At 35.1% G+C, this 144,179-nt stretch overlaps 1 protein-coding gene across 1 annotated transcript; it reads left to right on the forward strand.

Annotated features, from left to right (window-relative positions):
* Window positions 1–15,297: 15,297 nt before the first annotated feature.
* On the forward strand, window positions 15,298–89,629 carry LOC149554814 (FMN-linked oxidoreductases superfamily protein). Its single transcript, XM_089828828.1, has 10 exons — window positions 15,298–15,761; window positions 46,367–46,483; window positions 46,643–46,882; window positions 75,236–75,506; window positions 75,643–75,911; window positions 86,948–87,220; window positions 87,659–87,940; window positions 88,108–88,228; window positions 88,690–88,859; window positions 88,979–89,629. Exons 1-10 carry the CDS (start codon window positions 15,477–15,479, stop codon window positions 89,075–89,077), a joined length of 2,127 nt encoding a protein of 708 aa, XP_089684954.1. The 5' UTR covers window positions 15,298–15,476; the 3' UTR covers window positions 89,078–89,629.
* Window positions 89,630–144,179: the final 54,550 nt, after the last annotated feature.

The raw sequence follows: 144,179 nt of genomic DNA on the forward strand, positions 1-144,179 counted from the left end.
TTAATATGCAACTCCCATTTTGGCCTACCTAGGGAGGATGTTGACCAAAAACATCTCATGTTTCAAAGAAAACTAAATTAAAGTTGATGCCTACAAAGAAAACAACTAGCAATCTGAGGTCATCCATTATAAATATAAGATATGTCTCTACTAAAGATTTTTTGTTCTCTTAGATACTTGGCAAAGTGGCCCAACAAGTGACTGGCCTAGATACTTGGTGAAGCACATTTTGGATCATTTTTTATGTTTAATGGAGTCAAGCAATATTTTACTCTAACAATATGTTAAGGTGCAAAATGCCTTACAAATTTTGTATCTTAGATGGTATCCCTCAAGGGTTATCAACATAATTGTCTGCAATTGGTAGTGAGAAATAAATGTTACAAATAATTACATTTCATTGAATCATAGCCATATTTTTCTAAATATATTCTAGCATCAACGAAAATACCATTTTTGAAAGTATTAAAGACTCATCAGTCAATATATAATGGTCACCCCTTGTAACTTAACTTCTCCATGAAAAAATTCTAAGAAAAACAACCAAATCTCAACGAGGGAACATTCTATATGTTGTATGGCAATATATGAAGAACATAAGTTTAAGCTAGGAAATTGGTTCAAGAATGTTAGTTCCAAATATTCGATTGACTTAAGGGTGGGCTTCCAATCTCGTTTTAGTGGAATTATGAAATGAAAGTAGAGCATTTAAAATATTTGATATCAATGACTCATTCTTATTTTTGCAGGCGGACAAACAACGAATTTAGCTTCCCAAATCTACAAGGGAAGAATATTCATACACTTTTTGTGGTGATCAATGGCTATGTGGTCCTTCTCAAGTGATTTTTCCTAGGTGTTTTTTCATCCACTATCATACACACACACATGATACTTTTGAGTAAGCAATTCTAGGAGAATTGAAACTTTAATCCATGAGCATAAATGATAGGTGTAGCTAAAAAAACATAATTTCCAACACATTTTTACATATTTTTTAGAGATGTCTATAGGTATTTTAAGTTAGAAATAATGGAAGATGACAAAATTTCAACTGCTATAGGCAAGGGAATGCCCTTGACAAGACAACAAATCAAAACAACTAAAAGGCTAGAAGACTGCTAATTAAAACACCTAAGAACTCCCCTATTAGAAAACCACTAAGGAGTTCTAACCACCAACAATTTTTTGAATTTCCTCAAGATATACAACCTTCTCTTATAAATAAATGTTGATCATAGGAGGTATATGTACAGGTTACAAGTACACAAAATTTGTTGAAGCATTATTAGGAGATGACCCTACCACAAATGTACTAGTGATATATCAAAATCTTATGAAGTCATCACTAGTACATTTAGGGAAAGGTTGATCTCCCAATAATACTTCAACAAATATGTGTGTTCATCACTAGTGCATATACCTTCTCGGAGAAACTCTTATATGCACATGTGAAGACTAAAGACTGTATATGTTGAGGATATTTAGAAAATTAATGGTGGTCGAAACTCCTTAATGGTTCTTGTTAGCCATTTTAGCCCCCATTCAAAAATTCTAATGTTGTCAGCCTTGTGAAGCACCCAGGATGATGGCCATGTCTTGTATTCATTGAATTATTCATATTTTCCATGCAAGCATATAAGGGATATGTGAAAACCTTGTTCCTTCATATCCCTAAGTCATATTTTTTTTGCATCGTATGACCATCCTATAAGCTCTTATAGTTGCAACGATGTGATTCCCCTTCATCGCCTTGTTGCTCCAGTTTGTAACTTAACCGTCAGATTGGTTACGAAAGTGTGATACAATCAAAATCACTGTTAGCACAACTTCACAGCTGATTATGCTAGCATTCAAATCTAGGTTGAAAAGGAGCAACTTATTGTCAATTGCACAATTGTAAATCAATTATGCATTATGGATCTTAAGTTGTGATTCAAGGAAGCAATCAAGTTTAATGGTCTCCACATCTTTGCTCACAATTAGGGTTAACCTGGAGTTATGGTGGAAATGGTGTGATTCCCTTTGTTTGCTCATTTGTAGGGTTAATTGTTGAGTTAAAGATTCAAGTTATGATGGTGTAATGGTAGTTACTTAAATGATTATTAGCACTCTCATCTTGATGATGGATCATTGAGTATGATCTGAAAAGTTGATGCAAAAAAACTCTCACATAATCTTACCTAGAAGCATAAATCTGATTATCGTCATTTCACAATAGTTAGTGGAAAGAGATAACAAGCAGTCATGACAATGCAATCATACAATTAAGATTCAAGTTATGATGGTGCAATGGTAGTTACTTAAACGATTATTAGCACTCTCATCTTGATGATGGATCATTGAGTATGATCCGAAAAGTTGATGCAAAAAAACTCTCACATAATCTTACCCAGAAGCATAAATCTGATTATCGTCATTTCACAATAGTTAGTGGAAAGAGATAACAAGAAGTCATGACAATGCAATCATACAATTAAGTTTTATCTTCACAACTTTGTAGGGCAAGATAGTCAATGGAGAAATGAAGTCACAAAGTTGCAATGGCATGAGATAGATGGCTTCAAGCAGTTATCACAATGTCGTGGGTGAAATGGCATTGAAGGCATAAATAGTTGCGAAGTTGCAAGGGACATCAGATAGTTAAAGTAAGTGATCATTGTACTGTCAAAAGTTTTTAAGCTACAGTGAAATACTAGGTTGCAAAGGTGCAGATGGTGATCATAGCAATTAAGATTCAGGGCATTCGTAGCATCACATGGAGTTAATACTAACCCCTAGTTTAAGCTACAAAGTGGTGAAAGCTTTGTTCACATCTTCGTAGGTTTAATACTATAGTTAAAATTCATGGTTGTGAGGCTGCAAACAAAGAAATGTTGAAATAGTTAAGGGCTAGGCGCAACATCACAAGGATTCATCTGCAGTTATGAATTTTGGTTGTGAAGCTACAAAGAGAAATAACAGTCATCAAAATAATGTTCACAACATCACGCAGTTTTAGATAGGCTTGTGTGTAGTGGTTGCAAGGAAGTAAAAATGGATGGCCTTGCATCATTGTAGGGACAAAGGATGTTAGATCCATAGTAGTTGCAAGGGTGCAAAGTAAGTTAGTTTGGTAGTGTTCGCGAGGTTGCAATAGTTAGTGAGCTAAATTGATAAAGAGTTGCGAAGCAGTGATAAGGTATAATATGATATGTCATCGTTTCACATGGCCAAATAGTTAATGAGGGAAGTGGGTTACGAAGTTGCGAACAAGAATAGGTGTAGGTCAACATAACATAGAGAAAGCTATGTGAGGTGGCAGATTACTTAAAGGATATAGGGCCACTTGGCAAAGTCAATTGTTGAATTCAATTGACTTGATGACACGATTGACTTGGCATGGTCGTGAAAACAAAACCAAGTAGCTCTATGATGGCAAAGAGGTCCTTTTGATCATCTGCAACCACCTTTTGGTGTTCTCCATGCTTGGTAAATGTAATTTTCATCCTTCCACTACCATGGTTATCCATCTACTAGCCAGGGCAATTATGGCTATCGTTTCTATCTTAATTGGGCTCGATTTGCATGAAAGATCTGATTTTCTGCATAGAGACGTGCATCTAATTAGATCTCCCTTTTGATTCTCAGTTATTGCTCTTCCAAAACTTGAACTCAGTGGTTGAGTTTAGAGTTTCAATTAAACATCAGAGTTATGCTTGAACTCTGTAAAAGGAAATTGTAAATATTTGTTAGAGGTTCTTCCTTGTTCTGTCATGTTTACTTGCAAAAGCTTTATGCTCTACTACTGTACTCCTTGCCTTATATTAATGTAAAGTTGGTTTCTTACCTCTTCTTGCCATTCATGAGTCTGTACACATATCTTGCCTCTCTTTGAATGTTTATTTTCTGCTTCCTTAGATTTATATGTTGTGTTCAAATTGTTAATGATTGTTGTATTCTGAAGATGTCTTTCCTTTCAACATATGACCAGTTCCAAACCTGTACAAGGTTTCTTAGAAGGTAGAATAGAGTCGAGATTTGAGTATTTGGATTTTTCATCGATGTATTGTGCATATAAGGGTAGAGTTGTAACCATTTCAATTAGGTGCATCACCCCTTCTATATTAGATTAGGTAGTTTGATTTCATGCATCTCCTTCTCCCCTTTTCTCCTCAAGAAGTAGTTGGGTGCATCCTGATTATAAGTAACCCAACCTTCTCTAGAGACTCAATGTCACAGGTTCAAGTCCCATAGCTTGCAGATTGTTTCCATGTTACACAAGGTCGCTTGAAGGACACATCTTAAGTAAGGGTGTAGACTTTTGTGTCAACAGTTTTTGGAACACCCAATGGGACATATTCTCATTTATAAGTTCATTTATTAGTCAGTTTGAAGATCCATTCACTGAGAAATTGAGTGTTTTTTCTTAGCATCATTAGCCTTTGGAGGCATTCACTTGACACCATGGTGACTCTATGCATCTATTGGTTTCAACAGACCAAGTGTTGGTATGTTTATGATTTTTTATGTTTCTTCAAGATTTCTATGAAGGTGCTTATTTGAAAGCTTTACCATGGATCCCTTTCATAGAAATGCCTCCCACTTTCACCCATATTATGAAGAGGTTATTCCTTAGCCCTCCCATCCCCTATATTAGCCACAACCTAGTTGTGATTAACCTACCCAATCTTCCTTAGAACCCTATTATGACCCTAGATCAAAGGTAGGAGAGTTTTTGGACTGCATAAATTCTTTGGGCCTTAGATTTGATGACATAGACAACATTTTTGAATTTTTCCATAATCCTTATTAGGGTATAGACTATGGGGTTTTTTATTATGTCATGCTCATTATGTCTTCTTGGCTTAATGATTTGCATGGTCAGAAGGAGATGTGGGAAAATGACCCTCATGTTTGCAGCATGGTGTCCAAGGCCCTTGATATTTTTAATGAGGCTCACCAAGCCCTCCTTAGTTTGTAGTAGGAGGAAGAGTTAAGACAGGAAACTTGAGGAGGATTTTTCAAGAAGATTGGCTACTATAGAATAAGGGACAAGGCTCAATCTTGCTCAAGTGCAAGCAACTAAAGTGCAAGAGCCTCCAAGGAGAAAATTTGCTCACTTTAGGTAGAGCAACCCTCCTATTTTGCAAAATGGCACACAAGAGCTAGAGGCCCACTCACAAGTAACATTGCCAAATCCATCTGAAGAAGAGCCACCCAAACACAAGTTTGCTATCTTTAGGAGGAATGAGTCTCCTCAGATTCCTATTCCTTGCTACAATGGTCAAGAGCTTGCAACTCCTCAACTTGATGTTGAGTTGCTGCCAAGGGTGGAGGAGAAAGAGACAAATAGCAATGAGGTTGTTCTTGTTCTTAAAGAACAAAGTTTAGCTTTTAAGCCTAGGATGAAACCTAAGGACCTATTGCAAAAGGAAGAAAAGCCAGACCATGTGTTGCATTAGGAGGTCTCCCATGATATGATAGAGGAATAAACATTAGTATAGGAGGCACAAATTGTTGCTCATGAGGCAACACATACTCCAGAGGGAGAAATGAGGTTGCAGTAATTAGAGGTAGAGCTTTTGAGGAAACTTGAGGTAGAATTTGCAAGGAGGCTAGAGGCCTAACAATAAGAGCATGAAGTAATTCTTGCAAGGGAGTTGGCTGCACAAAAGGAACTATGTGAGAAGGAACTACAAGAAAGGTTGATGAGCATGATGAGTGCTATGTCAGAGGCAAAAGAGACACAACCATCCCTCCTTCCCACATCACAAGAGCGTGTACAAGTGTAGGAAGTGCAACCCCTTGTTTGCAAGGACTCACATGGGCTAGTGGAGAACATACTACCAGCCATACCATTAGAGCTAGCCCCTGTTAGCCAAGAGGATTCAAAGGTTGCAAAGCACAATAATGTGGCCAAGAATGATTGCCTAGACCTAGTACCATCAAGAGGATGCCCCATCTGGCATCTAGCTCTATAATAGTGTATGTTATCCTGGGTGATGTTCATTTGAGAGCACGAGGAAGTTTTTCACAAAGAAGAGCAAGCATGTTTTGCTCAAGTTGACAATGTCCCAATGTTGGAAAGCTTCATTCTTTTCAACATTGGGAGGAGGATGTTCCCTACAGCAGTGTATTTGTCATACTTACTACTATTTTCAGTTGTCCACATGCATGAAAGAAGAAATCAGCTGGTAGGGAAGGGCAACTACCTCAGCAAACTAGTTAATGGGTTTATTCGACCTTCCATCTTTATAATTTTTTTAAAATAGTAGATTAGGTGTTTTCAGTTTCAAGAAGTGCACGGGCACATGTTATTTCTTTGTAAAATGGAAATTTTCAATTTTGTTGGTTGTAGAGGCAAATTTTGCAAGATTACAATTTTTGTTGCAGAATAGGGCTCATTTTTGTGACTCTATGACCCAATGGATTGCTTAAGGTCATTGGTTCATTCCTAGTAGGCAAGCACCCCCTCCGAGTCACCATAAATTTTAGCCATTTCAGCTCCCCTTCTAAAATTCCAATGTTGCCAGCCTCATGAAGGACCTAGGGTGATGGCCATGTGTTGTATTCATTGAATTGTTCATATTTTCCATGCATGTATACGAGGGATATGTAAAAACCTTGTTCCTTCCTTTTTTATATCCCCAAGTTTTTTTTTGTTGTATTGTATGACCATCCTATAAGGTCTTCAAGTTCCAACGATGTGATTCCCCTTCATCGCCCTATCGTGCTAGCTTATGACTTAATCATCATATTGGTTGTGAAAGTGTGACATGGTCAAAATCACTGTTAGTGCAACTTAACAACTAATGATGCTAGCATTCAAATCTAGGCTATGAAGGAGTGACTCACTGTCAATCGCATGGTCGCAGATCAATTATGCATTATGGATCTTAAGTTGCAAAGTTGCGATTCAAGGAAGTAGTCAAGTTTAATGGTCTCTGCATCTTCGGTCGCACTCAGGATTAAACTAGAGTTATGGTGGCGATGGTAGGATTCCCTTTGTTCACCATTCACAGGGTTAATTGTTGAGTTAATGATTCAAATTGCGATGATGCGATGACAATCAATTAAATAGTTATCATCGTTTCATAAAAGTTAATGGAAAGAGACAACAAGTTGTTGCACCAGTGTGATCGACAGTTAAGGGTTGTCTTTGCAGCTTCGTAGGGCAGGATAGTCAATGGAGAAATGAAGTCACAAAGTTGCGATGGCATGAGATAGTTGGCTTCAAGCAGTTATCTCAATGTCGTGGGCGAAATAACATCGAAGGCATAAACAATTACAAAGTTGTGAGGGATATTTGATAGTTAAAGGAAGTGGTCATTGCACCATCGCAAGTGTCTAAGCTACAACAAAATCTTAGGCTACGAAGGTGCAGATGGTGATCATGGAGTTAAGATTCAGGGCAGTCGTAGTATCGCATGGAGTTAATGGTAACCCTTAGTTTAAGCTATGGAGTGGAAAAATCTTTTTCAAATCTTTGCAAGGTTAATACTATGGTTAAAATTCATGGTTGCGAGGTTGTGAACAAGGAAATGTTGAAATAGTTAAGGGCTAGGTGCAACATCATAAGGATTCATCTACGATTATGAATTTTGATTGCAAAGAGAAATAATAGTCATCAAAATAGCATTTGCAACATCACGTAGTTTCAGACAGACTTGTGTGTAGCGGTCGTAATGTCATGATGAAGTAAAAATGGATGGCCTCGCATCATCGCAGGAACAAAGGATGTTAGATCCATGGTAGTTGTGAGGGTGCAAAGTGGTTAGTTTGGTAATTTTTGCAAGGTTGCAATGGTTAGTGAGATAAATTGATAGAGAGCTATAAAGAAATGATAAGGCATAATATCAGATGTCGCCATTTTGCATGGCTAAATAGTTAATGAGGGAAAGTGGGTTGCGAAGCTGCGAATAGGAATAGATGAAAATCAACATAACATAGAGAAAGCTATGTGAGGTGATAGATTGCTTAAAGGATATAGGGCCACATGGTGAAGTCGACTATTGAATTCAATTGACTTGATGACATGACCAACTTGGCATGGTCGTGGACACGAAACCAAGTAGCTCTTTGATGGTGAATAGGTCCTTTTGATCATCTACAACCACCTTTTGGTGTTCTCCATGCCTGGTAAATGCAATTTTTATCCTTTCACTGCGATGGTTATCCATCTACCAGCTAGAGCAGTTATGGTCGTCATTTCTATCTCATTTGGGCTCGATTTGCATACAAGATCTAATTTTCTATAAGGAGACATGCATCTGATTGGATCTCCCTTCTAATTCTCAGTTATTACTCTTTTGCAACTTGAACTTAGTGGTTGAGTTTAGAGTTTCAGTTATGCCTGAACTCTATAAAACGTAGTTGTAAATATTTGTTAGAGGTTCTTCCCTATTCTATCATGTTTACTTGCAACAGCCTTATGCTCTGCAATTGTATTCCTTGCTTTATATTAATGAAAGAACTGGTTTCTTACCTCTTCTTGCCATTCATAGTCTGTGCATATATCTTGCCTCTCTTTGAATGTTTCTTTTCTGCTTCCTTAGATTTATATGTTGTGTTCAAACTATTAATGATTGTTGTACTACAAAGATGTCTTTCCTTTCAACATATGATCAGTTCCAAACTTGCATGTGTTTTCTTAGAAGGTAGAAGAGAGTCAAGATTTGTGTATTTGGATTTTTCATCGATGTATTGTGCATATAAGGGTAGATTTGTAACCATTTCAATTAGGTGCATCACCCCCTCTAGATTAGATTAGGTAGTTTGATTTCATGCATCTCCTTCCTCCTTTTCCCCTCAAGAAGTAGTTAGGTGCATCTTCATTGTAAGGAACCTGGCCTTCTCTAGAGACTCAATCTCATAGTTCAAGTCCCACAACTTGGAGATTGTTTCCATGTTACACAAGGTTGGTTGAGGGTCACACCTTAAGCAAGGGTACACACTTTTGTTTCAACAATTCTCCAATAGTGGAGTTCTTATATATTTTGATTAGTAGTCTTCTAGTCTTTTATTTGTTTTGATTTGCTAAATTGTTGACGACATTTCTTTGGCTATTACAGACAAAATTATAACATCTGTTATGGACTATAACCTAAAAGACCCAAAGACCTCTAACAAAAATGTAAACATGTCTTGGAGATTGTATTTTTTCATCTCCGTGTGATGTCCATGCATATAGATTGAGGTTTTATTGTCCCTAACTTGCTTCTACAAAAGTACCATGCCTTTGGTTGTCAAAATTATGATGGAAAACATAACACATTTTGATGGGGATGATGTACTCATGACACCACCCAATGGAATCCTCCGTGCACTTTTCCCCAATGCACACAAAATTCTCATTTCCTTACACACTTCTATCCCAACCTTTCACACCTCATATTTCTCCATTCAAACCTTTGGGCTGCACAAATCTATAAGAAAATAAATATTGCATGAATTTAGAAAAGGTAGTCTTCATTGATACATTATACAAATATTGGGTACGAAAATCCATTTTAATAGAGTTGTTCACAAATTTCTTATGCATAATGACAAATATTGCGTGTAGTCAATTAAAAATATATAAACTATTACTGTAAGATTTAGGGTTATTGCATAATCTAGAAGTTAACAATAAATATATTTGGATTTATATTTAATGATAACATATAATTTCATGTCCAAATATTATAATTTTAAAATTGCATTCCAATCGCTATGACAAATCCATTGATATCAACTTAATGTTTACTAATTGGACATGCAAACAAAACAAATATCACAAACCCAAATGATACTTTTCCAAAATATTGCTAAACATTATAATTACAAAAAAAATATCATTGTAATTATATAACAATGCTTCCTTCGAAGTTGTACACCGTAAAATAACAACATCAATTCTATTCAAAGATAAAAAACACCCCAACACAAACTTTGGCCAATGAATCAATATTTATATATTGATCATGTTAGAGTAATTATTTGTTTGCACTTATTAATTAAATCACTTTGATTTAATTAATTAAGTTGCCTATTACTCTAGTTTGCTTAAGCTATCTTATAGGTGCATATAATTAATATTTTATTAATTATATTGTGCAACCTAGCTTTTTTAGGCTTTAGGTTACCCTTTTTAGGGTTTTGATCTCCTTTTATAAGGATTGATCTCCTTTGTATTCAATTATCTTTTCCATTTCTGAAAATACATTAGCATATTTTTCAGAGCAAAACCCTTTGCCTCCTCTTGTCTTTTTCTTCTGTGACAGGTTTTTGCATGCAGGGATTCGAAGGCTTTGTGGATTTGATTGGCTTATTTGCTCAAATCCTACATGGTATCAAAGCCAGATCTGCTGTAGCTTGTTCAGTGTTTCAAGAAAAAGGGAGAACAAGGGTTTGGCGAATCAGATCTGGTGTTTTTTTGGGCTTTTTCTGAGAAAACAGGGGGGTCACTGATTTTCAGAGCAATTTGAGGCCAAATAGACCTCACGGATGGATTTAGAAGATTTCAAAACCCCTATTTTGATATAAAATTTGTCCGATTTGGACAACGTTGATCTGGGAGGCAATTTTTTTTTGCTTGCTGAGCCGTACGACCTTTTGCACGCACTCCGAGGCAGAAAAATCAAAAAAATTGCAAAAAAAATATATTTTGTGTGGTTTTTAACCACGGCGGTTAGTAACCCGCAGCGGAGCCGCTAGCGGTCATCGCTGACGGCCACCGCTAGCGGCCCGCAGCGGCTCCGCCGGCGATGTCCGTCGCGGCCCCGCCGTGCTCAGCCCTCCCTCCGCCCAACCACCGCCCGGCCTCCGCTTCGCCAGCGGTGCGGGGGTGGTGGGATTTTTTTTATTTTTTTATTATTATTTTTTTTAAAATAATTTTTTTCATGCATTTTCAGAGGCCCTGGAGGTTTTTCTTTTGTAACTCGAGCATACGGACGTATTTTTGCGATCCGAAAAATGCATCGGAAAGCTGGTTCTGAGACGGAGATGATGGTACAGGATTTTAAAAGTTTTTCTATAGTTTGGTTGCCTATTTTGGTAGTCAAAGTTGGATGTTCTGTTTTACACTCCGGGAGGCGTATCTTGAGCATCCGATCTCTGATTTTGGACTTCTTTATATCGCTGGAAAGCTCTTTCTGTGCTCTTTCTAGTGATGCTAGTTGTTGTTCCAGATTCTGTTCCAGGTACATCCTATTCAGTTTTTTGCATTTTAGCATTCTAGTGGATATCCTGATTGTTTCAGGTCTGGGGATCGATTTTGTTGCTTCAGTTGCTTCGTTTTGGACTCTACCTTCAGTTGTTTCAGCCTTATATTTTTTCTGATCATTGTTGATATTCATTGTAAGCATTTTTATGCAACACACTAAGATAAAGTGCCACTCTTGCATTTCAGGATCCTTTTCATCATTGTGATTCGTTGTACTCGCACTATTATATAAAGTGCCATGGGGGGGATAGTTGTTTGCCGCTTATAGGCCCTCTTTCTCTTTTTTCTCATGCAGTGTCGATGACACGTGCCTTTATTGGTGTTTGTACCTCACTCTCGATGTGTCTGGTTCCTGTGTTGTAGGAGATTTTTTGGCCCACCTTTTCAGCTGCCTGTCACCTCACCTGCCTTAAGGGGAGGTTATATTGTTGTTCTATGCTTCTTTGGTTGATGGTTCGTTGGTGTGAGCTATGTATTTAGTACCTGATCCTACATACTAGGCGATTGCAATGGCTGGCTACCTATGCATTTCGGTGAGATGGATCATCTACCATATAGACACATTTAGTTTGTGCCTTCTATTCCCATGGAGGTTCTACAGATCAGCATTTTGACAGAGTTTTGCGGTTCTTCATGCTTCAATGATTCTCTTCTAATCTCTTTGTTCCTTCTTCTGGAACATTCTTTGCTATCTCTTTTTGGAGTAGGGTTTTTCCTATGTGATTTTCTCTATTTCTCCTCTTTATAGAGATTTTGTTGTAATTGGGTACCTGATCAGGCCTTGTTGCCAGGACCCAATTCTACTTTCATAGCTGTGCTAGGTTAGCTTACCTCCTGAGCTTCGCTTAAGGGGGGGTGTTAGAGTAATTATTTGTTTGCACTTATTAATTAAATCACTTTGATTTAATTAAAGTTGCCTATTACTCTAGTTTGCTTAAGCTATCTTGTAGTTGCATATAATTAATATTTTATTAATTATATTGTGCAACCTAGCTTTTTTAGGCTTTAGGTTACCTTTTTTAGGGTTTTGATCTCCTTTTATAAGGATTGATCTCCTTTGTATTCAATTATCTTTTCCATTTCTGAAAATACATTAGCATATTTTTCAGAGCAAAACCCTTTGCCTCCTCTTGTCTATTTCTCTGTGACAGGTTTTTGCATGTAGGGATTCGAAGGCTTTATGGATTTGATTGGCTTATTTGCTCAAATCCTACAGATCACACATGACAAATATATTATATTTTAAAATGAATACTAATTAGTTCAATCACTAAAAGATTTTCAAAGGGATTGAAACTTTTAGTAAGTTAATACTAATCAAAATCGTCATAGCCAAAGTTGCTTATCGACTATTCCCTTGCACCTCTTATGGCGCAAGTGCTAAAACATAAATCATGATATTTAAACCTAGAAGTGAAAATAAAACCTGTCAACCATGTATGGAAGTGAGCAATAGAATATTACCACTTAGTAACGTTAACTAAACCTAAGCCTATTCACATTCTAATTTAAACATTCAATCTTGAAACATGCAAATGTTCAATTAGTTGTTAACTTAGCTGCAAACTCAAACTAATATAGGTGTAGTTAATTCAATTTTAACCTTAAAAATCTATATATTTGTTGGTGTGTTTTTGCCTTAAATTTTAGGCATGGCACCTATGAAATCTCTTCCCTTCTCCCTGACTCTCTTCCTTACACACTATTCAAAATTTGAGTTAATTGATTAACATTCTATCTAGTTATTAAATAAATAAATATTTTTTATTGGTAATATTGTTTTGTATTAATATCAAAAAAAGGAGTACATTATATCGGTATGGCATCAAGCCTTTCATTTATAGCTACCCTTCCCCCTACATGTACCATTAGGTAAATATAACACAAAAAGGAGTATTAACACTCCAATAGAACAAACATCCACCCATACATTAACCAAACTTTAACCCCACAAGTAGTACCACCACCTCCATCGTCAACTACACCTTGAACCAATTGGCCGCTTCATCCCGAGTAAATGTTGGGGTAGCACGATCATCCTCCACCTAGAGTCCCTGGCCCTGCTTGCGACACTTTCCCTTGCCTTTTCCATTCTCTAACAACAAAGAAGCATCAACCTACATCCCCTCTGTAGTTGACACCCCTTCTTTTAGCTGAGATTTCTTCAAAATTTGGTGACAGAGTTTTTTTGTCTAGGGGCTAGAGTGCTTTTTCTCGCCGTTGCCTTCATAAAACCACTCCCGTCCTCCTTTGGCTCCCAAATTTTCTTGGCCATGTAATCCAAGATCAATTTCCATTCCTCGATAACTGTTGGGATATCCACTCCCTGCGAGTTTGAAGACGACCAAACCACCAATGGTTGGATAGAGGAATCCGCTCTGTCAATCAACCGCCAGGGTTCTATGCCCATTTCAATTCCCACCTATAGAACCGCTTGTTCAATGATTTCGTCTAGACCCAAAAGCCATTGCCTATCAATGTTTACAACAACCACCCTTCAAACTTCATCTTTTGATCCCTCCATCGATAGAGCAAGTGCCAGAAATAGAAAGTCCACGTCTAGATTGGACTGCCTCTTCCAAAAATCATCCAAATACTCTGGGCCAATAGCAGCTGAACACCCTTCATATAGCTTGGATCCTCAATAACGAAAATGTGTTTCAGTCGCCACAGAGAAATCCAACCTTCATAAGTTTGAATTTGCAAATTTGAACCAAGAGCAAAATTCGCCTCCATTTTTGTTTCTATAAAAAACAATGACCTTTCCTTGACTTCTGCTTGGATTTAACACCCTCGAAACTCTTTGAAAACTCTGGAAAATGTACCAAACCCAATTCTTTGTCACACGTGAGAGATGCTTTGGTATCATGATCAATTTTGCTTACCCTGGAGTGGTTAATGTCCTCATGAGTTTCAGACATCCAAAATGCAGTACCATGAGTGGGATATTTACTCTAGTGGTCATCTACTTTTCTTTCTCAATTTACTCTCCAAGGTGGCAGATGTCCTCCCAAATTACATATTGGGAACCCAATGTTGAATTGGCATCTAATTTGACTAACTGATCCACCACTTTATTCACTTCTCTGTAACAGTGAGAAACTTTAAAGTCCTCAAAGTCTAGTAGCAACTTCTTGATTTGCCGTATGCTTTGATCCAAATGCCATGCTTCCATCTTTTCTTTCTTGATGTCATTGATGATGATTTCTAAATCACCTTCCAAATGTATTCATTGTCCTCCAATTTTTACTCCTAATTCCAAAACTTCCTTGGTAGCTAAACATTTTGCAATATTATTTGTTCCATTTGGCAATCTTTTGATTGCAAATGCAATGATATTGTCTTTATGATCTCTTGCCACATATCCACACCCTGATACACCTGGGTTGCCCCTTGCAGCCCCATCAAAATTAATTTTGATCCATCCTTCCTCTAGAGGTATCCATAACACCTTCTCCCTTTTCAAGATTGGATTAACCCCAACATAGCCATGAACGAGCCAAATCCAATTATTAAATTATTATTACGTGTTGGTTGATTATTATTATCTATTAAACTCAAGTGGATTCGAACCCAAGACCTCTCACATAAGAAGCTCACAATTTATTGTTGTGTTGTAGGCTCTTGCCTATTACTAACTAAATTGTTAATATATTCCATTAAAATATAATAAGTCAATCACAAAAACATCAAAATCTAGTCACATTGACATCTCTCAACATACTTTACCTAAAATTTTAAATATAGTAATTATTACTCTGATTTTTGGTTCAGCCAGAATTTGATGGTCAATTTGCGAACCCAAAAATTTATGTTTTCTAAAATAAATAAAAGTGGAATAGGAATACGTATTCCAATTCTATCTATTTGGGTGGAATTGCAAAACTTCATTTTTGAACCAAAATTAGAACACGTATTCTTATTTTACTTGGTATTCCAATTCCGATTTGATGCATCCAAACGAAGAATTGAATTTTTTAAGAATTTACATATGCCTATAACGCTTGTATCCCTCTTGCCAAACGGCCCTTATCACTCCGTTCTAATCAACGGTTCCATATGCATAAATTTGGGAGACAGATAAATATCATAATATTCGACCGGAATAATCCACAGCAGAAACCCAAACCCCAGCTACGCTCAGTGAAACTAAGACGTTTGTGTAAAACCTTGCTGAATATGGTGCAGCCACTAAACTCTGCAATCATAACACAAAATCTAATACCATTGTCGTAGAATGTAGATTAATTTTAAAAAAATCAATAGCTTCCTCGTATCACAACTACTTTACATGGAAACCCAAGTAGCAGACGTCCTTCTCTCAGAAGTTGTGTCTGAACATGTGGGTACTGATAAAGAAGATGCAACCAAAGTGGGCTCTGCTTGTTTGGCCAAATCTGGCGACGGTGGCGAAACTTTGGATTACCCAAGTGCAGAAGAGTTGGTTTCCAAAGCCCGGGCTCCCGTTAAGAAGGAATATGTGAGGGCTGCTCCCGTTGTAAGGCCTATTAATGAATGTAAGAAAGTCTCTACGGAGAAAAAATCGAAAAGGCAGCTCAAAAAAGAGAGGCAACAGGTAGGATTCATTTTTATATTTTTTATATTACTCAGTTAAAAGTTTTGCTATTTTGACCAACAAAATAGTTTTTGCAAATGAAATGTAATTCGTTTCGCATGGTTTGAATGGGCAACAGTCTTGCTGCACATTTTACAAATATTTTTTTGGTACGAATTTTATATTTTCAACCCCTTAAAAAAACTAACAGCTTTTTTTAAGTGAGCATTGCATCAAATGAATTAATCTGGGCCCATCAGAGCCAATAGTGTAAGGATCACAAAACTCATAGCTCCTATTAGAGCATAATCTTGCCATACTGTGAAACCACAGTTCTTGGAAACCTATCAACTAACAAGGGGAAGTGCTGCCATGGCAGAACAATTAACTAATGAACTTAGAAATATCATGGAACAAACCCATCAAACCTTAGCAAGCCAAATAGAAAAGTCAAACCAAGCACTTCTCCGGACATTTTAAAACATGGGGAACTTCATAAATAACGTCAAGAACAATACTTCTAATGGGAGAGACTTAAGCTTGAACCACTCAGAAAATAATGGGGCTTCAATATCTAGAGTACCCAATCTCCTTTTTAACCTAGAGAGGATATCCCAATGGAGGAAGGAGTGGGTCAAATAACCAATAATGCTATTGAGAATGCTAGAGCTTATGTAAGCCTTGGACCAAATATTAGGGAATTAGTATTATTTAGGGAATTTTGTGAAGCTAACAAATAAGGGAAAGAATTCCTCCAACTAAAGCCTTAAGAATAAAGTAAATGAACGCTCCCAAATTTTGATGGATTGGGAAAAATTACGGCTCATTATTGGCTGCAGAAATTGAATACTTATTTCACCCTTAGCCCTATGACCAAAGGGGATGCACTTCAATTCATGATCCTTCATTTAGAGGGATTGGTGCATGAGTGGTGGCACCACGAATCCACACTCAAGGACATCAAAATGTCACCTTTTATGAAGATTTCTCACAACGGCTTATTAAAAGATTTGACAGAAGACACCCCTAAGAGAATTTTAAGAAATGGACTCAAATAAAACAACAAGGAGTAGTGGAAGATTACATAGCATAATTTCAGAAACTTCAGTTTAGGTTATAGGAGTAGATGATGACCGCCTCGTTTACCTATTCGTAGAGGGATTGAACAACTCACTAGAGGGACTAGTAAGCGTCCTCAAACCATTATCTGAAGAGGATGCTTTTGAAATAGCCATAAGATTGGAACCCTCATCTTCAAGTAACAAACCATTAGTTAATCACAACAAACAATCCCACTCGAAAGAGAAGTCTTCCAAAAGGTTTCTTACCCTAATAGAACGTGATGAGCTAAGGAAAAACAACTTATGGTCTCAATGCAAAGGACCATGGGAATAGGGCCATAACTGCAACAAAAGGGAAAGCCTTGTAAAGGAAAACCCATGCCGTAGTTGCAATGAGGAATGGGTACCCGCACATAAATGCAAAAAGTGTTAATATTTGAACCATAATGTCTCTAAAGAAATCAACTGAAACCCAAAACACAAAGAACAGTAGAGACTCAAAAGACTTATCTTGGGAAAACCCTCCACTTGAGGGTGAGACACCCGACCCACCAAATTTTGACACCTTGATTGAGTTCTCAAACAAATGTTAAAGTATATAGCTTCGTTAGACAATCTCTGTGATTGATGATATGAGAATACAGATGATATGAGAATACATATACATATATACATATACATATACATATACATATACATATACATATACATACATACATATATATATATATCAGTATGATCTACGTACTTCACATGCGTGCGTGCACACACATAATGCAATTGAATAATATTCTGCATATGATAATCACTGCATGTGTGAAATAATCCGGACCCGAGATGTAGCAACATATATTAAATCAAAACATGCTGTAACGTGGAAAAATGATGACTGTTGTTCTAATCCAGCCTAACCCAGCATTTAACTCCTTCACGATATAGCATTGGCAACATGTAGCAATGGGAAAAACTCATGAAAATAATTCAGACATCACCAAATACTTGAAACACATTCAATCATATAACCACTATGAAATCTGAATATTAGTCTTAGAGTTTTATACAAACAAAATGCGAGTAAAATAGGTAAAGGAACCTGGTACTGCTGAGAGAAGCTGACTGTTCATGCGTCCTAGTGTGGAGGGAATCCGTATCAATGGATTCACGTCTGCTTGCAGCAGTTGACAGCTACATTTTGGCTGGGCCTGCCCTGTCCGAACATGACCTTAGCAACCAGTGCGTGGGACTGTCAATGCCACCGCGATTGCTGCTAGGGATGGCTGTAGGGCTTCCGACGTCAATTACTTCCACAAACTCTGTTATACTTCTGCACTTCTGCACAGGAGTTAGCCATAATACCACTATTGACCCCTGCTGATGGTGATTCTACTTCCCCCATGGATTATAGTCTGTAGTCTGTTCTGTTGTTATTATCGTTTACGATTCAATCTGCACACTTCCAACTTCACAAATGAAGGAGACTGACCCTACGACATTTCCAACTAGGGTAGAGAAATAACAAGTGCTTTTTACTGTTAACCAACTTACTTCTGAAAGCAGGCTCGTCTGAACCAAAGTATTATTCTGCAAACTCGTACCTGAACCAGGACAATATTAGAAGAGATTATTGGGCTATGTCCAGTCTTCTAATTCTTCTTAAGGGGTTTTGTCCTTAAGAAAACTAGTCACATTTAAGCAACCAAATTTATCTTTCAATATATGGATATATTTCATGGTCTCAATCCCAAGGAAGCTCATCCTTTTATAACCTTGATATGAGGGAAAGTACAAAGAACTAGGCAATGTGGGATAAAAACCATTTTCGTCTTTTAGTCACTTAAGTTACTTTTGTTATAAAAATGATTTTGAAGTCATAAAGTAACTTTATAAACTAAAGTGACTTAACTATGGAAAAGCTCCTCAACTTAAATATTTCCCAAATGAAACCAAATAAATTCCTATGACTGGCTGGCATCCTCTAGATTGATGCCCTTAGCCTATCCAAATGGAAAGATAGACCAACAAGGCGCTAGAAAGGCCTAGCGCAGAGAAGGGGACATTACAATGTGAGCCATTTTAATATATATACTTCCATCTGAGATCATATCTCAATAATGATCGAACAATATTCTGATCCTTATTTGTTTAGATCAATATCGATCTATATAATATCATTTTCGGGCTGTGAATGGAACGACTTTGTTATAGTTGTTAGTGCTAGTCTAGACTTTGTGATGTCTAACTAATACTGATAAAGTATGATATTGAAACACTGAACATGTATGACGATGAATGGGCATGTCTCCATTTGGAGACATGACCATTCTTCGTTACACCCTTCCTTTATATATATATATATATATATATATATATATATATATATATATATATATATATATATATATATATATATATATATATATATATATTCTCAATCTGATCAATATTGCTAAGCATCAAAATTGATAAATGCAAGGCATATCTGAAGTATATAAGCATCTCAAATTAAAGAATATTTCCATTATATCACTGAGAATTAAATATATAGAATCGGCAAAACAAATCTGCTATTAGTCAACATTGTTCATACATAGTCTGAAATTTGATACAAACTTAAAACTTTACATGGTATCAGAGCCTTGTTAAGGAACGATCAGATTGAGGATTCAGATTTATACCTTGAATTACAATCACATATTATTCTTCTAAAGATGTCAAACATGATAAGATTTGAAGATCGTCTTGCAAATGTTGACAACTTTTCATCCTGGAAACTTCGAATAATAATGTTACTAAAAGAGAAGAAGCTAGAATCTTTTGCGAAAGAAGAAAAGGAAGAACCAAAGGATGATCTAGAGAAAACTCAATGGATTGAGAACAATGAGAAAGCCATGAAAATTATAGTGGTTGCAGTTCGGGATCATAAAGTACCTATTGTGGCAAAGCATGAAACAACATATCACATGTTCAAAGCCCTTCAAAATGCATTTGTAGTTAATAATACTGGTAGAAGAGTTGCCCTTAAGAGACAAATGAATCATATAAGCATGAATAAAGGAGAATCAGTTGGATATGAAATTGACAATCAAGAGTTATCTCTAATAGCATTACGAGGACTACCAAATTCATGGGAACCATTTGTTCAGGGTATAAGTGGAAGATCTAAACTTCCAAAGTTAGATCGATTAAGATCCAATTGTCTTCAAGAAGAGTCGAGACAAATAACTAAAGGAAAACAAAAACCCATAGATGAAGACATTCATCTTCTCAATACCAGCTCTCATAAGAAGGGTAAGGAGAAGAACCTTAAAAGAAAAGGAAAATTTCATGGAAAGGGATCTTCAAAACAAAAGAAAGACTTGTCTAAAATTCAATGTTTTAGATGCGATCAATATGGACATTTTGCACTAAATTGTCCTGATCGATCAAAACGTCAAGCATCATTTGCGAAAATTGATAAGTCAAACGATGATCAAGATCCTGAAAAGTATGCCTTCTACTCAGCTTTGTCTGGTCAATTGTCAAACAAATCTAATACTTGGATAATTGACAGTGGATCTTCAAGACACATCATAGGATATCAAGACAATTTAGAAAGCATGCAAATAGAAACAGATGAAGAAGTTACAATTGGAGATGATTTTGCACATTCCATAAAGGGATGGGACCTGCACTATCAAACTGAAATTTGAAAACACTATTCAACTCTCTGGAGTATTATATGTACGACGTATTAAAAAGCAACCTTATATCTATATCAGCCCTTGAAGACGATGGATACACAGTTACATTCATGGAAGGTAAAGTACTAGCATGGGCAAAGAATTGAACTATAAAGAAGGCTCAAATAATAGGTATGAGACAAGGACTATAATATGAACTTTGCACTAAATCAAACCAAGCTCTCATTCATGAGACCTCAGACTCTAATGAAATTTGGCATTAGAGGTTAGGTCATATCAACTTTCATGCCCTAAACTCCATGGGGAAGTTAGTAACTGGACTACCTTAATTAAGTCAATTTCATAATGAAACTTGTAAAGGTTGTGCCTTGGGGAAAAACAATTTTTTTTTCATTTCCTATTAGTTTGAGTAATTCTAAAGATGTGTTAGAATCGATACACTATGACCTATGTGGACCCATGTTGACACCATCCATGGGAGGATTCTTGTACTATGTGATAGTTGTTGATGAATTCTCAAGGAAGACATGGATATACTTTCTTAAATGCAAGGAATCAAAAGAAATTCTTAGAAAGTTTAGAGAATTCAAGGCTATCATTGAAAACTCCATTCGAAAGAAAATCAAAATTCTAAGAATAGATAATGGGATAGAATACACTTCTGAAATATTCAAAGAATTCTGTTCAAATTCTGGGATTAAGAGGGAGTTCATAGTTCCTTACAACCCTCAACAAAATGGGGTTGCCGAAAGGAAAAATAGAACTATCGTAGAAGCTGCTAGGTATTATATATGATCAACATTTGAGTATGTCATTTTGGGCTGAAGCCTCTAATACAACAATCTACATTCAAAACAGATGTTCTCACTCACACTTGGACGACAGATCTCTTGAAGAAGCCTTTTTTGGTATAAAACCAAACATTAGTTATTTGAGGATATTTGGATGTCTTGTTTATATCCATGTAAGTAAAGAGAAAAGGACAAAATTATGACCTACTGGAAGGAAAGAAATTCTTATTGGTTATAGTGAATCTACAAAGGGTTACAAAGTATACATGGACAAAATCAAATAGAACTCAATAGATATGTTATATTTGAAGAAAACATTAGGTTCAAATCAAATAGAGATGTATGATACACCTAAACCCATAGAAGAAGTTCCTACTCCTAAGATTCAAAGGGAGTACCCTGAAGAGACTTCAAATGAAAATGAGATCCTTTTAGAGATTCAAGAAGAGAATCTTAACAATAGTCCTAAGAGGCCACTTTGGGCAAGAAAGATAATAAAGGAAGGGGATCAATTTGCAAGACCTAAAGGGACATGTAGAGAGAGCAAAAGACCTTGCAAATTAACATGCAATGCTTTAACGTGTGAGATTCCTAACTCTGAACCTTCTAATATTTTCAAAGCTATCAAGCATCAAGTTTGGAAAGATGCTATGATAGAGGAATATCAGTGAATACTAAAAAATGATGTTTGGGATATAGTTCCTAGAACTAAAGGGAAATTTGTTGTTTCATCCAAATGGCTCTTCAAAGTTAAGTATGTTGCAGAAGGCAGCAAAAGACACGTTATGTAGCTAGAGGATTCTCCCAAAAGGAAGGAATAGACTTTGAAGAAACTTTTGCATTGGTTGCTAGATATATCTCAGTTAGAGCAGTAATAGCCGTTGCAGCTACCAAAGGTTGGAAAATCCATCAAATAGATGTAAAAACTGCCATTGTAAATGGAACTATTGAGGAAGAAGTATGTTTGGAGCAACCTGAAGGCTTTGTGATTCATAATGCAACTACTCATATTCGTAAATTGAAGAAAGCTCTATATGGACTCAAATAGGCTCCCCAAGCCTGGTATGAAAGGATTGACAAATACCTACTAAGTCTTGGATTCTCCAAGAATGATGCTGATCCAAATCTTTATTTTAAAGTGACTAATGCTAATATGTTGATTTTAATCCTTTATGTTGATGAACTTCTGATTACAGGGGAAGAGCACCTCATTAATCAGTGTAGATAGAATTGGCTTTTGAATTTGACACGAAGAACTTAGGGATTCTTCATTATTTCCTTGGATTGGAAGTCCAACAGAAGTCAGGGAATATCTTTCTACATCAGGATAAGTACACTCTTGATATTCAGAAAAGATTTGGAATGTGGAACTATCGATCTATGTCAACACCTATGGAAACCAAATTACACAAACTAAAAGAAGCAATTGCCAAATCTAGACTAGTAGATCCTACCCTATATAGATAGATAATTGGATCTCTGATGTACCTTGTGAACAGTTGACCGGATATCTACTATGCTGTGAATGCATTGAGCTAGTTCATGTGTGAACCTTGAGAAGTACATCTTGCTGTTTTGAAGCATTTATTGAGGTACCTTCAGGGTACCATTGGGTATGGACTTAAATATGAGAATACCAATTTGGAACTGCATGAATATACCAATTCTGATTGGGCCGAAAGTGTGACAGATCGGAAAAGTACATCAGAATGTTGTTTCAGTTTAGGATCAGTTATGATCTCATGGATTTGTAGGAAGCAATCTTCAGTTGCTGAGAGTTCAACTGAGGTAAAATACATTGCAGCAACAATGGGAGCAAGAGAAGAAGTGTGGCTTTGAAAACTGCTTGTGAGTCTATGTAATGTCCCCTTTTTAGCATTCGTAGCATGATGTTGTCGTTAGCCTATTTTCCACGGTCCCGTAGGCTAACCAGGACATTAAAGGGGCTTAGAGGCTATTTGGCCTAGATAGTTTCAGTTGTAGGTCTTTTTGAGGGGTTTTGAGGCAACTTTGGGCATACTTACTATTTATAGTAAGTCATCTTGGATATGGTCGGACATCCAGTGGCAGTGGTATGTCAATGGTAATTGTTTAAAATCGGCAAGAAGACTTGTTTATCATTGATAAGATTTGTTATGCATTGATAAAGCTATTTTATAAAGTTAAATTTAAATATTTAACTTTATTAATGCATAGACTATAGTTTGTGGGAAATATTTAAATTAAAAGAGTCCCCTTTATTTTATAACACATTGGAGACATAAGTTACATAAAGGGAGTGATGTTTTATCCCACATTGAGAAAACGAAGGATTGAGCTCTTGTGAGAACACTATAAAAGAAAGGGAAGAGCTTCTTTTTAGTAGGCTTGGAAATATCAAAGAAATTGGAAATTTTTTTGGAGATTATGTCTCAATAGTTTGAAGGATGAAATCCCTTCACGTTGGAAATCTTGACGCCATTAAAAGATATGGTCTTGAGATTCAACAGGGTAGCAGTCTGAAAAAGCAGTCCAAAAAAGTGGAACCGAAAAAGCAGGTTGAAAAAGCAGTCCGAAAAAGCGGAACCGAAAAAAGCAGGCCGAAAAAGCAGTTCGAAAAAGAAAATTGGAAAAGCAAAGCAGAAGGGGCAGCATTGAAGAAAATTATTACAGCCATCTACCACCAGGTTCCTTTATTAGTATTGTTTTTTTAGGGTGTTATAAGTTTCAGCTGTAAGTGTGCATTATACCAGCATTATCATTTTGTAATCCATGTAAATGCCAAAAGTCTTGGCCATATTTCATGAGCATTGTATTAGAAATTTCATTGCAAATTAAGAAGATAATAGTTGCTGGTGTCATTTAAGCAATTCAATATCATTATTTATCAGTTAGTTAGTTTGTGTAAAAATGCCAGTTGGCTGTAGGTGTTCATTTCTCATGCTTAGATCATATATATGCACTGAATATTGTCAAAATTAGTAGCACACTCATGTTAGGCCATTGTGTAGTCCATTTGGAGTCTTCTAGCACAAGATTCTCACTGATGCAAATTGAAAAAGAGTCATGTAAAGCCAACTGAAATACTATATCAGTCATGCGTCCCTTGCATGTGAATTGTTTGATGAAATTCCTTGAGCTTTCATCAGCATTTTTTTGAAAGCAGATTTGAGGAGGGTTATCACAGTTTATTTGGTGAGCCTCTGAAGCCTACCATCATTCATTGCGATAACCAAAGTTGCATCAAGTTATCCGTGAATCCGGTATTTCATGGTAGATCAGAGCATATAGAGATCCCTTACCACTACGTAAGAGATATGGTGGAAAGAAGAACTATCCAATTGGAGTACTAGTGATCAAACAACTGACATTCTCACCAAGCCTCTTCCAAAAGTGAAAGTTGATCACTTTAGAAAGAAACTTGGTATGGTTGAAATGTAAGCTTTTGAGATTAAGTCTCAAAATTGTATTAATATTTATAAAGATGTTTGAAGTCTAAACTCTTTTATCATATGTGCGACTATGATTTATGGGTCTATCCCATATACATTATTAAAAGGTGATCTTTTAATGATGAATTGTTGACTCTAACATTATAAGGTGACGACTTTATAATGATTAGATTACTATCATAATGAATATTCATGGACATTTTGTGATAGTTAAAAAGACATATTGATAGATATCATGAGACGTGATATCAGTAGATCATCTTTATGTTCTCTTATCATGGTGGATATTATGAGGACTTAATATCTATGGATTTACCATGATCCCTTATGGTAGAGATCATGAGGCGTGATTTCAGAGCACATACCATAAATTAGAAGAATATAATGTGACTTGATGTTCTTAAGCATTTCCTTTGATATCACAAGCTAGGTGATATCATTTTTAAATAAGAACTTGTTGATGTATACATATCTATATGTATACTTTGTCTTCCCCAACTAAGAGGGAGTGTTAAAGTATGTAGCTTTGGTTAGACAATCTATGTGATTGATGATACAAGAATACATACATATGTATATATCAGTATGATCTCTACACACACACACACACATATAGAATGCAATTGAATAATACTCTGCATATCTATGTTCATATATAGACTTTCATTTAAGATCGTATCTTCGTAATAATCGAGCAGTATTCTGATCCTTGTTTAGATCAAATATCATTTTCAGGCTGTGAATGGAATGACTTTGTTATAGTCGTTAGTGTTAGTTTAGACTTTGTGATGTCTATCTAATACCGATCAAGTATGATATTGAAACATCGAACAGGTGTAATGATGAATGGTCATGTCTCCATTCAGCATCGCACCCTTCATTAACATATATATATATATATATATATATATATATATATATATATATATATATATATATATATATATATATATACACACACACACTCAATCTGATCAATATTGCTAATGTAGCACCCCACCAGGGAACGCAAAAGAAATTAACCTAATATGTCACTAAGTTTGCCAAACATTTTTTTTGAAAGATTAAAACAACAAGAGATAACATAGTGGAAGCAATAACTCACATACATACAAACAATCGATAAACATATTAGATCTCTTAAGGGTTCCATGTTGTTGAATCACATATATAAGTTTCGTTAAGGCTAAATCTGATACATAACAAAATCCTCATCATAGAATAACCATAAGTACGGATCAATGAAATAATATACAATTACATAAGATGCCACATGGCATAACCCAAAATGCATAATCATCCTCTATACAAGTCACAGGGTATGAAATGCTAAAAGAATATACATCTTGAATAAATACATCTCATAAGATCTCCACTAATCAAGTATAGTACAACAAAATATGACCATCGAACATAAACACAAGATCAGAAGAATAGAACATTTGCACAAGTACATCCAATAACAACATCCAACTGTCGGATCTCAATGGTATAAGAAACACTACCACCCAACCTCTTAGAACCTAAATGGCCCACTCCCGTCGTGCTGAGGAGATAATCTCAAGACCCATATAGATATCAATCCCAAAAGTCATAACCATTATCTAGGTCAAGGAAATCCTGATAGCAATCTATCTCAAAGGTACAAATACACAAGTAACATCTAAACCCAGAGTCAACATAGACACGTAGGATATCTACTATGTAAGTGGGCAAGTGTCATCACATGAGCCAACTCTAAGGTTACCCTGGCAGCCTCTCTGGACTCCGGCCCCCTAGTGACTCTATGTGGCATCAATATCCTTTCTTACAGACAAGGTACACTAACAAGGCAAGGTCGCAACCAAGCATCCTCTCTATTTCCATCCTAGCCTGCACTAGTACTCGAGACATGGGCGAGGAAATCCACTCACTCTTGTTAATTCATTTAAAACCCATTTAATGAAATGTTATCATTTATTTATACAACCTTCAATGGGTTACCTAGGCAACCTCTTGAGGGCTTCGGCCTCCATTGCAAGCCACTTCCCAACATGCATAAAGATAACCTACCCTAAGCTCATAGCAGAATGTCTCATCAAGTCATAATGACCACATCAATCTTATACAAGCAATTGGATATCACAATATAAACACTGATCAAAACCTCAGATCAAATCACCTAACCATGACATCACATACAACATCATAAAACAATAACTCCCAGCCCTCTGGTAAACATCCAAAACTGGTCAACATAATAAGTCAAACCCAACCCCAACATAAAATAAACCATACATCACATCAAGTATTTAACCAAGTGTAGTTTCAGAGTTCATTTGTTTTGAAATCGTAAAAGTTCGATTTACAAATGGGTTCAAGTTTTCGTTTTCAAAGTGTTATATTTGATACAGTTTTCAAGCATAATAAAATTTCTTTAGTATAAAAATCATTTTCATATAAAACTAAACCATTTTTACAATAACATCCTAATTGAATTTTTTTTCTTAAATACAATTGAAATTCATCTTTAATTTAATTTAAAAAAAATAAAAATAAAACAAAACAAAATAATATATTATAAAACAAAAATCTTCTAATTATTATTATTAAAATTTAATAATAATTAATAATAATAATAAAATTATTAATAAAGTAATATACATTAATTTATTAACAATAATAATAATTAAATTAAATAATATAATAAAAATTGATAATAATAATAACAACAATATTAATTATATTAATATAATTAAATAAGTTAATAAAAAAAAACATGCGATAACAAAAATCGCAAACCCATATTGGGGTGGTTGCTTAGCGGCCTGGCTGCTTTGGTAGCATTCCCTGCTATTGTAACCGGGGGGAGGTCACGGCCCCTCCAATTTTTTTAATATAAAATAATAAAATGCCCCTAATTTTATAGATATATAAAATTATTGATAAGGGCTTGGTATGCGACTGTTTCCAGTAGGCCCTTGTTTTTAAAAAAAGAAGATAACAATGGTTTTCTCAGATGAATCACCAATTTAATACAGATCTGATTCTCCAAAACAAACCCTAGTTTTGTTGATAACCCAAACATAATTTTGCAACACGAGGGTTTCCAATTAGATTTTTGTTCATAGACGTTTCAATAATGAGGAGTAGTAATTACTCAAGCAAGGGTTTCAAACAAAGCCATTTCTAAATCAAGATTCTCAAACAAGCACGAAGAAGATAAAGGAAAGATTTAAAAAAAACAACTATTATAATCTCAAGCAACATTCCTACCTCGATCTAATACTAGCCAGATGAATGTTTGGAGATTGCAAGAATTCCCGTATTCTCGAAATTTGCTCCTCCAAACTTGTGTGGAGAAATGTGCTCTAATTTCTTAATAAAGAGCTTTCTCCTTTAGGGTTTCAGTTTTACGAACACGCAAAGCCTTTTTATTTATTTATTAATTTATTTTAATTTCATGTGCAAACTTTTTGTGTTTTAATTAAAATAAACTTTATTTAATTTATTCTCTCTTGCTTTTATTAAATAACAAGACGTATTTTAAGAGTATATTTATTAATTTAACTAATAATAATATTTAGAGTTCATTATTAAAATGAAACTCTTAAATAAATTATTATTAAATTAAATAAATATAATTATGTTAAATTTGGAACTTTCATTAAATATTTTAAATTTAATTCTTCTATTTAAATAATTTCTCAATTAATTTTTTTTTTGATCAGTAAACGGCCAAAGGCTTTGATTATATATATTGAATTTTAATAAATTTCCAAAATTACTCCGTTCAAACGGGCACTGTTAGGAAAGAATATAGAAGAAAACCTTCAGTCTAGCCTGGGACCATAGTCCTATATAAAATACAATAATAAAAGGGGCATACCCCAGTTTTTAATTCTTTATTTACACCTCTATTTCTTATATTAAGCATTGGCAGGTGCAGTGTCAACCTTTGTAATAGGTGATATCATTGAATATGATCTGAACCCGTCTCCTAAATTTCTCAATTAATTAAGTATAATTAAAAATTGATTTTTCTTTATACATTTTTTGTTGAATTAAATCATTTAATATTCTCTTTATTGATTTAATTATAACTGAAAATCACAACAGACCCACAAATTTGGATAAGAAAACCTATCTGAAAGACAAAGTACAGATTCAAACTCAAAGGTCAAAATCTTGAATTCACATCACTTGATGAATTCAGAAGGGTAAATAACTTAGATACTTGTCATATTTTCTAGGACAATTGGCTTAGGTTTAGGATTTGGACTCGAGAACTATCTCCCCTCTTTACCATTTATATTCTGCGATAGGGCACGCTCATCTTGGCAATTCGAGGAAGTTGATGCCTGGTATCTGCAATTTGCATAAAAGTCGAACACACACACACACACACACACACACACACATATATATATTAAACAAGGAATGGCAGGGAGTGGTGCACCGTGTAGATCCTGACTAGTAGGTGACTATGACTCCCTCAACCACATCAGAAACATCAAACATAAAATAAAACATTCATGTACACCATACACATGCAAGTATGGGGTAAGTGTAACAAATGGATTTTCATATTGAAAACAAAGACGATTTAAACTAAAAACTCACAACATTCATAAATATACAATTGAATCCTTTTCACATGACATTAATTGCCATTAACAATTAACTGAAAATAATTGTATTCATGATCATCTGAAATAACTAGATTACGATCAATTAAGCATAACTGTATTCATGATCAACTGAAATAACTAGATCAACGATTAGCTAATCATAACTGTATTTATGATCATTTGAAATAGCTAGATTAACGATTAACTAATTATAATTGTATTCATGATCAACTAAAATAACTATCCTTTTTACACACGAGTAAAGTAAATGCTTAACAAGGAAAGAAAGAAGTACATACAAGATTCATCTGGAGGATTTTTAACTGGTTGTGCAAGCTTCAGCTTTGGTGAAAGGAGAAGTATTGACATAGGCTTAACCTCCCAACCTCAGACCATACTTATCCCCACACATTCTATTAAATTAGAATGGCCCTCCCTACTTCAGGATTGGGCTTGAGATGTTTTTGCTTTTGCATCATATGATCAACAACTCCTAAACCAATAATCTTTGGAATGGTTTAAGTGTTGATCTTCCCCTATCGTAGTCATTGATATGGAACTTTGAGGTGGCTCCAATAGTTATGAAGATATTGTTAAATGGTATTTCTTAATTGACTTATTTGATCATAGTGAGTATGATTGTATTTGAACTCACAACCTTAAATGGTTGAAGCATACATTTAATAAGTGATAAATTAAGAGTTAATAATTGAAACATTAGTATTATTGATCATTATATTGAGATTTGATTACTAATAAAAATAAAAATGTTATGTTTTATTTATTTTAAATTTATTGTTATTCATTATTAAATATTATTCCTTATAAGAGACAATTATCATGAAGTCAATATGAAGATCTTATCCATAATTCTATTATAAGCATACATTTATATACTTATATATTTGAATATATATTCATCACTTAATCATGTTTTCAGGCTTCATCATTACCTGATATATAACAGTCTGATCTATTTTTTGCTAGAATTGCCGACTGTACTCAATCTACAGTCTACAATCTTTGTTTTCTATTCTCTTTAATATGGTTCCCTTCTATTGATTAAAATGACTCATTACTTTGTATTTACCTTGCAGGATGGCAAGATCATAGCTCTAATAACACTTGTAATGTTCCTTGTTGAGACTTTACTCAATTTATCCTAAATTTCTCAATTAGGGTTTGGGTTGTAATGTCCCCTGATAGGATTAGTTATTCATCTTGCTAGATTTAAGCTATCTTAATACTCATATCCAACCTTGTTACTAAACCAGCTCAAGATAGAAGGATTAGGTGTTAACTAGGTTGTCTAGATACCAACTTTGCGATCGATTTCCTCAAAGTTTATAGATCCAAGCCCTTAAGCCTTTCTTGGAACGATGCCTGCAAGGCACTTGAGGTCATTGATCCCCAACTATCCTGGGACAAAGATCCGTTGCTTGGATTTATACAAGACCTTCCTTTTTAACACTTCAGTCTTCCCTTCTTAACCAAATAGTAAATAGGATTGAATATGATTAATGATAAATATTACTTATGTGCTTAAGTATCTATATCAATAATTTAATAGTATTAATATATGTCTATGCATTTATTATCTTATTATATATCCTTTGTACATAGTATTAATATAGTGTTAGTCTAACACTTTCCTTAGCTTTAGTCTTAATTTTTTTTACATTATTCTTTGTTTCAGAAATAAATAAAAAATTTACGATCATCTAAATCCACGATATCTTTTCATTATTCTTTTTTTTTTTTTGCTTGAATGCACACTTATTCATCTATATATCTTTTCCCAATGAATGTGTTTCCTAATAGGCACACCTCATCATGTTTTATCGCACCCTTCCATAATAGGAGGAAATATTGATTTTTAACTTTGAATACTAATCAATCACCCTTTAATCACTGTGTAATTTCTGTGGTCTTCAGTCGATAACCATCTACATGGGCTATGCATACGATGGAAGATGCAGAGTGGGCCATTATTCTGTCTTGATAATCTATATCATTATTCTTTCATATTTTGAGCAGCTGCATTTTAGGGGAAGTGTTTACTATGTTGTATTTGGGCTATCTTTCCATTGTACTCTGTCATTCAACACTTATGATGATCCGATATTACATAGAAAATAATCGATCCGTTGTATGCTATCATTCAACACTTATGTTGATCCAGTATTACATAAAAATAATTGTTGACAATTATAGTCTATTGTCAAATGGATTCTATAAAACATTGATATCGCGTGTGCTGATCGAAAGCCTAATTGCTAATTATCTTCTTCTGTCAATTGAATCATTGTATTATTTATATAGACTAGCTTTATATAAATTTCATCTCTATGATTAATTTGTATGTTTGTTGATTAACGTTAACCTCATAATTTCTATTCAATTAGACAATTCTTTCCTAAACTGATAATCTTTGGAGTGGTTTATGTATTAATCTTCCCATATCATAGTCAGAGACATGGAACTTTTAGGTGGCTCCAATAGTTATGAAGATATTATTAAATGATATTTCTTAATTGACTTATTTGATCATAGTAAGTATGATTGTATTTGACCTCACAACCTTAAGTGGTTGAAGCACACATTTAAGAAGTGATATATTCGGAGTTAATAATTGAAACACTAATATTTATTGATTATTCTATTAAGAATTGATTACTAACTAAATTAAAGTATTGTACACGTTTTTTTTTTTTTTTTTTTTTTTTAAAACATTTTAAATTATATTTCTTATAAGAGACAATCATCATTAAGGCTTTCAAGAAGGGACATGGCAAATTACCACCCCCTATAGACATCCTCAAAGATATAAAGATGAAATTGAAAAAACTATCAGAAAACTCTAGAGATGGGACACATCCAGCCTAGCTCAAGCCCTTTTGCATCGTCAATTTTAGTTGTAATTGTGAAAAAATATTGTGGAAGGGTCTCAATGACTCCTCCCACCTTGTGCAAACTTCTAAGGAACACTAATGGTTTTCATATCAATATCTCCTCTTCAATCCCATCAAATGGATGTAAACTAAAGATTTAATATCAATTGAAGTTAAGTGTTTTCAATTATAGGCTTCGTTAATGTTTTGCCTAGAAATAAAGATAAAAAACAATAAACAAAATGAAGAACAATAAGACACATAGAGACACAACAACTTATCTTGGGAAAATCCTCCAACTTGACGGGGAAACCCTAGCCACACCAAAAAATATCTCTTTTAATAAATAACAGAGGTTCAAGTATAGTGCTTTCAGGTTCAAGTATAGTGCTTTCAACTGAATACAATACTTATGACACAAAGCAATCATATATATGTGTGTGTGTGTATTGAATTGAGAGACTTTTCATATTATAATTGAAAGTCTCTTCATTTTCCAACGAGTCTCTTCATATTTCCAAATGCGAGTTTCTTCATATTTCCAAATGCATGTCTCTTTGCACGTCACTTGTTTTTTCATTTAATAAAATGTCAAATATATAGGGTGAGACACCTCACACACCTTGGATGCCATGTCGTGCTCACTTGTTTGTAAGAAAGATACAAATGAATATGATAGAAACACCATCGAAAATCTTTTCTCTAGCTTTTGACGCAATACAAAGGCATTGTCAATTTCAGTAATAATATGGCAATATCAAAGGTAAAGATCACTTTTCATATTATAATTGAAAGTCTCTTCATTTTCCAACGAGTCTCTTCATATTTCCAAATGCGAGTTTCTTCATATTTCCAAATGCATGTCTCTTTGCACGTCACTTGTTTTTTCATTTAATAAAATGTCAGATATTTAGGGTGAGACACCTCACACACCTTGGATGCCATGTCGTGCTCACTTGTTTGTAAGAAAGATACAAATGAATATGACAGAAACACCATCGAAAATCTTTTCTCTAGCTTTTGACGCAATACAAAGGCATTGTCAATTTCAATAATAATATGGCAATATCAAAGGTAAAGATCTCTATCACAACTATGTTCTTCAATACTCCCTTCTTAGCAAGAGAGAGATCTCTAGTATAACAAATTCATTAAATATCATCACATATTTTCTCAAGAAAACATTGTTATCTCAGCATAACACCATTCACCATAGCTTCTTCTAGGGGGTGAACCATAAAAGCATAAGATTAAAGTCATGGAGTCACACATATGACTTCCACCATGCCTACTCTTAGAGGGTGGACCTACCATACCCACTCACAGAGGGTGGAATTAATGCTAAACATATGACTTCCACCATGCCTACTCCTAGAGAGTGGACCTACCATACCCACTCGCAGAGGGTGGAATTAATGCTTTCACCTCAAACTTCTCCCAGCAAAGAATGCATTTCCACCATGCGTACTTGTTGAGGGTGGATCCACCATACCTACTTGCAGAGGGTGGAATGAGGGCTTTCATTTGAGACTTTCTCAGAGAAGAATGTAGCTCCATCATGCCTACTTGCAGAGGGTGGATCCACCATATCTACTTGTAGAGTGTGGAACAAGGGATTTCATCTCAAACTTCCCTCACATAGAAGAATTCATTAAGAACACGTGTAAGAATAATTGAGACTTTCTCTCAAAAGAGACTCCCTCTCAGGAGGGGCAACATTCTCATTGCTTTGATTATCACAATAAGAGTGTTGATTTCGACCAAATAGGGAGCTTTAGCAGTCACACTGCCACACAAGCTTGTAGAGAATTAGGCATTCTCCCACTGTCATGCAGATTCCTTTGAAGCTGAATAGTCTTCCTCTTCAAGGAAACTAATTATAATAACAACTTTTATATGATCTTCCTTTTTAATGAAGATATGTATCATCAATCGAGTCCCATGATTACAAGCAGTTTTCCAATGTTCATTTCTATGGTCTACATGACTTAGCATATAATCTCTCATCATTTTATTGCTTCTTGATTTGTCTTGCAACCAAGAGAGATTAATAATAATTCATAAAATCAACCTATCATGAAGAGTAGTATAGAGATTAATGCTAAAACCATACACTATTCCAAATGATATAACAAAAAATCATGATCAATATTCAAAGATATGATCATAGAATATATATCTCTTTGTAGTCTAATCTTAGCACACTCAAATATGGATCAATACACAATGATCGCTTTTAACAAAATTGAACAATAAATGCAAATCAACATCCATATGATGATCATAGCACTTGCTAAACTGCATGCGACCATAACAACCAAATCACTAAGTCCAATCTTGACATAGACATTGTAGCCATTTGGGTACACTCTAGATAACACACCTCCTTAGCTGTATTGGTCCATGGAAGCTTACTCGAAGGGCATCCTTACTTGGACCAAGACACCACTTTGAGCTCAAATTAAGTGGTCAACATGAAGACATGAAACACCTGATAGAAGGAAGAGACAAGCTGATGTGTGCGAGAGAATATGACGGACCAAACACCTGGATGTAACAAACACTTGGATGTAATGAACACTAGAGGGTAGCCAAATACATCACAGCTGAAGCTGAAAGCACATGAGAACATGGCAAGATGAAGGCACATGACAAACAACACATATTGTGATATTGCTATCAAGATTTAACTGTGATTTTGAGTCAAACTCATTGACCCATGTTTCATGAGTAGTGATTCAACATGAATCCATCTCTCATGAGAATAAATGGAACACTTAGCACTCATTGGATCTAGGTGATGCTCACAGGGGTGAAGCACCGAGACTTCCCGGGACGTCACCCATCCCAGTGCTACTCCAGCCTAAGTGTGCTTAACTACGGAGTTTCCTCCATGCTTAAACCCAAAGCTTGCAACCCCATTTGCAAAACCTTCACCAAGTGTTGTGCCTTATGAACCATTCATTAGAAAGCCCCTTGAGCTCATCAATTGATAAGTAGGAGATAATTTCCACAACAAGTCAAATTGTGATATTGCTATCAGGATTTAATTGTGTGATTTTGAGTCAAACTCATTGACCCGTGTTTTATGAGTAGTGATTCAACATGAATCCATCTCTCATGATAATAAATGGAACACTTAGCACTCGTTGGATCTAGGTGATGCTCACAAGGGCGAAGCACTGGGACTTCAAAGGAGGTCACCCTCATGAAACATGGGTCAATGAGTTTGACTCAAAATCACACAGTTAAATCCTGATAGCAATATCACAATTTGACTTGCTGTGGGAATTATCTCCTACTTATCAAACAACACATATAGCAAATGGAATCTAAGAGGAGCCATCAACTAAGAATGCACAAAGATTTTATGAAAACTATAGTCTTTTTCATAAACAGCCCCAAGGAATCCATGAACACGAATAGGACTAGCAACAGAAGATATTAGAGCTTTTGAACTCAGTCCATTCATCGAACATAATTTATGCTCACTGCTAAATGTTCATAATCTCCGCCCGCTGCTAAAAAATACTGATGCAAATATATGCTGCATACTATATCTCTATCAAGATCTGACAAGAACGAATAAATGCTCTTACAAACAGAATATATCTAGAGACACCACTGCATACAAAACCATATACATGTTCTCCTTATTTTCCAATAACTCAATATTCTTGACCGAAGCAAGCAGAGAGACGCCGAAAACCAAAAGATGTATTTTTGGTATCCACGCGGCTAGCAATCAAAACAAAGAGGCACAGACAGAATCAGTGACACCAATTTATGAAGGAGATGAACCAAAGAAATAATCATAAATGATAGTCATATGATCACCAACAATTTATATAGTGTGATATTGCTATCAGGATTCAACTGTGTAGTTTTTGAGTCAAATTCATTGACCCATGTTTCATGAGTTGTGGTTCACATGAACCCATCTCTGATGAGTATATAGAGTGCCACGTAGGAAATGAAAATGAGAAGAAGAAAAAAATCAAAATAAGAAGCTTGATGACAAATATGAATTGTGGGAAGAAGATAGTAACATATGCATGAAACTTCAATAAGAGAGAACCCTTCCATGAGGGAAAATGCGAACATATATGAGCAGAACAATATGGATAGATTGCACAGCAGCATATGAGCTACACCAAAAAGAGGATCAACAAATAGCATCGTTAGATAAATAACAAGAACCAAAAGAGAACCATTACTGAAAATGAACCAGGCAACATCGCATCATAAGAGGTAATGGTCTATCTTGCAACTACAATATTCAACACATACAGATTACCTACAAAATACTCATTGCAATCTGTAATAGATCACAAACTAAAGAACAAGAGAAACTCCTTTATCACTGTTATCTAACCAGGCTTTGATACCATGCTAATGTTTTGGCCATAAATAAAGATAAACAACAATAAACAAAATGAAGAACAATAGCAGACATAGAGAGACAACTATTTATCTTGGGAAAACCCTCCAACTTGAGAGGAAAAACCCGGCCACACCAAAAAGTATCTTTTAAATTAAATAATAGAGGCTCAAGTACAATGCTTTCAATTGAAGACAATACTTGTATATATATGTATGTATCTAAGTATATATATTGAATTGAGAGAGACTTCATTTTCCAAATGCAAGTCTCTTCATATTTCCGAACACATGTTTCTTTGTGTAAAGTTTCTGCAAATTCTGCTACCAATCAGATTGAGATAATATCTTCTTCTATGCTTGCTGAAGAGGATCTTCTATAACCAGGCTTGAACGAAGTGATACCAATAATATAAATATTATTCGTGAAATGTTTTATCTCTGCAAGTATTCGTCTAGGGCAGTATTGTTAAAGGAGTAGATTATTTGTTATTTTGTGTGTCCTTTATCTACCACCACACCCTATATAAATACGGCAACCAAAGGGCATGTACCTTGAAGGGACATGATCCTATCTAGGTCGACCCATAATTGTATTCTCATAATCGGCGCCAAAGGAAGAATAGGTTTGTAATCAAACTTAACTAAGATTAGTTAAGTTAATACTCAAATACAGTTATTCCAAAGGAGACGTCGATCATGCCTAGACAATGAACAATTATATATAGGCCTTCATAAGGCATTCCATGCATGATAAGCTCTGTGCGATCTGTACAATTAGATTAGTATGGTAATTGAAGTTACAGATTTAACACCCCATCTTAACTTGATAATCATACTGAGAGATAACATATCTAGCATCATCAATTACGATGAATAAGCATAGATTGATACTGTATATCCATCTGAATCTTCTAAGTATATGGTATCATCGAACACATGATACTATGTCATATTACTATACCTGTGATATGACTTATCGTTGATACTAGTGATAATAGTATTTCAAAGCATACAACATACAGGATAAAATCCAAAGGGTGATTAAATTCTTCATTTATCCAAGTTGTGACTCATAGGTACTGGCAGTCCTATATCACAAAATGATTTTGAGTTTAAGATCTACCGGAATACAGGATAAAATCCGGAGAATAATTAAATTCTTCATTTATCCAAATTGTGACTTGTAGACATAGAAATGTCTACATCACAATATAATTTTTAACTCATCTAGATCGGACAGTAGTTCTCTACTGTTCAACACATTATCTAAGAGATCGTCATCTCTCAGAATGTCTTTTATACAAGTGTTCATTATCTCAGAGATCGTCACCTCTTAGATAATGAATACAAATGGTGAAGTCGATAGCAGTCAATAGCCTGACAATTAAAATTTATTTTATCAATAATATAAAGAATACAAATGTTTTATAATTCAACCATACCAAGTCTTTTCTTAAAGCGATCTATCTTCACTCGAGAGAGAGGTTTGGTAAGAATATTTGCTGTCTGATCTGCAGTGCAAATGTACTCTAATTTTATGGTATTCCTGTCTACCATGTCTCTTACATAATGGTAAGGAATTTCAATATGCTTGGACCTGTCATGGAAAACTGGATTCACAGAAAGCTTGATGGAGCTCTAATTATCACAATGAATAATAGTAGGATTCATGGGTTGACCAAATAATCCCACAAGTAACTTTCTAAGCCAAATTGCTTCTCGAGAGGCCATTGATGTTGCAATGTATTAAGCTTCTGTGGAACTTAGTGCTATTGATGACTGCTTTCTGCATACCCATGATATCATTGCTGATCCTAAACTGAAATAACATCCTAAAGTGCTTTTTCTATCATTAACACTTCCACCCCAATCTGAGTCTGTGAATCCATGCAAGTCCAAGTCAACTTTCTCATATTTGAGCCCAAGGTTAAGAGTGCCTTGTAAGTATCTCTGAATGTGTTTAATTGCAACTAGGTGAATCTCCTTTGGGTCACACATAAACTGACTTAAGGCATTAACAACATAGCAAATATCAGGTCTTATATTTACCAAGTACATAAGAGACCCAATCATCTGTCTATAAAGAGTAAAATCTATGGAGGGTGATGGGTGATTCTACTGCTGCTTCCTTAAGTTGATGTAGATTAGTCTCCATTGGAGAAGACATAGGTCTACAGTTCCACATTCCAAATCTCTTCAAGATGTCTAATGTATACTTTTCTTAATTAAGTATGATGCTGTCAGAATTCTACCATACTTCCAGTGCTAGGAAGTAATGAAGGAGTCCTAAATCTTTCATTTCAAATTCTCTGATTAGATCTTTCTTGCATTGATCTATAAGATGATCATCACCTGTAACTAGTAAATCATCAACATATAGTATCAAAATTATCATATCATCTTTATCCTTTTTATAATAGAGATTTGGATCAGCCTCATTCTTTGAGAATCCTAAATTGGTGAGCTACTTATCAATTCTATCATACCAGGCCCTTGGAGCCTGTTTAAGCCCATACAGAGCTTTCTTGAGCTTGCAAACAAAAACTTTAGGATTATGAATTTCAAATCCTTCGGGTTGTTCCAAAAATACCTCTTCTGTAATCTTTCCATTCAGAAATGTTGTTTTTACATCCATCTGATGTACTTTTCGTCCCTTAGATGTTGCAATAGCTAGTACTACTCTTACAGAGGAGTATCTGGCAACAGGAGCAAAGGTTTCTTCATAATCAATTCCCTCTTTCTAAGAGAATCCCCTGGCTACAAATCTGGCTTTATATTTTTTGATGTTACTGTTAGCAGCATGCTTGATTTTGAATATCCACTTAGAAGAAACAACGGATTTTCCTTCAAGTCTTGGAACAATTTCCCAAACATCATTCTTAATAATGGATTGGTATTCTTCCATCGTAGCATCTTTTCAAGTTGTATGTTTAATAGCATTTGAAACATTGGTTGGTTTTGATTTAGATAAATCACTCATGTTTGGTGCATAACTAGAAAATCTTTTGGGTCTTTTGCTTTTTTTGAAGGTTCTAGCTGGCATAGTGAAGTCTTGTGCTTCCTCTAGTGTCATAATGGCCCAAAGTGGTCTTTTCTTTGGATTTTTAGTTTCCTCACAATTAAGATTTTGAATTTCATCTTCAATTTTTTCAATGTTCTCCCTTTGAAACTCAGATTCAATATTTTCTTTAGAACTAGGTAAGGGAGAGGGATCTTCAGAACTTAGGGCTCTTTTGAATGCTAAATCTTCTTCAAATATTACATCCCTCCTAAATTCAATATTTTTCTGACTAGGTATGAAAATCCTATATGCTTTAGATGTTTCACTATACCCAACAAAAATACCTTTCTTCTCGGAGGGTTCTAACTTATTGCTCTTTTATTTTGTAATATGTATATATACTAGGCACCCAAATATCCTAAGATGGCTTATATAAGCTTTAACCTTAGTAAAGACTTCTTTAGGACTTTTATCTCTAAGGTAGGAGTGAGGATTTTTGTTTTGAATATATGCAACAGTACAAGAGGCTTTTGCCCAAAGATAATATTCTAAATTTTGATCAAATATCATAGCTCTTGTTGCTTCTATAATTGTTCTATTCTTCCTTTTTGCTACTTTGTTTTGTTGCGGGTTATAAGGAACAATATATTCCCACTTAATTCTTACTTCTTTACAAAACTCTTTAAACAAATCTGAAGTATATTCCCCTCCATTATCAGTTCTAAGAGTTTTAATTTTGTGCTTTGATAAGTTTTCAGTTAAGGTTTTTAATTCTTTAAATCTCTTAAGAATTTCTTCTGATTCTTTACATTTTAAGAAGTAAATCCAAGTTTTCCTAGAGAAGTTATCAATAAAAAGTATATAGTATTAAAATCCTCCAAGAGAAGGAACATACATAGGTCCACATAAATTTGAGTGGACTAATTTCAAAACTTTTTTAGTTTTCCTAGTGCTATCATGAAATGGACTTTTAGCGTTCTTACCTAGAGCGCATCCTTTGCATATGCTTGAATGATCTTTATTCAACTTAGGTAAACTAGTAACCATCTTCTCCATAGTCGATAACATTTTGAAATTTAGATGTCCTAACCTTCTGTGCCATATTTTATTTATATCAGTAGCTTCATGAATTAAGGCTTGAATAGGTTGCCTAAGTTCAGTATTTAATTTATACAAGTATCCCTTTCTTTGACCAATCATCTTTGATTTCTTAAATGAAGAGTTCTTAGACGAGGTCATTACTTTACTATTCATGAATGCAACATTATGTCCATCATCTTCAAGTGCTGTAATAGAGATTAGATTCCTTTTTATTCTTGATACGTAGAGTACTCCTTTGAGATGTAGGGGACTACCCGATTTCAGTTTCAAGGTGCAATTCCCAATTCCTTTGACTGAATGAGCTGAATTGTCACCGATGGTAACTTTGCCATCAACTTCTTTTGATATAGAGTCTAGTGCTTTTTTGTATCCTGTAATGTGTCGAGATGATCCACTATCAATCACCAATGCTTTGCTTGATACTTCATTTGATAGTGCAGAATACATTACACGATTCTCAGGATCAGAGTTATCTTCTTTCCTAGTAATATTTGTACAGTTTACTTGCTGCTTTGTATTCTTAGGGTAATTAGATTTGTAGTGTTCAGATATTTCACATTTGAAGCATTTTATTTTGGATAGATCTTTCTTAGGTTTGTCATTCTTTTGATTACCCTTCTTCTTCTTGAAGTGCTTCTTCTTACCTTTATAGGAATTTGTGTTGAGAACATGAAGTTCTTCATTTTCAATTCTCAATCTTCCTCCTTTCTTAAGTTTCCTAGATTCTTCTTGCAGGAAATCTCTTTTAAGTCTATTAAAGTTTGGAAGATTGTCTCTAGCACTTACTCCTTGTAAGAATGTTTCCCATGAATCTGGTAACCCATCTATAGCCATGAGTATTAGTTCCTTGTCTTCAGTTATGGTCCCTATACTTGCAAGTTCGTCTTTTAGACTAGCCACCCTTAGGAAGTAAGAGTTCATAGATTCTCCCTTCTTTATCTATATATGATTTAGTTGCCTTTTTAATGCAAGGGTTCTAGTCGCATTGTTAACCTCATATGCATTTAATAATGCATTCATCATATGAAATGCTGTTTGATGTTTTATTAGCATAGGTACTATTTCATTTTTCACTCCATCTAATATGATTTGCATGGCTTTCCTGTTTCCTTTACTCCAAATAGTTTTATTAGGTTCAACATCAGGTTGCTTCGATGCTGAATCAACAAACTGTTTCACATCATTGTTTTGAAGAATCATCATAATTCTGAATTTCCAAGCAACGAAGTGTTCTTTCCCATCAAACCTATGCTCGGGTCTGATTGTGCTTGCCATTGAAATAGAAGGATATTGCTAGATATATGTCTGATTGTCAATTTGCAAAGCCTAGGTTCAACTACCAGAGCTCTGATACCATGTTAAGTTTTTGCAAATTTTGCTACCAATCAGATTGAGATAATACCTTCTTCTATGCGTGCTGAAGATGATCTTCCATAACCAGACTTGAATGAAGTGATACCAATAATAAAAATATTATTCTAGAAATGTTTTATCTCTGCAAGTATTCGTCTAGGGCAGTATTGTGAAAGGAACAAACTATTTGTTATTTTGTATGTCCTTTATCTACAACCACACCCTATATAAATACGACAACCAAAGGGCATGTCCCTTGAAGGGACATGACCCTATCTAGGTCGGCCCATAATTGTATTCTCATAACTACAGCCAAAGGAAGAATAGGTTTGTAATCAAACTTAACTAAGATTAGTTAAGTTAAATACTCAAATACAATTATTCCAAAGGAGACACCGATCATGCCTAGACAAGGAACAATTATATATAGGCCTTCATAAGGCATTCCATGCATGATAAGATCTGTGCGATCTGTACAATCAGATCAGTATGGTAATCAAAGTTACAGATTTAACACTTCGCGTTTTGCATATCTCTTCATATGGTAAAATGTCAGGTATTTAGGGTGAGTTACCTATCCCACCTCGGATGCCATGTCGTGCTCACTTGGTTATAAGAAAGATAGAAATGAATATGACAGCAATACCATCATAAATCTCTTCTCTAGTTGTTGATGCCATACAAAGGCATTATCTTAATTTCAATAGATCATATGGCAATATCAGAGGTAAAAATCTTTATCAGAGCTATAATTTTCAGCAGGCTTACCACACAAGGCACTCCTACCATTAACAAGAGGCTAGTGGCCCAAAGTTGTTGGAGTCAAACAAGTAGACATCACAACAACATCCACTCAACTAAAGTACTTCAACATGAAAATAAATCTACTCTAAGTGAAAGATTGAGCAAACCATGCAACACATGCAACACTTCAAAGCAACATTAAATGATTCACCATGAGAACCAGCAATGAACCATCAATTATTTCAATAGCATTATAGCAAAAATTTGACCAAGTCTCTCTTGGAGCTAGCCTACTCTAATTTCCTAATCTATTTTCAACCTTCGGGCTCCACCACTACTAACTTTACAAATGAGAAGGCCTTAACCTTTTATAAATGTTCAATTACAACGAAGGGCCAAGATCGGTTGAAGATCAAGGACCAAGTTTTAACCCTACAACCCTAACTAGGGTTGCGAAATTTACAACCAACACAAGGACATCACATTGCGAGCCAATGAAAAAATTACGAAGCCTTTTACAATCAATGAGAAAATAGGACACTTGGCATGCTGTGATTACTTGTGTTTGAAATTGGAATTTTTGATTGAAGAGGACAATCAATTGCCACCTCATCATCCTTATCTTGTAGATCTATTTAAGAACACGTGCTTGGAGCTTTGGCTTGTAGAAGGTGTTTGTTAAAGCTGCAAAAATTTCTTGCTTCTAACTTTGATTAGCTTTTCTAAAGCTACCAACCCTTGGATGATGATTGAGATGTTTCATGTCTTCAAATTATTTCCCTCTTCTTGAATTTTCTCATGTCTTGAGTTGAACTCACCTTCCAATAGCTGGTCTTGAAACTCACATCTTGAATTTGTAAACATGATTTGAATTTGGTTGCACTTATGAACTTGCATCTTGAAGCTTCATGTGGTTCAATCTCTCATATTTTGAACTTGAATTTGCCTCCAAAGGCTTGATTTGAGCCTGCCTTCTCACCTTGAATTCTTGAAGCTTGAGCTTGAAGTTGCTAAGCTTGGTCTCATCGTCACCTCCCTGCCCCATTTTCCTTGCAAAACAAGAGGGAAATGTATAAGTTCATGAAAAGATGAAAGAAATTTGAATGCTCTCACAAAATAAAATTGCATCAAATCAAAATAAAAGGCCCTTGATCATGTACCCCCCTTAATTTGGAATAAAAACTAATGTTTGAATCTTTCCTCTTGCAAATTTTTGAAGTGATATCATGTGAAAATCTGGAAGGATACATGGGTTTAAGTATTTACAACACAATATACCTGGATTTTAGTCTTTCTTACCACGTTTTATTCTCAGATTTTGAAAGAAATCTGCCTCAATAGTCCAAGAATTATTGCTTTTCAAGAGATTTTTATTCTTCTCTTATGTTGATCTGCTCCTCCTCGTGTTAGTCCACCCCCTTTATGTAGTAATTTGCTTCCCTCTACAGAACCTCACCTTGCAAGCTAAGAAGAAATTCGTTGTCAATTCACTGACATTGAAAAGGTAATTTTCTGTCTAAAATCGCTGCTAAATGAGGGGTAGTTTGTTGCATGTAGCAGACGTAAAACTGCTATGCTTTTGGTGTGAAAAAGGAAATACCTTAAGCTTTTTTAATAGGCAATTTGGAGCTGAAAAGGCACGTTACCCAAGAAGGCCAACTTTTGCCTCTTAGCCAATAGAAATTCTATTAAATTTAATTCGTTTGACTCATATTGGCTGACTTGTACAAGGGAATTACATTTAGTTTTTTGATGGCTGGGTGGAAATCTCATAAAGATGGGCAAAAATGCCTAGGAGAGGGTGGATGTCCTGGAATTTGGGCATGTTCACAAAACACATTGTATTCTAACTCAAAAAAAACTTCGTCGGTTAACCCATTTGATTGCTTTGTTTCAATATATTGGCATTGAATTGGATTGTTTCCACAGAACTTCCATCAGATTGCAGGGCAGAAATTGGTGAAGTTTGGGAAAAAATTGTGTCAAAGTGGGTTAGATTCCGACCCTACTTGAGCATTTTTTTCAGAACTCAATCATTTTTATTGAAACTCCCTCCCTTTCAGTCACTTTTGTTTCTCAAATTTGTCAAGTGTCTGACATTGATTTACTTGGCATCAAAGATCTTGCTGGTTGGATAGGGGTGGAAACCTTCAATGTTTGGGCAAAAAATGGCCAAAGGTGGTCAGATTCCGACCCATCTTGTGCGTTTCTCTACTAAACTCGATCACTTTTTTTTAATTATCTAGTTTGTTCAATGACTTTTCTTTCATATTTCACAAAGTCTTTCATTATTTTTGATTGAGGCCAAGGAATTTTTCAAAAGGGTAGGGTGGAAATTTGCTGATGTTGGGCATATCTGCCCAAAGAGGGTCACAATCCAACCCATCTTGGCCAATTCTCAGTCACTTGTACCAAAAATTCCTGCCTTTCAAGTTGTTTTTTCCATATTTTGCCAAGTTTCCACCAATTTGCTCAATACCCAGAGGATTTTGATTAAAATAAGCGGGGAGGGGGGGGGACTGCCTGTTTGGGTGTTAATGCCCAAAGAGGATCAGAATCCAACCCATCTTGGGCAATTCTCAGCCACTTCATCAAAATTGTCTAAGTGTGGAACCATTAAATCTGGCCTTATTCTATGTTACCCCATCCAAATCTGCAAGTTTTCATCATGTTACTCTTTAAAGGCTTGATTGAAGGGGGCAGAATTTTGCCTATGTTGGGAAATAATGCCCAAAGACAGTTGGATTCCGACCCATCTTGGGCATTTCAGTCATTTCATCCAAGACATTCAATTGTCAAAAACCATCAGATCTGGTCACTTCATTTTATCTTATCAAAAATTTGTTAGCTCTTCAACACCCAAGGAAAAATGCAAGTCATCACTTAGGGGCTGAAATTTGAGGGTTTGGGACTGAATTCACAGAAGTCGCCATTAGAGACTTGACCCTTAAAACCTTTTAAAACCTTCCTTAGCAAAAATTGTGATAACTCCCCTTAACTCATGGCATCAATCTTCGATCAAGGGAAAGACCTGAAAAATGCTGCTAGCTAGAGTTTTTAAGACCACCTAAACCTATTGGGGAAAAAAAAAGAGGGGTCCCCATTTGCAATGGGCGATGGTGTGAAAACCTCACAACAGGAGGCACATAAAAGAATGTTTATAAACATCTTAGCCCGCAATTCAATTATAGCCTTACTGCTATTCTTTAGCCTTTGAATAACTTTGAATCTATTTGGACCTGGTGATGTGCCCTGAGCTCTCCGCTTCATTATTGAAGGCTACACCAAATATTAAATTGCATAAATTAGTCTAATTTGCCTTTTCTGGTCAATGAAGTTTCATCTCCATCTTCTAGGCCAGGACTTTAGTAAGGAGTCTAATCAAACTGAGCTTTTGGATCCCCTTTTGTTTCAGACTAAGATCTCTAGGCAGAGAGGCAGGTGTTCACTAACCAAAAAAAGTTCAAATACATTAAGCTTGAAAGTTTTAAATTAATATTGTTCTCATGTTTTTAATAGACATTGTCTGGTGATTTCACAAAACTTAAAAAGGATTCTGTAAATCTCTTTTTGTTTGCAGGAAAGAAAATCATCACAAAATATTTGTGTTGCTGTTGCAAAGGCAGGTGATATCAAAGCATGCAATTATGGAGATAGCTGCCGTTTGAGTCATGATCTAGAAGGCTTTCTTGCACAGGTATATTGAAAGGAGTCAGGTTGCTTGTACATAAGTACTTTTGCTAGGATGTATGGAGCACCTGACCATAAAAAGAATCACTTTTGGCTATGAGCTGAAGATTTGCTTCCATTGTTTATACCATTTCTTCAAATTTGATGTATATGTATTTATTTGCAGAAACCTCCAGATCTCCCTGGAAGGTGTCCTTCTATAAATAAAACAGAACCATGTCAATACGGAGTTGCTTGTCGGTTTTCTGGAACTCATGCAGAGCGGGATTCCTCACAATTAGAGAATGCCTTAAAAGATGCTAGCTTTGAGATGAATAGTCTTGTCAAAGATTTGCAAAAGAAGATTTGGAAAAATACCGTAACATTTCCCAAGGCACAAGAGCAACTTAAAAACCTGGGGATTCTGGTATGATGATATTTTCAACTATTATGTTCATACTTTGAAGTGATCTTTCCATTGTTCATTTCTTCGATTATTTTAATGGCTTTCTAAATATGTAGCACATGAATCTGATATAATGTCTGCAATGCCTGTGTAGTCGGAATAAAGTAACTATTATGTTAGTACTTGTTAAAGCTAGTTGGGTTGGGTAGTTAGGTGGTAAGGAAAAGCGTCACATGAATCTGATATAATGTCTGCAATGCCCGTCTAGTTGGAATAAAGTAACTATTATGTTAGTACTTGTTAAAGCTAGTTGGGTTGGGTAGTTAGGTGGTAAGGAAAAGCGTCAGTGACATTTTTCCTTACCACCTAACTACCCAACCCAACTAGCTTTACAAGTACTAACATAATAGTTACTTTATTCTGACTACAGCCTGATGTGGAATTTTTATTTGAGGGCCACATCTTTTACATCTCACGGATAGATGGGAATGCACGATAAACCAAGAGAACCAGTTAAAATGGCATTAGAAGTAGTAGTTACACAATTAGACATTTTTTTTTGTTTCAGTGATTTTTTTTGTTGAAGTGTCTCTAGAGTACTGATGCACGGTTCCCCTGTACAAGAACAAAATAAATTATTTTACTTGCTGTATTCATGAAGTATCTTCATAATGTCTTCTTGTTGGAACTTTAATGTGTTTAATATGGAGTTATTATTAAACATAGTTACATGAAGTTCCGTGATGGGGGCATTTGGGGATGTAGGGACAAGTTTTGAGGATGGGGGGACCAAGGGCCTAAATTTGGGATTGATGGTGGGGGAGTGGTGCTGATATACATATAGTACTTGAAAATGTAGTTATTATAAGAGTTCCACATGAAATTTTGACAAATTAAAACTCAAAAGCAACTGAACTTTGAAGTGAACACCTATTGAACAATGAAATTTTCAAATGTGAGATTTATATTATATTCAAGAGAGTACAGGGATGGTTACAAATGTTAGAATAATAAAATACTAAAATGGAGTCAAGTGAGGCCTTTATTCATCCTTAAACTCTTTACACTAGAGCTGTTGGACTGCAGGAGGTCAAGCTCCTCCAAACTAATACCAACCTGTCCTGTTTTTGTAACTATAGGATCCTCATCAATTTGTTTTGTCTCCTCATGGTTAACATTCCACTGTGCTGCTGGAATCTATTACAATGAAAGGGTGTAGCGGTCAATGTGATGCAACACACTATGTACAGCCATAACCTTCTTTGTGATTCCAGAGCTAAGCTTTTTCCACTGCAGAGAGTGGATGAAGTTAATAAGTGGATCAATTCCTTAGTATTAGAAGAACAAAAAATCCTAGATAGAAAACAAATGACTAGAGAGGTAGTTGAAGGATTTGATCCTTGCATGGTTCACCACAAAATTGGGTCATCATATATTATAGTATGTCTATCCATCTTGGCCTGCTGAAAATAACCCCTAGGAGCAGGAAATTTGTCCACTTAGTATGAATGATGCTGGCCTCTAGAAGATCATACATCTTTTAGATGGCCCTCATGAACCCTGCCTTCACCTCAGCATACTTGAAGGGGGTAACTACTCGGTCTTTGTACATACCACTTGGGGTTCAATGCATAGGCAGCCATGGGCTAGTAAGCGTCGAGCTTCTCCCATCTCTGAGGATTGATTGGCTCAATGTGCCCATTTGTAGAATGCTATTGTGGGGTCCTCTCACATGACGACCTTCATTCAGTGTAAGCATAGAATCAATGCACTTATACACCTCTCCAAGAATTCCCATATCTAATGCCTTGAAAACTTGGATGGAGACCATTTTCTTATCACCCCAAAACCCATCACTTTTCGGTTTATCCTTACCTTGTTTCCAAGCTTTGTCTTGGACGTGGGCCATGGATTCCGTTGTGCTGCCACTATCATTAGTTGCAATGCCTCTTTCAACTTAAATCATTCTCTCTAACAGAATGAAACAGCATGCACATCGAGTTTTAATAGGTTTCGAGAATTCCTTCTTAGAGAAGGTCTCGATGAGTGCATGTGAAGTATGGCAGTGATAGATAAACATCTTCACATCTCAACCATCATTGGCCACTCCATTGATCTAGTAAATCTTCCCCATTTCCTTGAGTGCGTTATTCATGGCATGCACCTAAGGAGTCTATCAAATATGTCCATGAGCCACGTCAACAAATTTCCTTGCAGCTTTGTACCCATAGTCCACATCTGTCTCTACTTGGACTACATTTTGTGGTCCAACCTCCCTCATAGTATCCTTGAGGATCTAAAAGCGAAAATTAGCATCCTTGTGATGCCCCTAACAATCAATTGCCTTGAAAAAATGTGAGCACTTTGAACATGTAACCATGATATTGGTGAATGGCTGATGCCTATCTTCTATCCACTCATTCATGACTCTACTAATCCACTTGTCAACCAACATTTCTTTATTTTCTCCAATAGTACATATATGTTGCAATAGTTCTTTGAAATATCCCGAACCGGATATTTACTAAACTTTCCGTTCAACAATATATTTAGAAATAAAACATTGCAGATCTTTTCTGGCACAATCGAAACTAGTAGAAATTCCAATAGATATTTAATCAACTTTTTCTTAAATTTAATATTCAAACTCAACATAGACAGATATAATATGATGCAACAATAAAACCAACAGATTCTCCACAAGAAAATAACCGTCTTTCCAAGATACTATTTAGGATTTGAACGTATGAAAGTATGTCACAACTCAGTAATATAAAACCAGAAAACTCTTGTACAACTCTGTAGATACGTTATTGCATTTTACAACAACAGTACAATAACCAACACTAGAAAAAACAATCTTAAATACAGATTTAACAGTCAGATTGAAATACTAGAATAAGAACATGTAAGTGCATATGAAACACCTGAACTGATGTCTCCTCATATAATGGGTTTGTGTCCACTGTCTATCGGCATGAGGGGCTACGTCCTTATACTAGCTGAAAGTTGAAGCTTTCCAAATACTCTCACAAGAGAGAACTGAAATCTGGAATAATAAATCAAGCATACCCAGTAATGAGCCTCTTTCCCCTTTTAAAACACAAACTAAGACTCTTCGATTCCCCTCAGGCTTTCGCCCTATTCTCGTGACTCTTCAACTTCCTTCTGGCATTTCCTCTTATTCCTCCTTGACCTTTTGCCCTCTTTATAACATTAAATTGACCTTTGAATAATTTGAGTCTACGTCTCATAGTCAATTTTAACATTATATAAAATAAGACTTCAATATTTCTAATGTCTCTAAAAGGGGACATTGCAAATCTCCCCTCCTTAAAATTGCTTGTCCTCAAGCAATCAGTACTAGGATCCCATACGAGTCTGCAGGTAGCCTTGTAGTCCAAACTGAAAACAATTCTAGCCACACTGCAAAGTAAGATGTCACTTTGCAATCTATCTCTGAACCGGATCCTTGGATCCATATAACTCTCCGAAAAAACTCTGCACTTATAAATTGAACAACTCTGATCATCACTGATACCACTGAATCCAACCTCAAACTGAGTAGACTTACAACAAGGTCCTCAACAAGCCAAAAATACATACGATCAACACCTGGATCCCAAACCCTGTTGTCATAACAAGCCACTATGATAAGATAGAAATGTATCAGTGAACTATGCATAACCCAAAAGATGATGACAACCCAACCTAAATAGATGATATAATAAACAAGTCGCTCAAAAACTGAGTGTGACACCTTGGGTGCAACAAATACCAAACTGTCATCTTCAATTTGGAGAATCTCCGAGTACATAGGTACTATGAATAAGAATGAAGCTGAAAGAGCATTCCCTATGATCAACATATAACTCTACTTAAAACTGCACCAAAAGCTATCCAAAGGCTGATGCAAATAATCCAACGAACTCTTGTATGGTGTGAAATCAGGAACCTAATGTGGACTGACCCTATGATGCACAATTGTAGTCAAATCACCACTTCCATCTTGTGACTCATATTCCTTGCTAGGAATCTATTGTGAGGTTTTCACACCATCGCCCCAAAATTTTGGGGACCTTCATTTCTTCAGTTGCCTTAGCAATTTTTTTGGAGTTGCCCAGGGGTTTTCAATTTAAAAAATTTTACACCTTGGACGCCTTCGGGCCAGTAGGGATTTGATTTGGTTTATTTTTTTTCATCCGGTGCAAAACTTGATTTTTCGGAACACGTAATTTTATCCTTAGGCCAAACAGGATTCAACAACATTTTTTTTTGCGATGGTTAGAACGATATCCGGTAAGATAAATTTGCAAAGTTTGGACTTAGAAGGAATTTTGAAAATTTGAAATGATTGTATAAGCTTGAACATTTTCAAAATGAAATTTTTAGATTTAGTCGTTTTGGAAAATCTTGAATTTTTTGGTGAAAAAGGAAATTTTTGATAGTGAAATTGAAATTGGAGTTTGAATTTTGACTGCTAGGGAAAGGATTTATTTTGTAAAAAAAAAAAATTGAAATTGTATTTGCAAAATTTGAAATTGGATTAAATTGCAAAATCTCATTAATTTGGTTGAAATTTTGCTTAGAGGATTTTTAAAATGTTAAAGGAAATTGGTAATTTGAAATTGAAAATTGATTTTGGCTTGCTAAATTCGATTTTAATGATAATTTAATTGCCAAAACATTATTAAATAAAAATTTGACATCTCTTAGGCTTACCTTGTTTCTATTTTGTAATTTTTGATCAAAACTAACAATTAAATGAGCCAATATCACTATAAGGCTAAGTAATTTTAATGTTGCATCTAAATCTGGGCCATTAATTAAGGGACTAATTTAATTTTGTTTTCCCTCTAGGCAGGTCGACCCCCTTGAGGAGGCAAAAAAATTTGGTATCAGAGAGGCTTCCCCCCTTCTTATTTCCTCATTCCTTTTTCCTCCTCCTTGGATGTGCAATTTTCTTCTAAAGGCGAATTTCTTGCTTGGGCATTTTTTTGGAGAGTCAGATTTTTTTTTTCCTTTTTTGGTGGCATTTTCTCCTTCTTGCTTGGGCAAATTTCTGCCCTAGGGCGATTTTGGGGTGGATCTGATTTTTTTTTCCAGCTTGGGCAATTTTTGTTGGGGCTGATTTCTCCATCTTTGGCTGTGATTTCTCCTTCTAGAATTGGGTGATTTTATTTGGTGAAGAGGCTATAGGATTCAAGGTCTGATTTTGGCTAGTGTGGGCAATCTCAAGGAGGTCAAAATTCTGATTTTTGCTAGGGCATCATTATTTGCAAGGAGGATTGAAATTTCTAAGATTTGATCCGAACTTGAAAAGGGCCCGGTTATTGGTAAAGGCAAATTTAAGGTAAAATTCTATTCATTTTTAGAGATGACGATTGGTTTAAAGGCGGGTTCTATTTCTTGCTCTTGCTTAGTTCGTTTCCCTTATTTTCTTATTGCACTCATCATCCACCACTTCATTATTCCATTGATAGGCTGAAATTGGGAGGTATAAGTGTAGATTTCATGATAGGACACTTGGAGAGGCAGAAATAAGCTAGACCACCCTAGGATTGAAGTTGGGAGATATAAGTGTAGTCCATTCTAAGGTAACGAAGAGGCAGAAATAAGTGGTAGTCCCACCCTTAGAAAAGAAGGTTGGAGATTGATAAGTGTAGAGATAGGACTTGGAGAGGCAAAAATAAGCTAGATTCCATCGATAGAAAGAAAGTTGGAGATTGATAAGCGTAGTCCATATCATTTAGAACGAAGGGGCAAAAATAAGTATTTAGGATGGTAGATGTTAGTGTAAGCAAGAACCCAAAGGGAATGAATACCAAAAAAGATAAGGAAGACATGATGCCTAAGACCACCTTCTCGAAAGTGAGGTGAATAAGTGATACCAATATCGATACAGTGAACTTGATACAGTCGAAGGATAGATTGAAGGAAGGACAATCCCCCATGGTGAAGAAGATCTACAAGAGCGGAATTGTACACGTGGCGACCTTCCCTCCTACTCTGCTTTGTCCAGAATTGGTAATGGAGTGTGCATCCCAGTTTGATATTGTTACCAAGTCCATCATTTTTGATGAAAGGAAGAGAGTGTTAGCCAACATCGGCAGACAAGTGGTCGAAGAAGTATTTAATATTCCCCAGTATAAAGCATGACAGTGGTAATGATGGATCAGGCAGCCAAGTTATTTCAGGATAATCAGGAGGCTTACTTCATTCATCTAAAGCAGAATTGGTTACACGAAGGCAAGAAGGGAGTTACCAAGGTGTCAAAGCTCACCAAGTTAGATTTCAAACCGGAGTATGGTGATCTTATTGTGCTTCTCGGCCGAATCACGGGCATGGCTCAAGGTATGCAATTCAAAAATTGGATGTACTTCTTTATTGATGAAATTGAAAATGGAAAGAGAAAATTTGATTGGGCTAGAATTATAAGAGAAAATTTAGAGTTGTAACTTAGGATAGTGCAAAATCAAAAGCAATTCTACGTGGGGTCCTATCTTTTCTATTTGATTGCGAGACTATATGAAAATTCTGGACTTAAGGCCTTAGGAGTGATTGGCAATGGGCCAGGGCAATGTTTGGTGCATGAGTGCTATCCACAACTTCATTTACACAACACCAAAGATTATAAGATGTTTTATGACGCCTTTGCCATGAAGACGGTAAGGATATTACAAGGGACACCTGCTAAGAGGCTCTCATCGGAAGCAAAAGTAAAAGTTAAGAAGTATGGGAGTTGGTTTATCCAATTTTCACAATTCACATTTATTAGAGTGGCAAGAAGTATAGTTTGTCCCAAGAGACTTCCAAGGTACCCACCCGACAAGATAGTCTTGATGGACTTGGCTAGGCAACTTGAGCATTATGACAAGATAATGAAACTTAAAGGTAAGACAGGGATTACCTTCTCACTTGGAATAGGCAATGATACTTGTCCTAATCCTGTCGCCTTTGTAGTTGCGGAGAAAGAATTAGAATGGTATCCTCTAGGATGGTATAGGCAAGGCAAGGATTCAATCGTAATGGTCTCATCAAGGCATCTCATGAAAACACATTTAAACATATTCCTACTATAGAAGATTTTTGGGCCAATGCATAGGACGACTTTTACATGAGAAAGCTAGCTTTCTCAAGACTGTCAGTGGGCATGATGAGGGCAATCAAATGGAGAGGCCTTGATATTCCCGATCAGTTGGAAGATGATGAAAATGTACTAAGAGAAGATTATGATACAGTGGATGGAATGGAGTTGAGTCCAGTGGATTGGGATGATCATTAGGATCCTTCCTTAGAGGCAGTTACAAGGACAATTGATCTACACATTGAGTCGTGGTACAATGAGAAGTTAAGGCAATTACAAAATCGGAAGGTACGCCTTATGAGATGATGAAATTGAAAGTAGGTCTAGTGGAGTCAGTCGGACAGAAAGGTGAGGGCAGAAGCTAGCAACCAAGAGTAGTTAAGAGTAGGAAGAGAAATTTGGAGGTTGAGAAGAGTAAAGAACATCAAGAACCTCTAGCAAAGAGACAGAATGCAGCACCGTCAAGGGAGAGCATAATTGGGACTAGAGGCCAAGAGGATAATACAAGTGGACACGGGGCCGTGGTAGAGGAGAGTTCTGATTCAGAATCAAGCGATTACAACAACAGTATCGAGTACTCTCCTCTCTCGGAGAACCAACATAGAGATGATGTGACAATCACTAGTGAAGAAGAGGATAGGCCAATTGATATTGAGGAAATAAGCCAGGTGCTCGAGGCCATTGGTGATGTTTTGCTAGTTGAACCGAATCCAAATTTGAGGAGATGCACTGCACCGCTATGGTTAAGGCAAATGCTTATGTCAAGAGGTGAGGTGGTGACTGTCCGAACAACTGAAGATATTCAAGGGTTGGTGGAAAAGGAAGATAGTGATAAACATAAGCAAATTGCAAAAATGGTGGCAAAGGTAATTAGGAGCGATGATGAGGGTCATCGAAAGGTTCAGATTGCTATACCAAAGGTTAGCAAGGAAGTTGACAAGATTGTAGCTTAGGAGTATGAAATAGTTGAGCATAACTTGGGAAGAATCACAAATGACATGGAATGTGAGGAGATTTAAGAAGGCATGGTTTTAATTAGAGAAAGGTTGAGGAAGGCAAACGAGAGGATTGTAAAGTTGGAGGCCAAAAACAAGTAATGGAGAGATTGCCAGCTTATCCAATAGTTGCATTAGACAACCCTTCCGCAAGACAGCGGGAGCAACATAGAAGAAATATCGGCTCAGTTGCATGAAGTCAAGGATTGGATCCATGCTATAACTCAAGATGGGCGAAATTTCTTGCCTTCCTTTGTCTTGACATTCAGGTCATTGGTGGCTATTAGAGACAAATTTAGAACATTTGAAGGTGAGTGGAAGGATTTCCTTCTAGTCAAGGACTTAGCCATTCCTAGGCTACAAGCATTTATCAAGCTACTAGAAAGATATTTGGAGAGAACCAAGTTGATAGATGGAAGAGGAATGAGTACGGTTGAGTCCTAGTTTATTGCCTTGACCATCAAATTGAGGATACTTGAAGAGATACGGAACGAGATTGCACAACATAGCCCAGGCGTTGACACTTCCATTTCAACCATAATGAGCGATGTTGGGGTTGCACTTGATTTTGAAGATACCAAAGAGGAGAACATAAATGAGACAGAGTTTGGATCGAGATTGGATGAGTTGGGGAAGGTTACCATCAAGAAGAAGCATTTGGGCACCTTTGCCTTCCTCAATGCCTTTATCGGATGTGCGAAGGAGTATGAGAAGGATCATAAGAAGACATTGCAAGCAGCGAGCAATGTGATGAATTTAGCTGAGCTCAAGATGAGGCACACGCTTTGCCCTCCCATGAAGGAAGTCAATGACAGGCTAGCCAAGTTCATTGCTTTGGCTAAGAAGATGAAAGAAAAGGGTAGAATTATATTAGAAGAGCATTTGATGTAAGTCCAAGTGGCAATTTTTCTTTTCTTTTGGGTAGGATAGATGTTTGATTCTGATTGGCTAGCATTTTGGTGCCTTCTCATTGGTTGCCACTTTTCTTTTTTTTCATTGGTCTATTGATGAGGTGGCATCTTCTCATTGATTGATGGGGTGGCAACCCTAATTAGGGTTTCTAGGCTCTAATCTAGATTGTTGATTTTGCCTCTTAATTTCTACCGTTGGTTGTAATTTTGGCCCCTATATAAGGCCATTTGCTCTCATTTGTAAAGGGTTGAAGAAAATTGTTGCTAAGGTAATGCCAAAATTGCTTCTCTTTATCATTGTTGTGACTTGCATGGTGATTAAGAACATTTGGTGTTATTGCATGGTTTCTACTTTCAATAGTTAAAGTTAGATTTTATTGAAGTTGTTAAAGTAGATTTTATTTCAAGAAAGTTGTTAAGAGTAAGAGTAGATGGATAGTTGCATGGTGATATTAGTGGATGTTTGATAGGGATCTATAAACTAGGCCACTAGGATCCTAGTAGCTTGTTAGGAATCCTTGCATGGTAAGCTAGTCTTTTTCCCTTGAATCATTGCATCTATGGAGGTAGAGCCATTAGTAAGCTTTCATCAGATTTGATCCCCATCCATTTGCTAATCTTTCCATTCATAAGAGTAGGAGTAGAGTAGCAAGTAGTGTAAGAGTTGGAGTTCATTTTTAGAAGAAAGTTAAAAAATCAGAGCATTATTGGCAGACACACCCTCCATCATCATCACCATCAACATTATTTGGCGTTCATATACTTTGCAAAGCCAGACATCATCATCATCACAACGAGAGTTTGATAATCCTTGAATGAACAACGTAAGGCCGACTACGTGATTAACCAACAAATCACATTAATATAACTGAGTTAGTATCCATAGGTGTAAAGAACATTGGAGTTTTTCTTATGTCTTCATGAGTATTTACTTTTCAAGAGAGGGATTGAGTGTTTGATATTCTATATCAAATATTCAATTACTATATTTTATGCAGTGGTACAAAACTAACGTCAACAAAATCGTACTAGGATTCCATCTCCTGAGACCAAAATCATCTCCTTCATGATAATGAAAAGGACAGTCCTCGTTTACCTCAAACAAGGGATTATCAGAAATCCAATCAGCATCAACTTCAAACACGGGGTTATTGATAAGTTGAAAGTGATTTGAAACTTTGACACTTGGTCTTTTAGGACAACCGTCCAAGCCATAAGTTTGCTGAATGCTATCAAGCTCGACAATGACTTCTTTGAAAAACTTTTGCCTCACCTTACCCTCATGTTCCAAAGAGTGATTCATGACCCTGATCTGATTTTCTGTTTCCTGAAGAGAAAATTAAGTTTCAACCAATGCCTCCTGAATAGACTTTTAAGCTCCTAATTGAGCTCCATAATCCCATTCCTTTCCCTTTTCAATTGAGCAACATGTATTTCAGCAACCTTAAGAATGTTATCCCCGTCGAATAGCAAATATAAATAATTTGATTTCATAGTTTCAAGAGCTGTCTTGATTAGTTGCAAATCAGAAACAAGCCAATCTGCTTCCACTTTCCTTTGAACCTTTCTGTAGAGATCTTCCACCATCTTGTGAGTGCTGTCATAACGAACCAGCGATGCCACAACCATGTCATTACTAACCTTCAACTGATTCTTTAAGGAATGCATGTCATTATTGTCCTGTTGAAATGGTTCATCATTTTGCATCGTCATCTTAACTTGTCCCACCAAATTCATGTCATGGACATCAGAAATATATGGTTCGTCACACCTCTCAAAATCATAGTCCTTTCCCTTGTTCTCTTGATTTGAATGTGAAGACCCGAATGTTACCATGTTATCATTTGTAAATGAAGGCTCATCAAACCAAGGCCCCAATCTACTCATACTTCATGTGCAATCGTTCTCTTCAACCTGCTTATGAAAGCTAACCTCCAAATTCCCAATGTAGAAACTTGCACCTTGTGTAACATCTCTTACGTGATCATGTGACGGCTGTAAATCATTGGTAGTTGGCTGATCTTTTGTTTTAAACCCCTTTAAAGGCTGATTTTGATCTGCTGAAAACTCTTCATACAAATTTTTGCATTGGTCTTTTTTAAGGAGATCCTGAACCAATTCAAAGTACTTCCCTTTTGTCTTTTCCGTCTTATTTTGCTGCTCCAGATGTAAATCCAAGTAATCATGGAGTGATAAATCATTCTGAATTCAGGTAGGAAGTTCATTATACTCTTTATAAACCTCGAGTATTTCTTCTCTAATATTAGATTCAGAATATTGGGCTAATTGCTTATGTGGCTTCATAGTACCTATCCTAATTTTATCCAAACCCTGTAATTTGATTATGTCTAATTTTGAATTTGATATGAGTGGCATTCCCAGTATAACCGTGTAATGCTTTCACCTCAAGTATATGAGTTGGCTGTTCAATTGGAAGCCCTTAATTTCAGGGGTGATTTCAAATTATGGAAGCAAACCATGATGTCAAGACTTGTAATGGGTCTGTATAGTTTGTTGATTCAGTGACACCACTCAAACGTCAACATGGAGAAGAATAAGTAGATCTTATTGTATCAACCCAACTTGGTTCTTCTGTTTGGACTCTGTAAAATGAATGTTCAAGAGGAGCAAAGAAAGATAAGTAAGATGATTTCTTTTCTAGCCAAATAAGGAACCCCCACAAACTTGATTTTATTCGTTGAAATCAAACCAAACCACTCGTAGACTTTTACAGTTTTCTATTTTGCTCAAATAAGATCGCTAAGGCCTTCTCAGTGATACTAAATCCGACACTAAGCTAATCATTTGAGAGTATGTCCTTAACATGTACCCTTCTTCTGCCTTAAGCAACTCACCCCAATCCTCTTACTTAATCAACTTTGTATATGCCTGGTTTTCTCTTTAGTGTACACTAGTTAGAACATCCCTGATAGAAATTTGTACAAGAGATTCATTGCTTTAACTTCTCATACGATTGCAATTTGTTTGTTAGCCAATTCAAAGAGAGTTGTAATTTAGTGTTGTGGCCAACCTAACAACTCCCTTTGCAAGTTGCTTCTCAATGATAGGCAACCGAGAATAGGAAATAATCATCGCTTGAAATTGTGCTTGAAGCTGTATTTCCCTATGCCACTTGCCAGCTTAATCAAAGATTTCACTTGCATGCCTGTAAGATTACGTATTGTATCATAGTTTCAAATATCGTAGAGTAGTTTTCGAAAAGAACTCCAACTCCCTTTGATAAAGACGCTTAGTCATTTGAAAAATCCCAAACTTCCTAATTTTCACTGTATGATTGCCATGTGTAGAGGTTTGCATGTGTCCGTCAGGACTAAAAAGCAACAACAATGTTGGACTTTTCTTAGCGTTTAAACCTTGGTCCAGGTAAACCTTACGCGTGGCATCCACTCAGACTAGATACTTGTTTCTGCGATCTCATTGCTATCTATACTGTCTGTTATTCAGCATGTAACACTCCCCGACACCTGTCAACATTGGCTTTGCTCGTCCTGGCTTGAAATCAATTCCATAATCCACAAAATGGCATCGTCTTGCATAGTTACAACATTTTGTAACGTTGTCTTCAGATTTTAAATCTTGACGTTTAAAGACTTAGTTGACCATCTTTACATTTCCGCTGGGTGTTGCAACCAACTCTTGCCAAGATTCGTCCCAATCTATAGGTGTTTCTATCCTTGGCTTCTAATGACAATGACTGTTCATATAGAAGTTGTTAACTCCTTGCACATATCTTCTTCTTCCTTAGGACGGTGAGCATCAACAAAAAACTACAAGGTAATCGACCAAAGAGAACCTGTTGTCTTCAGCAAAATTGTTTGACCCACAGCTCAAGAGGGAAGGAGTCGACGGTTGTCATTTCAAGCCTTTCCAAGCTACGGTTAAAATCACACATGAAAACAATTTATCTTAATTCCCCTTTCTTTGTGACTTCCACCGGCTTCGACAGTTTCATCTTCATAGCTTCCGGCTGAATAAAATGATCTCGCTGAAAACAATTCGGATTTACGGCCTCGTGGAGATGACTATCTTCAGAGTTCAAATGTTTTTGAATAATACTACTGATTAATTCCGTAACTTCTGCAGCAGATGAGCGTGAAGAAGGAAACTTAGTTCAGTTTCAAACAATGATTTCTTCCTGGGTTCTGTGAGAACGAGTCGATCTTCATTCAAAGTAGAAAGACTAGCAAGAATAGGAAATCATCCAATAAACTCTGGTATCACACCATATGCAATAAGATCACGACTTTCAACATCAAAAACTATCTGATATGAGATATCTCATATTGCTGATTCTAGCAAGAATGATATAACAACAACATTTGTAAGACCACTGGCCTTTACGTTTGCACGCACAGGTGCTCGAAAGCCTATCGAGGAATCTTGACGTCTTCAGATATTGTTTTCTCTAAGTCTACAAACGTCCCACCACATATAAGAGTATAACCCTTTGTATCTATTTGTAAGCATAAGTCACTACTACCGTTCTTCCCCAATGTGAGCACCAACTGGAGTCCAGTCGGGTGCACCCTCTAGCCTTTCACAACTACCATGAATGAAAATTTTAGATGTTGGAAGAAATCAAAATACTATCTCTACACCATGTGCCACACAACCAGACTGTTCTACTTGTTAATGTCCCTGTTTGCTATTTAGCTTGTCTCAATATTTGCAAACCTTCCAATCAGAGGTTCCCCACTTTTGATTAGTGGACTTTCTCTCTGTCTGCCGTGCCTTCAAAAATATTTAGATCTCAACACCAATTGCCGTGGAAAATGATTCCTTTTTTTAGTAGAAAAAGCTACTAACCTATAATAATTGAGTGTATATGCAGAGGCATATAAACTTCACAATATTTTAGTTTTTGCAGGTAATGACAACCTCGTCAAAGTAATCTTCTTTGGAATTTAAAAAAGAATATCGTTGTTTCAATGTAACCCTTCAGATTGGTAGAATAACTAGGCTTTGTTATAGCTTCACAGGCTGGCAGGAAAACCAGCTCTCATACCATTGAAATATCCTGAACCGGATATTTACTACTTTCCGTTCAACAATATATTCAAAAATAAAACATTGCAGATCTTTTCCGGCACAATCGAAACCCAATCTTAAATACAGATTTAGTAGTCATATTGGAATACTAGAATAAGAACTTGTAAGCGGATATGAAACACTTGAACTCATGTCTCCTCGAAGAATGGGTTTGCGTCCACTGTCTGCCGGCACGAGGGGCTACGTCCTCATACTAGCTGAAAGCTGAAGCTTTCCAAATACCCTTACAAGCTCCGGAATAATAAATCAAGCATACCCAATAATGAGCCTCTTTCCCCTTTTAAAACACAAACTAAGACTCTTCAACTCCCGTCAGGCTTTTGTCCTATTCTCTTGTGACTCTTTAACTTCCTTCTGGCATTTCGTCTTATTCCTCTTTGACCTTTTGCCCTCTTTATACCATTAAATTGACCTTTTAATAATTTGAGTCTACGTCTCATAGTCAATTTTAATATTATATAAAATAAGACTTCAATATTTCTAATGTCCTAAAAAGGGGACATTACGTTCTTATCCAAGATCGTGGTTCTCAATTTTGTCTTCCTTGGTGGCACATATGATGGTCCTACCTTTGCTAACTTCGCCATAACCTCCTGAAAATGTTCATATAGTCGTTGAAGATCACATGAAGTTAGTTTACAGTTAAATTTGTTATAATCTTGCGAAATGGTAAGATGGCTAGTTGTTATAATTTCATGTGAAGATAACATGCTAGTTGATTATTTAAACAAATTCATGGAATTGAAAAGGAGGTTAGCCGTTATGATTATTTATGATTAAATAACTTGTTATGGTAATATGATTTAACTGTGGAGAATTTCTTTGTAGGAAGCACGTCGAAGGGGTGGAAGCATTATCAGAAAAGAATTAAGCGTAAGAGCATCACCATCACTGGGCAAATGGGTATGAATTGTGAATCACCATGGTTGAGGACTTAGTGACTTGAACATCAGGATACAGTCGATGGAACTGCATGAGCTACTAAATGAACATTTAAAACATTAATTATTTTAATTAAAAAATAATACGCACCTTAAAGGTTTTTGATTGATCTTTCTCCATATTATTATAATATATACCTATGTACGTATACAGATATAAGAGTAAAGTGACACCTTAATAATAAAATGATGCCATCGCATAAGTATATCTACGTGCATGTAGATAGACATAAACCATAATTATTTTCGATTTATAACCTTCAAATCTTCTTCCATCTTTTTATTCTTTTTCTTGCTTGAAATCGATTGTAACACTTGGCATTTTTATTTGGCGTCCAAGAGCCAATACATTTCTTTTATGTTATGCCTTCTTGGAAGCCAAGGAGTCACGTTACTCTTTATATTTTGAAGTCGGAGGAGACGAAAGGCAGCATTTTATTCTTATTTTCTTACAACACCTAACTTCCTTGTTCATGCATATGACTTTTGTGATCATTGCCGCCTTCTCCATATTACCGACTACCTTTCTTAGTGCCGATATCAGTGCTGTTATCAATTGATAACCATTACATTATTCCTTCCCACGTTTTCTTAATCATATAGTTAGTTTGCCGGAAATCGTGAGCAATCTCATACTAGGATTGTGTTAGAGATCTTGCAAGCAAAGGTGAGGCAGGTTGCTGAGTGTCCAGCGAGACTTCATTTTCAAATTTATCTAGGTTATGTGGAATATCCAAATCCAACATTGCAACATGTTCTATTACTGCAATCTGATTTTTATAGCAGTTAGATACAAATCCAGATTATGAAGCAAATCATCCTTGTTTATGATATCATTAGTTAAGATGAATAAAAACCAAGCATCCATGACATGATTTCATATTTATTTATGCTGTTGGAAGTCAGAATTAAATGATATTATTCTGAAATGCTAATAACTACTTTTCTCAGATCACAAAAATGTGATAAGCTGGAAACATATAATATTCTTTTATCAATTAAGGATCAACAAAAAGAGCAAGTTGCTCTGAGATTCAAACACCTAGGACTTACTTGGCTGTATAGCCAAGGAAAAGGGTGAAGAGGTGAGAGAAATGAATCTGCAATAACATGAAATAGAATCAGATGTGACATAACAATGTTTGTTATTTTTAAAAGGAATTATTTAATGGTTCATGTATGATCATGTTTATTGTATTCTCCTGTCATCAATTCGAGTGGTGTGATTAGATACCAAGATGCTTAGTGGCCGACAAGGTGTTCCATGTCTATTTTGGGTAGGGAGAGCCTTTCTAGTTAAAGAAAGTGTGGGGATAAGTTTAAGGTCAATGGTTGGGAGGTTAAACCCCTAACAATGGTTCCCCTTTCCACAAGATGTTGGACGTGCATCAGATAAAGATAAGCTATGCATTCAAACGTTTGTCAGAAACAAGTATTTTTACTTTTATGATGTATATTCAAGTAGAAGGTAAGATTAATTGAGTTGTATCATCGTTACAGTTATTTCTTTAAATGAAAGCAACTCTTATCATCAATATAATTGGCAACCAGTCAGATCGGTCGATCTTCTAATTGAATATGGAATATATTTATTTGCGAGAGATAGATTTATCTGATGGATTGTTATTTTAGTCTTTCATTTATAAGAATAATGATTATGAGCATATCTTCTAATCTTATGTTATTGCCACAGTCAAGCAATCGGAAGGAAATGAATGATACAGTGGTATTGACGCCCCAAATGATACAGTGGTATTTGAAGCCCTAAATGATGCAGTGGTATCTGAAGCCCTAAATGATACAGTGGTATCTGATGCCTTAAATGATCCAATGGTAATTGATGCCCTAAATGATACAATGGTATCTAAAGCCTTAAATGATACAGTGATATCTGATGCCCTAAATGATCCAATGGTAGATTTTAATTTCCATAGTAAATTCATTGATGATGTTTTCAGATTATAGTTATGAGTTTTCCATTTAAGTAATTGTAACTGTTAATCTCATTCACATGAACATAACTGATATAACTGTCTTTCTATGAAAATGAAGTAATAACTGTATTTCTCTGTTATGTTAGTTGTTAGTTAAGACTCGGGAAAACTGGTTGTTACAGATTAAGCCACATGGAATGGAATGTTGGCAAAGAAGAATTTGCCAGTGGCATCATCTACCTCATCTTTTAAATGCACATTGAATACTTCATCTATGGGTTAGAAACATCACCTGTCAACTTCCATTAGCCTATGTTGCATGTGTCGTTGAAGTAGAAGTAGGCAACAGTGCATCTTGCCTTTAAAAAAAAAAATATTTATAGTATATATAAATATATTTATATATTTATAGTAATAAAGAAATTTTTAAATTTATTTTTTATATATCATAATTTTCTATTAAAAAAAATTTAGTAATAAGCTTGATGATAGATATCTTTTTTACATATTATTAAATAGACATCATTTAATTCAACAAGTTGTGCAGTAATAAAAAACATTTATCCATAATAAAATGGTCAATTTAATGACAGTTTTCAATAGATATATTTAATCATCTAATTTGTATTTAAAAGAAAATGTCCTGTCTTGCTGTTTCTAATGAAGATCAAAAGGACAACATATGAAAGACTAATATAAATATAAAATATTTTAAATTGTTTTAAAATTTTCTTAAATAGCTTTTAAGATTCTTTTTAAATTAATTTTTAATTTTTAAAAACTTAAGAGTGAAATATGTCTTCTCTACTTAAAAAAATATAAAATAATACTAAATAATTTTTGAGTAATAAGTAATTTTTATATTGTTGTCAAATATTTTATTAAATATATAATAGTGGATTAAGGTAATAGTTAATTTATTAAATATATAATAGTGGATTAAGATTATAGTTAATTAAAATAAGTAATTTACATAGTAGACAATGTGTTTTAATTTTTATTTATTTTGAAAGACTTTGCGAAGTCACAAATTAAACCAAAATTAAATTATAAATTTCTTAAAGTTTCCATTAAAATTATAAAAAAAACACACCATAGATGTGTTATATTATTGAATAAAAATAACTCTTATCTTAATCTATGTTATTAGATTATTATTTGATTCTTAAATATATATTAATAAAAGTTATTATCATTAAATAATAATAGAGTAAAATTATAAATTGTTCTTTAAATAAACAATCAAAATTAAATAAATAAATCTTCAGTGATAAAAATGAATCAGGATGAAATGTATACTTATATTAATATTTGTTATAATAAATTAAAATAGAAATTAAATTTAAATATATTCAATAACAATCAAAATTAAATAAATAATTCTTAAATGCTAAAAATAAATCAATATGAAAGATTTAGGCAAGAGCCTACAACACAACGGTAAAATTGTGAGCCTCTCATATGGGAGGTCTTAGGTTTGAATCTACTCGCACTTAATAAATAATCATAATTAATAACAACACATAATAATAATTAATCTTGGCTTCAGCCTCTTACCGTACAAAAAAAAAAAAACAATATGAAAGATTCAAAGATATCTATATTAATGTTTATTATAATAATTATGTCAAAATGATATACAAATTTTTTAAATTATAATAATTTAAAAATATATTATTATTTTTAGTATTATATAGTAATATACTAATAAAATTCAATTGGAAAAGTTATAAAGCTTACTATTGATAAATAATTTAAAATTTTAAACCAATCTTTTGCTTTATATATACAAACATAAAATAACAGCCGACAAAATTATTTCATAGGGAAGTAGGTAGTGCAGAATAAAAATATAAATTTGAATAGGTTGATTGTTAAGTTTTTGGGGAAGAGAGGAAGTCTGTGCAATATTACTGACAACCCATTTGATGGCATGGGATGGGCATGTAAACTGGCTTATGGGCCTGGTGCCAATATGTTGCACTGTAGCCAGTGCCCACCATCCTATAGCCTACATATTTCAGCCCAAAAATTCAGGTTTCTTCCCAACTCATATAAATCTACTTTTCTTTCGAGATATGAAGTAGGCACTATGTAACATCCACTTTTCTTGGGTCTTAACTAACCACTAACATATTAAAGAAATACAATTATTACTTCATTTTCAAAGGAAGACAGTCATATCAGTTACATTCAAGTGAATGAGATTAACGGTTACAATCAGTTAATTGGAAATTTCATAACTAACAATTGAAAACACCATTAAAGAATTTACTATGGAAGTTAAAAATGAATCAGGATGAAATGTATACCTATATTAATATTTTTTATAATAAATTAAAATAGAAATTAAATTTAAATATATTCAATAACAATCGAAATTAAATAAATAATTCTTAAATGCTAAAAATAAATCAATATGAAGGATTTAGGCAAGAGCCTACAACACAACGGTAAAATTGTGAGCCTCTCATATGGGAGGTCTTGCGTTCGAATCTACTTGCACTTAATAAATAATCATAATTAATAACAACACAATAATAATTAATCTTGGCTTCAGCGTCTTACCGATCAAAAAAAGAAAAACCAATATGAAAGATTCAAAGATATCTATATTAATATTTATTATAATAATTATGGCAAAATGATATACTATTTTTTTTAATTATAATTATTTAAAAATATATTATTATTTTTAGTATTATATAGTAATATACTAATAAAATTCATTTGCAAAAATTATAAAGCTTACTATAGATAAATAATCTAAAATTTTAAACCAATCTTTTGCTTTATATATACAAACATAAAGTAACAGCCGACAAAATTATTTCATAGGGAAGTAGGTAGTGCGGAATAAAAATATAAATTTGAATAGGTTGATTGTAAGTTTTTTGGGAAGTGAGGAAGTCTGTACAATATTACTGACAACCCATTTGATGGTATGGGATGGGCGTGTAAACGGGTTTATGGGCCTGGTGCAAATATGTTGCAGTGTAGCTAGTGCCCACCATCCTATAGCCTACATATTTCAGCACTAAAATTCAAGTTTCTTCCCAACCCATATAAATTTACTTCTCTTCCGAGATATGAAGTAGGCACTATGTAACATCCACTTTTCCCAGGTCTTAACTAACAACTAACGTATTAAAGAAATATAGTTATTACTTCATTTTCAAAGGAAGACAGTTATATCAATTACATTCAAGTGAATGAGATTAACAGTTACAATTAGTTAATCGGAAATTTCATAACTAACAATTGAGAACACCATCAAGGAATTTACTATGGAAATTAAAATCTACATACCATGGAATTCGAAACCAAAATCAATCTAGGGATGCTTCTGCACACACCAAGGATAGTCCACAAATACCACTTAGGATCAAATGACGATTACCATCCAATACCACTATATCAAAATCAAATGACGATTACCATCAAACACCACTATATCAATTAGGGCATCGATTACCATTGGATCATTTAGGGCATCACATATCACTACATCAATTAGGGCATCAATTATCATTGGATCATTTAGGGCATCACATACCACCGTGTTAATTAAGGCATCAATTACCATTGAATCATTTAGAGCATTAGATAACACTGTATCATTTAGGTCATCATATACCATTGTATCATTTGGGGTATTAGATACCTCTGTTTCATTTCTTTTTTTCCTATTGCTATCTATGGCAATAACATATGATTAGAAGATATGCTCATAATCATTATTCTTATAAATGAAAGACTGAAATAACAATCCTATAGATATATTCCATATTCAGTTAAAAGGTCAACCGATCTAAATGGTTACCAATTATATTGTCGAGAAGAGTTTCTTTCATTAAAGAAATAACAAAATCAATGATATAAACCAATCCATCATACCTTCTACTTGTATAAATATCATAAAGATAAAATACCTATTTCTATCAAATGTTTGAATGCTTATCTTTTCTTTGTCTAATGCATGTCCTAACATCTTGAGGAGATGGGAAACATTGTCAGGGGCTTAACCTCCCAACCTCGGACCATAACTTATCCCCACGCAATCTCTAACAAAAAAGACCCTCCCTACTCGGAAGTAGACATGAAACATTTTAACCAGCCACTGTGCATCCTGGTACTAGGGTATCATTCCCACCGCTTGACTAAGCATGAGGATTTGAATATTGGACTACCATGAGCCAACTCTTGTTAATTGATATCTCTTTTTTTTTGAGCTTACAATTATTATTAATAATGGTTAATTTCTTTTCATGCAGGAAATAATTCTATGGTTCAAAGATTTTCAACTCACCCTTCATCTCAGCCAAGATGGCCCTTGTGGATGAATTTCCTGGGTGTATGCTTTAAGTGTTCTTTCAGAATTATAGTCATAGTCAATATCTTATGTCCCTTTCAGACTCATCACAAAATTATGAAGTATAACTTTACTTGCATCTTCTTATGCTTATTGTCCTTATATAAAGTGTATTTCGCAGATTTGACTAAGCAAAAACATATATCATTATGTGATTAATTTCTAAGTGGAAATCACCAGCAAACAATTGTAATTAATTATTCAAACAAACAATTATAATTAATTATTCAAACTGATGAATGTACCCTCTTGTGGATATTAGTCGGATATGAATCAAGGCTTGCCATCAAATTGGCATTCTGATTCGATATCAAAGCTTTAAGAAAAGAAGCATTATTCACTTACACACTCACCCCTCGGGTGGCTGCCTGTATTGCTTGAACCATGAAATGGCTTAAAATTTAGATGCACATAGTTCAAGTCCGCATAAAGATTTAAACATAAAATGCAAAGCATGACCTGGACGGTGCTCCGCCTGGAGTTGGTTCATACAACTTGCTGCCATGTTTTGTCAATCCAAAGTGCATGACAAGCATCACCTTCCAATGACTCTACTCAGGTCTATATGAACTCAAAATGTAGGAAGAATTCGTATCTAGCAGATGTAAGAACTCCGGCTATAGTTATGAGAAATAGCGATGCATAAATAGAAGGTAATCCATGCTGCTGAAGGTTTGTTTCTTGCAAACAATTATCGACTTAGACAATTTCGAGAGGAAGATACCTCCTTCCCAGGCATCGGGGAGAATAATAAAGAAAAGTCATATGTACGTTAATTACAAGAAGAGGGTGGCGGTGAGAGTTACAAATGTAAACAAGAAGTCATCGACACCAATATTTTAAAGTGTCCATCTCAAATTATAAGGCCCGATGGAAATAAAATAGAATATGAAAGGTTGTCAGGCATGAAATAATATTAGGCCATAGCCAAGGTGAAAGAAATAATATTGTCTTAGTATTTAGCATCATGGTATCTATAGATACCTATATATGTATGTATGCATATACGTGTACATGTGTAAACCCCAACCATATATTTCTTACGTATATGCCAAATACTCAAGTATGCATATACGTCCTTACATATATAAAGTTGGTTTACGTATGTACGCATATACATGTATAGATATGTAGGTATCATGATGTCGACATGATGACATGATTATACATTAGAAGGCTCCAACCATCAACACAATTACAAAGGTACAAACTCGTTCATTTTCCAATTCAGGCTTATTAATCTCGTTTACTATTAAATGATATGTTATTTAATCAAGTTAGCTCAGGGTTGTCCGATGTACACTCTTGACTAGGCTGCTTTCCTAGTCGTTATCCTTAGCCCCGGTGGTTCAAGGCTTGTACCTATTTGCTTAGTGATGGTGGTGCCCCTCCATGCCCAATTCCTTTCTAGCAATGCTTCCCCCCTTCGACGTGCTCCTGCAAGGGAATTCTCCATGATTATATCATATTCCTCAATATAATAACAATTTACCATAACAAATTGTCTTTTATAAACCACCATAATGGCAAACCACCATCCCACTTCCCATGCTGAATAACCAATTTTCTAAGATTTCAAGATAACAATATAATAGCATCATAACAATTAACTAGCATGTCATCTTCATAACAATTTACCATCTTACCATTTCACATGATTATAACAAATTTCAACTGTCAACTGACTTCACTTGACACCTCAACAGCTATATGAACATTTTAAATTAGGTCAAAAATGGGGATGTAACACACTAACTTTGATAATGCTGCCAAAAAAGTCAAGGTTAGAAATATGGCACTTACACAACCTTGTGACCCTAGATGTCCAAGGCTTTCTCTATAATTGTTTCAATAGAGACTTAGCTAGGGGCCCTTAACAAAATTTGCAAGTATTGTGGAGGAGCAATTCATATTTGCAGTTACTCTTGCTATGGAACTTGTGTATCATGGTCACCTCACTACCTCTACATTTCATCAGCCTCATGTGCATAATCAGACTCAATTTTATGTAGACCTCAATCCTGTCCTCATCCATCCCATGGGAAATCAGACTGACATTGCAATCAACAATATAAACTTTATAATTAGCTGATAAGGGTATTTAATGTGGGTATTTCTCACCGAAATTCTAGTTCTCACACCTTTTTTTTTTGGGTTGTCGTCGGCAAGTTTGTTGGGGATAAAGAACAGCTCAGCAAAAGTCTGATGTAATATCGGGTTTGCATTATACTCATTTCTCTTGCTTCAGGCACAAAGCATCTAGCGTGAAGTTGCTCTTTCCAGGCGTGTTGTTCTTGGGTTGGTAAGATTTTGCTCCAGATTGTGTTCTATGATGGCTTTGGCAGGAGGATGGCCAAGCTGGGTTGATGAAAATACTTTCACTGAGGGTCTAAAAATGGTGGTGGAGTATAGACAGACTCAATCTCAAAGCCAGTCTGGATGGAATAGTTTAACCAGAGCAGATTATTTCGTCCTCTGTTCATGCTTTCACTCCTTGTGCTTCCAGCCCCTCTTGTTCAAGAGGCATGCATCACATTTCATATACAATCGCAGTAGTAGTAGTGGCATAAGGAAATGCAGAGTCTGTTCAAGAAGTTCAGGCATATTGAAATCTTTGACCTGAAGTTGAAATCTTTTATACCTGTAACGATCGTTTCGTCTTCCCTGACTCTTGAAAGCCGGGTTTTCAAAGCCCATCATTTCTTCGGATAAAATTAAAGTTTGTGTTGTATTGATCCTCTTCAATCTACGCTATTTGGGAGAAGAGAGTGATGTCAAATCAAAGGTGAGAATTCTGACAAAATTGGCAGAAGAATTTGCGTTCAGATCCAGAAGATCCAGGCACAATAATTTGTACATAATGGATGCAGAGGAAGGCGAGGAAGGCTGGATTCAAACCCTGACTGATGGCCCTTGGATCAACACCATGCCCTGCCGGTCTCCCAACGGCCAGTGGATTGCCTTCATTTCCAATCAGGATGATCCCAATTAATTGACCTATTTTAGTATGTATTTAGTTCATCCAGACGAATTGGGGCTACACAGAATACTAGTCACTGAGAAGGAAAGGATCAATGTCTGTTTCAGCCTCGACTCTAAAAGTCTGTTGTTTACTACGAATTTAGGCGGAGTTCCAACAGAGCTAGTTTCTCTGCCCAATCAATTCCAACCTTATGGAGAATGTTTTGTTTCTGTAGTGGATCTTCCTCAATACAATCTCCGAAGACATGCCAGCAGACTGATATAAAATGCTAGCCCTTTATAGTCTTAAAATGCAGGCAATAATTGAAAATGGACCTCAAGGTAACCTCTTTTGAATTTAATAACGATGCATGAGGCAAATGAGTTACCGTGGTTGATTTAACGACAATGCTGCCAGTTAAAGCCACCAATGTCAATAATGGGCCGTACCCCCAATCATAAAATTTGATAGGATAAAATAACAAGAAGAACTATTTATTGCAGTTTTTTATCACAATGCTGCCTATGCACACAAAAGTGCTGCCCATCTCTAGAATTTTTTTTCTGGATTCGTGGATCCGTGAGTTGTCAAAGTATAGAATTGAGGAATTGTCGGGTCTCAATGCCTTGACAAGATTGTGTTATCACAAGCCCGTATGGGTAGCAGAGTTGGCTTAGGTCGTGGGTTTGCTCACTATTGGTCTTGGGTTCAACTCTACTCCTGGATTTAAGAGGTGAGACGGTTTGTAGGTGGAGGATCTCACCCGTGAGTGGGTTAGTTTCTTCCTATCCTGCACAGGTTCCCAAGATATGGGCTGCTGGGAGCTGAGCTAGGTCGCAGGGATATCTCCCATGTATATAAACAAAAAAAGATTGTGTTTTTACACATTTTTGAATTTTGATTGCTTTTCTTTTTCATTTAATGCTTTACAATAGTCTGAATGTAAGTGTTGGATGAAAGGGCAAGTTTGTAATTAGCTCATGCATCTAGGACCAAGAAAGTGAAATGCATGCATCTGAGAACAGGGCATATACATATTTGGACTTTGTGTTATGATATAGCTTCATGGTTGAAAGACAACTTCAACTACCTTTGCTAGCATTCTCTTGTCTGTTCCAAAATGGGAACTTTTGAACAGGGAATGGACATCCATCAAAGTGTAAAGGAGATGTGAATTTCAGTAAGTATTGTAGTTGCAGCTGCCCTGCTATACATGTATGCAAAATGTGGAAGCATTAATAAGGCATGTGTATTGTTTGGAAAAATTGCTCAATGAAATGTGATTTTATATAATGTCATGATTGTGTGAAATGCACATAATGGCTTTTGTGAAAAAGCTATTGAAACTTTCTAGCAAATGCCATTGGGAGGTGTAAAGTCAAATTCCATAGCCTTTGATAGCCTCCTCAGTGCCTGTGCCAACATGGGAATTTCAAAATATGGTATGGACGTGCATAAAAATACGAAAAGAGAAATATTGTTAGATGTTGTGTAGTTGCAACAGGCATGGTAGACATGAATGCAAAATGTGGAAACATTGACAAAGCAAGTGAATTGTTTAATAGATTGCCTTAAAGAAATGTGGTCACATGGAATGCCATGATTGCAGGATACAAACAGAATTGATCTATTAAAAAGACTCCAGAAATTTTTAAGCAATTGAAATTGGCAATTATGAAGTCAAAATCTACAATCTTTGCTAACATCTTCCCTCGCTGTGCCAAAATGGCAGCTTTAGAATAGAGTATGGACATCCATCAAATCATAAAGGATAGAGCAATATTGTTAGATGCTGCGGTTGAATCGCCCTTGGTAGACATGTATGTAAAATGTGGAGGCATAGACAAAGCATGTGAAGTGTTTTGGAAGAATTCATTATAGGATACACTGAAACTGGATTTGTTGAGAAGGCATTGAAAGCTTTCAAGCAAATGCAATTGGAAAGTATAAATCCAGGGTCTACAACCCGTGAAAGCATCCTTCCTGCCTGTGCCAAAATGACAGCTTTGGAAGAGGGTATGCACATCCATCAAAGCATAAAGGACAGATGAAATTTGTCAAAATATCATAGTTGCCACTGTCCTGTTTGACATGCATGCAAAATGTAGGACAGACATAGCACATTACCTGTTTGAGAAAACTGCCTCAAACAAATGTGATCTCATAGAATGCCATCATTGAAGGATATGTAGGACATGAATTTGTTCGATTCCCTACTAAAATTCAGTTTTCACATTCCTTATTTTTTTCTGCAACATATCATATAATATATATTATTATCAGCATAACTATTGCACCCTCTTATGGTGCAAGTGCTAATTTTAACATTAAAATTCAAACTATGCATACTGCATAATGCAAAAGAATAAGACAATTTTTTATTTAAAAAAATATTAATTTGAGCGTTTTGTTTTTCTAATGTCAGGACTTACGAAGTGCAAAAGCAGAGGATACTCCTGAGTTTAATCCTAGATTGGTAAAATAAAAAATCTGGGGGTACAATTTTGTAAACTGGTAAAAGTAATTTCAACTTGGACTTACATAAAAAAGTTGACAGCTTGCTGTTGTATAATTTTGTTTTTGAAAAGTTGAAGCAAATCTATAAATAACTATGTAAAGTTTAAAAATGAGAATTGAAATGCAATTTACATGCATATGATTATTTTGATTTTCAAATTTCAAAGTTAATGAATATGCATTAGTTTCTATGAAATTAAGCATTGAAATTCAAAACTGAATTTGAAACTAATTAGTAATTATAAAAATAAAAAAATGATAAAAGTTGTAGAGTCCTACCTCTGGCACTTGCAGCACTTCACTTGTTCACACTAAAAGCTTGCTGTTGGTGTTTTATAAGGTTTATGGGGTTTGTGTGAGGTCCATTGGCTATCAGGTTTTGGCCTTGGGGCACGCCTTGGATTTTTTTAATAATTATTTTTAAAAAGTTTGTAGTGCCTTTATGGCTTGCCATCTGTGGGAGATGCCAGATATCTCTGAGATGATTGGTAGACGCCTTGGAGTTCTTTGGATGTCTGGGGGATGTCCTGACAGAGGTGGTAGTGTGGTGGGGGGACATTCTCCCTAAGTCCTCGCATCTCAGAAATATCTTCATCTTTGGTGCATCCTTGGAACTTTGGAATATCAAATTATAGAAAAAAAGACCAGAAAAGAAACCAAAAATGTCTTTTTATGATCAGATAGCAAACAATTCTCAGTGTGTCTGGAAGTTACATCAGAAGTTATTGGGAAAAAATGATTCTAGAAGGCATCTGAAGCAAGCATATAAATGGGAAAGATTATGAAACATAAACAGGATGAAGGGGGACAAGGTCTGATCAAATAGAGCAGTGGAAAAGATACTCTCATGTTATCTTCACATTGACATTGTTGTGTTATATTTTTTGATTCTGATTTTTCTGGGGTATGTGAGTTTCTTTTTGTAAATAAAATGGATATAGATTATCACCTATGGAGGTTCAACCTGCAGAAGAAGTGTTGTTACTTTGGGAGGGTTTACCTCTCCTTTGAATATTTAGAAAAGAAGTTGGTAACATGACTAAATACATGCTTACTGAAGAAAGCAAATGTGGTATCTCCATTTTCATTAAACCAGGGGAAAACAGCTGATTTCTTTTGAAATTTGCTAGCAAGTATAGGTTTGTGAGCAATGTTTCTGGATTAGATTGTGTGAGTTTTTTTAGCATCAACGTTTCGGATCATACTACATGATCCATCATCGGGATGAGAGAGCAACAGAATATGAAACATGGAACAGAATATGGTGATCTTCCACCTTCACATTTCATATTCTGTTGCTCTCTCATCCCGATGATGGATCATGTAGTATGATCCGAAACGTTGATGCTAAAAAAACTCACACAATCTAATCCAGAAACATTGCTCACATACTAATGGATTGTGGAAATCTGATTATGTTAAAGTATAGGTTTGTTTGCATTGCTGGTAATCAGAAAGGTTTTCACAAGCTTTAGAAGTGTCTTTAATTAATCAAGCACATCTATTGTCTTCATGATTTGTTTTTATTAATTGATTTTTGTTTTCCGTCTTTTGTTTGATTTTGCATTGTCTGCACAAATAACAGGAAAGAGGTAAACCAAAGCCAGACAAAATGGTTGAACAACATGTTGCTCCTGATCATGTTACCAAGGATGACACTGTTGATTCTCCAAGGGTTGAGAAAGTTGATTCAGAATCTTCTGTTCAATCGAACAAAAGCAGCTGTGTCTGCTTATCTGGTACAGAAAATAACAAGGATGGAACGGATCAAAGTGGTGATCTTCCACCTTCAAAAAAAGCGAAAATAGAAGATGATATTGTTTTAAGGGATATCGGTGCTGGTCAAATAACTGATGGTATCTGTTCTGATTCCATGAAGTGTTTTCAAAAGTATTTTTGTTTTTATCTTGTGTCCTTAATTCAGTATAAGTTGCTTGATTTCATTTGTTTGAGTATGGAATAGTAAATGGCAATATGCGATCTTTTCTACAGGAGATGACTGTCAGCAGAAAACAGATTGTATGGAGGATGGAAGCAAATCCCAATCTGAAAATGTTAAAACAAAGATTGATTTTGATACATTTGAAACTGGTAAAGATGCCAAATTGAATTTGCGGGAGAAGAAGCTCATAGATTTTAGAGGAAAGCTGTATCTTGCACCTCTTACAACAGTTGGAAATCTTCCTTTCCGAAGATTGTGCAAACTTTTAGGAGCAGATATCACTTGTGGTGAAATGGCAATGTGTTCCAATCTTTTGCAGGTTGACTTACTTTATGCAGAGTTTTTATTTCAGAAATTTATATGCATTAATTGCAGTTTTTAATATTTAATTTGCTATGTTAAGGATCAGGGTATTGTAGCTTTTTAATATGTGATTTGCAATGTTCAATGATCAGTTTTTAATTCATTCCTATGTTGTGATGTAAAAACTGTTCATAAGCATGTTAGTGATGTTCCATGAGAATAAATTTGAAGGATAGAGTGGGGTTTAATAATCGTTGGTACATAAGATTAACCAGGCTGTTGCATCAAAGCAGAAGCCTGGATGAGGGTATATGTCTGTGTTGACAAGGTCAGCTCCATTGACTAGATTGAGTCTTTTCTCCCAAATATTTGAAAGTTCCATCTTGATTCTAGTGTAGATCCCATCATGACTATTATACTTTTCAATGCTTGATGGTGAGCTTCTAACAGTCAATAGATTTGACAATGATCATGAGTTGGTGCATGTATTTAAAATTTTCCTTATTTTTATGATGAGATTTGGTTGCAAATACTTCATTTTTTCAATCATCAAAAGAACATTTGTAAGATGAAATTTAAATGTTGAATTAGTCTGGAGATTCAATCAGTACAATCGTATAGTCATTTTCTGGATATGAGAATGGTGATCCAGATGCATTGGTAAAACAAAAATTGGGACTGGTTATTTGTTGGCTACGTTCATACAAAGCATCCACGTGCATATTAGCCTAAAAATAAAAAGTATCTTCAGGCTTACCCTCTGCATCAGTTCCATCATCTTTGTGATTACATAGTACCCTCTGCATCAGCTCCATCATCTTCATTGATGACTTTTTTCTTTCTAGTTGCACTCCATTAACTCTCATTTTGATCTTAAGTTCTAACCATTGTTTTCTATAGCAAGCTTCTCCGCCTCATATAAGCTGAACAATTGCATGACCAGGGCCTCCTTACCACCTCAAATCAATAGGTCATTATGCCTACATCTAACTTTAAAGTTCTGCAAGAGGAATACTAGACAACTCCTGACACATGCCTTAAACCATTGCAAGAGTAGTATCTTAATATGGTTCCACTATTGCCATCTCCATAGTAGTACTATCCAAATTATATGGTCCTCCACTGGAGGAATAACTTAACACATGAAATAAAATGAGTTATAATTGAATTTCCTGGCTGAAGAAAAGTAGCTTTCGGTCCATTAAGATTAGTGTTAAAAAATAGAGACCAGTCTGACGAAAATCTGGAAAGCTTTCAATACTCTTCTGAAAGGACGTCTGAGAATATCACATTTATGAAGGTTGTAATATCAAATAAATGATTGCCACCTTTTCTGATGACAGAAATCTAAGATATGATTTAAACAAACCCTCAAAGCTTCTGCTGTGATGTGGCTAGCAATGTTTCTGTACAAGTTGCTCTAGCTTTCTATGATGTTAGGTAAAGTCACTTCAACCTTTGTTATGTATGCAGGTGCATTTTTTACAGCCACAAAGTGCATAAGTTTTGGAATCTTCACTCTATTTAAGCACTTATTTTAGCATCCATACCCTGAGATATGCTTTAGGACTCATTGAACTTGTTTCTAAGCGTAAAACTCTTCATGAAGATACTATGTTCACCAATCTTAATTTTGTATTTGTTTCCTGCCTATTTCTAGTTTTCTGGAAAATGTGTCCTGCTTGGACTCTACTATGATTGCATTAATGACGTAGTCACGTTTGCAACCATGGTAGTGTCTAGGTGCACAGTCCAAATCTGAAAATGGCCAAAACAATTGCTGTTCGCCTTTTTGTATTTTTGAAACAGCTAGCTTCTCATTAACTTCACAAAATCATATTACCTCAATGAAATTTGAGTAGGATTTTGGGAATTACTTATTCTTCTCCATTATCCTCTTTATTCCACTGCCTTTTGGAAATTCGCTGCAACTTCAAACGTCCTTGTGCCCCCACAACTATTCTATTGCAACTCTTATACTTTTCATGATATTATTATACTTATGTTTGGGTGAGACTGTGTGTGTTTTTTAACCATCAACGTTTTGGATCATACTCAATGATCCATTGTCAGGATGAGAGAGCTCAAGAATGCCAAGAGATATTAGGAAGCAGACCAAGACTCCAAAAAAAGAACATAGGGTAGAGAGGGGAGACATGCATACTGAGAGAAATGAATAAAGAAGAGAAAACAAGAAATAAGGAAAGGAAAAAAAATACTTCAAAAATGAGGATAGAAAACAAGACAAGAATGGAAAGATGTTAATGTCTTGTAGCTTTGGTCTGATAAACTCTAGTGAAGATATATATATATATATATATATATATATATATATATATATATACATACATAGACATTTTATTATTATTTATATATTAGAGAAAGATAATATATAATTTATATATACAATTATAATGATTAATATTATGAGTAGACATGTCCTTGAAGGGACATATCTATTCATAACTCATTCTCCTTATAAATATATTGATAGCTGCATTTGGAAAGCATATACCAATACAGGCAATGTCATTACGCTTACATCAATCCTGATAAACTAACATGGTATCAAAGTCGGACTGCAAGTGTAAAGAGAGATTGAACATTTAAATCTGCATCCACATTCAATTTAAATATAATCTATCTATGAAACTAACATGGACAGCAAATTAAATCTCAGAACTGCAACTGAGGAGAGCACTTTCATCAATGATAGCATTGGTCTAAGTGCAGTTGAGAGCTTAGTTGTAATCTCAGATGTATTGATTGAGAGGGAGTAGAACATGTTGAAGATAGATTCTCCAGTAATCAATAAATTGTAGCAGTCAAGAGGATTGTGATTCCTGAATATTGTTCACAACTATATGGGCCTACTTGTGTATATCATGAGGAAGTGATGACTTCCAAATGATCATTACTTGTACTTGCAGAAGTTATTGAAAGGTGGCGATCTTTCAATAACTTAATCTATTATGATGGATATCTTACAATATGTATGCAGATCATGATAGATGATACTTTGCATGGTGGATGTTTATATGGTATGCATTATGAGAATGCGAGTGCACATACATTATAAACAGTACATGGTGAATGGTATGCAAATTGATGTTCAGGAGGCCATTACATAGAGTGCTTGGTGAATGTCAAATAAGTTGACTTAAGGATGCCATTACTCACAATACTTGGTGAATATCTTGCAAACTTGACATTCAAGAGGCCATTACTCGAAGGTACCTAGTGAATGTCAAATGAGTGGACATAAAAATGTCGAATGAGACAACACTCAAATGTCAAATGAGTTGACATCGATTTTCTTATATTACATCGAGGTTTTATATGGTTGTGTTTATCATCACTAGTTGAGAGGGAGTGTTAATGTTTTGTAGCTTCGGTCTGATAAACTCTAGTGAAGATATGTACACACACACACACACACATATACATATACATATACATTTTATTATTATTTATACAATAGAGAAAAATAATATATAATTTATATATACAATTATAATGATTAATATTATGAATAGACATGTCCCTGAAGAGACATGTCTATTCATAACTCATTCTCCATATAAATATATTGATAGCTGCATTTGGAAATCATATACCAATACAGGCAATGTCATTACACTTACAGTGATCCTGATAAATTAACAAAAGAAACCTAATAAATTAATTAACAATTATCCTTTTTAATTATTTCTCTTATTTCCTTCTAATTATCCTTTTTATGCTTTATATTCTTATCATATATATTTTTTTCCCTCTAATTATTTTTCTGATTTTCTTCCTTAATGTCTTTATGCATCATTACACTTCTATTTATTTTCTATGTATATTTTGATGTTCCTTATTTGTTTCTAAATTTTTGTTATTCTTATTTTTGCTCCTATTACCTTTTTGTTTGACATTATTTCCCTCTTTACTGTTTTGATTCTCTCTCTCTCTCTCTCTCTCTCTATATATATATATATATATAAAACTTTTATTTTCATATTCTTATTATTTCTTTTATATATTTCCATTCTTATTTAATTGTTAAACTAATTTATTCAGTTTCTTTTTGTTCTTGGTTTGTTTCCTATCTTCATTTTTGGAGTCTTTTTCTTTTTCCTTATTTCTTGCTTTCTCTTCTTTATTCATTTCTCTCGGTATGCATGTCTCCTCTCTTCTTTTTTTGGAGTCTTGGTCTGCTTCCTAATATCTTTTGAAATTCACGAGCTCTCTCATCCTGATGATTGATCATTGAGTATGATCTGAAACGTTGATGGTTAAAAAACAGACACGATCTCATCCAGAAACATAAGTATAAGATTATGGAAATCTATTATTGTTGACCTTTCCCCATAGTCGTTGTTACTGCTTCCTTCCATAGCCAAAAGATTGCAGCAAATGCTAGATCCTATTCCATGACACCCTGTTGAAGTCATTTTCCAAGAACTCCTCCGTCTCATAGAATCACAACTTCCATAGGATTTTACTATACTCTCACAACTTCATAGGATTTTACTATACTCTACACTGCTGATACTCCCTCTGTCCATAGCCCAAAAGGTTGCAGCTTCTTTTATATCCTTTTTCATGGCATCCTGGTGAATTCAATTTCCTAGAACTCCTCCATCTCATAGAAGCACAACTTCCATAGGATTTTGCAACACCTTCTGAACAGCCATCAGCGTTACGCTTGCCCGCTAGGGATTCCACACAGACCCAAAATGTACTGGTGAAGTTGAAATTTACTACACCAAACTAACATTTTTTTTCCCAACAATACTTCTGGGATGGATATCTCATAGTGGGAGGATTGGATAACAATTCTGTAACCATTTTGAGGATTGTGAAGACCGAGTGCATGTCTATGCACAATTTCATGTCTGTATAAACAGTAGATACTATTGCCTGTTTGGGGTAGTTAGTGTGGTCCATCCAGTTGGTTTCATGAAAGTTCAGTTTTCTGTCATCCATCTCAACTGAAACTCCCGCTTAGATCTTGAAGTTGACCAGATGGATCTTGAGGTCATTACCATGATTTCCAGGCTGAGATCATCTGTTCCAAAATTCTAGTTTTCAGGGACTTATTCCAGAGCTTTCTTTGGCCTTATTTTACATTCTTTCCGGATCAATCAATTGCCTAGGGACTTACTTTCTAACTCTTCCTCTTTCCTTAATATAATTAGCTCCTTTTTTATTGTTATCTAAAATCTACATTTATAAATTCAGTAAAAGGAATGAGCTTTTTAGACAAATTCACGATAGTAAGGAGATAGACAGCTTTCTTTTGTGGAGTTTGTTTTACTTATCTTACACACTGCTGTTAAAGCATTTTAGGAAAAGGCAAACGAGCATTAGTTCCATGTAGATTTGCTTAGGGTATTTTTTTCGTTTTGGTCTCAGAATGATGAGGATATGTCCTTGGACATGGTTGGCTAATTGTGCTACACAAAATCAGTATCCTGTGTTATTCCGTTGGGTACCTAATTCTGATTTTGAACTGAATTATACTGTACCTGATTACAAGCAGTTTCTAGATTTTTTGGTAACATTGGAATTTAACCTGTGTGAAATTACAAGTCATATCAACATGATTTCCACAAATAATCACTTGTACTTGGACATTATATTTTCTTATCCTTGTTCTTTAAATCCTTACAAATTAGGACCCTATTAGCGCAGAAACATCTCTAAGCATTTGTTAGTAGGGATGAAAGAGGCTAGAGGGTGGAAAGTTCGAAGTGGTGGATTAACACTAATATTACCCCTATTAGCAAATGCTTAGAGGCCTAGTATGTTAAATGCATCCCCATTGTTTTTTTAATTTTTACTGGCATACATGAGAAAATATAATGTCGTCAGTGTAAATAGCTACTCATGGAGCTCATGTTGAGCTAACTTACAATTCACAAGTGAAACCTGACCAAAAGGTAATATTATTAACTGAAATACTTGTGGAATCTTCCAACATTTGACTCTTGCATATGTGGTGGGATTATACTTGGGTTAATCTCACAGCAGAGAGAATTGCAATATAAGGGTGACTTATAAGGCACTACATGCTCTAAAAGCTTTGTCAATGGGGAAAGGGCTTGAAGGTGAAATGCCCAAGGCAGGGGACAAATACTGTTCCCTTTCCCTACCAACAAATGTTTAGAGGTGTCTTTCTGCCAATTTGGGTCTCTTGCCTGGTAATTATTACAAGCATACATAAGGATATACAATGTCACTCAAAATGACCACTTGTGGAGGACATCTTGAGAAGATGTAAGTTTGCTCTTGCAAAAAATGAAAATTCTAATTAAAATTGCTGTGAAATCTTTCAAACACTCAACTCATAATAAATTAAATGTCAGACGGTGAAGAATAATTGACCATTACACAAATTATGTCTGTAAATCTAAAGTTCTTCAATGTCAGTCTAAATGACCACTTGTGGAGGACATCTTGAGAAGATGTAAGTTTATCTTGCAAAAAAGGAAAATTCTAATTAAAATTCCTGTGAGATTTTTCAAACATTCAACTCATAATAAATCAAGTGTCAGACTGAAGAATAATTTGACCATCACACAAATTATATCTGTAAATCTAAAGTTCTTGCATATCTGTCTGATGATATTGTTACACATGCGTATTCCCCTTCAACTAATGTTCTTTGAATAGTAAGGCAGTAAACTGAGTTTGCACGTCTTGACTCATGCCCTATTTCTTGTAGAAAAAATATTTCTAATGTTTACATTTTCGAGGCATTATGAACTTCAACATATATTCGAGTCTTTGACAAATTAGATTCAATGCTTCATTTGGTACAAATCAGTCGATCTGAATAATTGCATTGTTCCCTTCTGGATGCTTGGAGTTTTTTAACAGAGGAAAACTTTTCCAATCAAGCATGACTTTTTTCAATTGAGTTTAGCTATAAACCTAAAAGAACACAGATCTTGTCATAACAATAAATGACAACAAAAGTAATTTAAGGAGTTTATTTTGCTTTTGTTACAACTTGCAAGCAGTAATCTTGAGAACCAGTTGTTTTTCACTTCTTCAAGGATCGTTTTTTTTTTATTAGCACATTTTCTTTTGTAAGCTTAGAGTTTTTTGGGGTTTCTGGACACTTACTATTTTTAGTAAGTGAGCAAGCTCAACATTCATGGCATTTTAGAGTTGGACTAGGAGTGCCTTGTTGAGACCTTTCCGACAAGCTGTCGCATATGCATATCCGAGTCCATTTGATTAGAGATTTCAATGCCTGAAGATTTAATTGATTTATTAACAAAGAGATTTATAACTTAAGTTCATATTATTAACGTCACTTTATTATGTATAAGCACTTTATTTTTCTTAGTGGGCAACAGTATTATTTTTTAAAGGAAATTAAGAGAGGGAAGGGGGAATTTGAAGGGTTACCAAGTTGTGTGTGTGTGTGTGTGTCTCTCTCTCTCTCTCTCTCTATATATATATATATATATATATATATATATGGAGGAGCTCATTTCAGGATACATGGTTTTGTGATTCGGATTTCATTCTCTCTTGGAGAGTTATCTGGGAAGTTGTCAGCTTTGAGCCGGTTTGAGGACGGAAACACTTGAGTTCGGAGGTAGTTGATGGAAACCTTTGTCTTGTTGGAGATAACGCTCGAGTTGATAGGAATATTGTCATTGATGTTAAAGGTACAACAAGGAGTTGCAATTGATGTCGGAGGTAGAAGTTGTTATTGATGCTAAAGGCATGTGAAGTCAATGCTATATAATGGTCTTTAATGTGTAAGCAAATGTTGAGAACTTTGTGATCATCAAGTCTAAAGTTCTGGTTTATGATGAAATCAAATGGAAGACTTAATATGCAGAAATGATAGTATGAAGACCATCTGCAGAGATTATTGAAGAGATGCCATTAAGGTGATTCGATTGTACAAATATAAGACAACAAAGCATGATACACACCAGATGCATCTTCAGTAATATATTAATGATGGCAAAGAAAGAAAGTAACGTGAGTCAACAATATGCTTCAGAAGTAGCGATTATAATATCAAGCTTCCTCTGTAATAAAGATGGTCATCAACAAGAGTAAATGTAATGAAATGGCGATGATGAGACTATGAAAGAAGACAACAATATGTTTTGATTAAGGAAGTTGAGTACATTTTTCAAAGCAGCAATCATTAAGTAGTATGAAAGAATATGCACAATCCTGCCACCATGTCAATGCATTGGAAGACTATCATTAAACAAGACATTAGTAATGTTTGAATACACAAGGCTAATATACAAAGACCGAAGGATTTGAAAGCAGCGACTAAAAGGTCAACAACCTCTTTATAAGACAACAACGTAAGTGCAGAAATGAGATCAAATAAGCATACACTAACATTGTGCGTATTCAGTGCCAGAAATCAGAGGACATATGTCGTGGAAGATTTAAGGTAATTGAGTCATGATGTAGGCACATATACAGTCAGCAGTGACTTCTAAAATGGAGTGATACCATTGACATTAAAAATTAAAGTCTGCAAATAACTAACGATTGAAATATGCAGCAGATTAATACAATAACAAGGAACTCAGGATTATTAAAGAGAGACATATCACATATGTGTTACATGAATAATTAAACAGCCCAATAATTTGATAAACAATGATAACTTTTAACAAATCAATATGCATCTGACGGACGTCGATGAAAGTGTTGAACTCATGATAATGTTCAAAGAGAGCAATCAAATACAGCGAATTGTGGAAGAACGGTGACAAGAGAATCTGCAGTGATAATAGCAATAGAATGGAAGAGTTTCCAAGTCGGAAATAGAGCGATTCAAAATAAAGTTGACACATTCGATTACTTGGAACAGAAGGGTTCGAAGAATATGTAGTCAACGTTACAGTTATGCAGCGACAAGGACTATGCCAACGGGGAGTTGAAAGCACAAAGACATCTATCATGTCACGTTGTAGACGGATACCATTTGAAGTTCATCTGATGCGATTCATGTATAAAAATATGAATTTTTATTACTGGGTTTATGACCAATTGTTGAGAGAAACGATGATACAAATACCTTTACACAAGTCATGATGGTGCAGCGATGGAAAATGTTATGCAGCATGTAAAACAAAGTTTGAACATCCTTAAAGATGTCATCGGTCTGAGTTACATCCATCAGCGATAATAGTAAGGAGAAACACAAACATATTACTAAGGAATATATTAACTTAGAGGTGTGTAATAAAGGGGATCTTTGAAAGGTGCGATTATGATTAAAGAGAGATTATTAAATAAATAAGGTTTAAGGAAGAGGTGTCATTTAAGTTTAAAAGAGATGTGACTATTCATTATGTAAGATACAAATATAAGTACTATTTGAAAAGAAGAAATGTGTGAGTAGTATATGAAAATATAAGAGAAGAAAATTCAGAAGAGTAGTGTGTGAGCAATAAGAAGAATATGTAAGTCAGCAGAGTAAGAAGAAAATTAAAGGGTTAATAAGCAAGAAATATATATTCAGATTTCTAATCTGATATATATATATATATATCAATCAGAGCTTTAAGTGAGAGAGAAGAATATCCAAAAAGAGTAAGGGAATATCCAAAAAGAGTATGGTAGAATAGATATTCAAGTCTATTAAATCTGAAATATATACATATACGATATAAATGTGTTAAAATTATAAAAGAAAAATAAGAAGGATTGCTACTTCATTGAAGATAATATTAAAGGAATGTTTTTGCAGAGGTGAATGTAGACATAAATATCAGTTTAAAGAAAAGAAGTGATTCAATTGCCCATCATCAGTTGAGTAAGCAACGTTATTAAGGTGGAAGAACAATTTGTGTGCATGCAGTGGGGTGGTGCTTACGAAGACAACAGTGGGGGTTGGTGCTTCCAATAGGTCGGAGCTTGCAAAGTGTGGAAGTTGGAGCTTCCGGTGAGTCGGTGCTCATAAACAGAGGTTGGAGCCTCTAGTAGATCAAAACCTACAAACCATTGTAAAAGAACAATTTATATAAGAAAGCATTTATTTTCCGTGGTTTTCTCTCACATCGGGTTTCCATGTAAACCTCTGTGGTATTTTGTTCATGTGCATAATTGTTCATTTCAGCATTTGAAGTTAACTGTTTGGATAAAAGTTTTAAACTGGCAAATTTGTTATTATACTGATTCCCCCCCCCCTCTCTCAGTATAATCGTGTGCTCTTCACGAGTATCTCACTTGTTCTCAAACATTTATTATCTTTTTACCAATCAGTGCTGGCTAATCTCAGACAAAATGCACCAAAGACAAAAAAAAGTCAAACATGATTCTTTTTCAGATTCACGAAAACACAGTGAAATTTTCTAAAATATTTTGTTGTTTTCGATCACAAAATATACATATCATGAAGATCAAATGCTGAAAATTTCAAAAAATTTCATTGTGTTTTCATTTTTTTGAAATTTAGTCAATGGTGCAATTTGTAAGGAGGATAGCCGTGTCCTTACCAATCTGACTGTATTTGTGTGTCTAAGATTGGTTATTGCATTGTGTGCTGTGGGATTGTAAAGCAATATTATTTTCAGAATACATATATTTTCAGCTGGTTATTGGTATTTTACCGAATGAATGGGAAATCTTTGCATGCAAATTGTTATAATTTTGCAATGTGTTTTTGAGAAAAACCGAGGAAAAGCTCCAGTTAGGGATAATGCAAGGGATCATTTTGTGAGGTGTAAGAAAAGTTTACTAGGGAATCTGCTTTTCATTTAGTCATATCTGTTCAACACATATCTTATTAGAGATTCCATCCAAGTATATTGCAATAAATTTGATCTTTTGAATGATTGTTTATTTTTGATTTTGTTTTTCTGCTAGAATTGATCTAGGCTTTAGGCCATTTTTCCTGATTCAAGCAAGCTTTTTCTGTTCCAATTTGCTGAAACACCAAGTTAGCTCTGCAGGTCTTTGTTTCTATATCCTGGATAAACTTTTTGTTTGATTGATTTCTTTAACCAGTGACTGGGTTCTGTTTTAAGTTATCTACTACTAGTTCAACTGAAACTTTTCTGACAGGGACAAGCTTCAGAATGGGCATTATTAAGACGTCATTCTAGTGAAGATTTGTTTGGGGTACAAATTTGTGGCGCATATCCAGATATTGTTGCACGTGCAGTGGAACTCGTTGAGCGGGAGTGTGTGGTTGATTTTATTGACATTAACATGGGATGTCCAATAGATATTGTGGTAAACAAGGGAGCTGGTTCTTCTCTTCTTACCAAGCCTGTAAAAATGCAGAATGTCATAAAAGCTGCTGCTGCAACCATGGAGAAACCTCTCACAGTTAAGGTATGTGCTCATGCACTAGCCTATTTTGTCTCAGTTATTGTGGATAATCCTCTTGTTGTGTCCCTGGAGCTTGCAAGGGGGATGAGAATCTTTTTCTTGCTTAAGATGTTTTGATAATGCATGTCTGCCCTACTTGTTATTCTAATTTAATACGCTATATTACTAGTTATTCCAATACAACTCTATATATTGATAGGTATCTGAACCTCCATTCACTGCAGACATCGGCCATTAATGTTCTTGGAACTCTTGCCTTTCTTTTGTTCACTCTTCCAGCTTTGCTAGATCAATTGAATTGCATTTATAGGAACTGCAGGATATGCTTTGGGTGATCTTTCTTCTAGTGCTTATATGCTAATTTTATTAGTTGAATGATACTACAATCTAGAAAAGCTACCCAATTCTTTGAGAATAAATTATACATGTTTTTGGGGATAGGTGCGGACAGGCTATTTTGAAGGGAGGAACCTGATCCATTCACGAATTTCAGATATTAGTAAATCAGGAGCAGCAGCACTAACAATACATGGAAGAACTCGGCAGCAACGCTACAGCAAGCTTGCAGACTGGGATTACATCTATGAGTGTGCACAACAAGCACCTGATGAATTGCAGGTTGTTGGTAATGGAGATATTTTTGCTTATACAGATTGGAATGAGCATCTGAAAAATGGGACAAATCTCTCAACATGCATGGTTGCTCGAGGAGCCTTAGTCAAGGTTTTCTATCTGTCAACTAATTATATTTTCTGGTTGCAATGTTCTTTTATTCTACCGAGCTTTTGTTGGTTTTAAAAATCTTATGATGTGAAGACAATGTTATACTTGACCAAGTATGATAGGCTTAACGCTATATATGCGAGTCTCTAATTATATAGTGTTTTCAGCCGTGGATATTCACCGAGATCAAGGAACAAAGGCATTGGGACATAAGCTCTGGGGAGAGATTTGACATTTTGAAAGATTATGTGCGTTTCGCACTACAGCATTGGGGATCTGATACAAAAGGTCTAATTCTCATATGCCTTGTAAAAACTCTTAGTTATTTAACATTTTTTTAATTATCTGCACCAATTAGGTGATTAGAAGCAGCAGGAAGAGAGTGCTTGATCATATTGTAATTGCCTAAAACAGGAAAAAGAAAAGATAATTTAGCAGTTTGATTTCCAATTGCTGCATTACAAATTCTACTTCTATTTTGGAATGCTTATGTTATTTGATGAAACTCATGCAACTATGACTCTTATGCCTGGTTCATTGATTAGGCCAGATGATAGTAGCATATCATAATATTTTTCTGTCATAAATATGGTGTTTGAAAATTACAGAGGATTAGATTTATGTGGAAATAACATATAAGATCAAGTTTGGAATAAGTACAGGAGATATGATGATTTAGTTATCCTGGAAACTTTTAAACTACAAAAATTAAGAAAATATTTCTTACTCTCTCAATTTACCTATTGCAGGTGTAGAAGCTACCCGCCATTTCCTATTGGAGTGGCTTAGCTATTCATGCAGGTACATACCAGTGGGCCTCTTGGATATCGTACCACAGCGAATAAACTGGAGGCCTCCAAGCTATTTTGGAAGGAATGATCTTGAAACATTGATGGCTTCAGAGAGTGCAGCTGATTGGGTAAGTTTTAGTAATATAATTTACTCTTTTCTAGGGTATTAATCTTTGACTAAGAAGATGGGATCCAAAATTTAGAATTATACAGTAACCTTGCATATCCTTGTTGCATATTACATCAGGTCCGTATTTCTGAGATGTTGTTGGGGCCAGCTCCAGCAGGATTTACTTTTACACCAAAACACAAGTCAAATGCATATGACAGCACAGATAATGGATAATGGCAGCAGCTTGTTGTTCTCATTAGATCAGAACCGACCTTGAGCATTCTTTCAGGGCCCATCTGAATTTGGACTTTAGAAGCACTCAAAGGTGCAAATTTAATGGCTGTTGACTGACTGCTATATTTGTCTGACGAGGCAATAGAAGTGGCTAAGCTTATTCATTTATTTCCCCTCTATTTGGTTTATTGATCTATATTCATAATAGTGGGTGTTGATGAGATTCTTCAATAAAAAATAGAAAGAATCTGTGTAACACAACCAAATTTCACTTTATATGTTTACCAATTTATGGTAATGGCAGTCCTTATTACAGCCTGAAGTGCACCAGAGAGAATCTGGAACATCAACAAAAGCCCTTTATTCCAGAGATGCCCGTGAAGTGACTAATTGTGGAATTTTAGTTGAAGTTCCAATGTCTGTACAACGGATCAATTATTTTTTCTTGGAATGGATCATAGTAAACTTTAAGAAACTCCCCTTCAGAAAAAGATATAAAATATTGGCAAATTTTTCATTATTTTGAAAAGTAAAATTATTTTTATTGGCTAATCTCTCAATATTTTTTAAATTCAAGTATTATTTCTATTGACGATTATTTTGGAATCATAATTTTTTTTGTAAAAAATATTGGCGAATCTCAATAATAATTGAAAGTTCGTTAATCACCATGAAATGTTACAAATCAAAATTGAACATTTGTCACCTCATGGAATATTATGAGTATCATTACATTATATTTTAAATCAATAGTGAAAACTAAATATTAGTAATATATCCCTAAAATAGCTAATAATTATGATAATAAATGGTGAATTAATTTTAATTTTTTCAATAGTATATAATATTCAGGCGAATCAAATCTAATCATTTATTAATATTGTGGCGAATATTTGAGTTTAAATTTTTTAATGAATAAATTATTGAGCAATTTTAAATGTTTTAGAACTAAATTTTATAAAAATGTGGTGATTTAGGTTGTATTAAATCTTAAATTATTAGTCAAATTACTAGCCAAAACTTTCTAAAATTTGCCAATTAGCGAATATTAGCCATTAAAAATTACCTTGATGGAGGTACTATATTGTGAACAAAATTGTGTAAATGCTACTGAAAACACCTTGATTCTTCATTCCATCAACTGTCAAGTCAGCTAGATTATTTACTCTAATATCATGACGTTGATAATTATTCCACCACAGCAATCAATAATCCCATTTAATTCTAATCACAATTTATTAGTTGATTAATACTATTTAAACTTGTGCACAATTGATTAATTAAAAATAGTTAAATAATTGTTCATACTCACTATTCTCATCATTTCACAATTAACTCACTGAAAAAAAAATCCTACAGGCATTTATCAAATGGTAGCAGCAGTAAATTCCTTGTCTTAAGCTTGCACATTCCAAAGCCAAATAAATCAAGTCAATCGTCAATTTACAAGTTCACATGCAATTGAATCGAGAGGTCTCAATCGTCAATTGTGTCATTTTTAAGCAGTTTTTTTGACACCAACTCTTCTATAAACTAATGCCTTGGGTAAGTAGAATGTAATGTTCTTTTGCAGGTTGGAGAAGTAGCATAGTGTGTGTTAAATTAAAAATATTGGAATAAAGCAAGTGAATGTAGTTTATTAAACATATTGGCGAGTTTAAAGGTTTGGACTATATCTAATGAGTATGATGTATGCAAATTTGAAATTAAATTATATATATATATATATATATATATTTGATATGCTTAATTAACTTATATGAACATAAATATCATTTGAGAAGATTTCAAAAAAAAGAATATACATGATGAAATCTTCGTGGGAAAATCTCCACTTCAAAGAGAGACCAAATGAGTATATCTTTAAATACATTCACTTGCAAAGTTTCAGTATTTTTTATTTAACTAACACTATGATACTTCTCCAACCTGCAAAAGAACATTACATTCTACTCACCCAAGGCATTAGTGTATAGAAGAGCTAGTGCCAAAAAAAATTACTTTAGATTCTCAAAAGAAGAGACAAATGCTACCCTCCAAAACCCTACATGGATCTTACTAGACAATTATGTGAACTTAGTATAAATTAATAAATCTTCACCTAGTCTCCACATGAGCACTTAGCCCAATTAGAAATGTTCAAATTGGAGTGCTTTGTAACTCTTTGATAACTTTGATGGCTCAATCCTTGAACATGTAAATATGGGTTTCCAACTTTGGATAGTACACAAATGACATGTTAACATGCAAATGCACATTTTTGGGTGGTAACTACCAAGAAAGTGGACATTCTGGAAGGAGTATTCCCCAAGATGCTCTTAACTAGTGCCCACCTCTATGAAACACGATTACATTTTATTAATGGCAATCAATAATAAGTATTTTCTCTGTAATGACAACTAGACCACTTTCCAAAGAATATGGAGATGCATGAGATATTTAGAAATGCAAGGTTAATGTTTCTTGACATTATACATTCAATTACATTTATCAGATACATAAACAATCAAGTATAATAATGAAGCCCCAATGCCTTCTTGCTCCGTCAAATAAGACATCATTTAGCTACTCATGTATCACTTCCCATGTGCTTTTGTGCTCTAACTAGATACTTGCAATAGCCACCAAGGTAACCACTATCACTCATAAACTACTACTTACATTCTCCAACATGTTGCTTATGGAAGAAAAAACTTGTCAAGGAAAGCATATCAATCATTACTGGATCTTGCACCAATCGATAAATGAATACAAACAACAAATTCAAATGATAACAAAGGCTTCAAGTTGTACCAATTTGGAATAGTAGCCATAACAAGTTGCTTGCTCATCCAATCCTAACATACCCTAAAACTAGGGTAAACCACTATATAGAAACTTCTTGTCATCCATATATCAACCAAAAATTGTAACCAAGTTTCTCTAAATCAATCCTCCTATCTCAAATGCAACATATCAATGCATGAATGATCATAAAGAATGACATCTAACATTACCTATATCAAAACGGAATGAAACTTGTGGATTTTGAGTCATTGGACCCACTACAAGAAAATAATAGTAATCAACAAACCAAGATATCAAAGAGTACACTCTAATGAATATCTAGAAACTTTCATTGCATTGGCATCGTCAAATAAAATAAATAAATCAAGCCATACAAAGTCTACCTATATTACTTCATATAGAGGACATGGCTAACTCATCTATTACATAGTGTTAAGAAAACATAAAATGTTGAAATGCAACTCTTACAACTAGTCTACATAGCTCTCCCAAGTTCAATACACTCAACAGAGGAAAATCTCTATGTTTTCACTGAAAAACTGTTAATGTATAGATTAGTTAAAGAGTTATTCTTAACTCTTATAATTATACTTATGTCATCTGATATATGTGATATTTGATATATATATATATATAACAATAGTTAAATTTATATAGAATAATCATTTGATTATTGAATAAACATGTCTCATGAAGGGACATGTCTATTCATACTTATGTTCAATATAAAGAAAGGGTGTTGCATATGAAAAACATATACCTCAATACAGACAGTGCCATTACATTTGCAGCAGATCCAACAAACATCAACATAATATCAGAGCAGGCTGCCAAAGCAATCATACCGAATGAAACATCCCCCCACATAATTGAATGCTATTGCCAAATCATTACATGTTCATTCCAATCACAAAGATTTCTCAGCGCCTTGTTTTCACCGGAGACATTGTTGTGAGTGTTGACTTTCACCATAATGGGAACGCCGATCTCCTGCGTTGACAGTGACCAACTTGAAGTGTAACCCGCGTAGTCCACTTATTGATTATTAGTAGGTTTCTGAGATTATATAAGGCACTTAATTTATTGAGTGCCTTGGCTAATTATTGGGGACGAGACTTGCTAATAACGATAATATTTGTGGAAGAACTATTCAAGTCTGTTGTGGCTAGTGTTTGAAATCAATATTGTTAATATTCAGATTTGGCGTGGCAATATTCTTATGGTTTGGATTGGAAGCCTTCCTTCTCCTTAACGCTGGTGAATACTATCCATACATAGTTGCATAACCTTCTCACTCCTGAACATTAGTTCTTGGGTGTAAATCTGAACACGTTAGCTGTAGCAGAACACATTGAATTGAATTAATTACAGAGAGGAGTATCCATGGAGAAGCTGCCTATAAACATGCCAATTGGTATATCATCATCAATATTTTCAAATGTTTTGCCAACCACGTGAAAATGATCTGTGCACTAATCTGATTAACAACAAACCGACAGGATAACATCAATCATTGGATGGACCATTTCAAATACCGAAGTACAAAGTCAAGTAGCATTTTGATAAGAAGGGGTGAGAGAAATCAAAGCTCGCACAAAGCAGTGCACAAGGATAGTTGGTGAAGACGTCACACGTCAACACCTATATATAGCGCACTCTACCCAAGATTAAGGAACATAGCGTTAAAATATAAGGATATTATTGTAAGTTAAGTTCTGAGATGGTCGGCGTCTTGTTTATCTATTAAAAGTTGTGAGTATGAAGTGACACACATTAGAACACCGAGTTAGGCGGGACATCCCTGTTTATACTTGGCATAAGAGAAAATAAATATATTTTAACCAGACAATTACAGCTACGTTGGACGAGGGCAGAATCACCCATTGTAGACAATACCACCAACGAGGGGAATACACAAGGAAACCTGAATACCAATATAACCGTGGTCAGTGGAAGGAAAGACGACCCATATTCAAAGATAACTATTGCTACTGCCAGGGTGGAAGGACTTTAACTACCTCATAGTGCATGATTATTCCTTATGGACCCTGCAAGAGAAGATAGGCCAAATAAATGTTTGAATTCAATCTCTTTAAAAAAAGGGCATCGCTCTATTGAAAACGATTTAGCATGAATCCTCTGAACATCAAACAAGGCTGGCACTTATACCATTGATAAAATAATCAGAAGCATCTACCCTTGGATCCATATAGCGGAAGTCACTGCTGATTGGATTGATCACAAATCATCAAATAAATCTGACAAGATATCACATACTAATCAGACATTCTTAGCAAGATAAATTAAGATGTGATCTGGAGGGGTTTGACAAATATCACCCACGAAAAGCGATAACATAAATGACTTCACCTTGATCCTTGGAAAATCTGACAAATTTGGTGGTCGAGTTGAGCTGAATGTGAAGGACCCACCGCTAACTCAAAAGTGATTAAGTGTAGCAAGCCTAATATGAGGTGATTCATCATGGAATTTTAAATGGTAAAGTGAAGGTCTAACTATATTTTAATTAGTATTTTCTATTATATCTTATTTAAAGAATTATTATTGATAATATAAAACAAAGAGCTATGTTATAATCATTTATGATTGGTAGTAATAGGCATGAGTCAATTTACTAACATTTTAAATCAATGTTAACATATTCTTCTTTATATATGCACTATAAGAGCCACATGCCCTGATCTTTTTCTCCACGAATGTTCTTGCAGGAAAAAGAGGGAGATTAAGATTTAGAGGGAGAAGATTGAGGATGCTATTTGGTTAACCTTCAGTGAACTCGATCTTATTGATTTAGAGGAAGTCTATCACTTCATCGGAGAGAACCTTGTGCTAAGAGGTCAGAAAATTTGATATCATACTAAGAGGGAGAAACCTTATTCTATGATATGTTTATGGTGAATGTTGTGACAACACCACATGCCAGTATTCGTGGAGACTTCATGTGAACTTTTGATGTTATTCATGTATGAGCTTGTCCCCTGTGTACATCATGAAGAAGTGACAACTTCTAAATGATTATCACTTGTATAGGAGAAGTTGTTGTAAAGTGACGTCCTTACAATAACTTGTAGCATGATTCATTTTTGTGAAAGTGTTTCATGTAAGGGCCTTATCTTGTAAATCAAACAACTAGGCAGTTGATATCATTAAGTTGATTATCTACAAGTTGTTTGTATACATATATATTTTCGGTACTTGGTGTATATCATGCCCTGATATTTTGATAGGCCATTACCACATTAAGCATTTGGTGATCATCATTAAGTTGATGTTTTTGATAGGCCATTGCTTTTGAGAGATTGGTGAATATCATGAAATTGATATTCTTGTAGGCCAAACTCTCACGTGTTACAATGTTTTATATTTGACATTGAATAAAAGAAGTCTTCTGATCAAAGACCTCTTATATGTGTTTACCCCACTAATCTAAGAGGGAGTGTTAATGTACAGATTAGTTAGAGAGTTATTCTTAACTCTTATAATTATACTTATGTCCTCTGATATATGTGATATTTGATAAACATATATATAACAGTAGTTAAGTTTATATAGAATAATCATTTGATTATTGAATAGACATGTCCCATGAAGGGACATGTCTATTCATGACCTATGTTCAATATAAGGAGAGGATGTTGCATATGGAAAACATATACCTCAATACAGGCAATGCCATTACATTTGCAGCAGATTCGACAAACATCAACAAAAACAATAAATAATACATGATCAAAAACATAATGGTCACCATCGCTACAACTAATAATTAAATCAAATATCATGTGAAGACTAAATGAGAATCTCCATGTTTCTAATTATGCTAGCTATTGCAAGCATTAGAACAATGGTGATCTCTTTTTCTATTGCACCACTTACATTTCTCATCCCTTTTTATAAATTGGATGATTAGACTTTTACAATTAAAGTAGATGGCATACTTTTCTTTTGCTAGTAAAATTTAATGTGGCTGGTTTAGGACTTTAATTACTTTTAGATAATACCACTAATGTTGTATTTAATACATAAAATAGTTCATAATCTTGTATATATTGATTGTCAAGATGGGTTAACCTCAATGGTTCCAAAACAATTATCAATTTACAAAAGTGAGGTGTGGTGGAAGACCCACTCTTAAAGCATATGTGGGATGAAGCTTAAACAACAAAATAAATTCTTATCGGGCCAATCCAAAACATCAAGAAACATCAAAGCATAAGTGATGAGAACTACACCATTGCCAGGTGATCATGATAATTTAATTTTCCCAATATATTAGCAAGGATGAAACTATTAGTAATTGACTCTTAATCCTTAAGAGCACCCTTTTCTTGATCTTCATCTTGATGTTTTTGATTAAGTAAAATAGGTTTTAAAGGGACCCTGAAACCCAAATACAAAGCAAGTGCAAAGCATAGCAACTTGCAAGCCAAACCGAAAGATATACAATATGCTCTTCAAAGAAAAATGAGGAAGAGATAAAACAATCCATAGACAGAGAAGGGGGTGCCCATACAACCCACAACCTCCACCTACACAAACTAGTGGTCAAGGGAAGGAAAAGCACTTAATAAACATACCACCCTACAAAAAAATACAATTGATTTTAAGATTTCCCCTTAACCCCCTTCTTGTGGGAATTAGAAGAAAATGAGAGAAATTTCTTTGAATATTTTTCTTTTAACCGTAATCCATCCCTCTTCAATCTTGGCTGCCATAGAGTGCTAGGCTATAGTATTAATTGAACTGATAGAACCAATAGAACCGACATCATTAATGCAATGCCAACATTATAAAAACCAAAAACACAAGATCCACCCTCAACAAAGCCATTTTGGACATGACCAACATCATTAATCTTTCGCATGGAAGCCACATCACTCTAGCCACAACAAACTCAACAACACCATGCTGGAGTGGACCAACAACATCAATCTTTTTATGATTAGCAAAAACAGTAAAAGTAACACCAAAGGCTCCATTAATAGAACCAACCACATGAAGGACCACAACAACAACATCCATCTGACTAGACCCAACTGCTAGCAAAAGACCAGGAGAAGGGGCAACATCACCATCCTGTCGTTGAGTAATAACAATAGAATCTAAGGGAAATTCCCCAACAGATTTAGGCATTTTGATCATTGTATAATGCTACCGTAAAGCACCCAACCACCATGAGGAGGGTTTCTTAGATTTGATTCTTTGAGTCTCACATTTAGTTGCAACATGCTCGATATTAAGCACTTTTAAATCTAAACAGAAGGGCTTTATAATCTAACAATTGTGTCCAAGAGACAATAGGACTACAAAGAATAATATCTCTTGGAAGTGCTTTTAATCATCAAAGGGAAGCAGTTTTACCGTGTGAAGAAATGATCACATGGAATGGTTCTCCTTTAATTCACATTATTGAATCTAACAATAAAAAAATCCTTTACCAGAGAGAAGATCTAGACAAAGTTGGTAAGATATGGATCCCAATGCTTAGAGATCCAAGTATGGAGCTCCTTGAGAGAGGGCTAGAAGCCCTAAATTGACAAATAACTGCATCCACATCAAAGGCCTCAGTCCGTTGCTCAATCTTTGAAATTGTATCTTTTTCTAGATTGATTGAAACAAGGCTACATGTGGGAAAGTGTTTAGAGATTGTTAGCTTAGTAGAAACCTCCAAACTCCCACCATTACACATAGTTTGGGTGTAAGAGGGCCCTTTCATGCCCCCCAAAACCCCCACATCAACAAAAACCTCCTTCCATATCAAATCTTCCAGCAAGATCGCTTCATCAATAAGAGGTTGGGAAAATGGGGACCCATTCAAAATCTCCATTGTTAAAGATAAAATACACCCAGAAACTGGGGGAGCGAAAGTAGCGATGCCTTTCTTACTATCCACTACTGCAGAAGGAGCACGAGTCGAGAAACTATCATCAACAACATCCATCAGGACCTTGACACCAGTAGAAGAACACACAAGCCCTCCATAAGCAAACCCAACAGCCACATTAGTCTCCCTAACATTATATGAGAGGCCAAAACCTATAGAAAAAACCAATGCAAACATAGGTTTGGAAAAAGCCACCGCAATGCAAGGACACACGCACAGGGATGCACGTGCATATGGGAAATTGAAATAGCCATACACACAATAGATGCTTGGCCAAGCTGGTTGCTCCCATCCTAACTGCCTATTCTTTTTGTTGATTTTTATCTTTGTCTAGATGTTTTAAACCACAAATTTGTGAAATTTCTCATATGCAGGCCAAGAAAATTGCTAGAATTTGGATAGCTAGAAGAGCTACACCCATGAGACTATAAAATGACCGAGTGTTGGCAAGACTATCAAAAGTATTAGGTGGAATGGTCCCTAGCTTTCTTGAAAGGTGACAAAGAGCCATGCAAATATAAGCCGTAATATTCTTTGGTAAGTTGGCTATGTCCATGTTTGTATCTACATGGAGAGGAATGGCCTTAGTGGGAGATAGGAGATGACATCAACAACAACACAAGTGCTTCATTCTAGTGGTCCTAAACTACTTGCACCTAAATTGACATAAAGACATTGGAACAAATCATAGATTTAGTGTAAATAAGAAATAAACATCAACTATGCAACCAAAAAAAAAAAAAACATAATTTCTATATTTTGAAGTGCTAAAAGTAGTTCACACCCTAAAGTGTGCTAAATTTGTAACATAGGCTTAAAAGGGAGGCAAGGTTGACCTCCCAATAAAACCATATGCAATGAAAATGAGTCAATTCTAAAAAGCTTGAGATTCAAAGGAATCCAAGTTCAATCTTCTTGAGCTCTAATCCAAAAAAAAAGCAAAGGTGTTTGAGAGCCTTGAGTGGTTTATGAAAAGGTAAAGAAGTGATTACTCCTATATGAGATAATATGGATTGAAGTAAGAGACCTTGATAAATAATACACTAATACAATGACAAATATTAGTGTTACAAGAGAATCCTGGGTGTAAGTGCAATCTTGCATCACCCAAAAAGATTTCTATTTCCACTTTTATGATTTCAATAAGGGCTATTCTTGTGCAGATTTTCTATTTGAGGTAGCTTGCTAATTTTAGTAAGTTGGTCTTATGGGTTCAGATTGTTCTAATTGCATATGTGAAGGTTCATCTTAGATTTATCATCCTTCCAGACAAGTTTCATTTCCATATCATATGTATCAGTGTAGTTATTACAGATTTTTGGTATGAATTTTGGCTATCCAAACTTCAAGTTCAATGATGAAGGCCTAAATGGCTTTGAAAAGAGGTCAAACCTCAACTAGTTGGATGCTTGCACAATCAATTGCTATAGAAATTTAGCTGTTGTTTCCAAAAAGGGGTTATAATAGCCCATCGGGTCAACACTTTTTTAGTTATGGTCTCCAGAAGTGGGCCATTCGAAAATGTAATTTGTAAATTATCTTGAGCCGATTCTATGTAATAAAGTGTAATGAAATAATATAATATGAGGTTGGTAGGCCTCAAGGGTTAGGGCTTTCTATCTAGAACCTTCCCAAATAGTGAAAAATTCCTATATAAGGAAGACCTGTAGGTTAAAATAGCTCTGGGTGATAGTCATAGCTCTGTCTTGCAGACTGTTGTAAGGAAGGTGCCCATATGGGTTTGCATATTGTAATTCTGAATTCTGTGATTCCACACTCGTGGAGATAATGAGAAGCCCATATTTTGTTCTCTCAAATTGTTGTTGAGTCTATATTTCTATTGTGTGTTTGTGGTATTAAGGGGAGCACCCTTCATCAAGTAGTATCAAAGGGTAAGTTCTCGAGTGTGTAAACCGATCATCAACTGTGAGGCAGTTTGTACTAGACTGTGGTTTGGGCTAAGTATACAGATAGATCGTCGATTGTGAGGCAATTTTTGTTAGGGTTTCAACGAAAGTGTGGAAGCGCTTCCACAAAGAGAATGTGGTGGAAGGGCTAGAGGTGTGACACCCGAGGGGTTTAGAGCCCTCCAGAGACAAATGTAAGCATTGAAAGAACATATGCATGGAGGAATGGATCTTCTCATGAGAGATGAAAATGAGGATGAAAGAGAAGAAGGAAACATCGAGACAAAATTTTAAAAGAAAGGTTTGAATCCAGAGGAGGAAAATCTTTTTAGGGTCATTCCCAAGATTGGAAAAAGACCTAAGTTTGAGGTTCCTACATTTTTGGGAAATCTTAACTTGAAGGAATTGATTGATTGGATCAATGAATTAAAAGAATACTTTGAGTATGAAGATATTGAAGTTTCGAATAGGGTCAAATTTGTGAAAGCCAAACTGAAGGGGTCATGCGAAGATTTGTTGACATGAGATTCTATTAGAGCAGAATAGAAGAGAAAAGGATAAAATCACAAGATGGGATAAAATGAATTCTAAATTCAAGCGATAATTCATTCCTGTTGATTATGAGCTTGATTTGATAAAGAAAATCAAAGGGTTGAAGCAAGCGAGAAGATATGTCCAAGAGTATACATAAGAGTTCTACCAAGTTCTCATAAGAACGAGCCATGCAAAAGAAAACACATCTAGAAAGTTTCTCATTACTTAATGGGTTGAGGCCAACCATTTAGAAGGAGCTAAGGAGGCATACTAGTTTTCCCTAAAGGGTAAAAGCACAAACCTGTGTCACCTTTTATAAAGAAACGTGATATCAGAATTTGACAGTTCAACATTAATGACAAAAAAAATAGTATTTGTGTTTAAAATATGAAGATGATGTAAACTGATGAAATGTGTAGAATTGTATGAATTTTATGCCTATAATTTTTATAATTTTTTTAACTAAGAATTTATTTATTTTATTTTATTTTGAAGTCACTTTTTTAACTGTAAAAAATTATAGGATGTAGTTCCCATCAAACAAGTATGTGCAAATCATCTTTTTTTGTTCTGATTTGAAAATATTTTATAGATGACATGTATAGCTAGTGAACAAAAAAAGAAATAATTATTTTTGATGTATAATTTCTTTGTCATAAGTACTCAAGTTCAACCTTGTCAGAATCCAACAATTTTTTTCTCCCATCAAAACTTCCCTATCAAATCTATACCTTCTTGAAAAAAAATTACATAGTCGTGAAGATGATTCTCTCCTCTAGTGATAAATATTATTTTAAAAATTTTTTTGATATGATTTACTAATTTTTTTCATTTTTTGAGACATCTTCTGAAATGTTGAAATATCAACTTATAATATTTTGAGATTATAACATATTATAACTAATCAAAACACTAAATTTTTTTATATAATGATGATATTGAATCTGAGATCTATAAAAGGGTATTTTTAGCTTTTAAAAAAAAAAGAGTTTTGATAGAGAAATGAGATTTGACCAAAACAAGTTTTTGTATCACAAACGGTGACACAAATCTGTACTTTTACCCTAAAGGTAGAAGAAAAGCTGAACAAGAAGTTTGACAGTCGACAAAGTGAAAGAGGTGATGGTGGAAGATCTGGAAGTCTGTCTTATGGAGGCCGAAATGATGATCAAAAGAAGAAAGATGAGGCTAATAGTAGTAATCGAAACCAAAGGGGAAATAATTCTAATTTTTCCCATGATCAGAATAATAGAGATCTGTGAGGAAGAGGAAGATGAAACGGATATGGTAAATGAGGTTTTCATGAAACATGTTTTCATTATGGAGAAGAAGGGCATAGGGCATTTGAATGTCCCTAGTGCCAAGGAAGGACAAACAAGAGAAATGAAGGATAGTTTAGAGTTGTGCATGCCAATGAAGATGCCAAATCATCACATTTTGAAGATGCTAAAAGAGAAGTCATACTTAACAGAAGAGTCATGTCGAGTGGTGAGAATGAACCTGATCAAAGAAGGAGCTTGTTTCTCACAAGGTGCAAGTATTAGATAAATGTTGTAATGTGATGATAGGTGGTGGAAACACTGACAATCTGGTGTTAGAAAAGATGGTCACACAAAATTAAAACTAAAGAGGCAGAAATATCCGCGTCCATACTATATTGCTTGGGTGCAAGATGACCACAAGGTCATGGTCGCTGAACAATGCCTAGTGAAGTTCAAGATTGGAAGATAATAGGATAAGGTACTTTGTGATGTCATACCTATGGACATATGTCATATGTTGTTGGGTAGACCGTGATAGTTTGAAAGGCATTCTGTACATGATGGTTGTGTGAATACCTACATGCTAACAAAGGATGAAGTGAAACATAAGATGAAGCCATTGAAGGAGAAAGAAGGAAAGGTATGTAGTGCCGCCATAATATGTTTTGTTGATGGAAAGAAATTCCTAGAGGGTATGAGGCATGAGCATATGTGTTTTGCTATAATTCCAAAAGATGGTAAAGAAGAAGTAGAAGAGGTACATATTGTATTCGATAATGTGCCTGATGGATTACCAACAATGAGAAAGATCAGTCACTCGATGGACTTGATTCTAGCAACTAGTTTTCTAGACAAGGCAATGCACAAAATGACACTAGTAAAAAGTGAAAAGTTGAACTAACAAGTACATGAGTTGCTATAGAAGGGGTGGATTTGAGAGAGTCTGAGTCCATGTGTTGTATTGGTAGTATTAACACCAAAGAATAAGGGGGAATAAAGGATGTGTACAAATTATCAAGCTATAAATAAGATCACAATCAATTATAGATTCCCATTACCAAGGATGTACAACATCATGGATTGTTTGAGTAGAGTAGTGTATTTCACAAAGATAGACCTGAAGAGTGGGTACAATTAGATTCAAATTAGAGGAGGAGATAAATGGAAGACTTCCTTCAAGATAAGGGAATGACTGCATGAGCAGTTAGTCATGCCTTTTGGGCTAACCAATGCACCGAGCACTTTTATGCGGCTCATGAATGAGGTTCTGAAGGAATTTATGGGTAAGTTTGTCATTCTTTACCTAGATGATATTCTAATATTTAGTAAGACATTAGAGGAGCATATAATGCATATTTGTAAGGTGTTTGAGAAGTTGAAGGAGAAACGTTGCTAATTAATTTGAAGAAGTGTAGTTTTGTAAAGGAGGAGTTGGTGTACTTGATATTTGTAATTTTAGTAGGTCTTAAAATGGACCCTAAGAAAGTGAAGGCTACCCTCAAATGACCTACTCCAAGGAGTGCTATAAAGGTAATATATTTTCATGGACTCGCTAGTTTTTACAGAAAGTTTATTAGATTTTTTAACAATATTTGTGGAACCTTGATTGAAATAATGAGAGGAGATAAGAAATAATTTAAGTGGACTGTAGGAGAAGATATGAGTTTCAATTTTTTGAAACAAAAAGTTACAAAACAACTCATTTTAGCATTTCCAGATTTTAATAAGGTGTTTCAAGTAGACTGTAATGCTGGTGGTACTGCAATAGGAGTTTTTTTGAGCCAAGAAGGTAGGCATGTTGCTTATTTTAGTGAGAAATTGAATGATTCCAAAAGAAAATGTTCTATTTATGATAATTTTTTTATATGATATAGTTCAAGCATTGAAGAAGTGGAGACATTATCTTCTTCCTAAGGAGTTTGTTTTATATACTGGTCATCAAGCTTTACAATATCTGAATAGTCAAGAGAAATTGAACCAAAGACATTTGAAATGGGTTGAGTTTTTGCACAATTATGTATTTCTTTTGAAACACAAGAGTGGAAAGTGTAATAGAGTTACATATGCTCCTAGTAGGAGATAACTTTTATTGACATAAATGTAGATTGAGGTGGTTCGGTTCAAAGAACTCAAGAGTTTGTATCTAGATGATCTTGATTTTGGTTAAGTTTGGAAAGCTTGTCCATAATCTGTTACACTTGACATGACAAAGTGAGATTTCATAATTTAGGACCGTATACTATTCAAAGGAAGCCAATTGTGCATTCCAAGAAGCTTTATAAGGGAGAATCTCATCAAGAAGCATAATGGAGGATTGACTTGATATTTTTGGTAGAGATAAAACCATTGCTTTGGTTGCTGAGAATTATTATTGGCCACAATTGATGCAAGATGTCAAGAAGTTTGTGCAGAATAGGTCAGATGGAGAAAGGAGTGAAGATAAATATGGGGTTTTATCCACCATTACCTATACCAGAGAAGTCGTAGGAGGATGTCTGCATGGATTTCATTTTTGGTTTAGCAAGGACTCAACGAGGGCATGATTCAATACTTGTGGTGGATGACAATTTTCAAAGATGACACATTTTATTCCCTACAAGAAGACTAGTGATGATGTTCATGTGGAAAAGTATTTTTTTTAGAGAAGTGGTGAGACTACATGGTCTATCAAAGAGTATAGTTTCAGATCAAGATACCAAATTTGTTGGCTATTTCTGGCATACATTGTGGAAGAAATTGAAGATAGATTTTAAGTTCAATTCATTACCATTCCAGATTGTGTATGGGAGCAGTTCCATAAATGCTTCTCAGTTGAGGAAGTTGGAAAAAGGAGAGATAATTAGTTTTGAAGTTGAGGATTTTGCAAATCATTTGACAACCATCCATAAGGAGGTGCGAAAGCACATTACAAGGATAAATACATAGTACAAGGCTAAGGCATATGATAAAAGGAGGTATAAGGAATTTCATATTGGAGATGAAGTCATGGTTCATTTGAGGAAGAATTTATTTCCAGTGGGTACATATAATAACTTCAAGACGAAGAAGTTTGGACCATGCAAGATACTTAAAAAGTATGATTTTGGAAATGCCCCTGAAATAGAGTTTCCTAATGAACTAAATATTTACCAATATTCAATGTTTTAGACTTGACAAAATATTATGAAGGAGCTATTGAAGATAAGGTCACAAAATCACAGTGGGATATTCCAACAACTACTTTAGCCAGAAAGGAAATTGAGGAGATACTAGACAGTTGTATTGGAAGGAGTACACATAACATATCATATGAAGAGTATCTAGTCAAATGGAGAGAGAGGACATTGGAGAATTCATTATGGTTGACAAGGGAGGATGTTGACTATCTTGGTTTTCCTCTAACTACTTGAGATGTGGCAAAGTCACTTCTCAAATTACCCCGGGTGTTTGATGCGAGAGCGTCCTGGGTGTAAGGGCAATCTTGCATCACCCAAAAAGATTTCAGTTTCTAGTTTTGTAATTTCAATAAGGGCTAATATTGTGTAGATTTTCTATTTGAGGTTTGTTAGTTGGTCTTATGGATCATATTGTTCTAATTGCATATGTGAAGGTTCATCTTAGACATATCATCCTATTAGATGAGTTTCATTTACATATCATATGTATCAGTGCAATTATTGCAGATTTTTAGTATGAATTTTGACTATCCACATTTCAGGTTCAACGATGAAGGCTAAATGGCTCTAAAATAAGGTCAAACCTCGACCGATGGATGCTTGAGCGATCAACTACTGTAGAAGTTTAGCCGCCATTTTTGAAAAGGGGTAATAATAGTCCATTAGACAATTTATTAGTTATGGTATCCAGAAGTGGGCCATCCGAAAATATAACTTGTAAATTGAGCCAATTCTATGTTATAGAGTGTAATGAAATAATATGATATGAGGTTGGTCGACCTCAAGGGTTGGGGCTTTGTATCTAGAACCTTCCTGGGTAGTGAAAAATTCCTATACAAGGAAGGCCTATAGGTTGCCTAGGGCAATTCTTGGTGATAGTCACAACTATTTCTTGTAGACTATTGTAAGGAAGGCACCCATATGGGTTTGAATATTGTAATTCCACACTTGTGGAGATAATAAGAATCCCATATTTTTTTCTCTCAAATTGTTGTTGATTCTATATTTCTGTTGCATGTTTGTGGTATTAAGGGGAGCACCCTTCATCAATTGGGTTCAATAATAGTAGCCCATGAAGTTTAAAATACATGATGACAAGTGACCAAATAATTTTGGAGATGCAAGAATTGATTCAACTAGGTCACTATGGGAAAATTGTGATGCTCGAGCATCTTGGGTCACATTGCTATCCTACATATTTTTAGTTCTTATCTTGTTGCTGAAATTGTGTTTTGTTGAAACTGTGTTTTCTGGTTTTTGGGTGCCTGTTGTAGATTATGCAACTAATTTTTCATAATGAATGAAAGATATTCACTTTAGGGATTGAAGAGAGCCTAGAGTACTATCTATGATCCAAGGCGCAAGTTCTAACTCCTTATAAGTTGGGAGACATGGCAATTCTCCTGGAGCATCTATTTCTGGCACTTCTACGCGATAGTTTTCTGGCTTGACTTTTAGAATGAACGCACACTTTTGCTTGATGAATCAACCTTTGCACACTTAAGGGGTTGTAAAGGACTTAAATATATACGTACAATTCAAAGTGTGAGTTCTAATTCAATCAGAGCTAGGAGATATCATGATTTTTCTCAGACATCGATTCCTGGATTTTTAATTGCTAATGCAGGCCAACTTGTGTATTTAATGTTAGGTTTATTTTCATTTAATATTTTTTGAGATCTGGCTTGTGGCTTCTCTATGTTATGGAATGATCTTTAAGCCATTTTGGCTAGTATAAGTAGAGTTTTTAGGCTTAGAGCTAGGTAGTTAAGAATTTTATAGAGGATTTGGAGTAGAACTGGAATGTACGAATTTGCTGCTGGATCTTTGAATATGAAAGTATTTTGTATCTGGCTGTAATCCAGAAGGCCTTACAATTAGGCATGTATGATGAATATTTGAAGAATCAATGAAAGTGTTTTCTCTTCCTCCTTTGGTTGTTGATTCTATGTTAGATTTCCGTTGTGTTAACTCTTGCAGGGTGGTTCAGAGAGTTGGGTGTGCGATTGGCCCTAGTTTTCCCTATCCCTCCTTGTGTTAGGTGGTATTAGAGCTTGAGGTTCATCCTTGTGGAGATTGGATCGTGTAAAACCCTATTTGGATATTGGTTGTAGGGTTGTAGATCTGTGGATTTGACCTATAACTTGTAGAGATTTATGATCTTGCAGGAACTTGATTTGTAAAGATGGTTTGTGGTAGAGGAAATGCTGATAATGCTATATTAAATTAATTAAGACAAATTGCAACTAGATTAGATGTTGTGGAGACAACCCAGAGGAGAGGAGCACATCTTGATGATGTAAGTGATGATGAAGTAGCAACACCAAACTTAAATCTGAAACTTGAAGAAGATCAAGATGAGGAAATATTGTTGCAAGTGTTGTCTAGGGAAAATTCAAAGCCCGCTGTAGAAGTTGTTCCTTATGATGGAAATTTGGATAGCAATGCTGTGCTGGATTGGATCTCAGATGTGGAGAAGTTCTTTGAGTATGAAAAAACTTCTGATTATAGAAAGGTGAAGATTGTAGTTATTAGGTTGAAAGGTCATGCTTCACTATGGTGGGAGCATTTGCAAACTGATAGACAAAGGAGAGGAAGGGAGAAGATCAGAACTTGGCCGAAGATGGTGAACAAGGTAAAGAACAAATTTCTTCTTGTTGATTACCAAGTTAGCTTATTGAGAAAAATGAAAAATTTGAAACAAAAGGACACGATTGTGAAAGAGTATACCAAGGAATTCTATAGATTGGACATCAGATTTGGACATGTGGATGATGATGTTGAGAAAATTGCAAGGTACATAAATGGATTGAGATCTAGAATTCAAGATGAAATAAGTTTTGTGAAGTTGGAAAGTGTGGAAGAAGCATATCAATGTGCCTTGAAAGCTGAGATCTTAACAAAGGAGCATGAACAAAGACAAAGAGGTAGAGGTGGTAGATTCCAGAGAAGCAAAGGTAGGTCTTATGGTGAAGGTGTCAGATCTAAAAATTTTGTGTAGGATAAAGGAAAATCTGAATGGAAGAATGATGACAAAGACAAGACTGAGTGGAAAGGTGATAGCTCATACCGAGGAGGTACTGGATCTTACCGAAGAAGAGGTAATTCTTATTCTAGAAGTAGTTTTTGTGGTAATTGTTTTAGATGTGGCAAAGAAGGGCATAGATATTTTGAATGTAGATCTTCTAAAAGTGTGTAGAATAATAGAAATGTTGTGATTCAAGGAGACATTAAGAGTTCACCAAGTGGACTTGAGGATGGAGAAAAATATGATGGTGAGAAGAACCTTATGTAATAAAGGAACTGATGAGGAACCTATCCTTAGAAGAAGTCTTTTCAAGACCAGATGTAAGATGGCTAGAAAATGTTGCAAGGTGATCATTGATAGTGAAAGTTCAAAAAATTTGGCATCAAAAGAGATGGTTACCAAGTTGTAGTTGCAGAGGCTAAAACATTCCAAACCTTATCATGTTTCATGGATCAAAGATGAGCATAAGATATTGGTAAGTGAGTAATGTATTGTGATGTTCAAAATTGGACATTACTTTGATGAAGTTTTGTGTGATATTATGCTTATGGATTGTTGTCATATTTTGTTGGGTAGACTTTGGCAATATGATAGATATGCTGTGCATGATGTAAAATTGAATCAATATACTCTTTGGGTGAATGGGAAGAAACAAATATTGCTACCTTTGATTGAAAGTCTAGATGAGGTCAGTTGTACTGCAATAAAAGTTTGCATGGTTAATGGAAAGAAATTTGAAAAGGAAGTAAAGAATAATCAAGTTTGTTTTGCTATAGTTCTAAGAGGACCGAGAGTTGCAGTAGAAGTTGATAATGACAAAGTGACAATAGAAATTGTAGAATGAGTATAAAGATATCATTGCTAAGGATATTCCTGAGGGTTTACCTCTAGTAAGAAGTATAAGTCATTGTATGGATCTGATTCCTGGAGCTAGTTTTCCAAACAAAGCACCATATAGATTGACACCTATAGAGAATGAAGAACTTAATAGAAAAGTGCATGAATTGCTACAAAAGGGATTAATCAAAGAAAGTTTGAGTCCATGTGCTGTATCTACTATATTAGCACCTAAAAAGAATGGAAAATGGAGAATGTGTATTGATTTAAGAGCTATTAACAAAATCACAGGAAAATATAAGTTTCCTATACCAAGAATGGATGACATAATAGATTGTTTGAGTGGAGCAAAGCATTTTAACAAGATTGATTTGAAGAGTGGCTATCATTAGATTAGAATCAGAGAAGGTGATGAATGAAAGACTGCTTTCAAGAAAAAAGATGGTTTGTATGAATGGTTGATTATGCCTTTTGGTTTTACTAATGCACCTAGTACTTTCATGAGGTTGATGAATGAAAATTTGAAAAGATTTTTGGGTAAGTTTATGATTGTTTATTTGGATGACATTCTGATATTCAGTAAGACTAAGGAAGAACATCTTGAGCATATTAGACAAGTATTGCAGAGGTTGATAGAGGAAAAGTTGCTGATTACTCTAAAAAAGTGTTCTTTTATGCGAGAGGAGATTGTGTATTTGAGATTTGTGATTTCAGCTAATGGATTGAAGATGGATCCTGAGAAGGTTAAGGCAATTTTGGAGTGGCCTACACTTGAGAATGTGGATGAGGTAAGATCATTTCATGGTTTGGCTAGTGTTTACAGAAAGTTTATAAAGAATTTCAGTTCTGTTTGTAATGCTATGATTGAGACAATAAGAGGACATAAAAAGGAATTCAAGTGGACACATGGAGTTGATAAGAGTTTTGAGACTTTGAAACAAAAGGTTGCTGAATTACCTGTATTGGCTTTGTCTAATTTCAAAAAAGTATTTCAAGTTGAATGTAATACAAGTGGTAGTGCAATCAGAGTTGTATTAAGTCAAGAAGGTAAACCTGTTGCTTTCTTTAGTGAAAAGTTGAATGATTCTAAAAGGAAACATTTTGTGTATGATCAACAATTTTATGCTATTGTCCAAGCATTGAAGAAATGGAGACATTATCTGATTCCTAAGAAGTTTGTGCTATATACTGATCATAAAGCTTTACAATACTTGGAAAGTCAATAGAAATTGAATTAGAGACATATGAAGTGGGTTGAGTATTTGCAGAATTTTACATTTGTCATTAAGCACAAGAGTGGAGTTACTAATAGAGTTGCTAATGCATTGAGTAAAAAATGTTCCTTGTTGCTTGAAATAAAGGTTGAAGTTCTTGGTTTTGATGAAATGAAAGAGTTGTATGATGTTGATCCTGAGTTTTCTGAGGCATGGAGAGAGTGCAAAGCACCAAATTTGATAGATCACATAAGTAAGTTGGATGAGTATTTTATTCAAGAAGGTATGTTGTTCAAAGATATTCAGTTGTGTATTCCTAGAATTTCTATGAGGTTGAATCTGATTAAGGAAAATCATGGTGGTTGATTGGCTAGACATTTTGAAATTGATAAGACATTGAGTTTGCTAAAAGAGAAGTATAATTGGCCACAAATGTATAAGGATGTTCAAAAATTTGTAAAGAGTTGCGCAGTTTGTCAAGTTGCAAAAGGAGTGAGTCAAAATAATAGTTTGTATACACCTATTACTATTCCTAAGAAACCTTGGAGTGATATCATATGGATTTTGATCTTGGATTGCCTAAAACAACGAAGGGGTATGATTCTATATTTGTTGTTGTGAAAAAATTTTCTAAGATGGCTCATTTAATACCATGTAAGAAGACATCAGACGCTAAACATATTGCTGAATTTTTCAAAAAAGTGATTGTGAGATTGCGTGGATTACCAAGAAGTATTATTTTTGATAGAGACAGTAAGTTTGTTGGTTATTTTTGGAAGACCTTGTGGAAGAAGATGGGTATTGAATTGAAGTTTAGTTCTACATTCCATCCAAAAATAGATGGACGAACAAAGGTTATAAATAGAAGTTGGGTAATTTTCTGAGATGTTTAGCTGGGAATAAGCCAAGTAATTAGAAAATGGTATTGACACAAGCTAAATTTGCTTATAATAATTCTGTGAATAGAAGTACAAGAAATACACCTTTTGAGATTGTTACTAGAATGAAGCCTAGAGGAGTGTGTAATCAATATAACACCTTTTTAGTTATAGGATTGGACATCCCTTACTACCAAAGTACTATGCTGATTTTCATCAAATGTCAATCCAGGAGCGTGAACTTGAGATGATGTCTGCAAAGTATATGCTCTAGTTTTCACTAAAAATCATTACTACCTTGAATGCAATAACCATTTAAGGAAATCTAGTTTATCCAAAGGAAAGACAACTATCAAATACTTGGAAGGAAATTCTAATTATTTAGCCATACATCTATGCACCTACTGCTGCAAGAACAGTGATTGGTTCTGTTTTCAGTGGCTACAGGAACAATAGTTCTATCTTAACTTAGAAAAATGAGTCTAACTCCTACTTACTAAAGTAAACTCCACCTTCCGTGTGGGCCCCCACGGAAGAATGAAGGAAAGATAAGCTCAGATAAAAGTGTAGAAACTCAGTGAAGGCATGTATTCATCAAATATGCAGTATTACAATAACTTAGGAAAAACAGTAAGATGTCTATCAACTCTGTCTGTCTATTCACTACTTAACCTCATAGATACAGATGAGGTCTTATTTAAAAGGAAGGAAGAACAACAAACTCCTAAAACTACGACTTTCTCATGAAGGAAAGTCAATTACAACTTTACGATTGCAAACTTGCAATTGGAAAGACATTATTTCTCCCTTAAATTCCCCACAAATATAGAGATCATAGCAAATGCTAGATCTGCTCATTTATCTAATTTCAAACAACTTCCAAGAATCTAGGTATCATGCGTTGCATGTTTAACTGATTGCTTTGATGCTTACTTCCTTGCTCGGCCGCTTTATCAGGTCCCGCTTTGTTATTCATTAAGACAGGTCCCTTTTGACTTTGTCGCCAAATATTCTAGCTGCAACGGTGTCATAATGCTCTTTTTAATAGCATCAATGCCTTAGCACTATTCCTTCGCAGTTTGTTTAACTCCCGCTCATCTTGTATCCTTGCGATCAATGTTTAACACACACAAGACTTTCCACAAACATTTATTTTTATTTATTAGTTTATAAAGAAAAGACATTTACTTATTCAACTAACAGTTTTTGCAATCTCTTCTACTGTAGGAAGATCTACCCATATCAAACATTTATGAAGAAAGATTTTTACCACAAAATGATCCCCTTTTTAGATATAATTTCGATTGTCATTTTTATGCCCTATGTCCATACTTTATACATCAAAAGTTCAAAAAAATTTATACTAAAAGATGATAAAGTTTAGTATGTTATAGATAAATGTTCACAAAAGGGCTAATAAGCCTTCTATTTCTTCATGTCATCATTTTTCTCCCCAACCGTCTTGAGGCTAGTCCCTTCAGCCTCTATAGGTTTCTGATCCTCATCCGTAGCCTGAGATCATTGGCAATTTTCTCCCCTGATTCATGAGCTCTATAATTAAAATATCCATGATTTTGTTTCAACCTTTCCCATTTTTGTTCTTCGGCAATTATGTTATATTCAACAAATGAATCATACTTTCCAAGCATAGGATGTAAGAGTATGGGCGGTTGGAAACGAAGAGGTACCCAATAACTTTTCTGACTTCTCCCTAACATCATATACCTGGGCATCCTGTTGATGGCCAACTCTAGATTTTGGGGAAAGTGCAACTCCCTTGTTTTCAGATATTCTAGAAACATACGCCATATTAATGAGGGGTTATGCCAAATCATGATTTAATAGTTAGCCTTCTTTACATTATTTCACAAATTTTGGAAGTACAAAGGGGTACTAGCTCATTACTAAAATGACTCTTCCCCGTACATCCTTCATGCCAACTTAAGATTTCCTTGATTTTGCATTCATGATTTCAATTTTTCCTCCCCCCCAACCTAGCAGAGACTGGGTCCCACTAGTCCGTAAAGATTGCAAATTCTAAAATTGAAATAAAATGCTTTTCTAAATAAATAAAAAATTAAATAAATGCAAAGGGGTCGAATGTGACTAACCTGAGGTGTGATAGGAAGGATGGTCCGAATATTGCCATACGAGAGAAAGTGAGATGACATGATGATGGAAAGACAAGAAGATGGGATGGAATGAGGTGGAAAAGGAATGAATTTTCGCATGAGTGCGAAGTTTTTATTATGAAGGCCTTGAAAATAAATTCAAGGGGTTGCATGCATCTGAGTGGGAGACTCAGACAAAGTGGCTGTAGGAAGAGATGTTTCTACTGTGGTGAACTGTTGAAGAAATTCTTCCCTGGTTGTTGGTCTATGATATAACTTCAGGCGATGCCCATTAACCAGGAGTTTGAATTTGATCATTTCAATTGTTTACAGTTGAACTACTTCATTGTTAAAAATTGTAATGATTTCATAGGGACCAAGCTATCAAGTCTGAAATTTGCCTTGGTGATGCTGATATCGTGAATCATACAGGAGCGCCCAATCACCAACAGAAAATTCTCTGTCTTTGATGAATTTGTCATGCCATTGCTTTCTTTGATTTTGAATTAATTTCATGTTATGAAGAGCTGATTTTTGCCATTCATCCAGCTCATTGAGATGTAAAATGCGATGTTGTTGTGCTGTAGGAAGGGTGATATCAAGTTCCAAAGCTGTCCGTAGAGTTTTATGTTCAAATTCAATGGGCATAACAACCGTCTTCCCATTTAGGAGTTGAAAAGGCATAAACCCAGTAGTGGATTTCCATGTTGTTTTGTACACCCATAAGGCTTCAGGAAGTCTAGTTGCCCAATCTTTCTGATGCAAAGACATTGTTTTAGTGAGAATATGTTCAAGCTCTCTATTTGTCACTTCTACCTGTCCATTGGCTTGTGGATGATACAGAGATGATTTGCCATGCCGAATTTTATACTCCTCCATGAGTGCTGCTATGAGATTAGATGTGAATTGAGGCCCTTGATCTGATTGTAATTCTCTTGGAACACCAAATCTGGTAAAGATACATTTGTACAAAAACTTGGCAACATTATTGTCACGAGGATGCTTCATGGGTTTTTCTTTAGCCCACTTAGTAACATAATCAGTGCAAACCAATATGTAACTTTTCCCTTCTGATGGTGATTCAATAGGGCTAGCAAAATAAATTCCCCATTTATCAAATGGTTCTACTACTATCTGTGGCTGTAGGGGCATTTCACCTATTTTTGTCGGTTGACCCATTCTTTGACATTTATCACATTTTTTTGTATACTGAGCCACATCTTTGTGAAGTGTAGGTGAATAATAAACTGTATTCAAAATCTTTAATGCAGTTTGTTTGTTAGCAAAGTGACCACCACAAGGCTCGTCATGACAAGCACAAAGAACATCATATGTTTCATCCTCTCTAAGACATCTTCGTGTTACCTGGTCTGGTCCAGTATAAAACATGAATCTTGAGATCCATGAGAAATTAAAACTCTTTGCTGCTAGCAACCATTTTTCTTTTGTAGAAAAATGTGGAGGAGTTTTGCCAGTAGCTAGATAGTTGGCAATATCAGCATACCAAGGGTTTTGTGTTGACAAAAGGAAGAGATTTTCATCAGGAAAGCTATCTTCTATGGCTGTAGGATCATCAGGTGTTTGGAGTTGAGACAAGAAATCAGCTACAACATTTTCTTTTCTTGGCTTGTCAATAATGGTGATGTCAAATTCTTGCATTAGTAACAACCATCAAGCCAATCGTCCAGAGATTGCTGGCTTGTTCATCAGATATTTGATAGCAGAGTGGTTTGTATGCACAAATATTTGGTAGCCTATAATGTAATGTCTGAGTTTATTCAGAGCATAAATTACAACAAGTAGTTCTTTCTATGTCACAGTGTAGTTATACTCGACTCCTTGAAGATTTTTGCTGATATAGTAAATTGCATGTTCTACTAAATCTATCTTTTGGCCAAGTACCACTCCAATGGCATGATCTAAAACATCTGTGTGTATGTGAAAAGGTAACTCCCAATTTGGTCCTTAGAGCACTGGTGCTGTTGAGAGGGCTTCCTTAAGCTATAGGAAAGCTTTTGTACACTCTGAATCCCATACAAATTCTACATCTTTTTGGAGCAATTTATATAAAAGTGCTGTAATTTGACTGAAATCTTTGATAAAATGCTGATAATATGCTGCATGTTCTAGAAAACTCCTGACTTCTTTCAATTTAGCTGGTACAACCAATGTATGTATGACTTCTATTTTTGTTGGGTCTACTTCAATTCCTTTAGGGGAAATAAAGTGTCCCAACACCACCCCTTCTTGCATCATCATAAAGCACTTTTCACTATTTAAAGACAAATTGTAGTCTTTGCATCTTTGTAAAACCTTGTCTAAGTTTTCCTTGGCTTCTTCAAATGTTTGTCCATATGTGGTGAAGTCATCCATATATACTTCCAAACAATCTACAGATATGTCAGAAAAAATGCTAATGACAACTCTTTTAAAAGTTGCAGGTGCATTGCACAAACCAAATGGTAGGACAACATAAGAAAATGTCCCCTATGGACACGTGAATGTGGTCTTGTCCTGATCCTCTGGTGCTATATGGATTTGATTGTAGCCACTAAATCCGTCCAAGAATGAAAAATATTTTTTTCTTGCAAGATTGTCAAGAACGTGATCAACAAAAGGCAATGGAAAATGATCCTTCTTGGTAGTAGAGTTAAGTTCTCTATAATCTATGCAGACTCGCCATTTTCCCCCCTTTTTGGGAACAATAACCAATGGTGACACCCATTGGCTATTTGAAATAGGATATATGAAGCCAACATTGAGTAGCTTTTGCAATTCATTTTTGACAATATCCCTTAATGTTGGGTTTATCCTACGCTGAGGTTGTCTCACAGGTTTATAATCTGGACTGATATAAATTCTATGGGTATAGAGTGCAGGATCCAAACCTTTCATATTTGTATACTCCCAAGCAAAAGCATTCTGGTGCTTTTGTACTAGCTACAAGGTATCATGATGTTGTGCTTGAGATAAGGACTTGCTTATATTTAATTCTCTTCCTGGAACAATTGCTATTTTGACTACTTTTTTCACCATTGAAATTTGCACAATTGGTTGTGAATCTATCTCATGTGGTAGGAGTAAATGCATAGGCTGTGCAGACTCAAAATAATGCAGTTCAACAGATAAAGGCAGAATGGTTTCTAAAACACACTTTTGCTTAGAGGACGTTTCAGGTTGTGTTCCATACTCATTTAGTATGATAGAAGAAATGACATCATCTTCTTTAATGTTTACAAATGAGTCCCGTGAGATCATCATCAATTGTTGAATAGAATCTATGTCCATATCAAAGTCATCCATATTTGGCCAAACAACTTGATCATCTTGTAGCAAAGGCTGAGCAGACAAATACAAGGTTAAATTTTTAGTGTTCGTTCCATCTAAAATAGTCATTTTCCCTAATTGGCATCCAATATAAGCATCTGCTATGGCTAACCATGGTCATCCTAAAATGATAGGATATCCCCTAGTACTGGTTTTGGAGAGAGTGCGACAAAATCAACTAGATACTCCCATGAATGTAATGTGACAGTGACATCTTCTAGCATACCATCAGGAATGATGGTAGAACTATCTACTAGTTGCAAGATTGTTGGCGTTTGCCTGAGACCAATGATGCTTAATTTGGACACTACTTTCTTGGTCATTATATTGATGGATGCTCCTAGGTCTATTAAGACGTTCTACAATTGCACTCCTTGAACGGTGAAGGTCACTACTGGGCTTCCAGGGTCTGCATACTTAGGCATTTTGCAGTTATCAAGCATAAGATCAGAAAGCTGTCCAAAGACATGGATAGTCTTTGGGTCTTTCTTTTTCCTTCCTGTCTTTTTAACACAGGCTTCTCTGATAGCTTTTGAATATATAGGTACTTCCTGTATTGCATCAAGCAAGGGAATTTTTACCATCATTTGCTTGAGTTGCTCAAGTAAGTCTAGTGCAACTTGATTTTTGCTTGGCAGGGTTTTCTTTGTTAACCTACTAGGAAATGGTGGTGTCTTGGCTACAGGAGAAATAGTGGTGGTAGGTTCTTGAACTGACTCAACATTTGTATCATCTATTTCTGTTATAATGGGCTACTAAGGTGAGGTAAGCGTTGTTCCAGATCTTAGATGGATATCATTCAGGGTAATGGAATAAATTTTTTGCTGGGCTGAAGGTTTTGCACTATTAGGATTAGGTGCAGGTTGTGCAGGTAACTATGGTTGTTTTAGAGGGGTTGTATTGGATGTAGGAGGCATTAAGGCTTGCTGTTGAGGAGGTTGAGTCAAAGCTGACTGCTACTAGTACTGCTGCCAATTCTGGGTTTGCTGCCAACCCTACTGAGGTTGTTGCCAACCCTGCTGAGGTTGGTGCCAACCTTGGTTAGGTTGCTGCCATCCTTAGTTGGTCTGCGGCCAACCTTGGTTAGGTTGTTGCCAACCTTGGTGAGGCTTCTGCCAACCTTGGTAAGGTTGTTGCCAATGATTATAATTACCATGTTGTTATTGCCATTGACTATTACCACCGTAATTATGGAGTGGGTCTTGAGGAATACCTGATCTTGGAGCCCACGACCTTCGTTGAGCAACATAGAGGACTTCCCCATCTTCATCAATTGCCTTGAACTCAGTAGGCACATGCTGTGATTCCAAGCTAGTGATAGGCTTACATTGACAGTTGCATTTATTTTCTCTACAATGGGGGTGATATTCTGCCAACATACTATCATCATCCTCCTTTTTCCTTCGTGCTTGCATGGTATCCAATTGTGTAGCAACATCATTAATGATATCTTGCTTGAAATCCAACAAGAGGTTTGACAGTTCTGTCTTAGATACTCCCACCCCAGGAGTATTTTTGAGTAAGTCCCTCAAACCTCATCCTTTTTTTGTTGTTGCTCTGGAATAGTTCAAACAAATATTCCAAATTTCAGCCCACGTCTTCTATGTAATATCACCTCCAACCATTAAGTCTAAAGCTTCCATACTCCTGTCATGTACTCCTTTCAGAAAGAGATGCTTTTGAGACCCCTCGTTCAAATGATGTTGTGTGTTGCACTGTAGGTTAAACATGAACCGGGAAATATAGTCCTCCAAAGTCTCATCCTCCTTTTGTGACATTTTAAAAATGTCATCTCCTTTCAAATCATGGCCTCTGCAATATTCCTTATATTTATTAAGGAACATGTTACTCATAGTTGGCCAATCTGTCACAACATTGGCACCTAGACTCATGAACCATCGCAAAGCAGTTTCTTTGAGGGTTGATGGAAACAATTTCAACTTATGGGCATCAATTGTGTAGTCATAACTTCGATAAAGGATGTCGAACTCAAAGAGAAAAGTTTTTGGATCTTCAGTAATAAGGCCATAAAATTTAGGCAGGGCAACTGAGGGTATATTTTTCAAATTTTGATTACCCTGCTGAGGAGGAATTGGAAAGGGAAAGGGAAAGGTAGGCTGAGCTGCTGCCATTCGTAGATGTCCTAGTGGTGGCTGATAAATGACTAGAGCTAATGGATTATCTTGATATTCTGGCTCAGCAAAAAGATTATTCAAATAGAAGGATTCTTCAGATGTGGTTGGTGATTGTACTTGTTCTGGTACTTTCGCAAATATGTTCTCAAATAGTTCTTCTTCTATTTCTTCTCTCTCTTCTCTTTCTTTAGGGTTAGGATAAAAAAGATCTTCCTGATTGAAGTTGGGAAGAAATCTTCCAAGGTGATCTCTTCTATGCATGCAAGAATGCTAAAAATGAAACTAAATGACTCAATAGTGAATACTAGACTGACACCATCCCCGAAAATGGCGCCAAAAATATGTCTAATCAATATAACACCTTTTTAGTTATAGGATTGGACATCCCTTACTACCAAAGTACTATGCTAATTTTCATTAAATGTCAATCCGGGAGCGTGAACTTGAGATGATGTCTGCAAAGTATATGCTCTAGTTTTCACTAAAAATCATTACTACCTTGAATGCAATAACCATGTAAGGAAATCTAGTTTATCCAAAGGAAAGACAACTATCAAATACTTGGAAGGAAATTCTAATTATTTAGCCATAAATCTATGCACCTACTATTGCAGGAACAGTGACTAGTTCTATTTCCAATGGCTGCAGGAACATAAGTTCTATCTTAACTTAGAAAACTGAGTCTAACTCCTACTTAATAAAGTAAACTCCACCTTCCGCGTGGGCCACCATGGAAGAATGAAGGAAAGATAAGTTCAGATAAAAGTGTAGAAACTCAGTGAAGGCATGTATTCATCAAATATGCAGTATTACAATAACTTAGGAAAAACAGTAAGATGTCTATCAACTCTGTCTGTCTATTCACTACTTAACCTCATAGATATAGATGAGGTCTTATTTAAAAGGAAGGAAGAACAACAAACTCCTAAAACTATGACTTTCTCATGAAGGAAAATCAGTTACAACTTTAAGACTGCAAACATGCAATTGGAAAGACATTATTTCTCCCTTAAATTCCCCACAAATATAGAGATCATAGCAAATGCTAGATCTGCTCGTTTATCTGATTTCAAACAACTTCCAAGAATCTAGGTATTGTGCATTGTGTACACTCGAAAGTGTCCCACTCTAAACCCTTCTATCCAAACGATTCCATGAGTTCGAAATGCTTGGATGCCAGCTTAGAGCTCCCTATCCACGGAGTGCAAGAGAGTGTATTTCAAGTTCAAGGGCTCTCATATGAGCCTTAGAGATACTCTTCTTGCTAGTAAACCATGCAATGGGAGGTTCCAAAGACAAGATGCAAGAATGCAAATGTCCCAAGGAGTTCCTCAAGAATGCAATGCAAATAAAAATTAAGCTAGAATGAGATGCAAAGTGGAGCTATGCTAAAAAATGTATGAGAGTGTTACAATACCATTATTAAGCTATGTGAGATTAAGCTACATGTAAAAATGAAAGCTAACCTAAGCTAGAATTCCATGATGCCATGGATGAGAGAATGTAGACAAGAAATAGAAGTTCTCCACAAAGCTCCAAAGAAACCTGTTAGAAAACTTGCAACATAACAGTATTCAAATGAGGATGGATGCTTTGAGGGGGAAAGCTCTCTCCCTTTTAAAGTCGTATGGACGGTAGAGATCAAGATGAAAATGGTGGATGATCAACGGTGGAATTCAAAAAGAGGAGTGATCCATGTGCACACACAAGTCAACGAATAGAATATAAGTTGACTTGTCACATAAGACAAAAGTCTCACAAGCCTTTTCTTTTAATTGTAAAATAGAAAAAGGACTTTATGTGTGCACTTTAAGTGGGTTAGAAGAATGGGGTGTTTTATTTAATTAAAAGGGGACATGTTCTTTTAATCAAATAATGAACTTAGGATAGCATAGTCAAGCTATAGGTTATAATCAAATAAATTGATTATTAGCAATTTGGCTTAGGTAAGTGATTAAATTAATTTAGCCAAAATGTTGAAAAGAAAGCTAATAGTCTAGATGACCATTTTTAGGTGATTACACATTGCATGTTTAACTGATTGCTTTGATGCTTACTTCCTTGCTCGACTGCTTTATCAAGTCTTTCTTTGTTATTCATTAAGACAGGTCCCTTCTGACTTTGCCGCCAAGTCTTCTAGCTATAATGGTGTCATAAAACTCTCTTTAATAGCATCAATGCCTTAGCACTATTCCTTCGTAGTTTGTTTAAATCTCGCTCAGCTTGTATCCCTGCAATCAACATTTAACACACACAAGACTTCTCACAAACATTTATTTTCATTTATTAGTTTATAAAGAAAAGGCATTTAATTATTCAACTAACAGTTTTTGCAATCTCTTCTGCTGTAAGAAGATCTACCCATATCAAACATTCATGAAGAAAGATTTTTACCACAAAATGATCCCCTTTTTAGATATAATTTCGATTGTCATTTTTATGCCCTATGTCCATACTTTATACATCAAAAGTTCAAAAACATTTATACTAAAAGATGATAAAGTTCAATATGTTATAGACAAATGTTCACAAAAAGGGCTAATAAGACTTCTATTTCTTCATGTCATCAAGGAGTATCAGATTTGAGAGATATTGATGGTGAAGAAAAGAGAAGTGCTTCAGAAGAAGAATTTGCTGATTTTATAGTCTTTACATAAGGAATTGAAGTTGAGGACAAAACAAAGTAATCAGAAGTATAAGGAGAATGCTGATCAATCTAGAAGACATCATGATTTTCAAATTGTTGATGAGGTGATGGTTCATCTGAAGAAAGGAAGATTTCTAGTTGGAACATACAATAAGTTGTAGATGGAGAAGTTTGGACCTTGTAAGATCTTGAAAAAGGTTGACAGTAAAAATGCTTATGAAACTGAGTTACTCGATGACATGGATATATCTCCTATTTTCAATGTTGCTGATTCATACAAGTATCATGAGTTAGATGATGAAGTTATTGTATTAGAGGACTATCCTAAGAAGTATATTGAAGAAGTTGAATAGATATTGGATTAGAGAATTGGTAAGAGCACAAGAGGAAAATATTATTACGAATATCTGGTGAAGTGGAAGAATACACCTATGGAAGATGGTTCATGGATTTCTCAATCTAAGTTGGATTCAGCTCAGGTTGCAACATCTCAATGATTTAGGAGAATCATTTCTTCCAACCCTGGTTGTCTGATGCAAGAGCATCCTAGGTCGCACTGCTATCCTCCATGTTTTCAGTTCTTATCTTGCTGCTGAAACCGTGTTTTGCTGAAACTGTGTTTTCTAGTTTCTGTGTGCCTATTGGAAGCCATGTAACTAATTTTACATAATGAATGAAAGGCTCCACACTTAAAGTATTGAAGAGGGCCTAGAGTAATATCTATAATCCAAGGCGCAAGTTCTAACTCCCTATAAGTTGGGAGATATGGAAATTCTCCCAGAGTATCAATTTCTGACAGTTCTACACCATAGTTTTCTGGCTTGAATTTTGGAATAAATGCACACGTTTCCTTGATGAATCAGCCTTTGCACACTTAAGGGGTTCTAAAGGACCTAAATATATACTCATAGTTTAAAGCACAAGTTCTAATTTAATTGGAGCTAGGAGATATCATGATTTTTCTCGAACATTGATTCCTGGATATTTAATTGCTAATGCAGATTGACTTGTGTATTTAATGTTAGGTTTATTTTCATTTAATATTTGTTGAGAGCCAACTTGTGGGTTCTCTATGTTCTAGAACGATTTGTAAGTAGTTTTGGCTAGTATAAATAGAGTGTTTAGGCTTAGAGCTAGGTAGTTAAGAGTTTTAGAGAGGATTGAGAGCATAATTAAAAAGTGCAAATTTGCTACTGGATCTTTGAATATGAATGTATTTTGTATTTGGCCATAACCTAGAAGGCCTTACAGTTGGGCATTTATGGTGAATATTTGAAGAATCAATGAAAGTGTTTGCTCTTCCTCCTTTAGTTGTTGATTCTATGTGTTAGATTTTCACTGTGTTAACTCTTGCAGGGTGGTTCAGAGAGTTGGGTGTGCTATTGGCCCTAGTTTTCCCTATCCCTCCTTCCATCAAATTGGGTGTAAGCCACAATATCCCTTGCAAGGTTTGCAATTACAAAATGGTATATCATAATACCATTTCCCAATAGAACTAGAAAGTCTTAACCTCAATTTTGTGAACTAGGAATGACATTATTAATTTCTTGGTATGTTTACCATCCTAGTTGGAGAGATAAATTTTTAGTTTGGCTTGAGGTTTAGATGGGGGATTCTTGTTGATTTTGTGGAAAATATCTAACAACATTTTGACTCCACTATTTTAAAACTTCAAAGTTCATACCTAAGGGGTTTGAGCTATATATTTGTCTTGAGATGAGAGAAATGATGACCATCATGTAGGTGATTAATTAATAGAAAGACAATTGTGAAAATAATGTCAACCCATAAAAGCTAGAGCTTGGTGGTTCCCAAAGCCTTGTAGATAATAAACTAAAATGTGTTGTCTCCAAATGAGGTTCTTCATAATGAGGAGAGTTTGGAGACTAGAGAATTTCCAATTTGGATGCCCAAATGGTACTTAAAAGGAAAAGTTTTGTCCAATAAAAAATCTTCCAAGCTTCCTTGCATTCAAAGGTCCTAATCATCCATTTAGCACAAAGCACTTAACCTTGAGAACACATTGAGAGAAAACTTAAAACCTTTAGAGTTACAAGACTAGCAATAATATTCCAAAATCACATTGTCAAAGTCTTTGCTCTCATCAAAAGAGGCCTAAAGAGAACTGCTAAAAAGTTTTTCAAATTTCAAATACAAAGTACTATAAGAACTCAAGAAAAAATCAACAAACATGAGTAGAAAACCAAATTAAAAAACACTTGGAAATCAAAGACCAATCTAAAGACATTTTAATATATCGTCAATCCATATGAACTCCCCATGATCAATCCTCTTCCTATAGAACAAATTCACCAACCAAAATTAGAAAGGAAATATTGTCTCGAGCTTTGAATCATTTTTCCCTTTAAATAGTTCAACTTGAAGCTTTTTGTAAATGCCGAGGCAATGAAGATGATTATATTTTTCTTGAATCAAAGTGAGAAATAAGTGGCTATTAACAAGCTAGAAAATAATTTGGGAAAGACAATGCTCATGACAACTTCCATGAAACAACATCGACCAAATGATATCTAGAGCATTTAACAACAAGCACAATAAATGCATAAGCTAAAGAGACTAGAAAAATATTGGTTTATTTTCCATTTACAATGATGAAAGTAGAATCATCTTAATTTGTTTCAGAAATGGGGCCAAAAACCTAATGCTTGCTTCTTCTCCCAGATGACAGTAATGTTATGGAGGATGTATCATGACTTAATGAAATTAGTTTTTTCAAGTTAAAAAAAGATTTGAAATATTCAAAAGGAGCTTTGTCTAAGATCAGGGCCTTGCTACTATACATGGCGAACACAACTTCACACAAATCCTCCTTTGTAAGCAATTGATCACAAAGAATGCATTGGGAGTTAGAGAATTGACAAGGCACCACATTGTAAGAGTATTTTGTTGGATAATTAAAAATCATTCATAATTCTATACAAAAGTCACATTTCAAACATAAAAATTGGCCATTCTTGATTTTTAATGGGTGGGATATGTGGCAAGTCTTCAAGACTAAGTATAATTCTATAGTAGAGTCAAGCTTTGATTTTGGTATTTTAGGGTAAATGACTATATGCACCTTGCTTTTTTTGGGTGGCAAAGTTTGACCATGTAGTAACATCATTTGATCAAACTAGTGTGCCTCTAAAGCATATATACCATAGTAAAGCTCTAAGATAGTGCCTTTTTATTGGGTGTGATAGAAGCAAGCTAACTAACAAGCATAAATATAGAGGAAATTACATGTGCGTCTGATGACATTATTCTACCAAGAAATCCACCATGTATCATGCATGAGATGTGTTTCTAGATTCCAAAAACATTGAATGCGTAACAATATGGCTTTATGAGATAACAATGATGGGTTTATAAAGAATTGAGTTTTCATGGCCTTGGGCTTATCAAGTTGTCATACTATGATAGTGGTTTGAAAGGACAACATCCATCAAGGAGTTAATTGCAAAAGAAAAACAACTAGAGAAGTAGAAGGAAGACTGGGTTGGAAACATGGTTCTAGCAATTCATTTGTAAACTCCTTCAAGGTTTGCTAAATTATCATGTTTAATGATTATGCTATTTGTTAAAATCAAGATTTAAAAAACCCACATAATTACGTATGTAGTACCAAGCCTTTCTTTCATCAATTATCTATGGCATAGGCAAAACATCACAGTTATGATATATTATAACAATCATATTAATATCTTTACAAAAAAATTAAGTGGTAGTTGGAATTGAAATCTATATCCAAAGAACAACACATTCAACATCCTTCCAATAAAAAAAATTCATAAATCCAAAAAATCCCACAAGAATTGATTGGTGGGGTTACTTCCATGCTCAACTAAAGGTTGAAGTTATATTCCAGCAAGAAAAATGACAACTCCTTCAACATTCGCTTAAACATCTCTAAAAAAAATTAATGGTCAATAATAACAAAACATGCAATAGAAAATAGGTGTAAGAGATTTTTCAAAAATGTTTAGTCCCACTCTTGCATCTAGCTTTTGAGTTTGTTGTCCAAGTTGTGTTTTTAGGAACAAGAGTTTCATCACTCTTTGGTGGCATTTCTTTAGTGTCTCCTTTCATTACCATGTCTAAGTTTCCTATGGTCTGCTAGGTGTGGGAGGGGTGTTCACAAACTCAAATATGCTCTTTGGTTTTGATGGTGAGTTAGGGAGGGGGTGGTTGGGTGGTCATGTGGGGGTATTGTTGATGGTGAAAGGGGATCTGATAGAGTAATGTATATTGGGAACACTTCATAAAGACCTAGTGTTTGTGTCTAGGCCCCTAAAGCCTCTCCTTACAATTAGTGGTCACAATTTTTTGCATGTCTCAAAGTCCGCTATTTCTATCCCTTAAAAGGATAAATCTTGATGCATGACATGTGCCATGACATCCCTTATGGTAGTGTGTGGCTTAGAAGTGATAGATATTGCATATTTCTACCTATGTTGTGGGTTGGTTTGTAGATTCACTAGCTTTTATTCCTCTCTTCATGATCTGCATCATTGTGTGTCTGTTTCTTAGAGACTTTTGCTATCACATAACATCAATATTTTCCTCTATGTTAACAGCTTTTATTATTATTGTTTTAATATTTTGATGAAATTGACTTGGAGTAGATTTGAGCAAGTTGTGGGTGTGGTGGATTCACCCTCTCTTGGATAAACTTTGGACAACCTCCTTTAACCATCTTACTAAATCACTCTGTGTGCATCCAATATGGGTTAATGTGCCCAATCCCCTTTGCACTTTTGGGATAACTCTTGCTTTGAGTCTATTAGTAATGTTATTGGTCACTTTTTAAAGGTGGATGAGGCTACAACTGCAATTGACCTCTCTACCTTTCCTTGCATTCTAGTCATCATCAACATTTCCACATGCCTCCTTGGGAAGGTGGTTCACATGGTTGGGGATAGGCTATACACTCAATTTTTGAATTGTGAGTGCCTCCTCTTTCAATGTTGGCAATTCTTCCCTACTAGTCATTTGACCATAGCTTTTTGTCTAGCCTGTCAAAGAGGTGTTGCCACTTGGTAGAGGGGCACAAATGATGATCATTTTCCTATTCATGACTCTAAATCTCTCTTAGATGTCTCTTTATAGGTTGATAATGATTCCTTACAAGGAGATTATTCTATTGAGTTGGCATGCTTTGATCCAATGGATCCAATTGCACCACTTGTTTTTGATGTGGTCCCCTCTAGCCATGTGGATCCTTCTTTGACTATTGTTGCTCTAGTTTACACCAACCCTTGGCTATTGATGTACAACATTTCCAACACTATATTCTAGTTGTCAATTCTCTCATGAAGAGGACTCCACCACCTTCCCCTTTTGATGGGGATCCTACTAAAAGTATTGTCTGGATTGTTGTCTACAAGTCAAGAAAAAACCACTTTACATATTCATTGTCCTCCCTACATTGGGGATATGCTGCCTACCCACTCTTGATGTGAGCTTGATGATTTTTTTGATTTTGTCATTAGTGCTCATTTGTGTAACTCGTTGTAAATAGTTGTATAGGACAAACTTGGGCTATGCTGGTGTAAGGGTCAAACCCCTTGCTAGGTTGTTTAAATTAATTAAAAAACATGCAACAGAAGACAAAATACTAAAAATATTAACTTGTAAACAAGGAATGCCTATATCTAGAAACATTTGTCAAGTGTCTCAAATATATACTTTCTTGAAATTTTTGTCAATCCTCTTGCATTATAGGACATAAAAGTCATAAGCAGGTGTTGAGGACCATATCCTACCTATCCAACTCATCAAGAGCTAAATAACTATTTTGCAAAAAGTCCTTTGCTGAATTGATATTTTCCTATTTGAATGAAAGGTTGGAGGGGTCACTATTTCTTCGACATTGACTTACCTTCTTCCAATCAAGTGGATTGTGAGACCTCTACTAAACCATTGGTGGTGGTGACAGAAACTAGTTAAGGGAATCCACTTAAGAAGATATTACTAATAACACTAACCATGATTTGATGAGTAGGAGAGTGAACAATAGATTTTCTAAAGTCTCAATATTTTGAAATTGTTCTTTCTCGAGTCCTTATGATGTCACTCCTTCTAATGGAGGACTTGAGTGGAGCCCCACCATTGCTACTAGTGATTTATCACCATTGGATATCCTTCCTCTCATATTTATAAAAGGTGGAATATCAAAAAGTGGTCACATAATAATTTTTTGAGGGGAGTAATCAATAGGAACACTTGAATCTATGATCATAAGCTTGACAAAAATAACAAATATTGGAAAAGTTCAAACAGAGGACATGTTGAATGTGCCCTATCAATATTCCCCTTGAGATCTTTGCAGAGGTAAGCCTAATTTTTTTTTTTTCTTTTGGGGTGAAGAATAAGACCTTGTCAAGTTTGACAAAATGGAATTTCCTACTGAAGAGGCCATCTTCATTAAAAAATGTCTAGCATGAAAAATAAGACCTAGGAAGTTGCACCTAGAGAGTGACATTGAGACCTTTCTTGTCAAAGAATGAAATCTTGAGTCCAAGGTAGAAAAACTAAATGAGATGCACAATCAAACCAAGAACTATGCTTGAGAATTACATAAAAAAGAAAAGAAAAAGAAACCATTGATGAAGTTTTACATGACATAAAGTGAGGACCCTATCCTTTGGCACTCATAATTTAAGCATGTTTTCAAAAGAGACCCTCCTCACAAAATATCCTATCAAAATAACAAAATTCTGGTTAGCAATATGCACTATCAAAAACTGAAATGGGAAGAACCACATTTAGAGGCATTTTAGTAAGCATCGCTTATGAAAATCCTTAGGTGCAAACTTCGTTTAATGTGTTGGAGTTTTAAAACTACTGAGCAATAGAGAACCTCAATACCAAAATGAAAATACTCAAATAACCTAAGGATATGCCAATTCCTATAGTAAATTACACAAGTAGATCATCTAGACCCAATATCAATGAAACCAAGGATGGTTTCCTACTCTTTAGGCTCTGCTAAACCAAGGCGAGTATACCTAGGGATGACTCTATTGCAAACTGTGGTATGAAATTATTTAGTTTCATTCTAATTCTCATCTTCTACCCTCAGGCACATACATAGTTTGTCAATTTTCTTTAAAACTCCCAAATCTATATGCATCCAAAATAAGCAGATCTGGTCATAATTCTCCTTGAGTTCACAAGCATTCTTGGGAACAACGACTACTTGAAACCCAAAAAATTGAGTGTAAACGAGTGGTGACCAAAATTATAACTTTGAACCAAATAGAATAAGAATAATTTTGAATTTATAATTGATTTGTCATGTAGAAGTAGAATTTGAACTCAATTATTCCTGATTTGTATACTAGTGCCTTATCCATGGGGAAAGGAGTCAACTAATGGTAGGAGATCTTGTTTCAGATAACTTGTAATGAAACTACCAACTATAATCACCAACTTCCATTCTTATGAATTATGCCCCTCATAAACTCATGAATTCTATCGATTTACTAAGGCACTTACATAATCCCTTGAATTATAAGCAACTATAAACCAATATACAACCCATCTAGACTGCATTCAACCAATTGAACCTTATTCAAATGACTTCAAAATTTACAAATTCATGAAATGGGAGACAAAAAATGGTGACACAGATATAATATGAATACCCTTTTGCATTATCCTTTTTATATGACCAATACAATAACTAGCAGTAACTCACTCAGAAACCATGAATATCTTACTGATTCTGTCATTCCTTAATACTCTCAGAAGATACATAATTGAAAATAAACTGAGAAAAACAACTAGATATACTGGACCGACTATATTATTTTGAAAGACTAAAAATTTATACATGTCTCAGACCATCACATTGCCTTGAAAACTCATTTATATAGGCATGAGTTGCAACAAGCTAAGGGAAAATGTGATTTTATAGGTGTCCTTTACACAAGAGACCTAGAAACACCTATTAAAAAAGACAAGACTGCAAACAATAGAAAGATATGCAGATCAAATATTCCTTTGTAGGTTCCTTTCTGTTACATTTCGATATTCTGATTTGGTTGCAACTTTGATTCCTTTGTGTATGCAACAGCTAAGCCCACCAATGATGAAATCTATTTTGAAGATTGCAAACTAACCTCAACTCGTGGGTTTCATTATCACTATATTGTATTGTGAGAGTCACTCTTACCTGTCACTATTCCTTGGTTATACTAGTGTCCTAGGGTAATGGGATTGTTACTTAATATGATGCATCAGAGCTTTAGAGGAAATGTGGCTATCAAATAGAACAAAATGAGCATTTCCAGCTTCCTCAGCCCTATTTGCATTCAAAACCATTCCTCTACCAAAATATGTCCCTCTTTTGAAAAGAAAGACGTGCATTGACAAAAAGTAAGAGTAATTATACGCATGAAACCCATGAGTATAAAATCTTCTTTGTCCTCTTCAAAAACTCTACATAGGACTCTATATATCTCTATTACCTTGGTACTGAAGTATGTTTTCTTGAAAAATTCTTTAAAGAATGATATTGTTGCTGACAGGATTCTAATTTTGCCAAGTTCACCCTTTCCTCTGTTCACTACCTTAGTGGCTTGATCACATCTCTTTATCATAGTCTCAAAGAGATCGTAATCCACAAAAACACCTGGGATTACTAGTCTTCCTCGGTTAAAATTCCATATACTAGCAAGTGGAATAAACAACTTCCTCTCTGCAAACCATCTTTTGTGCAAATTTAAATCAGTTTGCAAGGTATCAACATCCCTAACCCAATTTCTTTCATTAAGCAATCCCTCTACTATCCACAACCCAAGATTTGATGAGTCCATTGGAGGGATTCTTTGACTATATTTGAAGGACTGGAGCACAATAGAAATTATAGTATAGTTACTTAACTAAAGCTCTATCTTATTTCTTTCTGCAATTCTGCAACCTTTTCACAAACAAATTACTTCATACACTTGCCAGATACAATCTTCTCATTGATTGCTTCTACTTAGAAAAGGCTTGAAATCTTTATTCGCCTAAGGTGGGACTGAGAAAATCTTCTATGTTATACTCTATTTTTTTTTACACATGCAAAGCTTTCATATCTAATTAATACACAGAGTGGCACCACCTTCTGCGTTTTTAAAATCTGCGCCGTCGATCTTAACAAATCTTGTGATTAAAGGATGCGAAAAATGTGACAAGTATTTCACTTGACAAGTTGGTTAGTCAATCCAATGAGAACGAACCATGTATATAGCTCTCTTCCTGGTGGCATCTTCATTTGGACCCACTGGTGACTGAAGACACATGTCGACATGTTGCTTCTTTTCTATACATAAAGAATGAGTACCTTGCCATAGCAAAATAGCGACGACCATTGATTCAATCTTGATCTTGTGGATGACACGTTATTGCATTGCTTAGAAGAATAGTGGTGGGCCCTTACTCGCTACCTCACTATACATATCCTCCTAGCAACTCTTCCTAGCAAGATAGCGATGACTTATGATTTGAGATCAATCCAAGGGTTAAGAAACTATATGAATTACATTGAAGAGTGGTGGGTCCCATATTTGCTATGTTGCATAGATTAAACACTGCACATCTTTCCATAGTGAGGTAGCGAGAATCATTGATCTCAGCTTGATGTGACGATCATAATCCCTCATGTGTTTTATGAATGGGGCATGGGCCTAGGATACTGATGACATAAACATTTCTGTACAGTTGGCACAACAAAACTTACTCTAATCCAAGTCACATTTGCATGCTGTTTTGAGGTTCCACCACGTGTTCATTTCACGGTGACTCCCTATGTCGTAGATAGTGAGATACCAAATTTTTTTTGATAGCGAGGTAGCGAGCTTCAGTGTCTTTAACAAAACTCAGCGTCGGGAGAATAGAAACAAGTCAAGCCACCCTCACCCATATAAACTACTTCTAAAAATTATAGTTATTATTCACCATGCCACTTGGACAAATTTATGGTCACCAGGAAGTTTAGAAGCCACCGCATCTTGTACTTACCGACTACTCGCTACTTCGCTAATGACAAGATACTTAGTTTTTCCGATAGTGAGGTAGTGAGTCATCAGAAAAACCCTTATTCTGATGATGTCTTTTGGATGCTTTTTACTGGATTACTTTTACTGCTTTGACAGTACCAACACAGTGCACGTAACTAAAATTGCGGCCGCAACCAAATCTCCGACTGCTGCACCTTCATTTTACAGTTCCATTTTCAAAATTTTCAATACTTGCTACCTCACTATACATATAAAGTGCACATCTTTCCATAGTGAGATAACGAGAACTGTAGACCTTTTGAAAATTGGACGTTGAGGAACATGGGAGGAAAGACTATTTGAGGGTGCATAAAAATTAAAAGAAAACATAATATTTGCCAAAGTTCTTTTTTCAAAAAGATTTCACGCACACAAGTTTTAAAAGGAATGAACCATAGGGGTTTTACCAAAATTTTCAAAGGCTAACAAATAAATGATTAAACAAGAAACGCTATTCACCATTAATGGATCCAATTTGATTTTTTATACCTGGACAAAGGAAATTTTGTCATGCGAAAAATTAGACCAACAGTGGCTCTATCTGGGGACATTGAATTTTCAAGATTCAAATGAGGGCTTAGAATTTCTGGGAGAAGCAGACAATAAAAAACAAAGAACCCCTACAGATAGACAACGTTGAGAGAACAACACATACAAGAAAACTATGAACAAGAAAACTATACAAAGACAAAAGGATTTACAAATATAAAAAAACCCTAAACTACTGTTTAGAAAAAATAGATACTTCAAGAAAAATATATCTTCAAGAATTGTCCATGTACTGGCAATTCAAGAATACCTTCAGTTAAATCCTTTAGAAAATATGAATCTTCTCCATTTTTATCACAAATGTTATATGGGCCAAGCCAAATTGGGTCAAATTTACCATGCTTTCCTTTATCTTCCACCCTAGTATTCCACATCAGTACCATGTCACCTATTTCAAATTTCCTGTCACTGGTTCTTTTGTTATATAAATGCTTCATTTGTGATTGTAACTTGGTAGTTTGAACATAAGACTCTTTCCTTGCTTCCTCTAGTTGCAAAATATCATCCATTTTGAGTTGCATCTCATCAATGATGTCATCTTCATATAGTTGATCAAATTTATACATCTCCTTTAGGTTATTTTGTGGGAATCTAGCCTGTATACCATACACCAAATCAAATGGGGCACATCCAATGGCCTTTTTCACAGTAACCCTATTAGCCTATAGAGCTAATGGCAATTTTGAATCCCACGCCTTCTTTTTTTCCCCTAGAATTCTTTTGATAATCTTTAGTATACTCTTATTGCTTGATTCTACCTGATCATTCCCTTGAGGATGATAAGATGATGATGTGTACTCTGTAATGCCATACTTTTTATAAATTTTTTTGTATTCCTCTGATCTGAAACACATAGCATTATCAGTTACAATCTTCTATGGGCAACGAAATCTGGTTATAATATTATTTAAGATGAAGTTGATCACCACTTTTCTTGTTGCATTCTTGGTAGGGATTGCTTCCACCCATTTAGTGAAATAATCAGTGGCTACTAAGATCCATGAACGACCACCACTAGACCTATTTGTGATCTCACCTATAAAATCAATTCCCCACTGTTGAAATGGTGCTTGTACTTCAACAAGTCTTAATGGAAAATTCCTAGAGAATCTTAACTTTCCACTAAACTTTTGACAAGCATCACAAAATTTTGCAAACTCATGAGTATCCCTGAAAAGTGTTGGCCACCAAAAACCAGACTTAAGTATTTTATGAGCAGTGGTTTTAGCCATATAATGACCACCATACACACCTTCATGCATATCTTTCAAAATTCTTTTAGACTCAATCTCATCCACACACTTTAAAAGTACCCCTTCTATATTTCTCCACCACAATTGACCTTGCACTATAACAAACCTTATGGCCTGTACCTTAAGAGATCTTTTCTGATTGTTTGTTAAATCTGATGGAGATTTCATATTTTGCAAATAATAGATTACATCTCTATACCAGTCAGAGGCATCCATATCACAAAAATTATCCTTGCAACTATCATCAAGTTGATTAATTTGGTTTGCCTCTAGATTAGCTTCTGTCATTAATTTGGTCAAACCTTGACCCCTAACCAATTTGGTAATCAGAATATTAATATTAAACTCTTGTATCCTATTAATCCATCTACACCTCCTGCCAGATACCTCTTGTTGTGAAAAGATGTCCTTCACGGCAGCAGTAGGAGCAAAAACAATGACAATAGATCCCATTAAGTAACATCTAAAAGCTTAACTCCTTTCACCAGTGCATATACCTATTTTTTGTTGATGTCATACTTAAGTTTTGTTGCTTGCAAAGACTTGCTGAAGAATGCAATGGGTTACTCATAACCTTCCTCATTTTTTTGTAACAATACTGCAACAACAGTGTGAAATGAGGCAAAAGAAAATATATGCATTGGTTTATCATAATTTGGAGCTCTAAGGATAGGGGCATCTTTAATAGCTTGCTTAATTTTCTAAAATGCAATACTAGGTTCACTATCCCATTTTATCTTAGATCCTTTCTTTAGCATCCTTGATATTGGTCTACTAATCTCTGCAAAATTTGTCTCAAATCTCCTAAGAAAGTTGATCTGTCCAAAGAATGACTGAATGCCTTTAACACTTTTGGGTTTCTGAATGTTATCTATTGCTTCTACCCTTTCAGGGTCAATCCTCACTCCATGCTTGCCAACTAAATGTCTTAACAATTTTCCTTCAGTAACACCAAACTGACATTTTCTAGGATTTAAGGAGACACCATACTTGAGGGCCCTGATAAACACCTTTTCTAAATGCATGCAATGATCATTTTCATCCTTAGAATAAGCAGTTAAATCTTCCTGATATACAACCAAGAATTTATTAATTATATCAGCAAAAGCCACATCCATTGCTCGTTGAAAAGTTTCCCTAGCATTAGTAAGCCCAAATGGCATCCTGACATATACATAAGTACCCCATGGAGTAGTGAAAGCAATTTTGAACTGTTCTGATTCTTTGACAACCACTTGATTATATCCTGGAAACCCATCCATCATGGACATCAGTTCTGATCCAGTGACCCTTTGCAACATGGCTTCCATATTGGGTAAACCATAATTATCTTTTAATGAAGCTATGTTGAGATCCCTAAAATCAACACATAACCTTATATCTCCATTTTTATTTCTTACTGGTAGTAGATTTGATACCCAAGAAGAATGTCTGATAGGATTTATAATCCCAACATCTCTTAACTTGGTCAATTCTTCTTGCATTTTGGGAGCCAAGGTTGGGTTTATTGGCCTTCATTTTTCTCTAAAAGGCTTAGCATTTGGTTTAAAAGGGATTTAATGTTGAAAGAGATCTTCCCTATAGGCCTTTAGATTATCATATGACCATGCAAATACATGTCTATACTTCCTTAGCAGGTCTATTAAATCTTTCCTAATTTTATGAGGCAATTTCTCACCAATATATACCTTTTTAGGCATTTCTTGAGTTCCCAAGTTCACCTCCTCTAAATCTTTGGCATTATATCCATTAGTATCCATTTGTCACCTATCTTGGTTGTCAAAAATAGTTTCTAAAACAAATAGACCCTTTGGAATTTTTTTTTTTTTTCAATTGCACAACTTCCTTCCCAAAAACAATATCTTTTCCATTTATGTTTTCTACATAAGCTACACAATCAATCTCTTTTCTTGACAACATATTCTCACAGTTCAAAAATCTCAGAATATCCTTATCATCTTCAAACACTTGCCAATTCTAAACATTATCAGGGACAGAAGGTGTAGTTTGAATCTCAATCTTAGACACACTGGCAAATGTAATATCGTCAAGTTTTATTGCTATGTTTTCCAATAAGTTTGCCATCTTATTATTTATCCTCTCTTTCCAAATTATCCCAAATGCATCAAAACATTCAATAATATCCCATATGTTCTTTGACACATAAGCATTTCTTATTTGGGATACCACCAATTCAGAATCTCCTACAACATGTAAACACTTTATCCCATGCTTATGAGCTAATCTAAGACCTAACAATAAAGCCTCATATTCTACTATATTCTTAGTACAAGGGAAACTTAAAGTAAAGGATAATTTGTATGTTACCCTTGCTAGAGATATTAGCAAAATGCCTGCACCAGATCCATCTTTGCAGCATGCACCATCAAAAAACATAGTCCATAAATCACCCTTGTCTGTTTTTGTGACAGCTTCCATTTCCATATGAGACTTATGTTTGGATTTCTTCAAAGTCAAAACCTTTGCTTTGAATGCATTTACATCTGTATCCACAAATTTTTTCATATCATCCTCAATATTTTCTTCTATCATATATATACTCTTTGGTTCTCTATTTATTTTTACCAAATTCCCATCAATGCTAAAAGTAGAAAATGATAGATCACATTGCAAACTCCCTCCCATGGCAGCACTCCATTTTCTAGATAATAACATACCATACTAAGGTGGAATATCAACAACTAGTACACTCATAGTAAGTTCTGTGTCTGGACAGGCTATCAGTCTATAAGGTAAGGCATTAATAGTACCTATGACTATCACTTCTCTTTTATCCATGGCACAACATCTCCCCTGATTGGTGTCAACCTTCAAACCTAGTTCCTTCATTATTTCAAAAGGCATAATAGTAGTGGAAGCACCAGAGTCGATCATACAATTTTTTAATGTTTTACCATTTACTATGATACTCAAGAAGAATGGCTCAACACTTCCCAAACATTCATTAATAGAGCTGTCCAAAAACATCTGAGCAATTTGGGATACAACTACTTCAACTTCTTTTTCTTTTACCTTTTCCTTACTACTCTCTTTTGGATTGTGGTTTTCATTGCACTCATGTCTTACATTTGTACCAATATTTCCCAACCATGCTAAAGCTTTATCTCTATGTTTATGGATCCTTAATAATTTAGATAAAGGAACTTTGACAATGATTTGTGATAACATTGTAGTCATATCTATAAAAGAATAAGATGAGCTATCAATGAATGTACTCCTCTTATCATGATGCTTATCAAAAATACTTACCTCACCTTGGTGATTTCTATTACTTGTAATGATCACTTTTGGTATCTTCTCATCTAACTTCTTCAAAACACTACTTGGGAACTTACCAACTTTAGGATTATTTTCCTTCTTTGGTTCCCACTTTTTATTTGTAATCTTAACCTTCTCAGCAGGGATCTCTCTAGGCTTCATCGCTTCCCCTTTTTTAGGATTAATTCCCTATATAAACATGCCAACCACCTTATCATTTCCTTCCCTTTTAACCATGTTTCTAGTCTGTACTTGAGCTATCATGTTTGCAGTAATTTGGTCAATCTCTTCCCCAGAAGGCTCCCTTAAGGTGATTTCTTCTTTGGAACTTACCATGTTACATACATTGTCTTCAACATCACTCTCATTAGAGAACACTTTCTATTGCACTTTATTCTAAAACTGCCTTTGCTCATTTACATCTCTGTAATAATCCTCACAATTAGAATGATCATAATGTGATTGAAACATATTACACCCTACATCCTCTTGGTCTTCTTGATATTCTTGAAATTTTTCTACTACATTCTGATTTCCAGGGAAAGATAAGGTTACTGCACAAGATTCAAGAGCATGGGGTAATTGACACACAAAAAACCATATCAGTTCAGTAGTGAATTCAGGTTTGTGTACTACATTTTCATAGTTTTTTGATAAGGGATCAGGGGTGACCCTGTTGTTTGTATTTTTGGGGGAAGGGACATTTGGCTGACCATCTTTCCAGGTGGTAGTATAAGGGAAATTTTGCAACCTATTTTTTCTATTGAAATTTGACTGGTAAGGGACCCTATTTTTAGTAGGATTCTTATCATTTTTCACTTGAGGGATATTTAAATTCTTTATAGCATTTAAAATTTGACTTATCTCACTAGGCTCTTGCTTTTTCCACCTATACCTTTGCTATCCTCCTTTTTGTTTCCCTTATTTCCAAAAAATCTAGGGCCATCTCTCTTACTTTCAAGCCTTCCTGAAATTCTCAAATTATTTTCCACATTTATGGCAATTCTGAAAGCATCTCTTAAAGCCCTAGGCTCTTTATCCCTAAGTTGATATGCCATTTTACCATCAAAAGCATTCAAATAATTAATCAAGCATACCTTATCATCTAATTGCATGGCCTGCATTAGCTTGTACATTGTCTTCTAGAATCTAATATTAAATTCAGTGATAGATTCATTAGGTAACCTCTTAATATTATTGAATTCACTCAAAATGTAGCTTTGATTTTTCTTGTCACCATATTGTTCCTTGAAACAATACTCAATATCTTTCCAATCAACAATTGATAATTTAGGAAGTCTCTTGAACCATTCTCTAGCATCTTCAGTTAAGGACTGAACAAATAACTTCATAATAACATCCTCAACCTCAACCTCATAATCACTCATCATATCAAGAAAACTCCTCAAATGGTCTTTGCAAGTTATAGCATTGTTCCCAACAAATTTAGGCAACCTTTTTCTCATTTCTTGTGGAATAATATTAGGGTAACTAGGGATTCCATCAAAACATATTTTCCTATAGCTTACTAACTAGATAGGTCTTCTATGTAAATCAAGCTTAGGATAATGGTCAATATCTTTCCTCGTGTTACCCATAGTATTACTAGTGCTAGCATCACCAATAGATTTGTTAAGATCTACTTTATGTGAAAATGAAGATAAGAAAGGAGCATGTATCTTAGTAGTATTTTGATTTGCATCATTAGATCCACCATCATCTTTAGGCATACCTACAGATTGCCTTTTTGCATTCTCCAAGAATTTGATGTTATTGTTTATATCAGCTATGGCTGCTTCATTTTTTGCAATCTCCAATTTCTTAACCAAGGCATCCTTCTCTTTTCTTTTCTTCTCTAGCTCGATATCTGAAAGTGACATGGAATCATGGATTTGAATTGTTTCTACTGGTTCATTAATCTTAATAGCAATCTCCTTTTGTTTTCCCTTATCTTTAACACTTGCAGTAGGTTCCACATTCTTTACTTTATTGTTATCAACTTCTAAAGTAGTATAGTTCCTAATTTGCTATATTATAGGTCCCTCTAAATTTATTTTTTGATTTTTTAGTAAATTTTGCTATTGCCTCTTAAGGTATTCAACTTGTCCCACAATCTCAGGCTGCCAAGCACTAGCTACTACCTCATTTTTCTTCTTTAGAGCAACAATTCGCCTAAGTAATTCTTGCTTTTCTTCATAAGCCTTCGTGATCCTTTCTTCTCTTTCCTTTTGAAACCTCCTATCAATAGCTTCTTTCTCAGCAAGTTGTGCTCTCAAAATTTCATTCTCACAAGGATTAGGGATAGTAAACTCAGACCCAGATGTTTTCTCATCATTGAAACTTTTAGGTTCTAAGTGTTTAGGTCTCACTTTTTCAGGAGAATAATCTGACATGAAAGGGTTCGTGCTATGCTGGAACAGATTGTTACTAATCCTATCCTCAAGACTAAGTGCATGTGGTTGCACAACCTTTTCCTGACATATCATTTCAGGGGTATTATAGAAATCATCATCAAACAAAACTGGGTGAGATTTCAGACCTTTGGAGAAAGACACCTTTTCAATAGTAGAATGGTAAACATTATCTTTCCCTACTATTTGCTCTTATGAATAGCTTCCTTTCTGCATTTGGTTTCCCTTCACAACCCAATTCTATCTTCCTCTAGGAGGGAGATCAATTTGTAATTTGATTCCCAGGTTTTTTCTCACATTTGCTGGTGTATTTCTTTTATTTTCCATAATTTGGGACAACAATTTTTCAAAAAAACTGACATTGGTTAACCATTTGAGTCGCCACCCACCCTATCAAAATGGGAATAAACCTGCTGAATGGATAATTGCAATTACCTCACTTAATAATCTCAAGCAAAATGTTAACAACTTTCAAATGCACAGGAATCTTCCCATGAAATTTATATAACTCTACCCATGGGGACACAGATATCTAATAATTCACTATTTTATGGCAACACTAAATATATCCCCAGCAGAGTCACCATTTTGTTGGAGTTTTAAAACTACTGAGCAATATAGAACCTCAATACCAGAATGATAATACTCAAATAACCTAAGGATTAGCCAATTCTTATAGTAAATTACACAAGAAGATCATTTGGACCCAACATCAATGAAACCAAGGATGGTTTCCTACTCTTTAGGCTTTGCTAAACCAAGGCAGGTATACCTAGGGATGACTCTATTGCAAACTGTGGTATGAAATTATTTAGTTTCATTCTGATTCTCATCTTCTACCCTTAGGCACATACATAGTTTGTCAATTTTCTTTAAAACTCTCAAATCTATATGCATCCTAGATAAGAAAATCTGGTCATAATTTTCCTTGAGTTCACAAGCGTTCCTGGGAACAACGACTATCTAAAACCCAAAAAATTGAGTGTAAACGAGTGGTGACCAGCATTATAAATTTGAACCAAATAGAATAAGAATAATTTTGAATTTATAATTATTTTTTCATGTAGAAATAGAATTTGATCTCAATTATTCTTGATTTGTATACCAGTGCCTTATCCATGGGGCAAGGAGTCAACTATTGGCAGGAGATCTTGTTTTAGATAACTTGTAATGAAACTATCAACTATAATCACCAACTTCCATTCTTATGAAATATCCCCCTCATAAACTCATGAATTCTATCGATTTACTGAAGCACTTACATAATCCATTGAATTATAAGCAACTATAAACCAATATACAACCCATCCAAGCTGCATTCAACCAATTGAACCCTATTCAAATGACTTCAAAATTTACAAATTCATGAAATGGGAGACAGAAAATGGTGACACAGATATAATATGAATACCCTTTTGCATTATCCTTTTTATATGACCAATACAATAACCAACAATAACTCACTCAGAAACCCAAAATATCTTACTGATTCTGTCATTCCTTAATACTATCAGAAGATACATAATTGAAAATAAACTTAGAAAAACAACTACATATACTGGACTGACTGTATTCTTTTGAAAGACTGAAAATTATACATGTCTCGAACCATCACATTGCCTTGAAAACTCATTTATATAGGCATGAGTTGCAACAAGCTAAGGTAAAATGTGATTTTATAGGTGTCCTTTACACAAGAGGCCTAGAAAAACCTATTAAAAAAGACAAGACTGCAAACAATGGAAAGATATGCAGATCAAATATTCCCTTGTGGGTTCCTTTCTGTTACATTTCGATATTCTGATTTGGTTGCAACTTTGATTCCTTCGTGTATGCAATAGCTAAGCCCACTAATGATGAAATCTGTTCTAAAGATTGTAAACTAACCTCAACCCATGGGTTTCATTATCACTATATTGTATTGTGAGAGTCACTCTTACCTGTCACTATTCCTTGGTTATACTAGTGTCCTAGGGTAATGGGATTGTCACTTAATATGACGCATCGGAGCTTTAGAGGCAATGTGGCTGTCAAATATAAAAAAATGAACATTTCCTACTTCCTCAGCCCTATTTGCATTCAAAACCATTCCTCTACCAAAATATGTCCCTCTTTTGAAAAGAAAGACGCGCGTTAACAAAAAGTAAGAGTAATTATACGCATGAAACCCATGAGTATAAAATCTTCTTCACGCTCTTCAAAAACTCTACATAGGACTCTATATATCTCTATTACCTTGGTACTGAAGTATGTTCTCTTGAAAAATTCTTTAAAGAATGATATTGTTGTTGACAGGATTCTAATTTTGCCAAGTTCACCCTTTGCTCTTTTCACTACCTTAGTGGCTCGATCACAACTCTTTATCACAGTCTCAAAGAGATCGTAATCCACAAAAACACTTGGGATTACTAGTCTTCCTCGATTAAAATTCCATATACTGGCAAGTGGAATAAAAAACTTCCTCTCTGCAAACCATCTTTTGTGCAAATTTAAATCAGTTTGCGAGGTATCAACATCCCTAACCCAATTGCTTTCATTAAGCAATCCCTCTACTATCCACAACCCAAGATTTGATGAGTCCATTGGAGGGATTCTTTGACTATACTTGCAGGGCTGGAGCACAACAAAAATTATAGTATAGTTACTTAACTGAAGTTCTATCTTATTTCTTTCTGCAATTCTGCAACCTTTTCAAAAACAAATTACTTCACACACTTGCCAGATACAATCTTCTCATTAATTGCTTCTACTCAGAAAAGGCTTGAAATCTTTATTCGCCTAAGGTGGGACTGAGAAAATCTTTTGTGTTATAGTCTATTTTTTTTAACACATGTGAAGCTTTCATATCTAATTAATACGTAGAGTGGCACCACCTTCTGCGTTTTTAAAATTTGCGTCATTGATCTTAACAAATCTTGTGATCAAGGGATGCGAAAAAAGTGACAAGTATTCCACTTGACAAGTTGGTTAGTCAATCCAATGAGAATGGACCACGTATATAGCTCCCTTCCTGGTGGCATCTCCGTCTGGATCCACTGGTGACTGAAGACATGTGCCGACATGTTGCTTCTTTGCTATACATAAAGAATGAGTACCATACCATAGCAGAGTAGCAACAACCATCGATTCGATCTTGATCTTGTGGATGACATGTTACTGAATTGCTTAGAAAAATAGTGGTGGGCCCTTACTCGCCACCTCACTATACATATCCTTTGAGTAACTCTTCCTAGCAAGATAATGATGACTTATGATCTGAGATCAATCCAAGGGTTAAGAAACTGCACGAAGTACATTGAAGAGTGGTGGGTCCCATATTCACTATGTTTCATAGAGTAAATACTGCAGATCTTTCCATAGCAAGGCAGTGAGGATCATTGATCTCAGCTTGATCTGATGATCAGAATCCCTCATGCATTTTATGAATGGGGCATTGGCCCAGGATACTGATGACATAAAAATTTCTACACAGCTAGCACAACAAAAATTACTCTAATCCAAGTCACCTTTCCATACTATTTTGAGGTTCCACCACATGTTCATTTCACAGTGACTCGCTATGTCGCAGATGGTGAGATACTAAATTTTTTTGATAGCGAGGTAGCGAGCTCCAATATCTTTAACAAAACTCAGTGCTGAAAGAATAGAAACAACTCAAGCCACCCTCACTCATATTAACTGCTTCTGATAGTAATAGTTATTACTCACCATGCCACTTGGACAAATTTATGGTCACCGAGAAGTTTGGAAGCCATCGCATCTTGTACTTACCGACTACTCGCTACTTTGCTAACAGCGAGATACGTAGTTTTTTCGATAGTGAGGTAGCGAGTCATTGAAAAAACTCTTATACTGGCGACATCTTCTGGCTGCTTTTTACTGGATTACTTTTACTGCTCTGACAGTACCAACAAAGTGCATGTGATTGAAATTGTGGCCGCAACCAAATCTTCGACCGCTGCACCTTCACTTTACGGTTCCATTTTCAAATTTTTCGGTACTCGCTAGCTCGCTATACATATAAAGTACACATCTTTCCATAGCAAGATAACGAGAACTGTAGATCTTTTCAAAATTAGACGGTGAGGAACATGGGAGGAAAGACTATTTGAGGGTTCATAAAAATTAAAAGAAAATAGAATATTCACCAAAGTTCTCTTTTCAAAAAGATTTCACACCCGCAAGTTTTAAAAGGAATGAGCCATAGGGGTTTTAACAAAAAATTTCAAAGGCTAACAAATGAATGATTAAATGAGAAACCCTATTGGCCACTAATGGATCCAATCTGATTTTTTATACCTGGACAAAGGGAATTTTGTCATGCAAAAAATTAGACCAACATAATGCTTGAGTAGAGGAGCCACTGAAATGCATCATCAAATCCTCAACTCCAATAAAAAATAAGTGAACTATTTAATAATTCCTCAAGTTTTTTTTTAAGTCTAACTAAAATATATTTTCCTTATTAATGTTTCTACATTCTTCGTTCTTTAGAATATATCTTGAGTTCATGTAATTTGTTTATGCTTCCACTTTTTATATCTTGATTATGTAGTTGGTCTCAACAATAACTCTAAGTTGGTGATAATCGTCTAAATCTTTCCTAAAACACTGCTATATATAGATCCCTTCATGATATGCTTGTTATTTCATTGTAAAATGCTTAATGATTATGTAAGGATATACAAATGAAAGCTTCAACAAAAACCAAAAAGTAAATTGACCTCGTATATTTATCTTATAGTACATTTTTAAACGTAACTATCCAAGCTCTTTAGAATAATTATACATACATTATTAGAAAGAAATTATAACATTAATTTATTTAATAAAGTATTGTATTATAGATACCAAAATTTCAAACTAACATTATATAAAAGAGAATAACCTAGTAAAATTAATTTATTGTTATTGATCTTAGCAAATAGTTACAGGGTTAGTTACTACTTTCATAGGTTATTTGCAAAGGACTCATTTGTAAGTTTAGTAACTCTAATGAAAATATGTAGCAAATATGAATATATTACTTGATTAAATGATATTTGGAAAATATCAAATATTGATAGTTATGAATGGTCAGTGCAATACCATATATACTTGGATAGATTTAATATGTTTAAGGAAAGTTTTCACTAGTATAACTTACAAATGAATGACTCATTGTGATATAATTTATAATTAGATCGAAGAGAAACCTTGGTCTAAGATAAATAATTTTGATGTTGTCTTAAAGCCTAATTAATCATGGAGTCAAGATGTTTAGACTTAGGTAGTTTATTCTTGGATGACTTTTTGGTAGAAAAGATGACCAAATTTATTACTGACAATTATTGAAACTTACAAAGCAAGGAAATGAGCTTAAAATAATTAAACAATCTCCCCTAAGAGCAACTTGGGGCAAGAACAATATCATAGTAATATGGGTAATGCTTAGAAATAGTTACCGCATCTTAAAACAAAGTCATATGGACGTAGCCTAGAAACAAGAGTTGACAAATAAAAGGGCCAAGCCTAGAAAGGAACACCCTCATGCCGCAAGAGCAGTGGTAGAAGGAAGTGGAGGGTCTAGTTCATCCTTATTGCTCAAACCTATTTCCTGAGTTGGCTCTAGGTCTAACAATATCCAACCTTCCAGTCCCTTGGACCCTTCGTTGTTCTTTTGTTAGACATTAATATCATTATCTTATCTTATCTTTTGTCTTTTATTCACCTGCAATGTCACCTCCAGATTGCCATCCAGTAGTTGTCGGTGGACCTGCTGCACAGCCCGAGGGAGATCCACAATAATGAGAAGGCACAATCGAGCCTTGAGGCAAGAAATGTCGAGAGAG

The sequence above is a fragment of the Cupressus sempervirens genome, chromosome 5 (assembly GCF_028749045.1).
Source record: "Cupressus sempervirens isolate cs-2001-9-10 chromosome 5, ASM2874904v1, whole genome shotgun sequence".
NCBI lineage: Eukaryota > Viridiplantae > Streptophyta > Pinopsida > Cupressales > Cupressaceae > Cupressus > Cupressus sempervirens.

Bases quoted from the DNA above. Each gene is read 5' to 3' on its own strand.
- LOC149554814 (XM_089828828.1), top strand. From the start codon at position 15,477: ATGGAAACCCAAGTAGCAGACGTCCTTCTCTCAGAAGTTGTGTCTGAA. The intron at 46,484-46,642 runs GTATATTGAAAG...ATTTATTTGCAG, and splicing joins TAGAAGGCTTTCTTGCACAG to AAACCTCCAGATCTCCCTGG. The intron at 87,221-87,658 runs GTATGTGCTCAT...TTTTGGGGATAG, and splicing joins AGAAACCTCTCACAGTTAAG to GTGCGGACAGGCTATTTTGA.